Source organism: Stomoxys calcitrans, chromosome 2, assembly GCF_963082655.1.
Source record: "Stomoxys calcitrans chromosome 2, idStoCalc2.1, whole genome shotgun sequence".
NCBI classification, from domain to species: Eukaryota; Metazoa; Arthropoda; class Insecta; order Diptera; family Muscidae; genus Stomoxys; species Stomoxys calcitrans.
The window spans coordinates 52,016,973-52,161,151 of record NC_081553.1 but is presented as its reverse complement, the minus strand read 5'-3'; the positions used below and the strand labels follow the sequence as shown (position 1 = coordinate 52,161,151).

General features: G+C 40.2%; 6 protein-coding genes across 7 annotated transcripts; 3 read left to right on the top strand and 3 right to left on the bottom strand.

Moving 5' to 3' along the window:
* The first annotated feature begins 25,049 nt into the window (after window positions 1–25,049).
* Window positions 25,050–29,576, top strand: LOC106082117 (T-complex protein 1 subunit alpha). The gene is made up of 5 exons (XM_013244453.2): window positions 25,050–25,245; window positions 25,591–25,744; window positions 25,805–25,892; window positions 27,841–28,074; window positions 28,141–29,576. Exons 1-5 carry the CDS (start codon window positions 25,173–25,175, stop codon window positions 29,257–29,259), a joined length of 1,668 nt encoding a protein of 555 aa, XP_013099907.1. The 5' UTR covers window positions 25,050–25,172; the 3' UTR covers window positions 29,260–29,576.
* A 5,464-nt stretch (window positions 29,577–35,040) lies between these two features.
* LOC106082130 (ribonuclease Y) lies at window positions 35,041–36,430 on the top strand. The gene is made up of 2 exons (XM_013244472.2): window positions 35,041–35,735; window positions 35,806–36,430. Exons 1-2 carry the CDS (start codon window positions 35,505–35,507, stop codon window positions 36,298–36,300), a joined length of 726 nt encoding a protein of 241 aa, XP_013099926.2. The 5' UTR covers window positions 35,041–35,504; the 3' UTR covers window positions 36,301–36,430.
* On the bottom strand, window positions 36,421–41,354 carry LOC106082132 (probable prefoldin subunit 5). The gene is made up of 3 exons (XM_013244473.2): window positions 41,134–41,354; window positions 40,838–41,047; window positions 36,421–36,787 (listed from the first exon to the last, which is right to left on the bottom strand). Exons 1-3 carry the CDS (start codon window positions 41,227–41,229, stop codon window positions 36,608–36,610), a joined length of 486 nt encoding a protein of 161 aa, XP_013099927.1. The 5' UTR covers window positions 41,230–41,354; the 3' UTR covers window positions 36,421–36,607.
* Window positions 41,355–47,476: 6,122 nt separating this feature from the next.
* Window positions 47,477–49,430, bottom strand: LOC106082120 (ATP synthase mitochondrial F1 complex assembly factor 1). The gene is made up of 3 exons (XM_013244458.2): window positions 49,100–49,430; window positions 47,864–48,185; window positions 47,477–47,791 (listed from the first exon to the last, which is right to left on the bottom strand). Exons 1-3 carry the CDS (start codon window positions 49,336–49,338, stop codon window positions 47,528–47,530), a joined length of 825 nt encoding a protein of 274 aa, XP_013099912.2. The 5' UTR covers window positions 49,339–49,430; the 3' UTR covers window positions 47,477–47,527.
* A 19,698-nt stretch (window positions 49,431–69,128) lies between these two features.
* Window positions 69,129–106,866, top strand: LOC106082135 (putative transporter svop-1). 2 transcript variants are annotated; one of them, XM_059363595.1, is made up of 8 exons: window positions 69,129–69,590; window positions 100,480–100,642; window positions 100,717–101,145; window positions 101,196–101,318; window positions 101,520–101,652; window positions 101,716–101,999; window positions 106,436–106,563; window positions 106,630–106,866. In XM_059363595.1, the coding sequence occupies exons 1-8, from the start codon at window positions 69,245–69,247 to the stop codon at window positions 106,662–106,664; spliced, it is 1,641 nt and encodes a 546-aa protein (XP_059219578.1). In that variant the 5' UTR covers window positions 69,129–69,244; the 3' UTR covers window positions 106,665–106,866. The 2 variants fall into 2 exon arrangements, with proteins under 2 accessions (XP_059219578.1, XP_059219579.1); XM_059363596.1 differs by having other exon boundaries at window positions 69,130–69,590; window positions 101,211–101,318.
* Window positions 106,867–111,904: 5,038 nt separating this feature from the next.
* LOC106082123 (neuropeptide F) lies at window positions 111,905–123,736 on the bottom strand. The gene is made up of 3 exons (XM_013244462.2): window positions 123,621–123,736; window positions 112,377–112,559; window positions 111,905–112,306 (listed from the first exon to the last, which is right to left on the bottom strand). The coding sequence occupies exons 2-3, from the start codon at window positions 112,550–112,552 to the stop codon at window positions 112,198–112,200; spliced, it is 285 nt and encodes a 94-aa protein (XP_013099916.1). The 5' UTR covers window positions 112,553–112,559; window positions 123,621–123,736; the 3' UTR covers window positions 111,905–112,197.
* Window positions 123,737–144,179: the final 20,443 nt, after the last annotated feature.

Sequence of the window (144,179 nt, the reverse complement as noted above, 5' to 3'; positions counted from 1 at the left end):
CATCCGTTAAGACCGCGTAGGTAGGTATTGATATATCTTCCTGGCCACCTGGGAAATGTGCCTCTACCGTCTCCTGGCCACTCTCAGTGTAAGTCCCGTGCTTCCTTCCTTCCTTCCTCAGGGAGCTAGGCATGATGGGATCCTTCGAGAGCACTTTGCGCAACCTAGATACCTCACTAGTGCTTTCCAATTCCCCCACAGAATTTCGCCCAGGAACTTCTCTTCGCCTTTTTCGTCTCCTTTTTGAACTTGCCAAGCGCGTCACGATACTTCTCCCAACCCTCTGCCGTGTTCTCTCCTTCGGCCATATTAAAAAGCCCTCTACACTCCCTCCTGAGTACCTTCAGCTCCGGTGACCACCATGACTGGCTGGTTTTATGTGGGGGTACTTATTCGGGAGGCCACCGTAGCGCAGAGGTTAGTATGTCCGCCTATGACGCTAAATGCCTGGGTTTGAATCCTGACAGGACCATTAGGAAAAAAATTTTCAGTGGTGGTTTTCCCCTCCTAATGCTGGCAACATTTGTGAGGTACTATGCCATGTAGAAACTTCTCTCCAAAGTAGTTTCGCACTGCGGCACGCCGTTCGGACTCGGCTCCCTTTCAGTACGGACTGCACTCATTGATATGTGAAAAATTTGCCCCTATTCCTTAGTGGAATGATCTTGGGCAACATTTGCATTTTTGTACTTATTCGGGACATGCCTTTAAAAAGGCCTCCGTCAGGCATCCCGTTACAAGATCTATGGCGTCCTCCAGTTCCCTTGCGTCTTCCATAGGTCCAGAGGTCCTAGGGGACCCTAGTTTCCGCATATGTTCCCTGAACATGTACCGGGTCCTCCTCGGCTTTTTGAATGGTATCCTTTTCAAGAGGGGGAAAAGCTCGACCTGAAAACATATTCTATAGTGATCCAAAAAGGAGCACTGGGTGGAAACGTTCCAGTCCAAAACCTTCACCGAGTCACTATTTGTCACAAGCGTCACATCTATAACCTGTTCCCTCATCCGGTTGTAGAAAGTAGGGACGTTGCCGTTATTGAATACAACCAGGTCCGCAGATAAAATGTAGTCAAAAAGTGACTCACCTCCTTGTTGGCATCCGTGCTTCCCTAGAGACTGTGGTGTACATTGGCGTCACCCAAGGCACAAGGTCATGCCCTCTCCTCGCACGAACTAACCAGGGCCCGGGTTGTCCACATCGAAAGGTATGGACATGGAGGCCATGGATTGTGGGGTTTCTCCAAGGCCACTATCGTTAGGTCTTCGTCGTTGAAACGAGAAATCTGAGTCAGATTCAGATCCCTACTAGCGACGATACAGCCTCTTATCATACCTTCCCCTGGGGGGAGATGATATTCAGATTTCGTGATCTGAGCCCACAAACGTTGTTACCTCATAACAATTTGGCTGAAATTATGCACGTTATGATTTGTTATTGCTCCCAACAACCGCGTAAAGATTGATTCAAATCGGTTCGTTACCTGATATAACTCTCATATAAACCGACCTCTCGATTATACATCTTGAACCTCTAGAGGGCGCAATTTTTATAAGATTTGGTTGAGATTTTGCACGTGATGTTTCTTGATGACTCTCAACAACTGCACCAAGTTTTGTTCATGTCGATTCATTACCTGTTATATCTCCCATATAAACCGACCTCCGGATTATACTTCTTAAGCCTCTAGAGGGGGTAATTCTACTTCCACAAATTTGTTTTGGGGCCACCGTAGCTTAGAGGTCACCATGTCCGCCTATGACGCTGAATGCCTATGTTCCTCGCGAGAACATCATAAAAAATGTCCATGGGGGTTATCTGCTCCTAATGCTGGCGACGTTTGTGATGTACAATGCCATGTAAAAACAAAGAGGTGTCGCACTGCGGCACACCGTTCGCGCTATGCTGTAAAAAGGGGGTCCCTTATCATTGAACTTAAACTAGAATCGGAAAGCATTCATTGATATGTGAGAAGTTTGCCCCTGTTCCTTAAATCAATGTTAATGGGCAAGTTTTGTACTTCGAACATAGCGGATCTCATTTTACCCAACTTTAACAACATAAAGCCTTCATTCTCATACTCTTTAATTTTCACAATCATCTTTTAAGTCATTTGTTTGAGTAGCAGAAAAAAATACGAATATTACTTCCACAATTCGTTCTCATAAACCCATTTTATGGCACTAATTCCACCAATAATTTTTTGCCTTCATTTGCAATGGCCATTGCCTTTCAACATCAACGCCAACTTCATCGTCATGCAAATGAAATAAAATACACTTTGCATATTCCACCAACAAGCAAGTAGCAGAAGAGCAAGGAAAAACTCTCATTTTTACTCCCAATTGTAGTCCTGGCGGCCCCAAACACAAATTAAATCAATGTCAGCATAACAAATGGAAAAAAATTACACATTTATTTTCCCAACTCCTCCACCATCTCACTTGGTCACTATGGGACAAGGAGAGTCATAAATCCATAATAAAAATGCATTTAACTGCCTCTGGATGTCCACACTCGTTTTTGTCCATTACTCACGTGGGCGCAGCAGCGCTCTTACCTCAGCCATTATGCAGAGCAATGTGAATGGTTAATTGACAACAACTGTAGTAGACTGTCCAGAGACTAGTGTCGTGCTGCTGATAGGTATGAAATCGAGAATACTGTGGGTTTGGCAAATATTTTTGAACTTTTGTGGAAGTATTTTAAAATTGTACAGAAGTCAGTCAAACAAAATTTAAAATATTTTCTTTTCATTCCAAAATTCCTGGTGTATATTCTTTTTGGTAAAAATCACTGTGTTCCAGTGCCATAGAAAAAATAAAACAAGTAAATAGGAGTAAGTTCCAAACTTTGGATACCCACCACTTCGGGTATATATGTACACCACTTTTCGTTATAATCCGGTGAAAAATGCATAATGTATGCCCCCATAGCAGTTTTATCTAAATATGGTCCGATTTGGACCAAATTCGACACGAATATTGAAGGGTCTTTTTGGTAGCCATAACCAAATATAGACCGATCTAAACCATATACGACAAGGATATCGAAAAGCCTAACATAAGTCACTGTGTCAAATTTCAACGAAATGGGATTATAAATGTGCCTTCTATGGCCAAAAATTTAAATTGAGATTTAAATCGAGAGATCGATTTATATGACAGCTATATCCAAATCTGAACCGATGTTAGCCAAATTGAAGAGGGCTGAAGAAGGGCCTAACACAACTCACTGTCCCAAATTTCGGTGAAATTGGACAATAAATGCGCCTTTTATGGGCCCAAAACCTTAAATTGAGAGATTGGTCTATATGACAGCTATGTCCAAATCTGGACCTATCTGGGCCAAATTGTAGAAAGCTGTCAAAGAACCTAACGCAACTCACTGTCCCAAATTTCGGCGAAATCGGACAATAAATGCGCCTTTTATGGGCCCATGACCTTAAATCGAGAGATCGGTCTATATGGCAGCTATATGCAAATCTTGCTCGATCTAGGCCAAATTGCAGAAATATGTCGAGGGGCTTAATACAACTTACTGTCCCAAATTTCGGCGAAATCGGACAATAAATGCGCCTTATATGGGCCCAAGACCCTAAATCGAGAGATCGAATCTGGACCGATTTGTGCTATATTACAAAAAGATGTAGAGGCTAACACAACTCACTGTCCCAAATTTCGACGAAATCGGACAATAAATGCGCCTTTTATGGGCCCATGACCTTGAATCGAGAGATGGGTCTATATGGCAGCTATATCCAAATCTGGACCGATCTTGGCCAAATTGAAGAAGAATGTTAAAGGGCCTAACACAACTCACTGTTCCAAATTTTGGCGAAATGGGACAATAAATGCGCCTTTTATAAACCCAAGACCCAAAATCGAGAGATCGGTCTATATCGTAGCTATATTCAAATCTGGACCGATCTGTGCTATATTACAAAAAGATGTCGAGGGGCCTAACACAACTCATTGGCCCAAGTTTCGGCGATATCGGACAATAAATGCTCTTTTTATGGACTCAAAACCTTAAATCGAGAGATCGGTCTATATGGCAGCTATATCCAAATCTGAACCGATCAGGGCCAAATTGAAGAAGGATGTCGACTGGCCTAACACAACTCACAGTCCCAAATTTCAGCAGCAATCGGATAATGAATGTGGCTTTTAGGGACCGAAGACCCTAAATCGGCGGATCGGTCTATATGGGGGCTATATCAAGATGTAGTCCGATATAGCCCATCTTATATACTATTGGGTTGCCCAAAAAGTAATTGCGGGTTTTTCATATAGTCGGCGTTGACAAATTTTTTCACAGGTTGTGACTCTGTAATTGCAGAGCTTACTTTTAGCTTGCTTTAGAAAAAAAGTGTAAAAAAAGTATATTTGATTAAAGTTCATTCTAAGTTTTATTAAAAATGCATTTACTTTCTTTTAAAAAATCCGCAATTACTTTTTGGGCAACCCAATATATAGGGTTGCAAAAGGAATGACAAAATGAATATACCCCCATCCTTCGGTGGAGGGTAAAATAAACAAAAGCACGTTAAGTTTGGCCGGGGCGAATCTTATAAACCCTCCACCATGGATTGCATTGTTCAACAGCCTTCAATGAATTTTTGAAATATATAGGAGCTATGGCAAGTTATGGGCCACACTTTTAATGGGTGTTAGAAGTCGTAAAAAGACACCACCTTCAAAATTTCAGCCAAATTAGATAGAAATTGCGCCCTACAGAGTCTCAAGCAGTCAACTCTGTTGTTCACTTTATTTGGGGGCTATATCAATGTAAAGGGTGATTTTTTTGAGGTTAGGATTTTCATGCATTAGTATTTGACAGATCACGTGGGATTTCAGACATGGTGTCAAAGAGAAAGATGCTCAGTATGCTTTGACATTTCATCATGAATAGACTTACTAACGAGCAACGCTTGCAAATCATTGAATTTTATTACCAAAATCAGTGTTCGGTTCGAAATGTGTTCATTCACCGTAACGTTGCGTCCAACAGCATCTTTGAAAAAATACGGTCCAATGATTCCACCAGCGTACAAACCACACCAAACAGTGCATTTTTCGGGATGCATGGGCAGTTCTTGAACGGCTTCTGGTTGCTCTTCACTCCAAATGCGGCAATTTTGCTTATTTACGTAGCCATTCAACCAGAAATGAGCCTCATCGCTGAACAAAATTTGTCAAAATTTGAACACATTTCGAACCGAACACTGATTTTGGTAATAAAATTCAATGATTTGCAAGCGTTGCTCGTTAGTAAGTCTATTCATGATGAAATGTCAAAGCATACTGAGCATCTTTCTCTTTGACACCATGTCTGAAATCCCACGTGATCTGTCAAATACTAATGCATGAAAATCCTAACCTCAAAAAAATCACCCTTTATGTACCGTTTTAGATCAAAATGTAACTGAATTCTGTCGAAGCAAAAGTTTACGTTCAAAATTTCAGCCAAATCGGACGGTAATTGCGCCCTTTAGACATTTAAGTACTCATATCGAGAGATCGGTTTATAAGGCAGTTATGTCAGATTATTCACCAATTAGGACCATACAATGGCACAGTTGCGGGAAGTCGATACAAAACACCACGTGCAAAATTTCAATCAAATTGCATAGTAAATGGGCTCTATAGAGGCTGAAAAAATTAACCTACACTAATAAAAAATATGTGTGTAAAATTTCAAGTGCCTAGCTTTACTGCTTTGAAAATGTCCATGCTTTCGACTGACAGACAGATACGCAGGACGACGGACGATCAAGAATGTATTGGGTTGCCCAAAAAGTAATTGCGGATTTTTTAAAAGAAAGTAAATGCATTTTTAATAAAACTTAGAATGAACTTTAATCAAATATACTTTTTTTACACTTTTTTCCTAAAGCAAGCTAAAAGTAACAGCTGATAACTGACAGAAGAAAGTATGCAATTACAGAGTCACAGGCTGTGAAAAAATTTATTAACGCCGACTATATGAAAAATCCGCAATTACTTTTTGGGCAACCCAAATATATACTTTCTTAGGTCCCAGACCATTTTTCGGTGAATTACAAACGGAATGACGAAATTTATATTTCCCTTTCCTTTGGTGGAGGTCATAAAAAAGAAATAGGCTTTAATATAAACCTATCGCCACTTTAATAGTGGTGGGTATCCAAAGACTTACGAAAGACACTTGATCAGCAACAGACAATTTTTTGTTTGTATTGGATGTCTTTAAAAGTTTGTATGAAAGCTTGTGTTTGCTTGTGTACTCCAATGTAAAATTACCATCAGTCGTCCATTACTTGTAAAACATGGATATGGACAAGAACAACAGAAAATTTGACAACAATCATACATCGCACTGGTCAAAGGACAAATACAAATGAGAATAACTCACAGATATACTTAAAAAAATTTTTGTGCAGATCGGTTAAAAATTTTAGTTACTACGGGCATTTAAGTGCAAATCGGGCGATATATATATATGGGAGCTTTATCTAAATCTAAACCGATTTTGATGAAATTTTGCAAATATGTTAAAATCAGTAACAAAATAGTCCGTGCCAAATTTTGTGCAGATCGGTTAAAAATTGTAGCTACTACGATCATTTAAGTGCAAATCGGGCGATACATATATATGGGAGCTATATCTAAATCTGAACCGATTTTGATGAAATTCTGCAGACATGTTAAAATTAGTAATAAAACGGCCCGTGCAAAATTTTATGCAGATCGGCTGAAAATTGTAGCTTCTACGGTCATTTAAGTAAAAATCGGGCGATACATATATATGGGAGCTATATATTAATCTGAACCGATTTTGATAAAATTGTGCAGATATGTTAAAATTAGTAATAAAACGGTCCGTGCAAAATTTAATGCAGATCGGTTGAAAATTTTAGCTTCTACGGCCAATTAAGTAAAAATCGGGCGATACATATATATGGGAGCTATATCTTAATCTGAACCGATTTTAATGAAATTTTCATATATTTTAAGATCAGTAACAAAACAATCCATGCCAAATTTTGTGCAGATCGGGTGAAAATTGTAGCTACTATGGCTATTTAAGTGCAAATCGGGCGATACATATATATTGGAGCTATATCTAAATCTGAACCGATTTTGATGAAATTTAGCATATATTTTCAAATCAGTAACAAAATAGTCCGTGCCAAATTTTGTGCAGATCGGTTGAAAATTGTAGCTACTACGACCATTTAAGTGCAAATCGGGCGATACATATATATGGGAGCTATATCTAAATCTGAACCGATTTTGATGAAATTAAGGAAATATGTTAAAATCAGTAACAAAACAATCCGTGCCAAATTTTGTGCAGATCGCTTGAAAATTGTAGCTACTACGGGCATTTAAGTGCAAATCGGGCGATACATATATATGGGAGCTATATTCAAATCTGAACCGATTTTGATGAAATTTTGCAAATATGTTAAAATCAGTAACAAAATAGTCCGTGCCAAGTTTTGTGCAGATCGATTGAAAATTATAGCTAATACGGGCATTTAAATGCAAATCGGGCGATACATATATATGGGAGCTATATGTTAGGATCAATAATAAAACGGCCCGTGCAAAATTTTATGCAGATCGGTTGAAAATTTTAGCTACTACGACTATTTAAGTGCAAATCGGGCGATACATATATATGGGAGCTATATCTAAATCTGGACCGATATTGATGAAATTTAGGAAATATGTTAAAATCAGTAACAAAATAGTCCGTGCCAAGTTTTGTGCAGATCGATCGAAAATTATAGCTACTAAGGCCATTTAAGTGCAAATCGGGCGATATATATATATGGGAGCTATATCCAAATCTGAACCGATTTTGATTACATCTGGCAGATATGTTAGGATCAATAATAAAACGGCCCGTGCCAAGTTTTGTGCAGATCGATTGAAAATTATAGCTACTAAGGCCATTTAAGTTCAAATCGGGCGATACATATATATGGGAACTAAATCTAAATCTGAACCGACTTTGATGAAATCTTGCAGATATGTTAAAACAAGCAAGAAAACAGTCCGTGCCAAATTTTATGCAGATCGGTTGAAAATTTTAGCTTTTACGGCCATTTAAGTAAAAGTCGGGCGATACATATATATGGGAGCTATATCTAAATCTGAACTGATTATGATGAAATTTTGCATATATGTTAAGATTAGTAACAAAACAATCCATGTCAAATTTTGTGCAGATCGGGTGAAAATTGTCCATACTACAGCTATTTAAGTGCAAATCGGACGATACATATATATGGGAGCTATATCTAAATCTGAACCGTTTTTTATCAAAATCAATAGCATTCGTCCTTGTGTCAAAAAAGTGATATGTACAAAATTTCGTGATGATTGGACAACAAATACGACCTGCACTTTGATTACAAGAATACATGGACTCACAGATGGACATGGCTAAATCGAATCAGAAAGTCATTCTGAGTCGATCGGTATACTTATCAATGGGTGTAGCTCTCCTTCTCCTTCTTAGCGTTGCAAACTAATTCACAAATCTATAATACTTTGTACCACAGTGGTGGTGTGGGGTATAAAGAGTTTGTCAATGTTGATGTGTTTGTTATACCCTCCACCATAGGAAGGAGGTGAACTAATTTCGTCATTCTGTATGTAACACCTCGAAATACACGTCTGAGGCCCCATAAAGTATATTCTTGATCGTCATGTCATTTTAAGTCGATCTAGCCATGTCCGTCCGTCTGTCCGTCCGTCTGTCTGTCGAAAGCACGCTAACTTCCGAAGGAGTAAAGCTAGGCGCTTGAAATTTTCCACAAATACTTTTTATTAGTGTAAGTCGGTTAGAATTGTAAATGGGCCAAATCGGTCCATGTTTTGATATAGCTGTCATATAAACCGATCTTGGGTCTTGACTTCTTGAGCCTCTAGAGGGCGCAATTCTCGTCTGATTTGACTGAAATTTTGCACGTGGTGTTTTGGTATCACTTCCAACAACTTCGCTAAGTATGGTTCAAATCGGGCAATGTTTTGATATAGCTGTCATATAAACCGATCTTGGGTCTTGACTTCTTGAACCTCTAGAGGGCGCAATTCTCTTCCGATTTTAATGAAATTTTGCACGTGGTGTTTTGTTACCACTTCCAACAACTACGCTAACTATGGTTCAAATCGGTCCAAGTTTTGATATAGCTGCCACATAAACCAATCTTGAGTCTTGACTTCTTGAGCCTCTAGAGGCACTTCCAACAACTTCGCTACGTATGGTTCAAATCGGTCCATGTTTTGATATAGCTGCCATTTAAACCAATCTTACGTACGTAGTATTTTGGTATCACTTCCAACAACTGTGTTAAGTATGATTCAAACCAGTTCATAATCTGGTATAGTTCCCATATAAACCCATCTGGGGTTTTGACTTCTTAAGCCTCTAGAGGGCGCAATTCTCATCCGATTTGGCAGAAATTTAGTACAACGGCTTCTCTCATGACCTTCAACATACGTGTCTAATATGGTCTGAATCGATCAATAGCTTGATACAGCTCCCATATAAACCGATATCCCGATTTTGCTTCTTGACCCCCTACAAGGCGCAATTCTTATCCGAATGAACTGAAATATTACACAATGACTTCCACAATGTTCAGCATTCATTTATGGTCCGAATCGGAATATAACTTGATTTAGCTTCAATAGCATAACATTTCGTATTCAATATTCTTTGTTTGCCGAAAAAAAGATACCGCGCATAGAACTCGAAAAATGAGATCCATAGTGGAGATCCGGCCCGACCGAACTTAGCACGCGCTTACTTGTTGTTCTTAGCATTGATGATGATCTTGCAACGGCATAGTGAAAAGTAATGCTTTCTCCTCTCCTACTGCACTTAGAAGGGTTAAAGGACTTATTGAGCCCTGTTTCAAAACAAAAGCATGCTCTACAACGTACTCGATAGTCGCTGGGTATGTACAGCAAATTTATCAGTTTCTCAAAGGTGTTGGAAGAATAAACATGGCGTATCAGAAATCATGATCCACCATGCCAGTCAAAGTGTTTTGAAAAGCAGCACACACTTGCCTAAATTTTAAAAGTTCTTAGCTATGCTAGGGATGAATTTTTAGCTACTATTTTTTGGCAATACCGGTTTTAACAGCTCACGCACGTTTCGTGTTTTGTTTCACTGTCAAACATCTTCAGTTTGGTCTATAATTTAACCATGAATCGTCTTACAAAGGAGCAACGCTTGCAAATTATTGAATTTTATTATCAAAATGCGTGCTCTATTAAGAAAGTTCATCGGGCGCTTCTTTTATTTTATGGACGAAGCTCATTTTTGGCTCAATGGGTACGTAAAAAAGCAGATCAGCCGGAAGCAATGCAAGAGTTACCAATGCATTCAGAAAAAGTTTGGTGCGGTTGATGGGCTTGATGCATCATTGGACCGTACTTCTTCAAAGATGATGCGAATCGTAACGTAACTGTAATGGTGAGCGCTACCGTGAGACAATATTCAACTTTTCTTTGCCCAAAATGCAAGAGCTTGACTTGCAAGGCATGTGGTTTCAACAAAACGATGCCCCATGCCACACAGACGCGTAAAAATTGACTTATTAAGAGGTGAGTTTGGTGAACTTTTTATTTTACGTTCGGGATAGGTCAATTGGCCGGCTAGATCGTGAGATTTAATGCCTTTAGACTATTTTTTGGGGGGCTATAATAGAGCTCATGTCTATATAGGCAAGCCCGCTTCAAATGACGCATTGGAAGACAACATTGAAGCATTTATTCCTGAGATACCGGCCGAATGTTGAAAAAAGTATGCCAAAATTGGACTAAGCGGATGGACATCATGCAACATTTGCATGAAATCATAGTCAAACATTAAATTATATGGACCATACTATCGATTCAAAAGAAAATGTCAAGCTTTATTCCCAACTAGCTAACCCGGGCCCGCTCCGCTGTGCCTTCTTTTACTTTATATGGAACAAAAGTTTCCTTGGTATATTTATTTTCGACAATTAAAGATCTTTTCGTGAAATACCATGCAAACTTGACTAACAGTTTAACAATATAAGTGCCTTTATCTGGATCCCACGTGATCTTTATTGATGTACGAATTTAAGTTTGGATGTAAGGTGTATTCCATTCTTAAAATATTTCATTTCAGCCAAATATTCTCATGATGTCTGTTTTAGTGGTGTCTTCGGGGGAGAGGTGGTCCCCCAGATACTTGGCCCTGAAAAAATATCAGCATCCTGTTCTTCTCTTAAATACGATTTATTTAAACCCCATATTGCCATTGGCTTAAGAGGAGTTTACAGGATGAGGCGTCCCCCAAACACTTGGCCCCAAAATAGGTTATCAAATTCGTTTTCTAATCTCAAATACCTTTCATTTGAGCCACATATTGGCATGGTCGAAATTTTTTTTCCTTTGGGGGTGTTTTGGGAAAGGAGTGATGCCCTACATACATGGTCCTACATTTGGATATCAAATTCGTATTCTACTCCCAAATACCTTTATTTGAGCCCCATATTGGTGTGGTCACTAAAAAATTGCTGTTTGTAGGGTATTTTGGGAAAGTGGTAGACCGCCAGAAAATTGGTCCCGAAAATGGGTATCAATTCTTGCTCTACCCCCCAATAGCTTTCATTTAAGCTCCACATGGACATGGTCGGTAAATATGCCCGATTTAGGAGTGTTTTGGGGATTGGGGTGGTCCCCAAACACTAAGCCCGGAAAAAATATCAGCAACGTGCACTATTCACATATATCTATAACATTTATTTCAACCCCATATTGCCATTGGCCTCAAAATTGGATATCAAATTCGTTGTCTAATCCCATTTAAACTCCCTATTGCAAAAGTAAGCAAATATGTCTGGTTTGGGCTATTGGCTCTAAAAACTATGAATATTTTGTTCCACTCTCTTTAAGATACAAATTGTCGTGGTGAGCAAATATGTACTATTTGGGGGTTGTTATATATAATTTGCAAACATATTGATATTAAATTCGTGCTTTACTCCCAAAGACCATTCATTTGAGCCCCATATTGCTATGGTCATAAATTTGTCCTCTTTGGGGGATGTTTTGTTGAGAGGCGGCCCCCCAAACACTTGGCCCCATATTTGGATATCAGATTCGTATTCTACTTCAAATACCTTTTATTTAAGCCCCATATTCCCATGGTTAGTAAATAAGTCCTGTTTGGGGGGTGTTTTGCGAAAGTTGTGGACCCGCAGAAACGTGGTCCCACATTTGGATATCAGATTCGTATTCTACTTGCAAATACTTTTCATTTGAGTCCCATATTGACATGGTCGGTAAATATGTCCGATTTAGGGGTGTTTTGGGGCCTGGGGTGGTCCCCCTAGCACTTGGTTCGACAATTGGATATCAGATACGTTTTCTTATCCTAAATACCTTTCATTTGAGTCCCATATTGTCGTGATTGGTGTAAATATATGTTTGGTAGGTTTTAGGGTGGGGTAGCCCCCCTAGGTACCCAGTCCGAAATTTGGATACCAAATTTTTATTTTTAGGGTACTATATGAGAGCACACAAAATTTCGCTTAAATCGCACCACCCATCTCCGAGATCTGCCGTTTCTGAAAATAAGGGTAAGGGGGAGGGTCCGCCCCCTCTTCAGATATCAAAAAATGTAGTACCCTATTTTCACCACGGGGTCATTATGCACCATCTGTGAAAATTTCAAGAAAATTGGTTCAGCCGTTTCTGAATCTATTAGGAACACACAAACATACAAACAAACAAACCTACAAATAAACACAAATTGATTTTTATATATAAGATTGTAAATGTTTTTTTAGAAAAACTTTCCTATAGCTCTTAAAAAATCACCCTTTTTAACTCCATAACTCCATAACTTTAAACTTTAAATTCTGTTTAGTTAAGTCATTTTGCTTTTACCTTTACCCACCTTGTCCATTTGGATATGTATTTACAACAAAATACTACAATGCCATAGCTGAAAAATAATACCCTAGCCGCTCTTTCACCTCACAAATCGACACAGACAATGTCAACCATTTTTCGATATAGTTCATACCTTTTTTATGTGTGTGTGTGTGTAGAGTCCCGTTAACAAGGACTTTTGTTGCGCCACAACTTTATAAAAGAATTTTTCTTTTATTCCATTCATTTTTTCCATAACCAAGCAGTGTTACAAAAGGCCAAAAGGCCTATGACACACAAAGACGATGTGAGCAAGCAACTGGGAATAAATTTGAACATTTTTGGGTTCGCTGGAATATTTTTTGGTGGCGGTGTAGATTACCCGTCTCTTGAGTTTTGAGTGTGCGTGTGACCTTTTGCACGCTGTGGTATTTCATATTCATGCGAGTGTCGCTGCCACTTCTTATGTTTCATAGGGAGTTTTAAATCATTCAATATGGTTTGGAATGTTTGCGAGAGGAGAAGGAGTTGAAGAACTTAAGAAGAGAGGTCAGGTTCCAAATTGGGTGGGCTAGGCATGAAAGCTTATTGTTTGATAATTTGGCAAAGCTTAAATGGAAATTAGTTATTTCATTAGTGTAATAAATCATAGGGGGATTTTGAAGGAGTTTATGCTATGCGTGCTAAATTCGGCCGGGCCATGGATTCTGCTAAAAACTTATGCAAAATAAATTTAGTTGAAGGGCACAATTTTATTTTACATACCAAACTTCTGTCAAGTCAGCAAAAATTAAAGGTTCTAGGAACCGAACAAGGATGGTCGAGAGACCGGTTTACATGGGAGTTATAAAAGGTCATAAACTGATTTAGACCATACTTGGCATAGATATCGGATGTCGTAATAGAACACCGCATGCAAAATATCAGCCAAATTGGACAAAAATTGCGACTTGTAATGACTCAAGAGGTCAAATCGATAGGTCGGTTTATATGGGAGCTATATCAGGTTAAAGACCGATTTGGGCCGTACTTGGCAAAGTTGTTGGAAGTCATAACAAAACACTACATGCAAAATTTCAGCCAAATCGGACAACTATTGCGGCTGGTAAGGGCTTAAGAAGTCAAATCGGGCGATCGGTTTATATGGGAGCTATATGAGGATATAGACCGATTTGGAACGTACTTGGCACATTTGCTGGAAGCCATAACTGGACACTATCTGCAAAACTTGAGACAAATCGAACAAAAATTCCGGCTTCCAGGGGCTCAAGAAGTCAAATCGAGAGATCGGTTTATATGGGAGCTATATCTAAATCTGAACCGATATGGCCCATTTGCCATCCCCAACGACCTACATCAATATTAAGAATCTGTACAAAATTTCAAGCAGCTAGCTTTACGCGTTCGACCTCTATCGTGAATTCGACAGACGGACGGACATGGCTAGATCGACTCAGAACGTCAAGACGATCAAGAATATGTACATTATGGGTCTTAGACGAATATTTCGAGGTGTTACAAACGGAATAACTAGATTAGTATGGTTGCCCAAAAAGTAATTGCGGATTTTTCATATAGTCGGCGTTGAAAAATTTTTTCCCAGCTTGTGACTCTATAATCGCATTCTTTCTTCTGTCAGTTATCAGCTGTTACTTTTAGTTTGCTTTAGAAAAAAAGTGTAAAAAAAGTGTAAAAAAAGTATATTTGATTAAAGTTCATTCAAAGTTTTATTAAAAATGCATTTACTTTCTTCTAAAAAATCCGCAATTACTTTTTGGGCAACCCAATATATCCCCATTCTATGGTGGTGGGCATAAAAAGGGTGAGGATATTAATATGCCTCATGTCATTAATCGGCTCTAAATACTAAAAATTAACCTCGAAAAAATCTAAGTAATAGTTTTCTATACCCGCTCCTTAATAGTTTTCCATACCACCTATGTGCCGGTGTCTGTTAGCAGCGATAGCCGGGCAATGACATAGGAAATGCTCCAACGTTTCATTATCTTCCCCACATGCCCTACACATGCCATCACTTGCCGCACCGATTTTGCATGAGCTCGTAGTGCTAGGTGTCCCGTTATGATACCGAAAGCTATACAAACCTCCTTATTACTTCCTTTCAGAATTAGGCTCGTCTTTTCACGATCCGAATCTCTCCATAGGACTTTCGGCGTGAGTTGCGAGCGTGAACGTTCATCGGACAACGTTGCACCGAAAGGCTTCGAGTTAACCAAGTTTATTCACGGCAGTCTTCTGGCCTTCACTGCAAAATCGTCGTCATTCTCCCTTACTCCGTTATGGCTCGACACCCGATGCACAAGACTGTTCGTGACCTTACCGTCTTGGTTATTATTACCCTTATGGCCAGTTTACTATGCGTAAAGATGTTTACACTCGACGTCCTCGCGTTAACACCACGTTATCGCCCGGATCTCCGCCTGCAGGACCGTGCTATGTTCAGGCAGTCTAAGACAGACCTCAGTCCATGGGTTCTCAATGTCCTCTAGCTTTGATCCACATGTGTGGAATGATCTTCCAGATGGCAATACCAGGGTTCCATCAATCCAAGACTATGCTTCTGGCAACAGTGCTTCGGACTTCACCACATGTGTCGTCTTAGGTTTCCCATCAGAAACCTCTTTCATTTCTTCCACCTTCTTCCTTATATATATTCATGGAACCCACAATTTATACACCCGCTCCTTAGCATATTGTTTATCCAGTCTCTAGGAACCCGGCCCACCCGTAACTGGTCTAAGGATTGGATCAGTTTGTCGGTCCGCGCATTGTTAAAAGCCCCCTCGATGTCAATACATACCGTCAATGTGTACTTTCTTGGCATCGAAGGATTTTTCTATTTTATACACAACCTCGTGGAGGTCAGTCTCCATCCACTTTCTCTTAATCATGGTATCCACAACACGTTCCTCGGTTCTGAGTGGAAAGTAAGTAGGGCTTATAGATCTGTAGGCCTTTGACGTCGCCTTGCCGGGCAGTGGTATAAAGACCACACTTGACTCCTGCCAGGCTTTTGGAGTATATGCAAGTCCTAGGTACGCTGTGAAAATAGTGGCCAGATGAGGCGCCAGGTATTCGGTCTCCCTTTGTAGTAACGCTGGAAATATTCCATTAGGGTGACTTAAATGGTTTGAAGCTTCTCAAATGGCACTCATCTGAGTGGTGTTCATTTGCAAACAACACACCATGTCCGTCGATCAACTTGAAAATCACATCCACTGAACGAATTCAAAAACGTTCGCGCATCTTTCACTCTATTGTATATGTGTGTGTGTTTCTAGCTAACTTTGATTTTATGTGGCAAGCGATACAGACAATTGCTTTGGTCAAAGTGGGCTATTGAGAACCAAATTTTGGGTCTCATGCAGTTTTCTGCATGACCCTATTGATAAAGTCTCCCGGCATCGGACTCAAATATGATTTAGGTCGGACTATATAGGATATAGACCGAACTGCCGATTTTGAGTCTGAAAAGCATATAAGCTCCATTTACTACCCGATTTCGATGAAGTTTGAAGTTGTGAGTTATTCTAAACCTTCGGACATCCGATCTAAATATGGTTCAGTTCGGACGATATTTAGATATAGCTGTCATATAAACCAATCTGGCAACATAGTGTTTAAATTCCACAAAAAGACACACTTATTATCCGATTTCGTTTCAATTTGACACAGCGACTTGTATTAAGCCTCTCATTTTCTGACCAGAATATGATCCAGATCAGATTATATTTAGATATAGATGCCATATGGACCAAACTTTCAATTTAGGATCTTAATCCCATAAAATGCGGATTTATAGTCTGAAACTGTGGCTTTTATAGTGGAGTTATAATAATATAGGATTATTAATATATCCATGATGGTGGATATCCAAAGTTCGGCACGGCAGAACTTAAGACTTTTTTGTACTTGTTCTTGTTCTCTTTTACCTTCTTCTAGAACACACACCCTTTGAATGAAGCGGCTAGCAAACAAGGTTGCTAGTCGCATGCCGTTTATCCGTGTTTTTCTGAAACATTTTTAAACTTTTAAGAGACACTTGACAATCCATCACGTATTCGCTATTAAGGTAAACGTTAATTTTTACGTATACGCAAAATATAAAAAAATAATAAATATTTTCCAACAATTAATTTGAAAGTAAGAACAAAATATTAATAGTATATGTTAATAATTGTTGAATAATACGAAAATTCATAAATTATTCATAAAACGTATATTGGGTTCTAAAGCCATAAGTAATACAACAAGGAATAACTTAAAGTTTTCACCGTAAAAAACTACTTGAAAAACCTATAAACCATATCTACTTATAACTTATCTGACCACCTTATCGATTAACATTAGCAAGTCCTTCCTAACTCATCTTTAATTCATACTCGTAGTCCTATCAAACAGACCCAAACAATGTTTAACATAAAGTTTCAACAATATGTCGCCAAATGCTAGTTAACATTCCCCTGAGCAAAACCTTAACACAACAACACTTTCACATTGGATTAAATCGTACACACACTAGTCCCCCATTATGGTATGTATGTATGTATGTCACTAAATGCACATCCATGCTTAGTTACAAAAACAAACAAACGTACACTTGGTCACTGGCACTGAATGCACATTAGCAATAAAAACAAACGCTGGCATGCACATACATACATAGATAGAGGAACCTTTGCCATGTGTGTGAGTTAGTCTCGTCACCTCTAACTTCTCATGAGAGTTAGTATGAGTGGGAGCATGTTTATATTTAGTGAATGAATATGTGCTCTGTTATGTGTCAATGCGACGGCCTCTTGGGCGTATTTGCTTTTGTGTTATACGATAACACCTCTTAATAAACTGTGTAGCAACGTTGCCACTACAGTTGCTGTAATTTTCTGAGGGAACCACAGGATGGAGGGTAGCATAACAACATAACACTCAGCGTGAAACAAACAAAAACCTGAAACACACAAACACCACAAGTGAGTGCAAGTAAAAACAACAAAAGAAGGACAACAAATTTACTATGGTAGAGTGTTTGTTTGCTTTAGGCGTGTGGTAGAGATACAATGGTGACTAGGACAACAAATAATGGCAACAACAACAACAAGAGCAACAAAAGCTTTGTCCACAACAACCACAATAATAATAACAACAACAACAACAAATATTGTAACACATTTAATTTAATTTTCCATTTTACAGCACACGCACATGCTCACAAACATTAGCCAGAAGCCAGTTACCGTTACAAGAAGCCTAACAGAAACACCATTGAGTTTTGCTTTCATTTGGAGTACAAAAGAGCATTATTTTGCATAGTGCCGTGTGTGTGTGTGTGTCTGTGTCGGCCTGACAAAATTTTTTATATTGGTCTCATCTCTTATGTTATGGCATAAGCACTCTTAACACTTCCACAACTCTCTATTTTAATGAATCAAATTTGTACTCTCTTTTGTTTACCTCCACAGGTGTGTGTTCAGAGAGGACAACAGTGTATTTTTGTGAATTGGCTACTGTATGGAATTACAATAGGAGCAAGTCAAATGATTTGAATTCATTCAACGTGGGTTGACTTATGAGTTGGCCCTTTGGTTTTTTGAACACGCTGTCCCAGTAGTGCTCTTAAGCAAGCCGCAAAGAGATATACCAGAACAAGATGTAAACCAAAAATAATGCAATGCCAAAAAAATTAAAACCAAAATCAAAAATTTAAACTGTAGAGTTTAACATTATGGTAGAACAGATAGATGAATGATGAATAATGATACCTCACCAGGTATTTCCTTTGTAATATTGTCTCCTAAATGTTGTATGCTGTTATTGCCTTTGGGATCAGACTACATCGTCAAAATTCTATCCATAGGCGTACCCTGGTAACCCGTCATTTATTTGGGATCAGACCATATCCCTAAAATTCTATGGGCGTTGGCGTATTCTGGTAATCTGTCTTTTCTTTGGGATCGGACAGCACCTCTATAATTTTATCCATTGACCCCAAAGGGCATTGCAATGGCTATTGCGAGTACACAAGTCAGCGGTGATTAGAAATTTATAGCAACCATTCGATTTATACCAGTCAATCGAAAACCACAGTTGAGACCTAAAACCCCGGTAGAAGGAATGAAAGGACCTCAGTTATTTTTGGAGACAGATACCGAACCAAAGTTGTGCCAGGTTATTCAACCTTGTATTTGTTGAGCATTCCGAGGTGACAGGTCAAGAAGAATAACCATTCGCCGCATCCTTGGCCTCCGACTCGACAAACAATCATTCAATTTAACATTGGACGAAGTTTCAAAGCCCATGCACAGCGCCAAGTCTTCTAAGACGCTAGGTCCCGTAGGAACACTGATGCTAAAGAACTAAGATGCACCGAGAGTCGACTTCCTGATCAAGATCCTCACTCTGTCGCTGAGCACTCTAATTGATCACGATGTCTGGAAAATGGGTAGTGGGCGTGCAACTAAAAAATTTAAAACAAGTAAGAGTGTCCTAAGTTGGCCGGGCCGAATTTTATTTACCCTCCACCATGGATCGCATTTGTCGAGTTCTTTGCGGGGTATCTCTTTTTAGGCAAACAAGGAATAATGAATAAGAACTGTTATGCTATTGAAGCTATATCAAGTTATAGTCCGATTAGGACCATGAATGAATTGAATGTTGAACATTGTAGATGTCATTGTGTAATATTTCAGTCCACTCGGATAAGAATTCCGCCTTGTAGGGGCTCAAGAAGCAAAATCGGGAGATCGGTTTATATGGGAGCTGTATAAAGCTATAAATCGATTCAGACTATGTTAGACACGCATGTTGAAGGTGAAGGGAGAAGCCGTTGTACTAAATTTCTGCCAAATCGGATGAGAATTGCGCCCTCTAGAGGCTCAAGAAGTCAAGATCCCAGATCGGTTTATATGGCAGCTTTATCAGGTTATGTACCAATTTGCGCCATACTTAGCACAATTATTAGAAGTCATAACAAAACACCCCATGAAAAATTTTAGCCAAAACGGATGAGAAATGTGCCCTCAAGCGACTGAAGAAGTCAAGATCCAACATCGGTTTATATGCCAGCTATACCAGGTTATGACCCGAATTGAGACATACTTAGTACAGTTGTTGGAAGAGATACCAAAACACCTCGTGTATAATTTCAGTCAAATCGGACGACAATTGCGCCCTCTAGAGGATCAAGAATATCAAGACCCAAGATCGGTTTATATGGCTTCACACTTTCGGAAGTTAGTGTGCTTTCGACAGACAGACAGACGGGCACGGCTAGATCGACTTAAAATGACATGATGATCAAGAATGGTGGTCTTAGACGCATATTTCGAGGTGTTACAAACAAAATGACGGTATAAAGATCGAATGACGGTATATAGATGTCACCTAGAGACATGCCTACAGATTCCAGTGCCTTTAGAATTCGTAAGGTTGTTCCTAGTCTGTCATGCTCATTGGCTCTACAATTCCCTGGGAAATTTCTTTGGGCCGACACCCACAACAAGTGAGCTGAGCCTTCTATAACTCTCTAATACCTATTATTTGAGCCGTTTATTACTAAAGTCGGTAAATAAGTTCTGCTTGGGGCTAAGACAATCATTCCGTCATTTCGAGGCAATATGGATACCATATCATGCTCTACTGCTAATTACCATGGTGGGTTCATATGTCCAGTTTGGGGATATTTCGGGAATGGAGTGGTCACCCTCAAATATCTTCTATTTGGAACACGTTTAACTGTTTATCTGCCCGGCCAGACCCACTCGACTCAGACCCAGACCGCTGTGGACGCATCCCATCTTAGTCGCAGAGTTTCTGGGTCTTGACACACAACAGAATCAAGCAGACGAAAGATAGAACACAATAAACTGCTTCAACAACAACAACCATCTATTTGGGACCCATTGCCGTGGTCAGTGAATACGTATTGTCTAGTCGAAGTTTTGGGCGTGGGGCGCAATCCCAGACTTTTGGGCCCAAAAATGGATATAAATTTCGTGCTCTATTCTCAAATACCTTTCATTTGAGCCCCATATTGCCGTGGCCGGTTGTTGTTGTTGTAGCCACATTTCCATATGTGGAAGTAGCAATCCTTGTCAAGCTCCAAAGTGAGAAAGCTCGTTGGGATCAATGGGAATGATCGCCGCGGGAACGTAATGATCATTGGTTATTGAAAGATGCCTTGTCATATCACGTATCATAGGCAACATAGGCTACAACAACATCAACAACGTATCTTGGAAACTTAGTATTTAGGCAAGAGTCGGTGCCGCCCGACTTTTCACAGAGACTCTCCACTCGATATCGCTGATTCTTCCCGACTGCAATTGCAGCCATCCATATACGGAGCATTCCACTATCCGCAACCTATACACGCGAAACGTCTAATCCCAGCTGAACTTCTCATGATGACGTTGAACACCATGCAGAGTTCCGCCCCTTTTGATTTTCACAGTCGTCCCGTGCAATACCCTTAGCTTCAGAACAGATTTCGAAAATAACACAGCACGATGACTGATTTTGGCGCCGTTGCTGCTCAACTAGGTCAAGCCACGCCATAGAACGGTTATCGTGGCACTTGACCAATCATAGGCTATCGATACGTTGTGCAACGCTGTGCTTTTTAAAGATAACGCTTACACGTCCTCAGATCAGGCACCTCACCGGCACTTTTTAACATCTACATCAACATGATCTAGAACTATAAATTAAGAGTTACGATACGCGCTCTAGATCCAGTGTATCAGGGGGGTTTAAACAGGGCTCATAATCATGCCACCGGAGCGCAGAGGTAAGCATGTCCGCTTATGACGTTGAACGCCTGGGCTCGAGTCCTGGCAGGAACATCAGCGGTTGTCCCCTCCTTATGCTGGCGACATTTGTGAGGTACTTTGCCATGTAAAAACTTTTCCCCATAGAGGTTTCGCCCTGCGGCACGCCGGTCAGACTATAAAAAGGAGCTTAAAATTTAATCGGACAGCACTCATTGATTTGAGAGAAATTTGTCCCAGTTCCTTAATGGATCTGGGACAAATTTGAATTTGCAAATTTAGGCAAATTTGAATTTGCCTAAGCATTCGAATTCACATAACCACAGCGTAAACGGTAAACAGCTTACGAGTAGATTTCGTCGCTGCAGGCGAAACCAGTGTAGCTTTGGACTCAACCCTGACGTTATTAAAAACCCCTTCAAAGTCCATGAAGGCCGCCAAAGTGAAGTCGCCGACACCCATACTCCCCTCGATAGCCGTTACAAGTTAAGTCTCTACAGAGGCTTTAAGAGTGAGGATGATCGCCCTGTAATCCCTGGGTAGAAAGTGGTTTATTTTGCCAGCCTTCAACATGAAAATCACTCTCACCTACCACCACGATGTCCCATGGCAGCCGGTTGCACGTATCGGATTGACCTGATGAAGTCATTCGTCGGCAAGAGCTGCCGCCTCAGTGTACAACACACTGCTACAACATCAACCACAATGTCGGAACGTGGTGCAGCAAAACTCCGCTATCAAAAATCATCTCAAGCAGTCGTATAGCATATTGTCATGCCCTTTGCAACAAAGCAGCCATTACACTCCGGCTACACTTTATTAAAGGGTTGAAACGAATTTACTCCAAACTACCTTCGCCAGTTGTCATGTATTCAACAACGGACAGTGACGCGTCAATTTTTTTTATCAGAGAAACATCGATTACCGATATCGCGGCATAGCGACTATCCGGCTTTGCCCAAAGGACTTCTCAAAGGGAGCTGCATTCTGTCCAGGTTACGTCTCTTAGAATGGGTTTCCGGAACCTTTGATAATCTGAAGGACTCATGTACCTCCTACATCGACTCGCAAAAAACCATATGCAACTCTTGGTCGATTTAAGTTCGCTCCTGAAGCTTAGATTTAAACGTCCTAGAAGGCCACAGTATGGCAGAAGTTTGCATGTCCGACTATGACGTTGAAAAAATCTCAGCAGTGGTTATCCCCTCCTAATGTTAGCGACATTTGGGAGATTCCATGCCATTGAAAAACTTGTCCTTTAAGTTGTTGTTGTTGTGCCACATCTCTCATGTGGAAGTGGCGATCCTTTGAGAACCTGGAAGACTCATGTACCTCCACCATCGACTCGCAAAAAACCATAAGCAACTCTTGGAAGATTTAAGTTCGCTCTTGTGGTTGTTTGAGGATTGTCAATTCTCACGAAGCTTAGATTTAGACCTCCTAGGAGGCCATCGTAGCGTAGAGAAAGCTTGTCTACCTAAGACACTGAAAAAATGTTAGCATTGGTTATCCCCTCCTAATGTTAGCGACATTTGAGAGATTACATGCCATGTATAATCTTCTCCCCAAAGTTGTTGTTGTTATGCCACATCTCCATGTGGAGTTGGCGATCCTCGTCAAGCTCCTATAGGTGAGCAATCTCTTTCGGGTTTAAGGGACCGATCGCCGTGGAAACAGGATGACCATTGGTTACTTAAAGGCGGCAATAACTCGCCTTGTCACATCGAACATCACGACCTCTCACTGAGACTCTCAGCTCAACACCGCTGATTGTCCGCGACTGTCGTTGCAGCTGCTTCGTATAGGACATTCCACTATCCGCAACCTGTGAACGAACCAATTAGCTCGCAGCTTAACTTTTCGTTGTTGTTGTTGTAACAGTTTGTTGTCTTCCATTTTTCGTCTGCTTGATTCTGTTGAGTGTCAAGACCCAGGAACTCTGCGACAAAGATGGGATGCGTCCACAGGGATCTGAGTCTGAGTCGACTGGATCTGGCTGGGTAGTTAAATAGGTGTCGTTTATCGTGCAGTCCCTGGTTACAATCGGGACATACATCTTGCACGTCGGCATCAATCCTTGCTCTGTAGAAGTTAAGGCAGCTGCATCTGCCGGAACGTAATTAAGCCAGAACAACTCTGGTTCGCCGGGGGAGGTCAATTTCTTCAGGTGCAATGGGAGGCAGTCGCTCTCCTAGGACGACATTCATTCGGTAGCCATTTATCGCATCTGCTACCGTGTTTGCATGAATGTTGTCTAGACCTGCTTGATATGCCGCCTGATCTAAAGGTCTCTCGTGACAGCTATGAGCACAAAACAAGTTGAACCTCAAAGTATCAGCCTGGGTGGTGCTCACAGCTATCCCGTGCCGACTCCAAAGTGCTGTCGCACTGCGGCACGCCCTTTGGACTCGGCTATAAAGAAGGTCCCTTATCATTGAGCTTAAAACTTGAGCCGGACACCACTCAGTGATATGTGAGAAGTTTGCCCCTGTTCCTTAATTGAATGTTCTTGGTCAATTTGTTTGTTTCTCCACAATAATTGTTGCTTTTTGCTATACAAACGTCAAAAACATGAATGGCTCTGTCAATCAGGGTGGAATACGTGCACCGAATTAAGTGTGCATGTAAGCTTAATTTTCTCATTAGTCCTCCTCTTAAAACTCTTCAAACGAATTTTAAAAACTCTTACCTGCAAAAATTAGGTACATTTGTTTAACACAAGGAAATTTATTTAGAAAAATTCATTTTTTAATTACCTTTTGTGTCTGGGTTTTGATTTTAGCAGATGCTTGCTACTGGTTTTGACGGACGATTGTGGAGCAGTAAGTAATTGCAATATCCTTTGGATTACTTTCCAGCTATTGCCATACTGACCACTGACCGCACTATCAAAATTGTGATGGACCTCATTTCGTTTTATTTCACAAAATTCGCACACAGATATTTTAGTTTACTACTCGTTAACTGAAACCGTTTTAAAAGCAAACATTGACTTCCTACCGTAGTAACGAAACTACAATGGGCACTCTTCACTTCAAATAAAAAAATCCCGATATACTTTTGAATTACTTTACAGCTATTGAAACACTAAACTTTCTTCCGTATTATGAAAACTGCAATGAACACCATTTATTTTCTCTACACATACTTCGCAAACCGATATTCCCGCTTTTTATTTTCCAATTAAAAAAAACACTGACCATTTTACCAAGAGCTTATAGACATTACGTTATTTTGATACGTTATTTACTTTTCCCTGTACTACTAATTTCACTCCCAGAGTTGATAAAAAGCGTATCATGAACACATCTTGTCAATTCACAACACACAACAACCCAGCACAACACATTTGTTCCAGAAAGTAACATTTTGTGAGTCAGGCGGTTCTGTTGCAGTTGTGAAAAAAGAAGTTTTGTCAAGCAGAAAATTTTCAATAATTTTAAATAAAAATCTTCAATAAAAGCCAACAAAATGTCCACAATTGCAAATGCTTTATCGATAGCCGGTACTCGTCAATCGGGTCAGCCTGTGCGTACACAAAATGGTAAGTTTTTAAAGAGAATTAGGAACAGATGCGCTGCTTGCTGTCTCATCTATGTTCAATGAGGGGCGCAGTTCAGCCGGCATGGCCAAACAAAGATGAATCGTATTAGAAAAAAGAACACATGCTTTGAAATCAGTAACTTATTGAAAAACCGAAAAGAAAAATGATACTCTTGTTATATTCCTAAGCCCTAAGAATGGTATGTTGCAAATTTTTTTGGTTTAAATTGAGGTTAGGTTACCCTTGCTGGGCTTTCCAGGTGGGAGTTGAATGAGTTTGTGGTTTCCTCTACTTAATTACCTATGACGTCACATTAATTCAAGCTTTTTTTTTATATATTTTCAGTTATGGCAGCCAGCTCCATAGCTAATATTGTCAAAAGTTCTTTGGGCCCTGTGGGCTTGGATAAAATGTTGGTTGATGACATCGGTGATGTCACTGTCACCAATGATGGTGCCACCATTTTGAAGCTATTGGAAGTTGAACATCCTGCTGCTAAGTAAATTTAGTGTAACGCTTATAAAAGTGAAGTGATTCTAATCCCTTTTCATTATTCCAGGGTTTTGGTTGAGCTGGCTCAATTGCAGGATGAAGAAGTTGGCGATGGCACTACCTCGGTAGTCATTATAGCTGCAGAATTGCTCAAGGTAAGAAGATCACTAATAAAAGAGAATATAATCACACCCCACTACCTTAGCTTACCACTTTTCTTATAAGAATTTTAAAGCATTCAATATTGCCTTGTACCTTAAGGGCCAAGGTTGTGTTCTATCTTTCGTCTGCTTGATTCTGTTGAGTGTCAAGACCCAGAAACTCTGCGACTAAGATGGGGTGCGTCCACAGGATCTGGGTATGAGTCGAGTGGGTCTGGCCGGGCAGTTAAACAGGTGACGTTTATCTTGCGGTCCCTGGTTACAATCGGGACAATCATCTTGCACGTCGGCATCAATCCTAGCTCTGTGGGAATTGAGGCGGCTGCATCTGCCGGAACGTAATTGAGCCAAAACTACTCTGGTTTGCCGGGAGAGGTCGATTTCTTCGGGTGCAATGGGTGGCGGTCGTTCTCCAAGGACTACATTCACCCGATAGCCAATTACCGCATCTGCTACCGTGTCTGCATGAATGTTGTTTAGACCCGCTTGATATGCCGCTTGATCTAGGGGTTCTCTCTTGTAGCGCTGAACCTCACGCTCTAGATCATGTAGATCTACCTTAAGGCTTCTGGGCGGTGGATACCTATCCACAAGATGATGATTTGGATGGTTTCTGCGATAACAGCCCAAAAGGTATTGCTTGGACAGCATGTAGTTATGTCTACGCGCTGGTAGGATTTTTGTCTCCTGATGGAGGTGGTCCACTTGAGAACTGAGGAGACAGCCCGTCGCAGTTCGGAAGGCGGCATTCTGACAGATCTGAATATTATTCCACTGTGTGTCACAAAGTTGACGAGACCACACTGGCACTGCATAACTTACCACAGACCGGCCAAGTGCTTTATACGTGGTCAACAAGGTTTCTTTGTTGTTGTTGTTGTTGTTGTAGCAGTTTATTGTGTACTATCTTTCGTCTGCTTGATTCTGTTGATTGTCAAGATCCAGGAACTCCGCGACTAAGATGGGATGCGTCCACAGGGATCTGGGTCTGGCCGGGCAGTTAAACAGGTGACGTGTATCGTGCGGTCCCTGGTTACAATCGGGACATACATCTTGCACGTCGGCATCAATCCTAGCTCTGTGGGAATTGAGGCGGCTGCACCTGCCGGAACGTAATTGAGCCAGAACCACTCTGACGAGTGACTTGAGGACCTTGTTTCTACTTTTGACTTTATTGCAGATTGCTGTGGCATGTGGGGAGAAAGTGTAGGAGCTGTCAAATGTGACGCCAAGTATTTTGGGACACTTGATGGTCGGAATCATTTCTCCATCGACCATCACAGTCAGCTCAGAATTCACCTCACGCGTATTTGTAGTGAACAGTGTGGCTGAAGATTTGGTGGCGGATATCTTCAGATTTCTTGCAGCGAAATATGAGGCAAGTTCGTTGAGGTAGACGTTCAACCTATCGCAGATGTCATCAATGGGTGGGGGGCCTGATGTCATGATCGTACAATCGTTCGCATATGTTGTTGTAACCACATTTACATGTGTAGGTGGCGATCGTCGTCAAGCTCCTGTAGGTGAGCAAGCTCGTTCCGCTCCAAAGGACCAATCGCCGCGAAAACATGGTGGTCATTGGATATTTAAAGGCGCCAATAACTTGCCTTGTCATATCGAGCATCACAGGCACTCAGTATTTGTGCAAGAGCCGGTGCCGGTCGGCCTCTCACTGAGACTCTCCACTCGATACCGCTGATTGTCCGCGACTCCGTTGCAATTACTCCGTATGGAGCATTCAACTATCCACAACCTGTGGACGCGCCCGGTAGCTCGCAGCTAAGCTTCTCGTGACAGCAATGAACCCCACATAGATTGGACCTAAATGTTCAAGACTGTGTACCGAACCGAATGGAGGCAATCTACCTCGCTTTTCCTAAAACTATAATTATTTGTATAAAACTACATATCTCATAAACTTTTTCTCTAATTGTTTCCCCAGAATGCCGATGAATTGGTCAAACAAAAGATCCATCCCACATCGATTATCTCTGGCTACCGTTTGGCTTGCAAAGAGGCTTGCAAATACATCTCTGAACATTTGACTGCCCCAGTTGATGAGTTGGGACGCGACTCTTTAATCAACATTGCTAAGACTTCAATGAGCTCCAAAATTATTGGAGCCGATGCGGATTTCTTCTCAGCCATGGTAGTAGATGCTGCTCAAGCTGTAAAGGTAAGCAAAAAAAAAACACAAACTGAAATTTTTTTCAAAAATGTTCATTATAAACCATTCTTGCAGATCACTGACCCCAAGGGAAATCCTGCCTATTCCATTAAGGCTGTGAATGTCTTGAAAGCTCACGGTAAATCTGCACGAGAATCTCTTTTGATACCCGGCTATGCCTTGAACTGCACCATTGCCTCTCAACAAATGCCCAAAAAGATTGTCAATGCCAAAATCGCCTGTTTGGATTTCTCTTTGCAAAAGACTAAAATGAAGATGGGTGTGCAAGTTTTGATCAATGACCCCGACAAGTTGGAGGGCATCCGTGCTCGCGAATTGGACATTACCAAGGAGCGCATCAACAAGATTTTGTCAACTGGTGTCAATGTTGTGCTGTGCTCTGGTGGTGTTGATGATCTTTGCATGAAATACTTCATTGAGGCCGGTGCCATGGCTGTGCGTCGTGTCAAGAAGAGCGATTTGAAAATCATTGCCAAGGCCACCGGTGCGGCCTTCCTTACCTCTTTGACCAATATGGAGGGCGATGAAAGTTTCGATGCCTCTATGGTGGGTGAAGCTGCCGAAGTGGCCCAGGAACGCATCTGCGATGATGAACTTATACTCATTAAGGGCACTAAGGCTCGTGCTGCTGCTTCGATTATTTTGCGTGGTCCCAACGACTTCTACTGTGATGAAATGGAACGTTCTATTCACGATTCTTTGTGTGTGGTCAAACGTGTTTTGGAAAGCAAAAAGGTCGTGGCTGGTGGTGGTTGCGTAGAAGCTGCCCTTTCTATTTATTTGGAAAACTTTGCCACTTCCCTTAGCTCCCGCGAACAGTTGGCCATTGCCGAATTCGCCAAATCCCTGCTGGTCATACCCAAAACATTGGCTGTAAATGCTGCCAAGGATGCTACAGATTTGGTAGCCAAATTGCGTGCCTATCATAACTCAAGCCAGACTAAGGCCGAACATGCTGAACTTAAATGGACTGGTTTGGATTTGGTGGAGGGTATTGTGCGTGACAACAAGAAAGCCGGTGTACTAGAACCTGCCATGTCCAAGATCAAATCGCTTAAATTCGCCACAGAAGCCGCCATTACCATTTTGCGTATTGATGACATGATCAAACTGAATCCAGAAGAGAAAGCAGACAAATCCTATGCTGATGCATGTGCTGCTGGTGAACTTTAAGCGTTTCATCCACGCCTTTGCTAAACAAATTTCCTTTAAGTTTAATTATTCATCATCTTTTTTTAGCATTTATAACTCATCGAATCCCAACTCCCCCACAAAATCAACACCAAAATCACTTCATGCTTTTTTTAACAATTAAATTGTTTTAAAAAAAAAACCTACACACCCTGTTTTCATTATTAATCGTCGTTATAAGTTTCTGTCTCAATTCCCTAAAAAAAACATTAAACTCTTGTATTAATTCATCACTTAATAATATACAAAAAAATACTAAAAAAAAATAAAGAACAAAGTGTTGTTTATGAATGAAAGGAGGAGCCTTACGTTTACAAGAATTAATTCCTTCCTTGCTAAAGAAACACATTAACTTCCTTCCTTGCTAAAGTAACACATTGGAAGACCATTTTCTGCCCGAGGGAAACACTGCGAAGTCCATTCAAGTCCAAAAGCCCAAATAAAGGAACTGATAGTATGACCAGAAGTGCGGCTGTGTTACTGCGGATAAGAAAGCAGCAGACAGTATAGCCTTGCAGTCATTAGTGGCAAGTCTCTCGCCAGCAAGAGTTACAATGAACACCGTCCTGTCAACACCGGGCTGAAGTATAACCCGGAACTATTCGAAGTTTCTTCGTGTAGGCCAAATGTTCCGACTGTTGGACCAAAGATATTTTCCTTTCCCTATTTTCGGATTAAAATCTCCCAGAACGTAGAATATATCCTTGGTCTGTTCGTCCTTGTCTTCCGTCGGGGCAAGGGCGGAAACCAGGCTGATGTTCAAGAATTTGGCCTTTATGCTGATTGTGGCTGACCTCTTATCCACTGGATTAAACCTGGAGACAAGGTCATTCAGTCTCCGATTAACCACAAATCCACAACCAAATGCATGCCTCATTTCATGTCAGCCAGAATATAGGGCGTCACCACTCGGTGTTGTTGTGAAGCCTTTTCCGAGCCATCGCACTTCCTGTATGGCAGTAATGTCTGCTCTGTATATCTCCAAAACATCCGCCAGTGCGTATACTGCACCCTCTCAATAAAGAGTGCCGAAATTCCAGATACGCAAATCCGTGCTCTTAAAACGTCGTCAATATTAAGGGGAATCCCTTTTTAAACTTCTACGTTTTTTCAGGTTTTGAAAAAAAATATAGTAAGAGTCAGGTATAGGGCAACTCTTGCTCAATACACCTGCAAAAGAGACATTGGTAAAGGTTGGGGGTTTAGACCGCGTGTCATGCATTGGGTATAAACTGCAGTTACCAGACCTATAATGCTTATGGTGCTGTGGTCTGATGGACGGCGCTTCAAAAGTCCACCTACTATTCAATACTCAACCAGATCTAAAGATGGCTTGTTTGTGCATCACAGCCCCACTTAGGACGACACCATCTGATGCAATGAATTTAATGCTACATCAAATGTTTTTGGACATTATGGCTAGACAAATTGCTGGCTTGAGGCCAAGATATCTTTCTCTTTGGTCATGTGGCGGCTACGGAAACGTTATCCTTGATACCATGTCCGATGATCCAGGCAGTATGGATTTCAACCTGCCTAAGCTGCTTTTTGATAAAAGGTACTGTACCACTATTCCTGATAGATCCGATTGGAACTAAGATATCCCTGGTAATAGAAGTTACATAGTCTTCTATACGGATGGTTCCAAACTAGACGACCCGGTGGGGTTTGAAGTGTACTTTAAAGATCTAGAACTGGTCATATCGAAAAGGTTACCCGACCACTGCAGTGTGCATCAAGCGGAGATTTTTGCAATTAAGGAAGTGGTGGAATGGCTAAGATATATTGTCATAACAACGATTGGCATAAATATCTTCTCAGACAGCCAGGTAGCCATTAAATCCCTGGAGAACGCATTTCTGAACACAAAAACCGCCCTCGACTGTCGCAGATCTCTCAACGAGATGGCTGAACAGTTCAAAATTCACCTCTTCTGGGTGCCAGACCACAGAGACCTCACAGCGAATTATAAAGCGGACGAGTTTGAACTACCTTACACATTCCAGGGAAACTGGAATCTGTGGGTATGCCAATATCGACATGTAAGCTAAGTTTTCTGGACCAGGCACGAAGGACAACGAATGACCCCATGGCCGCCGGTTGTACGCACCAGATTGATACGAAGAAGTTTTTCATCGGCAAGGGTTGACGCCTCAGTGTGAAACACACTGCTACAACTACAACAACAAATGATCACAAAGAGCGGGCTGTGAGCATTCCAAAACTATGTGGCCTAATCTAGACTTGAAGAGGTCTACCGCTTTGCTGTCACTGGCTAGAACAGATATCTCAGTCATTGTGTTCGTCATGATAGGTCACTGTCTAATCGGAAAACATGCTGACAAACTGAAGGTTGCCAGCAACGACTTTTGCAGAAGCTGTGAGGACATCGAAGAAGAAGAGACCATAGAACACCTTCGGTGTGTGGCCCGCACTGGCAGTCAGAAGTAGTTCCACTTTAGCTTCTCATTTCTTTGAGAACCTGTCTGATTTAGCGGATGTGAACATTCGCAATTTGTTTGGCTTTTTAAAGCAATCTGGATGGTTCAACGATAGGAACTAGAAGACATCTTCCTTCTTCTGTTCCTGTGGTATCACAATGGACGAAAACGTCTAAGTGAGGATGGCAGAATGTTAATTAAATCTAACCTAACCAGTCCAGATTTTGAGAATTGGAAACCCCGCAGACGAAAATTTTATCAAAAAATCTCGCTTTTTTATATCCACCACCGTAGGATAGGGGGTATATTCATTTAGTCATTCCGTTTGCAACACATCGAAATATCAATTTCTGACCCTACAAAGTATATATATTTCGGATTGTCGTAGAATTCTAAGACGATTTAACGATGTTCGTGTGACTCTGTCCGTCTGTCCGTCCGTCTGTTGTAATCACTCTACAGCCTTCACAAATTGAGATATTGAGCTGAAATTTGGCACAGATACGTCTTTTTGATGCACTCTGGTTAAGTTCTTGAGCGGGCCAAATCGGACCATATTTGGATATAGCTGATATATAGACCGATCTTCCGATTGAGGGTCTAATGCCCATAAATGCTTTATTTTTCATCCGATTTCGCTGGAATTTAAAACAGTGAGTAGTTTAAGGCCTCCCGACATCTGCCATATAGACCGATCTGCCGGTCTATATGGCAGCTAAAGGGTCTGAAGCCCATAAAAGCTTTATTTATTACACGATTTCACTGAAATTTGGAACAGAGGGTTATCTATCAGATATCCTGATATCTGACCTAAATATGGGTCAAATCGGACTATATTTAGGTATATCTGCCATTTGGACAGATCTCCAGATGAAGGGTATAAAGCCCAAATTTGAAATAGTGGGTTATTTTAAGCCTTCCGATATCTGACTAAAGTATGGTTCAAATCGGACTATGTTAAGATATAGCTGTCATATAGACCGATCTCCCGATTAAGGGTCTGAAGCCCACTAAAGCTTTATTTTTTAACCGATTTCGCTGAAATTTGAAGCAGTAAGTAGTTTTACGCCTCCTAACATAGGACTTAAATATGCTTCAGATCGGACTATGTTTAGATATAGCTATCATATAGACCGATTTCCAGATAAAGGGTCTGAAGCCCATAAAAGCTTTATTTATTACCCGATTTTTCTGAAATTTGAAACAGAGGGTTATCTTAAGCCTTCCGACATCTGACTTAAGTATGGTTCATGTCGGACTATATTTAGATATAGCTGCCATATAGACCGATCTCCCGATTAAAAGTCTGACGGCCATAAAAGCTTTATTTTTTACCTGATTTCGCTGAAATTTTAAACAGAGGGTTATTTTAAGCCTTCCGCCATCTGACTTAAGTATGGTTCAGGTCGGACTATGTTTAGATATAGCTGACATATAGACCGATCTCCCGATTAAAAGTCTGAAACCCATAAAAGCTTTATTTTTTAACCGATTTCGCTGAAGTTTGAAGCAGTGAGTAGTTTTACGCCTCCTCACATAGGACTTAAATATGCTTCAGATCGGACTATGTCTAGATATAGCTGCCATATAGACCGATCTCCAGATAAAGGGTCCAAAGCCCATAAAAGCTTTATTTTTTAGCCGATTTCGCTGAAATTTGAAGCAGTGAGTAGTTTCACGCCTCCTAACATAGGACTTAAATATGATTCAGATATAGCTGCCATATAGATCGATCTCCCGATTAAGGGTCTGAAGCCCATAAAAGCTTTATTTTTTACCCGATTTCGCTGAAATTTGGAACAGAGGGTTATTTTAAGCCTTCCGACATCTGGCTTAAGTGTGGTTTAGATCGGACTATGTTTAGATATAGCTGCCATATAGACCGATCTCCCGATTAAGGGACTGAAGCCCATTAAAGATTTATTTTTTAACCGATTTCGCTGAAATTCGAAGCAGTGAGTAGTTTTACGTCTCCTAATATAGGACTTAAATATGCTTCAGATCGGACTATATTCAGATATAGCTGTCACATAGACCGATCTCCCGATTAAGGGTCTGAAGCCCATAAAAGCTTTATTTTTTAACCGATTTTGCTGAAATTTGAAGCAGTGAGTAGTTTTACGCCTCCTAACATAGGACTTAAATATGATTCAGATCGGACTATATTCAGATATAGCTGTCATAAAAACCGATCTCCCGATTAGGGGTCTGAAGCCCATAAAAACTTTATTTATTATCCGATTTTGTTGATTTTTGAAATACAAAATTCAACAGTGACTTGTATTTATAAGACCACTCAATGTGCGCTCCGGATTTTTACGAAAGGGGGTTTATATATACTCTAGGTGATGGTTATCCAAAGTTTGGCCCGGCCGAACTTAATGCTTTTATACTTTTTATACCCTCCACCATAGGATGGGGGGTACACTAATTTCGTCATTCTGTTTGTAACTACTCGAAATATTCGTCTGAGACCCCATAAAGTATATATATTCTTGATCGTCATGTCATTTTATGTCGATCTAGCCATGTCCGTCCGTCTGTCTGTCGAAAGCACGCTATCTTCCGAAGGAGTAAAGCTAGCCACTTGAAATTTTGCACAAATACTTCTTATTAGTGTAGGTCGGTTGGTATTGTAAATGGGCCATATCGGCCCATGTTTTGATATAGCTGCCATATAAACCGATCTTGGGTCTTGACTTCTTGAGCCTCTAGAGTGCGCAATTCTTATCCGATTGGAATGAAATTTTGCACGATGTGTTTTGTTATGATATCCAACAATTGTTTCAAGTATGGTTCAAATCGGCCCATAACCTGATATAGCTGCCATATAAACCGATCTTGGGTCTTGACTTCTTGAGCCTCTAGAGTGCGCATTTCTTATCCGATTGGAATGAAATTTTGCACGACGTGCTTTGTTATGATATCCAACAATTGTGCCAAGTATGGTTCCATTCGGTTCATAAACTGATATAGCTGCCATATAAACCGATCTTGGGTCTTGACTTCTTGAGCCTCTAGTTTTTCTTTTTGCAGTGGCACCCCCCGCCCGCTCGCCAAAAACGGTCTATATACTCGGGCTCCTAGAGTCATCTAAGGTTGGTTTGCAAAAAATTAGATTTTTTACGAATTTACCATCACTTCAGCCTGAAAAAAAAATATAAAATTTTTGTGAAAATCAAATAGAGAAGAAAATTTTTTTTATCAAAATTTAATTTCAACGAATTTAGCATAAAAATCAACTGTTAACCAAATATTCTATGAATATCTAATTTGGATAAAATTGTCTATGAAAATTAAATTCTAATGAAATTTTCTTTTAAATATGATGGTCATCCTGCTATATCAACGAAAATGGAAATGCATTTCCCTCTTATGGGAATCTCTTCAGAAAATTCGTAGGCGAAAACATTAACAAAACAAAAATAAGAAAATGTTTATGAAAACTTTCAAGAAAATAAGAAAACATGCGTTTCATAGCGTCCCTTAGCCATGCCATATGACCATATAGCAACAACGGCGATGAAAATGGAAGAGCGGGCTACACACACACACACACACGCACACCAAAAATGCGCCTAAAAATAGAATGTGCAGAGGAAAATCTCATTTGAGGAAAAGCACAAAAAACGATCAAACGATAGAAAAGTCAAAAAAGAAATAGAATTGAGAAATTCTTTTTGGATCGAAAGTAAAACCAACCAACAACGAGCACATAACAGCTAACGTTGTTTTTAAAGAAAAGTTAATTTCAACTGTCGAAAAGCGTTAAATTTGAGTTGAAAAATGTCGGAAACTAATGGTGAAGCTGTAAAGGATTTGAATAACAATCAAAGTGAGGTGGTGCCACCACAGCCAGCCATGGAGCCTGCAGCAGCAGCAACACAAAATCAAGAAACACCCAAAGGCGGTGAAAGCAATGAATTGTTGGATATGGTTTTCGCTTTGGAAAGTGAAAAACAACAGCTGGTCGAAGAGTCACGCAAACGTTTGGGGGCAATGCGCAAAGAATTGGAGGTTAGTTCGATATTAAAAAAAAATTCTTTAAACAAAATTTATTGAATTTCCCCTGCCTATTTTCCTCTAGGACACCTTGAGTGAAAATGAAAAGCTAAAGCGTAAGCTCAATCAATTGGAGCAATCCCTTAAGCAATCGGTAATGTTGGGCGGTGTGGATGCGCCCAAGACTCGCCAAGATCAAGAGGAGCTATTGCTGAAAGCCAAAACTTTGCTATTCGAAAAGACCAAAGTCAATAAACAGCAAGAGCAACAAATTGCCACCATGAAAGCCCAGGTGGATGCCATGAAAGATGTGGTGCAAGTCACCAAGGATATGCTGAATTTGAAAACAGCCGAATGTAATCACATGCAAGAGCGTCTGGACAAATCTCAGCTATGGATTAAGGCCGAAAAAGACAAAGGTGTCATACTGGAGAAGAAATTGACCATTTCCAAGAATGTCTATGACAAACTGAGAGCGGAACATGATGTGCAAACAAAAATTCATAGAGATTTGAAAGATGTTTATGAGCAAAAGATAAAACTTTTGAATCTGACCATAGCCAAGCTAAAGGAAAATTAAAATATGAACAATTTTACTCACCTCACAACGCCCCCACAAACAGTGTTTTTTTTTTGCTCAACGAAAAAAAACCCTTAAAAATAGTTTTTCAAAGTTATTTAACTTTTTATTAAATGCTAGTTTAATTTAATTGTTGTTCTTGTTGTTGCTGTTGTTGTTGTTGTTTTAAATAATGCTTTGTTTTCGTTTTATTGATTAGAGAGCACTTTCAAAGTGCCTGATGCAAATGAGTAGAATTTTGTTGGTTGCTGCTGCTGCTGCTGCTGCGTGTGTGTGTTCGTTCCCATCGTTGATGTTCCCTTTTAGTTTAGGCAGATTGCTGTTGTTGTTGCATTTGTTTAACAGCCGCCAATTGCTTTAATTCGATGACACCTATCACAGCATTCAAGAAGCGACTCTTTTGGATTTGTATCTTCTCAATTTTCTCAATTTGTTCTTGCACAAATTCAACACGACGCTTGAAATAGTCTTTGGATCCTTCGAGATTCTGCAATAAAGAAGAAGAAGAAAAAAAGTTAAATTTAGAAGAATGTTGGTAGTTGTGCTGCAGTTTTTAAGCCTGACATCAGTTGTCTGTTGTCCGGCTGGTACTAGAAGGCAGCGGAACTAGCAGACGAGTATGATGGAATACAATGCTTGAATCCTAATAACTTTAGAATCTGGAGTACTGGCCAGCTATTACTCTTTGTTACTCTATTCGTTCGTTTGTTACTCAATTCGTTCGCCAACTCATAGCAGCTGATTTTATTTATATATGCAAAATAGCTGATTTCGATGAATCGCCGAACGAATCGAGTGACAAAATGTTAATGGTTCTGGCCCATGGCGAAACAATTAAAGGTGGTCTCATTTGTACAAGAAAGAAGATTACAAACAAAAAAAGAAGCAAACAAAAACCTGACAACTTAATACCGTCAAAACTGGTTGGCTGTAAACAGCTGTTCGCGTGAGACCACCTTTATAAACCAGCCTTGATCAAATCAATAAACTGATCAACGAACATAAGCGGAACTTAGGGCTAGATCACTTGACAAATTGCAACTTATGTATCAGTATTGGTACTACAAGTATAAAATTTCTCTCCATGTGGTCAAAAATGCAGAAAAAATACCTACTTTCGTCTCTTACAAAAAAAAAAAAACTTACGGACTCAATATTTTTGGATGATGACAAGTCCGGAATTGCTTGAGTTCGATTGGAAGAAGCTTATCTTACGCGTTCGAAACAGTGTCCTTAATCTGGTATCGTGGTAGTCAGGAGCCCCTGCAACTTCGGTTTCAGTACTTCGGTTGTTCTTGTTGTAGCCACATTTTCATGTGGAGGTGGCGATCCGCGTCAAGCTCCTGCAGGTGAGCAAGTTCGTTCCGATCTAAAGGACTGATCGCCGCGGGAACAGGGTGGCCATTGGTTATTTAAAGGCACCAATAATTCGCCTTGTCATATCGAGTATCATAGTCACTCAGCATTTGTGCAAGAGCCGGTGCCGCCCGACCTCTCACAGAGACTTTTCGCTCGATAGCGCTGAATGCCCGCGACTGCTGTTGCAACTACTTCATATGGACGCGCCAGGTAGCTCCCAGCTAAGCTTCTCGTGACAGCAATGAACACCACACAGATTGGACCTCAATGTTCCAGCCTGTGTGGTGTTCACAGCTGTCCCGAAGCGGGTCAGTGTTTTGGTGGTTTCGGTTGGTTGGGCCTAAAACACAGGGAGAGCCAAATGCTCTGTAGGTAAGTTTGAAATGAGTGGTGCGTATATTAATCCGCCCTATGTCTCTATGAGCATACACCAAAGCCAGTGGACTGACACCCTCCTCAAATGTACTAGTTGCCGAGAGGAAATTCTGAAAATTAACACAACAGTCACTCGCATTATACCAGCCGGTTGAATACCCGAAGTGCGGCCCAATTTCCCGGCACAGGCAGTGGTACTCACAGACGAGCATGATGGGATTCATTGCACGGACTCCACCAAGCCCAGAATCAGCGAGTTGAATGTGAAAATAAACAGGGTAGTCAACGAACGACGGAATTTGTGGCTGGAACACTTGTAGTAATGTAACTTAGGTACCGTTTTAGCCAAGCTGTGGTCTACTGTTAAGTCACTCTCGAACCCCGGTAGACGGGATGACGGGACCTCAATACATTTTTGCGACGTAACTGTGACTGATCCGAAGAGATGCGCCAGCTTATTATTATTGTCTGCAGCGATCCAGGAGACAAAGCCGACGAACACCTGGCAACCTGTACTATTGTCACGGATACAATGTGCTACGTAAGAATGGCTTAAGTAATGGATATGGGGGATTGGCCTTCGTGATACACTATTCCCTGCAGTATAGACCCATTTCGCCTGCGCCCGGTGCTAGTGACCCCAACATGGAGTGTAAGGGGATAGCAGCCAGGTCCGGTACGTGCGAGATGGTAGTTGTGACCCAGTTAATGGTCAATCTTACAAGCGCGACATAAGTAAGCTATTGTCTGGCCATAATCGACTGGTTCTAGAAGACTTTAATGCGTATCCAGGTAACCACCCGCAGGGCATAGCTTTGGCAGAGCAGATTGAAGGCCGCACGTTATGCACGATGAATGAGGATGACCCGACTAGGATTATGAGGAAGTGCAGCAACTTGCCAAACATCCCGAGAGTGACAGGGCTAGGAGGAGAGCCATTCCGCGTATCCGTGATCTCCGAGCCGATGGACAACCACCACAATTTGAACACGTACCTCCCCCCGCAAACCAGAGAAAATCTGGCTCAATTACGATCCGGCGGATGCAGCCGCCTGAAGTCCTACAAAGCAAGGATTGATGTCGACCTGCAAGATGTACGTCCCGATGGTGACCAGGGACCACATGACAGTCAAAAGTAGAAACAAGATCCTCAAGTCACTGACAAAGAAACCTTGTTGATCACGAACAAAGCAATTGGGCGGTCTGTGGTAAGTTAAGCAGCGCCAGTTTGGTCTCGTCAGCAATGTGACACGCAGTGGAAAAATAATTAGATCTATCAGAATGCCGCTCTTGCAACATCAGGTCTTAGGTGAACCATCTACATCGGGAGACAAAGATCATACCCTAAGCTACACCTTCTGGGCTGTCGTCGCAGGGACCATCTAAATCATCATCTTGTGGATAAGTATCCACCGCCGCGTAAGTATCCACAGCCCAGAAGACTTAAGGTGGGTCTTCACGATGTAGAGCGAGAGGTTTAGCGCTACAAGAGAGAACCTCCGGGTCAAGCGAGTATGGTCAACACTCATGCAGACACAATAGCGGATACGTTAAATAGCTACCGGATATATGTAGTCCTTGGAGAACGACCGCCTGCCATTGCACCTGAAGAAAGTGACCTTCCCCGGAAAACCAGAGTAGTTCTGGCTCAATTACGATCCGGCAGATGCAGCGCATTAACTCCTACATAGAAAGGATTAAAGCTGACGTGCAGGATGTATGTCCCAATTGTGACCGGTGACCACACAACACATGCCACCTGATTAACTGCCCAGCGAGACCCACTCGACTCAAACCCAGATCCCTCTTGGTCGCAGTGTTCCTGGATTTAGATGCTCAACAGAATCAAGCAAGCGAAAGATAGAACACAACAAACTGCTAAAACCCCGACACGGTATAGTTGTGAGCACCACACAGGCTGGAACATTAAGGTGCGACCTGTGAGATGTTCATTGCTGTCACGAGATGCTTAGGTCGCAGTGTTCCTGGATTTAGATGCTCAACAGAATCAAGCAAGCGAAAGATAGAACACAACCAACTGCTACAACCCCGACACGGTATAGTTGTGAGCACCACACAGGCTGGAACATTAAGGTGCGACCTGTGAGATGTTCATTGTTGTCACGAGAGGCTTAGCTGCGAGCTACAGGGCGCGTCCACAGGTTGTGGATAGTGGAATGCTCCATACGGAGTAGCTGCAACGATAGTCGCGGACAATCAGCGGTACCGGGCGGCACCGGCTCTTTCAGAAATACTGAGTGCCTATGATGCTCGATATGACAAGGTGAGTTATTGGCGCCTTTAAATAACGAATGGACGCCCTGTTCCCACGGCGATGGATTCTTTGAACCGGAACGAGTTTGCTCGCCTACAGGAGCTTGACGAGAATCGCCATCTTCACATGAAAATGTGGTTACAACAACAACAACCGGGTTGACCCCATGAAGTACTTCAACGGCAAGGGCTGCCGCCTCAGTGTACAACACACTGCTACAAAAACAACTTATAACAAACGTACTATGAGGCTGAGACACACACTCAAATATGTCAAAATATTTGGTTTCCTTGATCTTTTCATTAGTATTTACTGTGCCAAATTAAAATCATCTGACGAACACATTATGACACACCATACATTGTTTGTACATATATGTAAATCAAAGTGGGCTTCAAAAAAGGGAGTTATTTTTCTCTCGATAGCCCCATTTTTTTCCCTATTCTTGCCATTCAACTATGACATCATCTTTTTCAGCATCCTAAAAGGAAACATCTCAACTCTCATGACCAAACCCCCGAAACTTACCTTCTCTACATAATAACCCGTACCGACATCAATAACAAAATTATCCATATCCTTAATACGCCCAGGCACATACATACTGCTAGTCAATGGAACTAAAACTTGACGGTCATTCCATTCGGGTTGGAATGACTCTAAAGCTTCCTTTGAGCTGGCATATTTCGCTTTGCAGTTATACAAGGTCTGTAAGGATTCCTGAATACCACTGATTTCCTAAAAATGAAAAGAAGCATACCAATTAGTTATCATTCATAGTTGCGGCACTCGGTTGATCAGCTCCATTGCCTTCGAAATCTAACCTGTTCAAATTCTTGCTTGATTTGTACCAATTGTTCTAAACTTAAATTGGCCAAATTGATTTGTTCTGGCTTATTTGCTCCTTCACTGGATGCCATCTTAACTTATTTTCTACTCTGTGAGTTTTTTTGTTCAAGAAATTGGCAAAAAGTTGAACAAATGTTTTTATCAACTACAATTCTTTTGAGATCTTATTGGTAGAATCTCGTGTGTGTCACTGATGACTGATGGCAGCCAAGAAAAAATTGCTATTGGCAATGCTGTCAAATGCCAATGTCAAATATGATTGCAATTAGTTAAACGTATAGTTTGCGTATGAAACTTATAATGGTATATGACAGTTTTAATGGAGTTTGAAGTCATTTTCGATGGACAATGAATTCAGACAGTTTGCCACACGAAGATCCTAGCAATCTGAAACAGAATTCTTAAATCCTTTACGGACTGGGCGCACCTCGGATTTCGCTGAAATTTGGTATATAGATGTTGCTTGACCCCAGGACCACGAATCTGAAGTCCGTTTTATGGGCAAAGGTCCGTGGACACCCCTATTGGCCGAAACCCCCTCAATGGTAAATGCTCTAACCTATTCAATATGTATATCAAACGACAGGTAATAACGAGTAGACTACAAAGGTGCAAAAGAATTTCCAAACATGGACCTGGGAAGGATCTGTGGGGCCTTGAGACTTTTGAACCCCCTAACCTAGGCAATATGGCTATCAAATAAAAGCGGTTAACGAGTAGATTACTAACCTGGGGCTCAAATAACTTTCTACGAAAACATGCAATAAAAAAAATCATTTTTGTTCTAGTGTTTAAGCGCAGTATGCACCTCTGGCGAAATTTTCGCTACCATACGAAATTCATTGACATATCCTCAACAAAATTTTTGTTACCGGTAGCGCAAGGCAGATTTAAAAAGGTGGTCTCACGCGAACAGCTGTTAGCAGCCAGCCAGGTTTGATGGTATTAAGTGTCAGATTTTTGAAGAGGTATCTGCTTTGCTGTCGCTACCTGGAACCAAGATATATTCGATGCGATGTCCTCAAAAAGTTTGGCATGGCTAACCATGTCAAATGCCTTCGATAGGTCCAGTGCCACGAGGACCGTTTTATCACATGGCATGGGCTGATTGTAGCCATGGTGATGGCATGTGAAGCTGTTGTTCTGCTATGCAGTCTTCGAAATCTATGTTGATGCTCAGCGAATGGAAATTCTCCTACGAGGCTCGGGAGGAGTAATGCCTCAAGCGTCTTTGCCACTGGTTAGAGAAGGGAGATCGGTCTGTACGACTCCCCCAAACTCGGGTCTTTTCAAGGCTTCAGTAGCGGGATCACTCTGCCCATTTTCCAGACATCGGGAACTATAAGAGTGTTCAAAGACAGGTTGAGGACAGCAGTAAGGTACTCAACTCCAGGTGAATCCAGATTCTTCAACATCAATGTAGAGAATGGAACCCAATGCCTTAAATGATTTGGCGCCGCGGATGATATTCGTAACTTCGCCCACGGTAAATTGTGATGGCTGTTTATCGACTCGGAGACCACGAATATGACAAATGGCTGTCCTCCTTGCCCTATCAGTCTTGGTTGAACAACCTGGCGCATCTCTTCGGACCAGTCGCGGTTATTTCGCCATTAGTGACTGAGGTCCTGTCATCCCGTCTACCGGGGTTCGAGAGTGATTTAACAGTAGACCACAGCTTGCCTACACCGGTGCCTAAATTACATTGCTCCAAGTGTTCCAGCCACAAATTCCGCTTATGTTCGTTGGCGACCCTGTTTATTTCCAGATTCAGATCGCTGATTCTGGGTTTAGTAAGGTCCATAGAACGAATCCCATCACGCTTGCCTGTGAGTACCTCACTTGGGGTATTCGACCGGCTAGTATAAAGCGAGTGGCTGCTGCGTTAATAATGTCTCGGAATTTCCTCTCGGTCACTAGCACATCCGAGGGGAGTGGCAGTTCACTGAAGCGGCGATTGGTATACTCTCTGAATCCAGCCCAATCAGCCTTCTTCGGATTGATAAACGTCCGGCGTTCAGAGGTTATGAAGTCGGGTGGTCGGTCGATGATGAGAATTATGGGGACCTCAAAGAGATGACGGCTTGCCAGGATACGTCACTCAGGAGATCAGCGGATGTAATGGAAATGTCTGGCGAACGGCTGCTCCTCCTCGTAATCCTAGTGGGAGCATCCTCATTCACCGTGCCAAACCTGGAACTTTCAATCTGCTCTGCCAAAACTATGTATGCCACGCTGGTCGTTACCTAGGGAAGAATGCCATAAAATGTAATGCGAATTAAAGTCGCTAGAACCGGACGATTATGGCCAGATAGTAACCCACTTATGTCGGGGTTGTAAGCTTGGGCATTAATCGGGACACAGCTACCAACCGGCTGTATGTACACGTTGTATAGTTCTATCTCGGCAGTACCGGACTTGATTGCTATCCTCATGCACTCCATGGTAATTATGTCATGCAAGTAACGACTTTTGCAGGACGTCAAGGAAAAAGAGACATCAGAACATCTGCTGGGGGTGTGTACCGCATGACGAACTTTAGGTTCTTATATCTTTAAAAACTTGTCTGAATTAGCGGATGTGAACATTCGCAAGTTGTAGGGCTTCTTAAAGCGATCTGGATGATTCAACGGTGGAACTAAAAGTCATCTTCCTTCACCTGATCCTGTGGTGTCACAATGGACGAAAACGTCTAAGTGAGTCTGATGGCAGGCTGATGTTTTACCCTAATCTAACATAGCCCAGCGGCTGTGAACATTCGCAAGTTGTAGCGATCTGGTTGATTCAACGGTGGAACTAGAAGCCATCTTCCTTCTCCTGATCTTGTAGTATCACAATTGACGAAAACACCTAAGTGAGCTTTAAACCTAACCTAACATAAACCTCGTTTATATTACTCATTAATTCCGGATTTAAGACTCTCGTCAGCTGTTTTTATAAAGGATAAACAGATGATGGAGCCATTAAATAAGGATTTAAAGAGCAACGTAAATGGGGTTATCCTTTTAAATCCTTGCGTCTATATCTAAATTTACCCTATACGACCCCAATGTTACTCGTTCTTCCAATTTGGCTTTTTTAAGATAGACATGGTTTATTTTTGATATAATTTTTTAATGTGTTTTGTGTTAAATCTTATAGTATGAAGGTTTAAAAAAGTTTGGCCCCATTTATCGCTCTTGACTTGTATTTTGTTTACTTCGAAATTAATAAACGTTTTGCTAAGTACTGACCTATTTTTATTGCCTTGATAATGCCATGTCTGGAAGTTACGACATGGCAATTAAGGACTGTTGATATCGAATGTATTTAGAGAGATATGAGTAGCACTTGCCACCCATAATCTGCAATAGATAGTAATCGAGTTTCATTTTTCGCATATAAATATGGGTTGTGGACTTGATAGAAAGTATTAGTTATTTAAAATATTCCAAACTATCAAGTGCAATTAAATCAGAAAAGCCAATTTCCTTTTCATCATGAGATTTTTACTGACTGTATGCTTTGCAATTCTCGCATGCAGTTTTCTCGAATCTTCCAATGCAAATAGCATCGATCGCATTGCGAGCAGTCTGCTAAAGGATGTTTCCGAAAATGAGGTCATCTTCAATAAAATCACAAAAAATGATGTTGGGATTCAAGAAGACGAGGATCACGCCATTCAAGTTGAAGAGAATTGTGCAAAAATAGGGGAATATTGTCAATATTCTGAACAATGCTGTACTAAAAGATGCATGACATATCGAGCAAGATGCGTTTCATAGATGTATTTTTGATCATACAATATATTTAAACACCGACAACAAAGTGAACAAAGAAAATTAAAGTGTATTTGTTTTATTTACCCCCTAAAGGCTAATACTATATTCAATTTCGAGATTTTTTCGCCGGATCCTTTTTTAAATAAAAAATTTAAACAAAAAAACTCGCTGATTTTATTCAGCAGGACTTTCCCTCACTATCTATTGTAAAATTTTAATAAAATTGCTATTTTATCATTGTTATTTAGGTAGTTTTTTTAAAAGTAATAGCGAAGAACACAGGTTTTCAACGGTAAAAAAACTAACATAGCACCAGCCACATGAAATTTTTGGTGCAGCATGCAATGATACCGTTATCGAAAATTTCGCTTGTAGGTGCGCAGCTCAAATGGAATTTTCTTTGCATAACAGGGTGACATAATATGCATTGAAGAATTTTTTCTTGCAATTACGAATGAAAATGTGTGTTTTGAAACAAGAAATTATGTTATTTGCAAATAAAAATGATTAATTTTAGTATTTATGTACTTTGTTAGTTAAAAATGATTAAAAATCTGGCAAAATTATAAATCGATGTTTGTCGCTGTCTTGTAATCTACACCAAGATATATTTATTTACAAGTAGTGGCAGTTGCCCAACAACAAAATATTTAGAACACCATCTATCAAAATCGGTGATTAGTGCAACTCTGATTTTGTGTGTGTTACTATTTTGCGCCATTATTCGTTGTTTGGGCGTGTTATCGGTCTTAGCTATAATATACACACACAACCAAAACTCGTTAACAAATAGTGCACTTCGCGAGAAAAAATTTTACTCAGCTGTTTACGGTACGCTACCTGGTGATTATGTCATGATCTACACAACTATTTTTCAGTGGCGACAGGATGAACTTATAAGGTGAGGTCATGCGAACAGCTGAGTAACATTTTTTGATTTTCCTGTGAATCTAAATGCCAAAAATTTGATAATACAGCTGTGATTTTTTCTAAAATCTAGAGGGGATGTTTTATTTGATCCGATATTCTATGATAATACAAATATAAAGTACATATGAAGAAGTAAGTTGTAAAGTTCATTTCTAAAACCACTTTGACATTTCAATTTACGGCATTTGCCACTCAAGATAGTTTCGTTGGGGGTAGATTTTTGACGCTACTTCCTTATTGACGCTACTTCCTTATTGTACAATGAAGTGGCGACATAAATATCTTGCCTCCAATCGAAAATTTTGCTAGGGGTGCATACTGCGCGAGTGCACATCTGTTGGCATACAATCAGAGAGTTCTGTTTCCAACGCCTTTTGTAGTTGTCTTACGGTTAATTGGTGGACTTTTTTGAAATTTACCTTTTGTGAGGAAGGTAAGAAGGAAGAGCCAAAAAGGGCTCAGTCGAGTCCCGACCAAGAAGACTTAGCAGAAATAAGAAGTAAAAAGGTATTATGTTCGGCCGGGTATATATGTAAACCTCCTTTCGTCATAACCTGATGAGAAATATTGGTCTATATGACAAAAATATTGGTCTATATGACAGCTATATCCAAATATACACCGATCTAAACCATATATGGCACTGATGTATAAAAGCCTATCATAGTTCCATATGCCAAATATCAGCGAAATCGAATAATAAATGCGCCTTTTATGGTCTCAAGGCCTTAAATCGGGAAATCGGTCTATATGGGGGCTATATCAAGATATAGTCCGATATAGCCCATCTTCAAACATAACCTGCCTACGAATAAAAAAAACAACCTGTGCAAAGTTTTAGTTAATTATTTACATTTTTAAAGCCTGTGCATGACAGATGGCCAGACCGACATGGATTGATCGTCTTAGATTTTTACGACGATCAAGAATATATATACTTTATAGGGTCGGAAATAGATATTTCGATGTGTTGCAAACGAAATGACATGGGACATGGGTGTTATTCGTAGCTTCGTGCACGGTAAACTGTGATGGCTGTCCAGCGGTACGGATATCACGGATACGACGAATGGCTCCCATTCTAGCCTTGTCACTCTCGAGTCAATAAATTGACGTCTACCTAAGGAAAATACCTTACAAGTATCACGATCATTATTAATTCTAAAACAACTGTTTTCCTAAAACCCGTGTAAACGCATTAGATTCGGATTTAAAGCTGCTCATTCAATTCGGATTTAAGGCTCTCGTCAGCTGATTTTATAAAGGGAAAACATATGAGGCATTATATCCGGATTTAAAGAGCAGTGTAAACGGGGTTTAAGCAACCAAATTAAAAACCAACCAAAACAAAAATCAGCTGTTGTTCTGCAAATTTTTATTGGAAGTCGTTCGGGTACTTTTTTTAAAGAGAGTAAAATGGCTCTTGCTCTCCTGAAAATGTTTACTGGAAAAGTACGCTAACAGACCTATTTTGAGTACAAGAACACAATTAATATATGGACCTGTTTGGGCATTATTTTCTTAAATACCCTAATGCTAATCCATTTCCCCCCAAAAAATTTCAGCGAAATTGAAAAAAATCTTAACTAACCTATCTCCTCCCATACACCACTTTTACAAAATTGGATACATTTTTCCAATTAATTACATTTTATTATTGTTTACCATTGTTTGTCACCTAAACAAGTTGAATATTCTCAACTTCTTTAATTAAATCCATGTGCTTGAATTCATCCGGTTTCGAGGTAAATGTCTCCAAAAGTTGCTGTTTGGCTGGATCATTTTTACAATAGAACATTTGTAATTCATTGGCTAAACACTGAGCTTCCTGACCGCTTACCACCTTACTATCGTATTCGCCACGCATCAATATAATGCCCTTATCACGCATTTCCGTATAGTGTACAATGGTTAGACATTCGGGAGCATTTTCAGCATGAACCTTGACAAAAAAAAGGAGTCAATTTAAAATTTCAATCACATTAAATTACCAAAGCGTTAATTGTTCGCTTACCTGATAGGCTAGTAGTGGTGTGAAATGTACTGCATTGCTGGCAAATTGCAACATTATAAATTCGAAACCTTCGCTGCGAGGCAAAGGCAACAGAAATATGGGATGTTTTTTAGCACGTTCCATTAAACGTTCAAATTGTTCCACTGTCAAAGTGGCAGCTAAAACATCCTTTGTCTTATGATATTCAAACCATATTTTGGATATTTCCTCCGCCGATTTGTCTTGTATTAATTCGATTTTCATAATGTCTTCCAATTTTTTATATGGTATTTCACCTTCAGGCTTAGCAGGTTTTTTGGGATTTAGCAGTTCAGAGTAGGATCTGTTAGAAAAAAGAAAAAACAAAATTAGTATGATTTTAACAAAACGTCAAAACGCAGCCTCATTTCTATATGTGGAGGTAGCAATCCTCGTCAGGCTTCTTTAAGTAAGTAAGCTTGTTCTGGTCTTATGGACCGTTCGCTGGGGGAACATGATGGCTATTGGTTGCTTAAAGGCGCCATATCGAGCATCATAAGCGCTCAGTGTTTATGAAAGAGCCGGTGACGCCCTGCCTCTCTTTGACATTCTCCGCTGGATTCAGCTGATTTTCCGCGACTGCAGTGGGAGCTACTTCGTATGGTGCATTCCACTAACCACAAGAAAAACCACACAGATCGGAGCTCAAAGTTCCAGCCTGTGAGGTGCTCATTGTTACTCCGTGCAGGGGACAAAACGTATCCCTTAAGGCAGAGAAAATAAAAGTTGTGGTTGTTGTAGCAGTGTGTTATGCACTGAGGCGGCAGCCCTTGTCGATGTAGAACTCCATCGGGTCAATCCGGTGCATACAACCGGCTGCCATGGGATTGGGAAATAAAAGGATACCCGCGAAGCTCTTATAGGTTAGTAAGCTTTTTCCGGTCCATAGGACCGAACGCAGCCGGGACATGATGGCCATTGTTTATTTGAATGCACCAATAACTCGCCTATTAATATTGAGCTTCATAGCCACTCAGTGTTAAGCAAGATTCTATACCGACCGGATTGCCACTGAGACGCTTTATTCGATTTCGATGATTATCCGTGACGGAGCATTTCACAATCCACAACCTGTAGTAGCTCTCATGAGCTACCATTAAAGTACTCATAGTCATCCCGTGCCGGGCATTCTTGTGGTGTTGTTGATTGCCGTAACGTAAAAACGGAAGAGCATACCCACTGATCAATTAAATTGTGTATTTTACTTTCAACACTTACCTGGCTTGAGATTTTCCCTCTTTAATGGGATTGACAACTTTGTCCACTCTCTCCAGGAACTCTTCCGGCGAGGTCTTTTGTAGTTTAGCAATTTTGTCGGCATATTTCTCGAAATAGGGGTTCTTATCCTTCATCTTTTCCAAAGCCTCTTCGGCACGTCTTTGGGCAGACATTGCAATGGTTCGGACGATAGCACGATTTGTATTCAGCAATTTCAGAGTATTACTTACACAAGCCATACCAGTTAGACCGCAGGCTAAGGAAGCAAAAAGAATTGCAAGAGTTCCTGCTCAGCTCGATACTCAGGTGTAAATAGTTAAATTACACAACAGCGAACACATGGTAAGAGGGTTGCCATGTCTACTTTTTAAAAGTAAAGCATAGGAAAACGCAATAAAAAATTTAAATGTACAAAGAGAAGTTTATATTTAAGAGATAAAAAGGAGAGGGAACTCATTAAGGACAAAGTTTGTTTATGCTTTTTATAAAACAGGTTGAAAAAAGTTGTAAATTCATAATGATTTTTTTATTTTCAATTGGCGATTTTTAGTTTCATGTTTTGCGCATGGCAACATTGCAGCATAAGTCAGCTGTTTCGCATGAGGCCGTTGTTACACCGTTAAATACGAAATAGTTTGTTATATTTAAATGCATAATAATCAAATAAAGTTAGCAATAAAAGTGTTAATTAAATGAGACATAACATAATGGAAACAAAAGTAAATAAATAACTTAACGCATCAAAGCATAATACGCAGAAATAAGTGATTTTTTCCCTAGATAGAATGTTGTGTTGTAACACTGCCTTGTGAAATCATCCATTAATGGTTAGCTAATGTTTGCAACAAGGGTGATCAGATGGCAAGTAAAGGAGATTGTGCATGATAGATGGACATTTGATGCTTATTGTGTTCTTCAGATGCAAACACCTAGCAAATTGACAATTGTTCAGGCTGCAGATTCTGCCGGAGCGTTGGTAAGCAAACATTATTATAAAATAGTTCATAGCGTGCCTAGGTGCTGTTCATACCCAAGCCAGACAAGGCAAGTTTTGCGGCACCAAAGGCCAGTAGTCTTATTAGACTGATGATATTTCAAAATCAAGGAGCGTAGAGTGGATACCATGATAAATTGTATGATGGCCAGTGAATTGATCAGATATAAGCAGCATGCCTGTTGCCGAATGGAGTTAGGTGGAGACCAGCCTGCATAAGGTTGTGCATAGAATGGTAAAATCTATCGATGCTTAGTTGAAGAAGTTACCGGCACTTCGAAGGTACTTTTAACAATGAGAGAACCGTCCCACTGATCCAAAATTTAAACCAGGGAGTAGATAAGCCAAATGCTTGGAATCAGATGCATAAATTGTGCACGCCATGGCATACGGGAATGGGATAAGGCGACACAGGACACATCACAGGGGCACATTTTATTGTCACTCCTATGAGTGTTGTTGTTGTAGCCACATTTCTATGTGGAGATGACGATCCTCATCAAGCTCCTGTAGGTGAGCAAGCTCGTTCCGGTACAAAGGAATGATCGCCTCGGGAACAGGGTGGCCATTGGGTATTTAAAGGCGCCAATAACTCGCCTTGTTATATCGAGCATCATAAGCACTCAGTATTTGTGCAAGACCAGGTGCCGTCTGGACTCTCACTGAGACTCTCCGCTCGATACCGCTGAGTGTCCGCGACTGCCGTTGCAGTTACTGGGTATGGAGCATTTTACTATCCGCAACCTGTGGACGAATTGACCCGATGAAGTCCTTTATCGGCAATGGCTGTCGCCTCAGTGTACAACGCATTGCTACAACAACACCCGACACAGGATAGCTGTACTACAACACAGGCTGGAATATTGAGGCCCGTTCTGTGTGGTGTTTAGTGCTGTCACGAGAAGGTGAGCTGCGAGCACTAAAGATCACACAGAACGAACCTCAATGTTCCAGCCTGTGTGATGCTCACAGCTATCCCGTGTCGGGTGTTGTTGTAGCAGTGCGTTGTACACTAAGGCGACAGCCATTGCCGATGAAGGACTTCAACGTGTCAATTCGGTACGTACAACTGGCTGCCATGGGATTGAATCCTATGGGTGATCACCATAAAGGGATTTGAACCCGTTTACTTTGCAAATGCTATTTGCGAACATCCGATAAAATAACCGGGGGCAAACTTCTCATATATCAATGAGAGCCTACCGATTCAAGTTTTAAGCTCAATGTCAAGGGACATCTTCTTGAGCGGCTGCCGCAAGGCTGCGGATGAAGGACCTCATCGGGTCAATTCGGTACATACAACTGGCTGCCATGGGATTGCATCCTATGGGTGATCATCATAAATAGCCCACCACAGATTCTAATTGCAGAGGGATTTGAATCCATTTGCATTGCAAATGGAATTTGCGAACATCCATCCGATCAAAGAGTTGGGGACAAACTTCTCATATAACAATGAGTGCTGTCCGATTCAAGCTTTAAGCTCAATGTCAAGGGACATCTTTTCTCGCGCGGCATGCCGCAGGGCGTCATCTCTTGGGGGAGAAATTTTTACATGGTGCCTTACAAATTTCACCAGTATTAGGAGGCGATTACTATCGCTGACTTAGATATCGGCTTAGGTAAGCTGTGGTCTATCGTTAAGTCACTCTCTAATCCCGGTAGAAGAGATGACGGGACCTAAGTCACTTTTGGCGACGTAACTGTGACTGGTCCGAAGAGATTACCCGGTTGTTAAATCGTCCCGAGAGTAACAAGGCTAGGAGGAGAACCATTCATCGAATCCTTGGTTTTCGAGCCGATGGACAGCCAACGCAATTTACCATGGACGAAGTTACAAAGGTCATCCCTGGCGCCAAGTCATCCAAGACGTTGGGCCCCGACAGAATATCCACACTGATGCTGAAAAATCTGCATCTATCTGGTGTCGAGTACTTTACAACTGTTCTCCATCTGTCTTTGAACACTCTTCCAACCGATGGCTGGAAGATGGGCAGAGTGATCCCGTTACTGAAGCCTGGAAAAGACCCGATTAAGGGGAGGCGTGTAGATCGATCATCCTCCTCTTACCAGTAGCCAAGGAGGTTAGCATGTCCGCATATGGCGCTGAACGCTTGGGTTCGAATCCTGGCGAGAACATAAAAAAAAATTTACCGATGGATATCCCCTACTAATACTGGCGACATTTGCGAGTTACTATCAGACAGCACGCGTTCATATGTGAGAAGTTTGCCCCTGTTCCTAAATGGAGTGTTCATGGGCAAATTGGAATTTCCAGTAGCCAAGACGCTTGAGGGATTACTACGCCGAGTTCAGCATAGATTTCGAAGACTACATAGCGACTGCTTTCCATGCCATCATCGCACATATTTGTCGTGGCTTTAATCAGCTCAGGCCATGTGATAGGACGGTCCTCGTGGCACTTGACCTATCGAAGGCATTCGACACGGTGAGCCATGGCTCGCGAATTATCTATGTGGTCGCCAGTCATTTGCGGAATTTAGGGATAAGAAGTCGAAGCATCGTAGAATGAAACAGGGATTTCCCCGGGGTGATATCTCCGACATTATTTGCACATATGTACATAGTGTTCTGTTATGACTTTCAACCACAGTGCCAAGTACGATCTGAATCGATCAATTACCTGATATAGCTCCCATATAAACCGATCTGTTTTGACTTCCAAAAACTGTATTAAGTACGGTCTGAATCGGTCTATAACCTGACATAGCTCCCATATAAACCGAACTCCCGAATAGACTTCTTAAGCCTTTACAAGTCGCAATTTTTGTCCGATTTGGCTGAAATTTTGCATGCGGTGTTCTGTTACGACTTCTAGCAACTGTGCTAAATACAGTCCAAATCAGTCTATAACCTGACCATGTAACCGGTCTCTCGATCATCCTTGTTCGGTTCCTAGAAGCTTTAATTTTTGCTGGTTTGACAGAAGTTTGGTATGTAGAATAAGATAATGCCCTTCAACTAAATTTATTTGGTATACATTTTTAGCAGAATCCATGGTGGTGAGTTCCCAAAATTCGACCGGGCCGAACTAAGCACGCTTTTACTTGTTTCAAACTTATTTTTTCAAGTTTCTCCTGGTGATCGGCAACTAAACCGACGGCCCAAATCATCTTTTTATCGTCCTACAGGTGAACTCGTGGGTAGCTACCCATCGCGTGGAGATGAGATATCGCAAGTTTGGATTTTGCCAGAATAAAACCAATCAGAACCATTTCTTGGTTTCCGACATCTCCAAGTCATGCCGATCAAAAATTTATAGGCTTTATGAGGTCTTAGACCAATATTTTGAGGCGCTACAAAAAGAATGACGATGTTAGTAAACTCTCAACCTATGGTGAAGGCTATAAAAACACGGGTTGCCCAAAAAGTAATTGCGGATTTTTTAAAAGAAAGTAAATGCATTTTTAATAAAACTTAGAATGAACTTTAATCAAATATACTTTTTTACACTTTTTTTTTAAAGCAAGCTAAAAGTAACAGCTGATAACTGACAGAAGAAAGAATGCAATTACAGAGTCACAAGCTGTGAACAAATTTGTCAACGCCGACTATATGAAAAATCCGCAATTACTTTTTGGGCAACCCAATAATTTGTTTTTATACCCACCACCTTAGGGTATATCCATTTAGTCCTACTGTTCGCAACACATCGAAATATCAATTTCCGACCCTACAAAGTATATGTATTTCGGATCGTAATGATGTCCGTGTGTCTGTCCTTCCGTCTGTTGTAATCACAGATACGTCTTTTTGATGCACGCTGGTTAAGTTCTTGAACGGGCCAAATCGTACCATATTTGGATATAGCTGCTTTATAGTCCGATCTCCCGATAAAGGGTCTAAACCCCATAAAAATTTAATTTACTACCCGATTTTGCTGAAATTTGAAACAGTAAGTTGTTTTAATTAAAAATGGTTCAGATCGGACTATATTTGGATATAGCTGCCATATAGACTGACCTGCCGATAAAGGGTCTGAAGCCCATTAAATCTTTATTTATTACCCGAATTCGCTGAAATTTGAAAAAAAAAATGGTTATTTTGAGCCTCCCGACATCCCACCTAAGTATGGTTCAGATCGGACTATATATAGATATAGCTGCCATATAGACTGATCTACCGATTAAGGGTCTGAGCGCATTAAACCTGAATTTATTACCCGATTTCGCTTAAATTTGAAACATTGATTTGTTTTAAGCCTTCTAATTTAGGGTCTTAATCCCATAAAAAGGGCATTTATTGCCCCTATTTAGATATAACTAGGGATATAGTAGTGGAGTTATAAAATTGGATGATTGTTGGTGGGTATCTAAAGTTCGGCCGTGCCGCTCCCAACATCCAACCTGAATATGGTTCAGATCAGACTATATTTAGATATAGCTGTCATATATACCGATAGGAGTTGTTTTGAGCCTCCCGCCGTCTGACCTAGATATAGTAAAGATCGGAAGATATTTAGATTTAGCTGTCATACAGACCTATATGCCGATTAAGGGTCTTAAGCCCATAAAAGCTTTATATATTACCCGATTTCGTTGAAATTTGAAACAGTGAGTTGTTTTAAGTCTTCTAATTTAGGGTTTTAATCCCATAAAAAGGGCATTTATTGCCCCTATTTAGATATAACTAGGGATATAGTAGTGGAGTTATTAAATTGGATGATTGTTGGTGGGTATCTAAATTTCGGCACGGCCGAACTTAACACGTTTTTAATTGTTTTTTTATACCCTCCACAATAGGATGGGGGTATGCAAATTTCGTCATTCTGTTTGTAACTCCTCGAAATATTCGTCTCAGAACCCATAAAGTATATATATTCTTGATCGCCATGACATTTTACGTCGATCAAGCCATATCCGCTAACTTTAGAAGTCTTGATGTCTTGATATAGCTGCCATATAAACCGATCTTGGATCTTGACTTCTTGAGCCGAAATTTTGCATGAGATGTTTTTTCATGATTTTTCACAACTGTGCTTATTACGGTTGAAATCGGTCCATAATCTGATATAGTTGTCATATAAACCGATCTGGGGTCTTGATTTCTTTAGCCTCTAGAGGAAGCAATTCCTATCCGATTTCGCTGAAATTTTGCATGAGGTGTTTCGTCATGACTTTCAACAACTGTGCCAAGTATGGTTCAAATCGGTATATGACCTGATATAGCTGCCATGTAAACCGATCTTGAATCTTGACTTTTTGAGCCACTAGAGGACGCAATTCTTATCCGATTTGCCTGAAATTTTGCATGACGTGTTTCGTCATGACTTCCAAAAACTGTGCCAAGTATGGTTCAAATCGGTCTATAACCTGATATAGTTGTCATATAAACCGATCTGGGGTCTTGACTTCCTGAGCCTTTAGAGGGCGCAAATCCTATCCGATTTGGCTGAAATTTTGCATGAGGTGTTTTGTTATGATTTCCAACAAATGTGCCAAGTACGGGTAAAATCGATGAATAACCTGATATAGCTGCCATATAAACCGATCTGGGATCTTGACTTCCTGAGCCATTCCATTATGGTCCGAATCGGATCATAACTTGATATAGCTCCAATATCATAGCAATTCTTTTCTTTTGTTCTTTCCTTTGTTTGCCTAAAAAGAGACACCGGGAAAAGAATTCGACAAATGTGATCCATGGTGGAGGGTATCCAAAGTTCGACACGGCCGAACTTAGCACGCTATTACTTGTTTTCATTAGATTAATTGTTTTATTAGATCTTTTAATTTGTCTTAATTATTTTTCTAATATTGCCTGAAGCCTTACTTTGTTGTTATTCACATTTAAAGGAAATTATACTATGGGAACTTATTCATATTCAACATACTTTCCGTTAATCACGTTTCGGTTTTATGGCGAACAATGCGGTTCATTCAGAATTTCAAAAGTAGATCTGATTTCGTTGTATACAACAACTGAATATTTTACTTCATTTATATACTAAACGAGTATAAAAAATTAATTTATGGATAGAAAGTATCAATTAAATGATTGAATTATCTGTATATCTTTTACCATAGAAAGGGCGTTACACTTATAATAATACATACCTGTAAATATAAGTCAAGTACCTTATAAAGTTTGGATATTCTGATCGGGATTATATTCTTAGTTGATTTGGGCATGTCTGTCCGTCAGTCCCGCTGCTTATTTCGCTGCAAGAGATTTGAAGTTGTCTGCTACCAAAACTTTATCCACATTGTTCATTTAAAGAGATAGTCGATAGAGTAACGATTCTGACTATCATGTGTCCCAAAATAATTGGTGTCACTTCAGACAGCTCTTTCACACATCAATTTGCGTTAAGGTCAAAGATGGAAACAAGGTCCTTAAGTCACTTGCCGGCAGCACTCGGGGAGATGACAATGAAACCTTGTTGGCAATTGGTCGGTCTGTGGAAAACTATGCAGCGTCAGTGTGGTCTCGAAAGGCAATGTTTTGATATTTAGATCTGTCAGAATATCGCTCTTCAAACTGCTAAGAAGTGTCTTCTCAGTTCTCGCATAGTCCACCTCCATCAAGAGACAAAAATCCTACCCGTGCGTAGACATAACTTCATGCTGCCTAAGCAATTCTTTCTGGGGTGTTATCGCAGGAGCCTTCCAAATCATCATCTTAAGGAGAGGTATCCACCGCCCAGAAGCCTAAGGTGTATTTATATGACCTAGAGTGAGAGGTTTAGCCCTTCAAGAGACAACCTCTAGATCAAGCGGCATATCAAGCGGGTCTAGTCAACATTCATGCAAACAAGGTAGCAGATGCGGTAATTAGCTATCGGGTGAATGTGGTCATTGGAGAACGACCGCCACCCAGGGTTGCCAGTATTTTTCCATCCCCTGTTCAACAAAATCCCCAATTACAAGTGAATATCCCCACAAAAAATCCTCAAATAATTTTGAAAGAATCTTTATATAAAAAAAAAACAAGTAAGACGTGCAAAGTTCGGCGGGCCGAATCATACATACCCTCCACCATGTTTCGCATTGGTCGAGTTCTATGCATGGTATCTCTTTTTAGGCAAACAAAGAATATTGAATAAAAACAGTTATGCTATTGGAGCTATTTCAAGTTATAGTCCGATTCGGACCATAAATGAACGCTGAACATTGTAGAAGTCATTGTGTAATATTTCAGTTCATTCTGATAAGAATTGCACCTTGTAGGGGCTCAAGAAGCAAAATTAGGAGATCGGTTTATATTGGAGCTGTATTGATCGATGCATACCATACTGGACACGTATGTTGAAGGTCATGGATGAAGCCGTTGTACAAAATTTCTTCCAAATCGGATGAGAATTGCGCCCTCTAGAGGCTCAAGAAGTCAAGACCCCAGATCGGTTTATATGGCAGCTATATCAGGTTACCTACCAATTTGCGCCATACTTAGCACAGTTATTGGAAAACATCTCATGCAAAATTTCAGCCAAATAGGATGAGAATAACGCACTCTGTTGGCTCAAGAAGTCAAGACCCAAGATCGGTTTATATGGCAACTATACCAGGTTATGGACCGATTTGAACCATAGTTAGCGCAGTTGTTGGAAGTGATATCAAAACACTATGCGCAAAATTTCAGTCAAATCGGATAAGAATTGCGCCTTCTAAAAGCTCAAGAAGTCAAGACTCAAGATCGGTTTATATGGCAACTATACCAGGTTATGGACCGATTTGAACCATACTTAGCACAGTCGTTAGAAGTGATATCGAAACACTATGTGCAAAATTTCAGTTAAATCGGATAAGAATTCCGCCTTCTAAAAGCTCCAGAAGTCAAGACCCAAGATCGGTTTATATGGCAACTATACCAGGCTATGGACCGATTTGAACCATACTTAGCACAGTTGTTAGAAGTCATATCAAAACACTAGGTGCACTAGGTTGTTGGAAGTCATGACGAAATACGTCGTGCAAAATTTCAGCCAAATCGGATAGGAATTGCTCCCTGTAAAGGCTGAAGAAGTCAAGATCCCAGATCGGTTTATATGACAACTACATCATGTTATGGATCGATTTCAACCATAATTAGCACAGTTATTAAAAATCATGAAAAAACACCTCAGGCAAAATTTCAGCCAAATCGGATAAAAATTGCGCCCTCTAGAGGATTAAGAAGTCAAGACCCAAGATCGGTTTATATGGCAGCTATATCAAAACATGGACCGATTTGGCCCATTTACAATCCCAATCGGCCCATACCAATAAGACGTATTTGTGCAAAATTTCAAACGGCTAGCTCTACTCCTTCAATAGATAGCGTGCTTTCGACAGGCAGACAGACGGACGGACTTGGCTAGTTCGACTTAAAATGTCACGGCGATCAAGAATATATATACTTTATGGGGTCTTAGACGCATATTTCGAGGTATTACAAACAGAATGACGAAATTAGTATACCCCCATCCTATGGTGGAGGACCTACATATATATGGTTCTGATCGGACTATATTTAGGTATAGCTGTCATATAGACCGATCTGCCGATAAAGGGTCTGAAGACCATAAAAGCTTTATTTTTTAACCGATTTCGCTGAAATTTGAAACATGAGGAGTTTAAGGCCTCCCAACATCCGACTTAAATATGTTTCTGATCCGACTATATTTAGATATAGCTGTCATACAGACCGATCTGCCGACAATGGATCTAAAGCGCATAAAAGCTTAATTTTTTACTTTATCATAAAAGCTTTTATTTTTGGCAATTTGACAATGCAAAGTTTTGTGTACATATCTCCATCCGTTCAAAAGTTAAAAAATTATTTCCAAGATTTTTCCAATTGGCAACACTGTATGGCGGTCAAACCGATTAAGGGTGTGTGTCACGTGAAGTGACGGATATAAATTTTTTGAAATTGTAAAAAATGGACAGCGATATAGGGTCTGATTTTTTAACGTTAAACATTCGAAGCAAACAGGTGGACTGGATAGGTTGCTATCGTTATCATGCAATAATAGTCGAAAACGAGTGCTTTGCACAGTATTGTATAAAAAACAGGGACATTATTGCTGTGTTCTATTTTAGTCTTATCCAGTGCAAGTCAATTATTCTGGGTAAAATATCAGTGCAAAGTGTATGGGTAAGTTATTGATAATATGCAATAACAGATAATAAGAGACGACTTATCGTGATTTGAACTATATAGTACTTAACAAGTAAAAGCGTGCTAAGTTCGGCCGGATCGAATCTTGGGAACCTAACACCATAGATTCTGCTAAAAATTTAAAAAAAAAAAACAAGTAAGAGCGTGCTAATTTTATATACCGAATTTTATATACCCTACACCATGGATCGCATTTGTCGCGTTCTATGCACTGTATCTCTTTTTACGCATAAACAAAGAATATTGAATAAGAACTGTTATGCTATTGGAGCTATATCAAGTTATAGTCCGATTCGGACCATAAATGAATGCTGAACATTGTAGAAGTCATTGTGTAATATTTCAGTTCATTCGGATAAGAATTGCGCCTTGTAGGGGCTCAAGAAGCAAAATCGGGAGATAGGTTTATATGGGAGCTGTATCAAGCTATTGATCGATTCCGACCATATTAGATACGTCTGTTAAAGATCATGAGAGAAGCCGTTGTAAAAAATTTCTGCAAAATCGGAAGAGAATTGCGTCCTCTAGAGGCGCAAGAAGTCAAGATCCCAAATCGGTTTATATGGCAGCTATATCATGTTATTTACTGATTTGCGCCATACTAAGCACAGTTATTGGAAGTCATAACAAAACACCTCATGCAAAATTTCAGCCAAATTGGATGAGAATAGCGCGCTCTAATGGCTCAAGAAGTCAAGATCCAAAATCGGTTTATATGACAGTTATACCAGATAATGAACTGATTTGAATCATATTTAACACAGTTGTTGGAAGTGATACCAAAACACCACTTGCAAAATTTCAGTCAAATCGGACAAGTATTGCGCCGTCTAGAGGTTCAAGAAGTCAAGACCCAAGATCGGTTTATATGGCAGCTATATCAAAACATGGACCGATTTGGCCCATTTAAAATCCCAACCGACCTACACTAATAAAAAGTATTTGTGCAAAATTTCAAGCGGCTAGCCTTACTCCTTTTAAAGTTAGCGTGCTTTCGACAGACAGACGGACGGACATGGCTAGATCAACTTAAAATGACTTGACGATCAAGAATATATTGGGTTGCCCAAAAAGTAATTGCGGATTTTTCATATTTTTCATTTTTTCAACGGCTTGTGACTCTGTAATTGCATTCTTTCTTCTGTCAGTTATCAGCTGTTACTTTTAGCTTGCTTTAGAAAAAAAGTGCGCGAAATTTTGTTTACATTTGTTTGTTTGGCGTCAATTTTAATATGGGTACCACATGTATTGAAAGAAATTCATTTAACAAACCGAATCAACGCTTGTGATATGCACCTTAAACGCAATGAATTCGATAACAACATTTGTCGAAAACGATCATGGTCCAAGCATGGTGAACAATGGTGAACCAAAAGAAGGTTATGCTGTCTGTTTGGTGTGGTATATTTTGAGCTGCTTCCATGGCACCAAACGATTAATTCGGATGTTTACTGTCAACAATTGGACAAATTAAATACAGCCATCAAGGAGAAGCGACCAGAATTGGTCAATCGTTAAGGTGTCATATTCCACCAGGACAACGCTAGACCGCACACATCTTTGGTCACTCGCCAAAAACTGAGTGAGCTTGGCTGGGAACTTTTGATGCATCCACCATATAGCCCTGACCTTGCACCATCAGACTGCCATTTATTTCGATCTTTGCAGAACTCCTTAAATGGTAAAACTTTCGCCAATAATGAGGCTATAAAATCGCACTTGGATCAGTTTTTTGCAGATAAAGCCAGAAGTTCTATGAGCGTGGAATACTAAATTTGCCACGAAGATGGCAAAAGGATATCGAACAAAATGGCAATTATATATTTGATTAAAGTTCATTCTAAGTTTTATTAAAAATGCATTTACTTTCTGTTAAAAAATCCGCAATTACTTTTTGGGCAATTCAATATATGTATATACTTTGTAGGTCCGGAAATTGATGTGTATCTTATGGTGGTGGGTATAAAAATAAATACAATTGCTGTAGATCAGTTAGGCTATGTTAAGATGCGTTAAATAGCTTCTATATACACCGATCTACCGATTTGAACTTTCATACCCCGGGAGTACACAAGCTTATCCTGTTAGGTTAGGTTGAAAAGAGGGTGCAGATATTAATCCACCCCATGCTACTATGGACATACACCTAAGCCAGTAATAGGCTTGTTGTGGGCTCTAAAAACTCTAAAGTAACCTCTTAATCCTTCATTGTTTTCAATACCACTCCCCTAAGTTGGTTCATGTCTTGTATTGTGTCTCCAGCTAAGTGCCGGTATCTGTTAGACGCGAAAACCGGGCAATGACAAAGGAAATGCTCCAACGTCTCATAATCTTCCACGCATGCCCTACACATGCTATCACTTGCCGCACCGATTTTACATAAGTGAGCTCGTAGTCCTACCCTGTTTATCTGAAACTTTTTCATATTGACTTCTGTTACAAGATCCAATATCCATGCTAAATATGATCCCAATTGATTTATGAACTTAGAGAACTTCTTAAGCACCTAAAGTAAGCACTTATCCGAATTGAAAAAAGTTTTAACTCTGGACTTCTAATTTCCCTTCACACATTCTAGTTAAGTATGAACTATCATTTAGTTCATACTTAACTAGATCCATAGGCAATCTTCTGAGAGTTTGATGCTCAATGATAGTGGGTATCTAAAATTGCATTTTTCCCAACTTGGCGCCTATTTACTTGTTTTCATTAAGATTTGCATTATTATGTTTTTCCGCCCATTTTGAACAAAACAATGATAATTTATTTTGTTTTCATACAAACATGCGTAAGTATTTTTCCTTTATTATGTTTACCTATGCACTTTAGAGAAAATCCATAAAAGTTTTAAATTACTCGTTTAAATGATGGGTTGGCAAGGAAAATTAAACTAATCGCTGTTTGTTATCGCGATGCAAGTTATTTTTAAGTATACAATAGAAGGAATTGTCGGCCAACAGCCTTAAGAAAAAGTAGGTTTCAGCTTGCAACAAAGAAGTTGATAAGGTGATAGATAACGTTGTCTTTATAATAAAAAAAAAATTGCAAATTATAATGATTAACACGAGCACAAAACACTTTTGGTCCAAATATGTCACCTGGGCGGCATGAGGTGACGCCGTCGAGTTGCTTTACAAATCAATTTTCAAATAATGCAATACAAGTTAAGGCGGAAACCCATAGAACAGTAAAAGTTGAAGAAGGATTTGGTCCTCACCAAGGAAGTCAAACCTAGGGATCCCAAGTTGGGACGAAAAGTCGACTTTTATCAAAATAGCAAAAGTCGATTTTTTGACACAAAAAGTTGACTAATCGATTAGTCGAAAGTCGACCTTGGGGTCCCTAGTGAAAAAGTTTAAATTGGTGGGGCCGTTGTATTCACTCTAAGGCCCCGCAGGTTTGACCCGTAATGACAGCCATCTGCGTTCAATGCTTCAGGCTTAATAAGGATTCTAACTCCAATAAATCACCTATGGGGTAATACTTTTTTTCATCCATAACATTTTCCTTTGAAAGAAGAAGATATTTCTTTACCAGAACAGCTTTAAATGTAATATTAGAAACGCGCCTCTCAGTGTTGGTACCTCTGTGTCCGTTTGAAAAGTAAAACTGGCAAAAGTTTCTTTCAAAAACTTATGATATACTCTCTTTTCTAACAACATTCTCCTGGTCAATTCTCTCGGTCGACTCTATGAGGGGTAACTAACATCAAGAATTTCCAATTTTACTAACAGAGAAATGCTTAGAAATGTGAATACGAAGTATCTGCTAGCAAATCTTTAATGTTAAGCTATAATGCCGTTGGGTTGTAAACATAAAACGCCGGGTTGTTAACATAATTTGTATACTCCTGATGCAGCATGATATTAACTTATACCATTTGGCATAGTTTGCATTTATATCTCGGCATTTCACTTGGATACTTGAATACATTTATTTATATTTACACAAGAAAGAACTGTCATGTTGATTTGGGACAGCTTATACACGTGATTATGTGGATTTAAGACCTAAAATTAAAGTATATCAAGGCGTGTTTACTTTATTGCTGTACAACTGAAAAAAATGCAGTACAAGGTTTCACTCAAGTATTTGTCATTTAAACAAAAAATGACGTATCGAATAACGATTTCCAAGAGGAAAGGGTATTAAAACTACTAATTGCCTTTTCTAAAGTAAACTACCCCCTTCCAAAGCAAAGGTGCTTAAATTATCGGTTCCCAAAGGGAAGAAAAACATCAATTTCCCGAGGGAAAGGAAAACAACCCATTCCCCAAAGGAAAGAAAAACAACCCTTTCCCGAAGGAAGGCAAAACAACCCTTTCCTGCAGAAAAGTGTACAAAACTACCTTTTCCCGTGGGAAGGGTGTTAAAGCTACCTTTACCCGAAGGAAAGGGTACTAAAACTACCCTTTCTCGAAGGAAAAGGTACTAAAACTACCCTTTCCTGAAGGAAAGTGTACTTAAACTACCCTTTCCTGAAGGGAAGGGTACCAAAATCACCCTTTCCCGAAAGAAGGGACACTAAAACTACCCTTTCCCGAAGGAAAGTGTAGTAAAACTACCCTTTTCCGAAAGTAAGGGTACTAAAAATACCCCTTTTCCGAAGGAAATGGTACAAAAATACCCTTTGCCGAAGGAAAATGTACTAAAACTTCCCCTTCCCGAAGGAAAGGATACTAAAACTACCCTTTCTCGAAGGAAAGAGTTATAAAACTACCCTTTCTCGAAGGAAAGAGTTATAAAACTATCCTTTCCCGAAGGAAAGGGTATATAATCTACCCTTTCCCGAACGAACGGGTACATAATCGATTTCCAATGGAAAGGGTACATAATCTAGCCCTTCCCGAAGGAAAGTGTACTAAAACTACCCTTCCTCGAAGCAAAGGATGTGTAATCTATCCTATCCAGAAGGAAAGGGTACTTAATCGACCCCTTCCCGAAGGAAAGGATACATAATCTACCCTTTCCCGAACGAAAAGGAACTAACACTAATCTTTCTCGAACGAAAGGGTACTAAAACTACCCTTCTACAAAAACTACCCTTTCCCGAAGGAAAGGGTACTAAAACCACCATTTACCGAAGGAAAGGGTACTAAAATTATCTTTTTTCGAACGAAAATTTATTAAAGTTGCCATTTCCCGAAGGAAAGGGTACTAGAACTACCTTTTCCCGAAAGAAAAGGTACTAAATTTTCCTTTTCCCGAAGGAAAGGGTACTAAAACTATTCTTTTTCGAAGGAAATGTAATAAAAGTGCCCTTTCCCGACGAAAAGGTTACTAAAACAATCTTTTCCCGAAAGAAAGGGTACTGAACCTAGCTCTTCCCGAAGGAAAGGGTGCTAAAACTAACCTTTCCCGAAGGAAAGGCTTCTAAAACAACCCTTTCCCGAACAAGAGTATTAAAACCACCATTTTCCGAAGGAATGGGTAATAAAAATATATTTTTTTGGAGCGAAAATGTACTAAAGTTGCCCTTTCGCGAAAGAAAGGGTACTAAAACTACCTTTTGCCGAAAGGAAAGGTACTAAATTTACCATTTCCCGAAGGAAAGGGTGCTAAAATTATTTTTTTTTCGAAGGAAAATGTACTAAAAGTGCCCTTTCCTGACAAAGAGGGTACTAAAACTACCTCTTCCCGAAGGAAAGGGTGCTAAAACTAACCTTTCCCGATGGAAAGAGTGCTGAAATTTTCCCTTTTCGAAGAAAAATGTACTAAAATTTAAATCTACCCTTTCTCCAAAATGGGTACTAAAACTACCGTTTCCTGAAGGAAAGTTCACCAAAACTAAAACAAGCACTTCTTAAATAAACTACCCTTTTTCGACGGAAAATGTACTAAAAGTGCCCTTTCCCGACGGAGAGGGTACTAAAACTACCTCTTCCCGAAGGAAAGGGTGCTAAAACTAACCTTTCCCGAAGGAAAGTGTGCTGAAATTATCATTTCCCGAAGGAAAGTTTTCTAAAACAACCCTTTCCCGAAAAAAGGGTACTAAAACCACCATTTACCGAAGGAAGAGGTACTAAACTTATCTTTTTTCGAACGATAATGTATTAATGTTGCCCTTTCCCGAGGGAAAGTTTACTAAAACTAAATTTTCTTGAAAGAAAAGGTACTAAATCTACCCTTTCCCGAAGGAAAGGGTACTAAAATTATAATTTTTCGAAGGAAAAGGTTCAAATGGTGCCCTTTCCTACGGAAAGGGTTCTAAAATTACACTTTCCCTACGAAAAGGGTGCTAAAACTAACTTTTCCCGAAGGAAAGGTTGCTGAAATTATCCCTTTTCGAAGAAAAATGTACTAAAATTTAAATCAACCCTTTCTCCAAAATGGGTACTAAAACTACCGTTTTCTGAAGGAAAGTTCACCGAAACTAAAACGAGCACTTCTTCAATAAACTACCCTTTCCTGAAGAAAGTTTACCAAAACTAGGTTAGGTTAGGTTGAAAAGAGCACGCTGCCTGAGAGGGCGCAAAGCTCGATCTGGTGAGAAAGATGGGCATCCCCCAGCTCACAATGGCGACGGTTTTCATCAAGGGATCGGACAGTAAAATTGCGAAGGAACGCATGTTGGGATTCTTTGGTCGCAGAGAAGTGGAAGGTCTTCCACAGGAAGGAGAAGGAGGAATGAACTCTATTTGTGGTTGGCATTGATTAAATCTCCGTGACAACTTTGGCTAAGACTAAAGGCACTCGGGAGCAAGGTAGTCTTTTTAAAGATTGGAAAGTCTAGGACATCTAGACATCAAGCCGTGCAGTAGCAGGTAACTTAATACCACACAACGAATAGGAGGCTGAAGACGAGACAATCAACGCTTTTCTCAATATTGGAAAGACTAGGATAAGCAAAGATCCTAATACTAAAATATCAGGCAGTGCAGTGGCGAGAGACCCAACACAGCCTAACAAACAGGGAACCGGCGACGGACGATAACCGACTTCAAGATTCGGAAGACTAGTAAAGTAAAGATCCTAATATTGAAACATTGAAACAACAGCCTAACGAAGAGAGAACCGACGATGGTACTATCACCTACTCCCAAGAAGCCCATTTACTTAAGATTTGAAAGACTAATATAGGCAAAGAACCAAGTATTCAAACATCAGGCAGTACAGGGAATGGAAACTCAATACAGCCTTACGAACAGGGACCCGACGATGGAACCATTACAGACTTTATAAAGGTTTGGAAGACTAGAATATGCAAAGAATACGATGACATCAAGCAGTGCATTGACAGTAAAGTCAATGCAGTCTGAAGAATAGGGGACAGACGATGAGATCACCACCTACTCCCAAGATGCCCATCTACTTGAGGACCAATGACTGAGATAATCCAGATAAACCTCCACCTAAGCTAGACTGCTACACACGCTCTGTTGGAGAAAATCAGTAAAGGCAAGATTCATATTGCCTTAATTGCCATGGACGACCGGGAACAAAGTTTCTGATCTGAACCATATTAACTACCAATTTTTCTATGCTAACACTGGTTCTCGGCCAGGGAACTGCGTTATTTGTCATAAAATAGTGAGACAGGGAGACGGTGGAGCATACCTGACATCACTTTATCTGCCTTTCGACGTCGTCCATGTCGGAGCTGCAACGGCTGGTGAGGAAAGCAAAACAGAGCGGAAATGAGGTTATAAGGTGCGATACGAACTCTCACCACATTTTGTGGGGTAGTACCAACTCTAATAAGTGGGACCAAGCCCTGGCAGAATTCTTGAACCGCTACCTTTGTTAATAGGATTAGGGAGGAGCTATTAGATGTGACGATATATTCGGAAAATCTAATCGATGAGGTTCAGGATTGGAGAGTCTGCATGGAACACTCTTTCTCTGACCATCGCTTCATTAGGTTTAGAAAAGCACGGCCAGCGCCGAATACGATAAGCTTCCGGAATAAGTTGAAAACCAACTGGACAAAATTCAGAAGACTACTCAGAAGAAGATTAGGGCAAGATAATTTCAATTGTCCAAGCATAGAAGACATGGACGAAATTATCAAATTGTCATTAAAAGAAAGCGTACTAAAATTACCTTTTCTTAAAGAAAAGAGTAGTAAAGCTATACATACTTTCTTAAAGGAAAGGGTAGTAAAACTAATCTTCCGTAAAGGTAAGGGTAGTAAAACTACTCTTTCGTAAAGGAAAGGGCTGTAAAACTACTTTTTCTAAAAAGAAAAGGGTAGTAATACTTTCCCTTTATAAGGGAAAGAGTAGAAAAACTACCCTTCCCTAAAAGAAAGGGTAGTAAAATTACTCTTTGGTAAAGTAAAGGGTATTAAAGCTACACTTTTTTTAAAGGAAAGGGGAGTAAAATTACCCTTTCTTAAAACCAGGGGGTAATAAAACTACTCTTTCTTAAAGGAAAGTACCCTTTCCTTTCCCTTTCGTAAAGGAAAGGGTAATGAAACTACCCTTTCTTAAAGGAAAGGGTAGTAAATCTCCCCTTTCTTAAAGGAAAGGGTCTTAAACTACCCTTTCTTAAAGGTAAGGATAGTAGAAGCTTCCATATCGAACAACGGAACGTATAGCATGATTTACATTTAATGTTATCCTTCAAAGCCCAGTTTTCGGTTGAATGCTTTCATAATCTTGATGGACAAGCTTTGACAGGCTCATAGATTAATATTTAAATGTATTAATCATAAACGGGTGGGGCAGCTTGGAATTTTTAACATATGTTTTCTAATTTGCATCAAAACATTTTTGATGCAAATACTTTGTGTAATTTCCCTTGCTAGTAAGATGTAAATATTCAATGATAATAGTTCCACATTTTTAATCAATCGATAAAAAATTTAGAAACGCAATTGTCTTATTATGTATGCTGTAATACTTGTGACTGCTTCATTAGCTTCTTCTTTTTGTGTGAAGTGAAGCTAGTTAGTGGAGCAGGGGGAACGGTGCATGTTTTCTTTTCTTGAATAAATAATTAAATATTAATTGTGATATTATAAGATAGTTTGTTATTAAATGATAAGTTGTCTACAGAAAGAAATTAATTGGACTTACTGCTGATATTTAAAAAATACACCCAAAGAAAAATATGGCGAATAGGAATGCAGTCTGGTATTATATAAAAATAAAAATGATTTTGGATAGATAAGGACATCTATAGATGGATTTAGAATATACTATTGTTTGCATAGTGACCAACATCGATGAGTTCACTGGATAAGGCACATGCTGAGGTTTTTGATTCTATTATGCGTTCCAGCATACAAATATTGTCTTAATAGCTTCATACTGACCAAAACATTTCAGAATACTTGCCGACGGCTACCAATGGCAAAGGGTATATAAGATTCGGCCGGGCTGAACTTTATCCGAACACATTGCATATGCTATTTTTAGTTAAACATTTTTTATTTGTTAACAGATTTTGCAGAATGTTCCCTTTCTTCGTTATATGGCTTTAATATGAGGGAGAAGCATTATGCGTTATCTTAAAGTAGTAAAAAGGAAATTATAGGTGTAATGTATTTGGCACGATCTGAGAAGACATTCAAACACACCAACTCTACACATATCGTACTGGCTGTTTAATTAATAATAGGGGTGTCATTAGATTATTCAAAAGTTTATCTATTAGGTCTGTCGACGTCAGCCACCCGCAAACACACCCACGAGCACTGGCAATCTTTGCTGAGTGTTCGCCTGTCATTGTAGACAGCGTTTCTTAAACAATCTGCGTAAAACCCCATTGGAGAAATGTTAAAAGTCTGTCCGCCAGTTTTGCAACTTTAACCAAACGACAAGCCAACGATCTTTTGCTTTTACAAGGCGAGTGGTGCATTGATACTTTCGTCAAACACAATGAAATGTGTGGGACTAGGTGGTGGAAAGGCAGTAACGTTCGCAACTTACTCGTCGCTTGCTGGTTTTTTCTCTTCTTAACTTAGTTTATAGTAAGACGTTTAAGTGGTTGAATCATTCATTGAGTATTAGCTAGTGGCTAGTAAGCTATCTGTGATAAAAAAAAATAACCGCGAGAAATTTGTGAAATAAAAAAAGTTTAAAATGTCTTATACGCCAAAAGATCCATCCACTATTGATTTACAAAATAATTTGTCCGCCAAAGATTCTCATTATGGTGAAAATATTAAATCAATATCCGAAAATCGTTTGTCCTCCAAGAGTAATGCTATCGTGGCTTCAGAAAAGGAAAAAAGTTATTCGTATGAAGAAGTTTTGAATATAATCGGTTTTGGCAAAACTCAATATCTTATGCTGTTGATATGTGGCCTCTTGTTGATGATGGTCATTTGTGAGACCATGGGAATGAGTATTATCACCATTGCATCACAATGTGATTTTGGAATAAATTCCATGGAAATGGCCCTCATGAGTGGGGCGGCATTTATAGGTGAGTGATGGGAAATTCAAATGAAGAACGTTTCGTAAATAAATATTGAAATTTGAAAGAAGTTTTCTGCAAAAAAAAAAAAAAATTATGGATGACGAGTTTATGGTGACAAAATTTTCATAAAACATTTTCAAAGTTAAAAAAAATTGTAAAATTGTTTTATATCACAAAAATATTTAACAAAAGAAAATCTGAAAATTAAACTCTATAAATTAATTTTTTTTTTATTATTATTTTTTTTAATATGTAAAAAAAGGAACTGTTATTTAAAATTAAAAAAAAAAATCAATTGTAATGTTTTAATATTAACTGACAATTATTTTTCTAATTTCTGAAGCGCAACTTAATCAACATCTCAGCATGTGAATTTTTAGTTTAAAAGGTCCCAAACGATATTACAGAGCCCTAATTGGACTTGTCCTTTTGAGGGTGGACCCTCAGACGCTCGAATTTGAATGTCAAATTCGTACTCTTCTTGTTGATACCCCTCATTTTAGTGACATAAAGTTCTGATAGGTTTTAGGTATCCTCATGGGGGTTCACGAGGCATAGGAGGTTCGCTTTTAAAAAAATTAAGAAAAAACTGAAAAAATTAAAAAAAAAATTACAAAAAAAAAATCCTTTTATTCCTAAGCCACTATGATTTTACAACAACAACAATCATGTTCTTCATATGGTTTATGATTCAATTAATAATTGAAATATAAAATCCTCTCATGTTATTCGACTTGTCCTAAATTTGACAATCTTGGAAAAGCAATCACAATCCGTCAAAGCTACTGATGAGTTCATGACGGAGTTGTATGAGATAAACTTAAAGAACTTCGTAAGTGTTGAGGTTATCCGTTATTCCGTTCGTTTTGGCAGTGTTCCATGAAAGTATGAGGGTGCTGACAAGCTTGTCGAAGAGGGCGGCTCGAATGTTGGACGCGGTTTTCTCATGTCACCTGTGTAAGGGTTTTGACCACGGGATGAGGAATTGCAGCATCACAGGTGAGAGCCTTTACTGCCAATGGATATTTGCGATGATTGTAGACTACAGCGACATCGACTGAACAAAGGTTAGCTATATCCAGTAAAGAGCCTACATTTGTACAGAAGGGCAGTATGAAAGATGTTCTTGGCTAGCATCTATTATAGGTTTAGTGCCGACTTGTAGTCCTATCTAAAGTATATGAATACATTGCTATCTCTAGCAAGTAACAATCCGCTCAAACTATGTGTAAATTACCTAGCATTCGCTTGGACGCTTGGATTAAACATGCCGAAGGTAAGGTATATCGCGTGTGCATGCGATATACCTTACCTAACAAATAAAGGCAATAGGGTACTAGCCAGGGCGGCTTGAGTGATTTTAGAATAAGGGACAATGTATTGAGTTCTCGGAACGAGTCGGCTAGTCTTAATAGAATGTTCATTCCTAAACAGGATGATCACAAACATTCTTCCATGATGGTTAAAAAAGTGGACAGTATCTGCCTAGTATCTGGATGCTATAACTGGACAGATGTGAAGTAGTATTTGGAAGACTATATCAGATCATGTTGAGTCGATTCTTACTCGTACGTGGAAATATACCCGTGTTGTAGTCCTTTCGAATTCGCGTGATCGATTTAGGAGCAATCGGTGCATCAGTCTCCTACCCGTGCTTGCGAAAGTAATGGGGAGGACAATGGTGACCAGATTTCGGGGCTACGACAAGGGTACATTCCCATCCCAGTTTGGCTTTCGGCAGGAAAAGAGGACCGTGGATCCATGTGCAGGACTGTGTGAGCGGGTCTAGCGCCAAATATGTCCCCGGTATATTTGTCGATTTCAAAGGCGAATTCGAGGAAATTTTTTTAAAGTTGTTACTTCTATTATGGGTTGCCCAAAAAGTAATTGCGGATTTTTCATATAGTCGGCGTTGACAAATTTTTTCACAGCTTGTGACTCTGTAATTGCATTATTTCTTCTGTCAGTTATCAGCTGTTACTTTTAGCTTGCTTTAGAAAAAAGAGTAAAGAAAAGTATATTTAGTTCATTCTTATTAGTTCATGTTATTAAAAATGCATTTACTTTCTTTTAAAAAATCCGCAATTACTTTTTGGGCAACCCAATAAATTAAAATAAAATTGTTGCACTTTGTTTGCTAGTTCGTTTGTCTGTTCCGTACAGACTCAAACAGACCTGAACCGATTTTCATAAAATTATCATAGATGGTAGAGTTTGTGCCCCCGGTGAAAGTAGGGTATTACATTATTTCATATCCGAAGATGCAGGAAGCTGTCAAACTTACCCCCATTTTCAAAAACGCCAGATCTCGAAGATGGGTGCACCGACCATTATGACCATTTAATGAAGAAAGGCGGATTTTAATGACCGCCTTCAAAAGTGGTGGGCTTATCGCCATAAAGACTCTAACACGGTTTCCAGAAATCTCACTCCTAAGAATTTTAAGAAAAAAATATTATAATTTTTCCCCAAAACATGACTTTATATAAAGGGGAACATTTTTGTTAACAAGTTTCATTCGTCTATTTTACGCCAATCCAAATTTCATTAGGTTACCCTTTTCCCAACTCGAGCTAGAATTTTTCTAAGACAGTCCTATTCTTGGGTATTTTTCTAACTATTCGTCGTTAATGGGTTAATATCGGCGGTTTAATAAAACTTACTTTTTCAAATTTCGGTGAGATCGGATATGAAATGGTCAGCTTTTGACCTTACACGGCAATCTTGCCGAGTAAAGAGTCACAAGTAACAGGTAAAAGCGCGTTTAGTTCGGTCATGCCATATCTGCCATATAATTTGATATAACTCGAATAGCATAACAGTTCTTATTCATTATTCTTTGTTTGCCTTAAAAGAGATATCGCGCAAAGAACTCGATAAATGCGATACATGATGGAGGGTATATAAGATTCGGCCCGACCGAACTTAGCACGCTCTTACTTATTTTGAATGACATTTTCGAATATCGGGTTATGGAGCATAGGGACTGTACTTTTGGTGAATATTAAAAATTATACCATAAAAATATACCTCATTAAAAATGTGAGGCAAATCAGATAAGAACTGCGCCATCTAGAGGTGATTTTAATTCTAATCAAAACATCTCATTCAAAACTTTAGCTATATGGAATAAGAACTGAGCCCTCTAGAGGCTCAAGAAATTAAGATCCGAGATCGGTTTATGTGAGGGCTATCTAGGGTAATGAACCGATTTGAAACATACATGAAACAATTGTTGGAAGTTTGAACAAAACACTTCATGCTGAATTTCAGACAAATCGGATAATAATTGCACCCACTAGCGGCTCGAGAAGTCAATATCCAGGATTGGTTTATATGGGAGTTATATCATGTTATCAACAGATTTAGACCATACTTGGTACAGTTGTTGATAGTCAAACCAAAACACCTCATGCAAATTTTTAGCCAAATGGCATAATTATTGCGTCCTCTAGCGGGTGAAGCAGCCAAGATCCGAGATCGGTTTATATGGGAGCTATATCAGGTTATGAACCGATTTGGACCATACTTGGTCCAGTTGTTGAAGGTCAAACCAAGACATGCGAGTTTTCGTCCAAATCGGATAATAATTGCGCCCTCCAGAAGCTCAATAAGTCAAGATCCAGTATCGGATTCAAGATGAGCTATATCAGTTTTGAACCATACTTGGTAAAGTTGTTGATGGTCAAACCACAACTCTTCGTACAAAATTTCAGCTACATCGTATAATAATTGCGTCCTCCGGCAACTCAAGAAGTCAAGATGCGAAATCATTTTCTGATTCAATTAGCTATCTGGCCATGTAAATTTCTGAACAAAGTACAGTTCGAAGTTTATATTCGATCATATTCAAGAGACCAAACCTATTGAAGTCGGAAGAAATCGGTACAGATTTTATATTGGGTTGCCCAAAAAGTAATTGCGGATTTTTCATATAGTCGGCGTTGACAAATTTTTTCACAGCTTGTGACTCTGTAATTGCATTCTTAATTCTGTCATTTCTCAGCTGTTACTTTTAGCTTGTTTTAGAAAAAAAGTATAAAAAAGTATATTTGATTAAAGTTCATTCTAAGTTTTATTAAAAATGCATTTACTTTCTTTTAAACAATCCGCAATTACTTTTTGGGCAACCCAATAGCTCCTATATATGTATTGCATCGCCCAATTTTCATTCTATAGCGCAATGATTTACTCTTCAATTACCACAGGATTTATGGATTTCGAAATAGGTTCAGAGTTAGATATAGCTTCCATATGTAAATTCGACAGGTTTGGCCTCATTGGACATTGGAATAATCTTATCGCTTGTCAACCTATGTTTACAAAATTTCCCACGCAAGAATCTTGAGGTGATTGTTGAATTAAATAGAAATTGTTCAAATTTAGGTATTGCTCTCTTATGTATATGTTTGCTGGGTTTTGAGTAACATTGTAATAATGTGGTTAAAAAATTAAACGAACCTCACAAACTTTGAGATATAGCACTCATTTAGTGAACTTTATAAATCTTGGTTTAGATATTGCTCGCATGTATGTCTTTTTATGCCTCGTTCGAAATGCACCTAAAGATTTATTACGAATTCTTACGTGTTTTTCTTGAAATTAGATATCGATAATTTGATTACCCATCTGAACACCTCTACCGGAGTGCATCAAAACCGGTCCAGAATTAGGGAAAACGAGTAATGGATGCCACCGTGGCGCAGAGATTAGCATGTCCACCTATGACGCGGAACGCCTGGGCCCAAACCCCGCCGTGAACATCAGAAGATTTTTCATCGGTGGTTATCCCCTTACTAATGCTGGCTACATTGGTAAGGCATCCTGCCATGTTAAAACTTCTCTACCAAGTGGTGTCGCTATGCGGCCCGTCGTTCGGAATCTTCATAAAAAGCAGGCCCCTTATCATTGAACTTAAACTTTTATCGGACTGCACTCTTTGCTATGAAAGAAGTTTATCCCTGTTCCTTAATGGAATTTTTATGGGCAATTTAGTTAGTCCATATAATGGTATCACCATATTACAGGCAGGTATTGTATACTCGGCATCGCCCGACATTTACCTTACCCCACTTGTTATTTGATAAAGAAAATCCAATAGCTTACAGCTATTGCCCTCAATAAAACAAGAATACTGCAAATCAAAGACTATCACTCAAAACTATTTATGACATTAACAAGTGCAATGCATTGATTAAAATGACATGACATGAAAGAATTCAAATTGATGAAGTGTGCTTTAAAGTTTGTTTTCAACATTATCTCCAACTGACTATCATACTATCATAAATGCTGTTTAGTGTGTGCTTAGAGATTAAAAAAATGGTGCAGTTGTCAAAATCAATCACTGTTACACTGTAACAGATTTCGAAGGTTTTTTCTCAATGTCAGAATACACATTGGTATTAATGAGGTGATAATTTGAAAGTCGTCTACTTAATTAGCATAGCTTACATTCGAAATATACATTCTTACAAATAGTAAAAACTAAGTAAATGCGCGTTAAGTTCGGCGGGCCGAATCTTAGATATCCTACACCATGGATCACATTTGACACGTTCTTTGAATGACTTTTTCAAATTTAAAGGACATACATCAAGTTATGGACCATGCTTTTAATGACTATTGAAAGTCATAAAAATATACCACGCTTAAATTTGCAGAGCTGTATAGTATTGTATAGATCCTATATACCAGGTTATGGACCAATTTGCATTGTATTTGGAACGGCAGTCATAGAAATACAGTACGTGCAAAATTTCAGTCAGATCGGTTGGTAATAGCGCCGTATATAGGTTCAAGAATTCAAAGCTGAAGATCGCTTTATATGGCAGTTATATTAGGTTATAAACCGATTTGGGCTATACTTGACACAATATTGGAATAATATAAAAAGAACACGTCATGCAAAGTTTCCACAAAATCGGATAAGAATTGCGCCCCCTAGAGGCTTAAGAAATCAAGATCCGAGATCGGTTTATATGGCAGCTATAGCCGGTTTCGGATCGTTTTGAACCATCTTTTGTCACAGTGGTAGAAAGTCAAAACAAAACATCTCATGGAAAATTTATGCAAAATCTGATAAGAATTGCACCGTCTTCTAAAGGCTCAAGAAATCAAGATCCAAGATTGGTTTATATGGCAGCTATGTCAAAACATGGACCGATATGACACATTTACAATCCCAACTGAGCGGTAAATAGGAAGTATTTGTGCAAAATTTAAAGCTTATCGGGTCGGAGCGCTTCGCTACACTCTAAAATTCCTTTTTTAAACTAATCAATTTGTTAAGGGTATTTTATATATAACAAGTAAAAGCGTGCTAAGTTCGGCCGGGCCGAATCTTATATACCCTCCACCATAGATCGCATTTGTCGAGTTCTTTTCCCGGCATCTCTTCTTAGGCAAAAAAAGGATATAAGAAAACATTTGCTCTGCTATTAGAGCGATATCAAGATATGGTCCGGTTTGGACCACAATTAAATTATATGTTGGAGACCTGTGTAAAATGTCAGCCAATTCGAATAAGAATTGCGCCATTTGTGGGCTCAAGAAGTAAAATAGAGATAGATTTATATGGGAGCTGTATCGGGCTATATACCGAATCAGACCATAATAAACACGTATGTTAATGGTCATGAGAGAATCCGTCGTACAAAATTTCAGGCAAATCGGATAATAATTGCGACCTCTAGAGGCTCAAGAAGTCAAGATCCCAGATCGGTTTATATGGCAGCTATATCAGGTTATGAACCGATTTAAACCATATTTGGCACAGTTGTTAGATATCATAACAAAATACTACGTGCCAAAATTCATTCAAATTGGATAAGAATTGCGCCCTCTAGAGGCTCAAGAAGTCAAGACCCAAGATCGGTTTATATGACAGCTATATAAGGTTATGGACCGATTTGAACCATACTTGTCACAGTTATTGGATATTATAACAAAACACGTCGTGCAAAATTTCATTTCAATCGGATAAGAATTGCGCACTCTAGAGGCTCAAGAAGTCAAAACCCCAGATCGGTGTATATGACAGCTATATCAGATTATGGACTGATTTGAACCATACTTGGCACAGTTGTTGGATATTAGAACAAAACACGTCGTGCAAAATTTCATTCCAATCGGATAAGAATTGCGCACTCTAGAGGCTCAAGAAGTCAAGACCCAAGATCGGTTTATATGGCAGCTATATCAAAACATGGACCGATATGGCCCATTTACAATACCAACCGACCTACACTAATAAGAAGTATTTGTGCAAAATTTAAGCGGCTAGCTTTACTCCTTCGGAAGTTAGCGTGCTTTCGACAGACAGACGGACGGACGGACGGACAGACGGACGGACATGGCTAGATCGACATAAAATTTCACGACGATCAAGAATATATATACTTTATGGGGTCTCAGACGAATATTTCGAGTAGTTACAATCAGAATGACGAAATTAGTATACCCCCCATCTTATGGTTTAGGGTATAAAATCAATTTGTGTTTGTTTATAGGTTTGTTTGTTTGTGTGTTCCTTATAGACTCAGAAACGGCTGAATCGATTTTCTTGAAATTTTCACAGATGGTGCATAATGATCCCGTGGTGAAAATAGGGTACTACATTTTTTGATATCTGAAGGGGGGGGGGGGCTGATCCTCCCCCTTATCCTAATTTTCAGAAACGCCAGATCTCGGAGATGGGTGGTGTGATTTAAGCGAAATTTTGTGTGTTCTCATATAGTAGCCTAAAAATAAAAATTTGGTATCCTAATTTCGGATGGGGTACCTAGGGGGTCCGCCCCACCTTAAAACCTACCAAACATATATTTAGAGCAGTCACGACAATATGGGATTCAAATGAAAGGTATTTAAGATGAGAAAACGTATCTGATATCCATTTGTCGAATCAAGTGCTAGGGGGACCACCCCAAGCCCCAAAACACCCCTAAATCGGACATATTTACCTATCATGGCAATATGGGACTCAAATGAAAGGTATTTGCAAGTAGAATACGAATCTGATATCCAAATGTGGGACCACGTTTCTGGGGGGTGGACCCCCTTCCCAAAACACCCCCCAAACAGGACTTATTTACAGACCATGGAAATATGGGGTTTAAATAAAAGGTATTTGAGTGTAGAATTAGAATCCCGATATCCAAATATGGGACCAAGTGTTTGGGGGGCCGCCTCTCCCCAAAAACATCTCCAAAGGGGACAAATTTACGACCATAGCCATATGGGGCTTAAATGAAAGATTTTTGGGAGTAAAGCACGAATCTGATATCAATATTTGGGAAAAGTGTCTATGGGTCCACCCCACCCCCACAATACCAACCAAATAGTAAGTATTTGCAGACTTTTGCAATATGAGGCTCAAATAAGAGGGTTTTTAGAGTGGAACACGAATCCGATATATATTTTCAAGGCCAACTCACTGTGTGGCCGCCCATCCCCCAAAACACCCCCCAAGCTGGTCACGTTTGCCGACTATGGAAATATGGGGCTCAAATTAAAGGTATTTGGCAGTAGACCACGTATCTGATATCAACATTAGGGACCAACTGTCTAGGGGACGTCCCACCACCATAACAACCCCCAAATAGGAAGTTTTTGCTCACCAAGACAATTTGGGTCGTAAAGAGAGTGAAATTAAATATTTATAGTTTTTAGGACCGGACATATTTGCTGACTTTTGCAATAAGGAGTTTAAATGAGATTAGAAAACGAATTTGATATCCAATTTTGAGGCCAATGGGATATGAGAATAGAGCACGCTGATATATTTTCCAGGCTTAGTGTTTGGGGGACCACCCCAATCCCTAAAACACCCCTAAATCAGTCATATTTACCGACCATGTCAATGTGTAGATTAAATGGAAGGTATTGGGGGGTAGAGCAAGAATCGATACCCATTTTCGGGACCAATTTTCTGGGGGTCAACCCCTTTCCCAAAATATCCCACAAGCAGCAATTTTTTAATGACCATCGCAAAATGGGGCTCAATTAAAGGTATTTGGGAGTAGAATACGAATTTGATATCCAAATTAAGGACCATGTATTAAGGGAATCACCCCTTCCCCAAAACACCCCGCAAAGCGTAAAAATTTTTCGACCATGCCAATATGTGGCTCAAATTTAAGGTATTTAAGATTAGAAAACGAATTTGATAACCTATTTTGGGCCATGTGTTTGGGGACGCCTCATCGTGTAAACTTCCCTAAACCAATGGCAATATGAGGTTTAAATAAATGGTTTTTGAAAGAAGAGCACGATGCAGATATTTTTTCAGGGCCAAGTGCCTGGGGGACTACCTCACCCCCGAAAACACCCCAAAATCAGATATCATGAGAGTAGCGGGCTGATATCATGAGAGTAGGCCATCAAAGAAACCCTTGAACCAATTATTTTATGTGAGAGTTGTGCTTTACTTCCAGATACCTTTAATTAATGCTCATATACCAATACATGTATATACCTCATTTGATACCCATATTGTTCCAATCGGTAAATACGTCCTGCGGGGGGTTTTAGGGGTGGGGAGACTCCTCAGACACCTAGAAACACATTTATATATCAGATTTGTACTCTACTTTCAAATACCGTTCATTTGGATGGGTTTTTTGAGTGGGGACTACCCCAGGTTATTTGATCCCAAAGTTTTATACTAATTTTGTGATTCTGGGTTATCACAAGGTGGCATAAAAGGTTTTGCCTCAATCAGTGCACCCATTTCCAAGATCACCCATCTTCGAGATCTGGAATTTTTGAAAATTATGAAAAGTAGTAGGGTCCAGGGATCAGATTCGTACTCTACTGTTGTAGACCTTCCCTTTAAGTCCCATATTGTCCCGATCGACCGATCCCCAGACTCTTTATGCTAAGATTGTATACCAGATTCATAGTCTACTCCCTAAGACCTTTTATTTGATACCCATTTTTTGATATTAGTCATATATGCTCGTTTTGAGTGGTTTTGGGATTTGGGAGGTCTCGCAGACACCTTGAACTAAATTCTTGTATTCGTACTCTATTTCTAATTACCTTTCATTTGATACCCATATTGCCCCAATCGGCAAATAGGTATTTTTTGGGATTTTTTTGGGGTGGGGCGGCCCCACGGCACTTGATGTCAAATTTGTATATCAAGTTGCACTATCTACTCTTAAATACTTTTTGTATGATACCCATATTGTCTCAATCGGCAAACATGTCCGCTTGGATGGGTTTTTGGGTGGGGCGTCCCTCCAGGTTATTTGACCCCAAAGTTTTACATCAATTTTGTATTTCTACCATACCATAAGGCGGCATACAAGATTTAGCTTAAATCGGTGCACCCAGATCCGAGATCTGGTTTCTGCCAAACCAACAAAAATTAAAGTTTCTAGGAACCGAACAAGGACAATCGAGAGGCCGGTTAATATGGGAGTTATAGTTATGGTAATTGACCGATTCGAACAGTGCTTGGCACAGTGGTTGGAAGTTGTAACGGAACACCACATGCAAAATGTCAACCAAATCGGACAAAAATTGCGGCTTGTAAGGGCTCAAGAAATCAAATCGGCCGGTCGGTTTATATGGGAGCTATGTCAGGTTATAAACCGATTTGGACTTTACTTGGTACAGTTGTTAGAAATCATAACTGAATACGATGTCATATCGGGAAATCAGTTAAGTGGCTTCCAGTGGCTTAAGAAGTCAAATCGGGAGATCAGTTTATATGGGAGCTGAACTAATATGGCCCGTTTATAATCCCCAACCACCCACATAAATATTGTGGTAAGTATCTGTGCAAAATTTAAAGAGGTTAGCCTTACGCGTTCGACCGATATCGTGGTTTCGACAGACGGACGGACATGGCTAAAACGACTCAGAATGTCAAACGATCAAGAATGCATAATAAGGTGTGTCAAATGGAAGGTATAACGAATTTGACATAGAAATTTGGCGTCAAGTGTCTGGGGGTGGTCATTCAAACTTCTAAAACTCCCGATCATGACAAGGTACCACTCAATTGTGAGGGCTGTAAAACCCTATGAGACCAATATTAAAACATGAATTTAAGTGTCAGAGGGCTTTGACCTCAAAACCACTTAACGGACAGTAGTACACGAATTTCATATCCAAATTTTGGGCCCTGAAAAATTGGTCACCAAACCTTCTCAAAAGGACATACCCTGTTTATGCCAATCTGGGTCTCAAATAAAAGGGTTTAAGTGGTAGAGTACGATCGCCTTAATGGAGAGTAGTGTAAAAATTAACAGCCAAATTTTGGGTTCAATGTCTTAAGGACGGCCAAACTCCCTCAAAAAAGCACATAGCTAGAGCTGGCAAAATATCTATGGCACTATAGATACTATCGATATTTTATTTTTTGACAGAAGTTTTTTTTTCCTTGCAAAGTAATCCGACACAGAATGTACCCTTTAAGAAACATTGCACCTATAGAGGGCGTAATTTTCATCCGATTAGGTTAACAATTTGTACAATGATTTCTCTCGTGACTTCCGAAGTAATCCGACACTGAATGTATCCTTTAAGAAACATTGCACCTATAGAGGGCGCAATTTTCATCCGATTAGGCTAACATATTGTACAATGATTTCTCTGGTGACTTCATTTGAAATATAGGTGATGGGAAATTAACGATAGTATCGATATTATCGAGATTTATTATTGAAACTATCGAAAATATCGAAATATTATAGTAATTTAGAAGTGGTGATTATTTTTTATCCTCTGCCATAGGATGGGGGTCCAAATGGTGTTTTATGCAGGCACCTATCACGATGGCTTAATCCTGTAGGGCTCTTAACCCCTGGTGAAAACGATGCGTCACGGCACCCAGTTGAGTACATGCAACTCCACTCCGGGCATCCAAATGCCCTTCCTGTGATTTCTTATGTTCAACCACATCCACCACGGTGCTCCTAAATGGGGCCTCCAGACTCCCGTGGTATCACGTGGTGGTCGAACCACGTAGTCCAAATACTACCAGTTGAACTCCAGACAGTTCCGCACTGGTCACCTAATAAGATGTACAAGCACCATCCTGTAGCAACACGTCATTCAGAAAAAGCGTTCAGAAATTAGTTGGCATAACCCAAAGTGACTTCAGCACAAGTCTGACCACTCGACCAGCTCCAAGACTTCACTGTCCAGCCATCTTCAGCTCACCGACAATTTCGATGCAGCCTACTAACTGCTCATCCATCCGTCGTCCCATCGCTTCACCCGTCATCGTCACACACACTTCCTTGCGACCAGCTCCGAAACTTCATGGTCCAGCCGCCTTAAGCTTATCGACCTTTTCGATGCAGCCTACTAACTGCCATCAAACTCCACATACACTACGACTATCCAGATTTTTATACCCACCACCGAAGGATGGGGGTATAGTCATTTTGTCATTTCGTTTGCAACACATCGAAAAATCCCTTTCCGACCCTATAAAGTATATATATTCTTGATCAGCGTAAAAATCCGAGACGATCTAGACATGTCCGACCGTCTGTCTGTTGAAATCACGTTACAGTCTGAAACTTTGCAAAGATTCTTTTTTTTGTCCATAAGCAGGTTAAGTTCGAAGATGAGCTATATCGGACTACATCTTGATACAGCCTCCATGTAGACCGATCCGAGGATTTAGGGTCTTAGGCCAATAAAAGCCACGTTTATTATCCGATTTTGCTGAAATTTGGGACAGTGAGTTGTGTTAGGGACAGTGAGTTGTGTTGGCCTAGATCAGTCCAGATTTGGATATAGCTGCCATATAGACCGATCCTCCGATTGAGGGTCTTAGGGCCATAAACGCCACATTTGTTATCCGATTTCGCTGAAATTTGGGATAGTGATTTTTGTTAGGCTTTTCGAAATCCTAGGGTCTTAGGGCTATAAAAGCCAGCCTGAGGGTCTTAGGACTATAAAAGCCAGATTTATTATCCGATGTCGCTGAAATTTGGGATAGTGAGTTGTGTTAGGCCCTTCAACATCCTTCGCTAATTTGGCCCAGATCGGTCCAGATTTGGTTATTGCTACCATATAGACCGATCCTCCGATTTAGGGTCTTAGGGCTATAAAAGCCACATTTATTATCCGATTTCGCTGAAATTTGGGACAGAGAGTTGTGTTAGGCCCTACGACATCATCCTTCGTCAATTTGGCCCAGATCGATCCAGATTTGGATATAGCTGCCATATAGACCGGTCCTCCGATTGAGGGTCTTAGGGCCATAAACGCCACATTTGTTATCCGATTTCGCTGAAATTTGGGATAGTGAGTTTTGTTAGGCCTTTCGTCATTCTTCATCAATTTTGCCTTGATCAGGTTTGGATATAGCTGCCATATAGACCGATCCCTCGATTTAAGGTTTTGGGCCCATAAAAGGCGCATTAGTTGTCCAATGTCGCCGAAATTTGGGACAGTGAGTTAAGTAAAGTCCCTTGAAATACTTCTGCAATATGGCACAGATCGGTCCAGATTTGGTTATTGCTACCATATAAACCGATCCTCCGATTTAGGGTCTTAGGGCTATAAAAGCCACATTTATTATCCGATTTCGCTGAAATTTGGGACAGAGAGTTGTGTTAGGCCCTACGACATCATCCTTCGTCAATTTGGCCCAGATCGATCCAGATTTGGATATAGCTGCCATATAGACCAATCCTCCGATTGAGGGTCTAAGGGGCAATAAATGCCACATATATTATCCGATTTCGCTGAAATTTGGGATAGTGAGTTTTGTTAGGCCTTTCGCCATCCTTCGTCACTTTGGCATAGATCGGTCCAGATTTGGATATACCTGCCATATAGACCGATCCTCCGATTTAGGGTCTTAGGCCCATAAAAGCCACATTTATTATCCCATGTTGCTGAAATTGGGGACAGTGAGTTGTGTTAGGCTCTTCGACATCCTACGTCAAGTTGGGCCAGATCGGTCCAGATTTGGATATAGTCCCCATATAGACCGATCCTACGATTTAGGGTCTTAGGGCTATAAAAGCCACATTTATTATCCGATTTCGCTGAAATTTGGGACAGTGAGTTTTGTTAGGCCCTTCGATATCCTTCGTTAATTTGGCCCAGATCGGTCCAGATTTGGTTATTGCTACCATATAGACCGATCCTCCGATTTAGGATCTTAGGGCTATAAAAGCCACATTTATTATCCGATTTCGCTGAAATTTGGGATCGTGCGTTGTGTTAGGCCCTACGACATCCTTCGTCAATTTGGGCTAGATCGGTCCAGATTTGGATATAGCTGCCATATAGACCGATCCTCCGATTGAGGGTCTTAGGCCCATAAAAGCCACATTTATTATCCGATTTTGCTAAAATTTGGGTCAGTGAGTTGTGTTGGGCTCTTCGACATCCTACGTCAAGTAGACCCAGATCGGTCCAGATTTGGTTATAGCTGCCATATAGACCGATCTCTCGATTTAATGTTTTGGACTCATAAAAGGCTCATTTATTGTCCGATGTTGCCGAAATTTGGGACAGAGAGTTGAGTTACGCCCCTCCACATATAGACCGATATCTCGATTTAAAGTCTTGGCCCCAAAAAAGGCGCATTTATAATCCGATTTAATTGAAATTCGACACATTGACTTATATTAGGCTTTTCGACATTCATGTTGTGCACGGTTCAGACTGGTTTATTTATAGATATTTTTAGATATAGCTACAATGACTTGTTATAAAATTTGTGTTGTGCCCAGGAAATCAATTCCTCAAAACACCACGATACTTGGGTAGCTTTAAATATTTAATATTCAGATCGTGGTGAAGAGCTATTATACTTTTCACCTTAATGGTTCCCCCGTGGGGGAAGATGCGGGTATACTAATTTAGTCCTTCCATTTGCAACACCTCGTAATATTGATCTGTGGCCCTATTAAGTAACTATATATGTATATTCTTACTCTTCATGCCATTTTAAGTCGATATGGCCATATCCGTCTGTCCCGCTGCCCGTCTGTCTGTGGAAAACAAAACCTCTATCGCCTTATGTTTAGATATAGCTTCCATATAAACAGTTTTTCCGATTACATTTCATGATTCCGGGACCAAAAGAGCCCAATTCTTATATAATTTGGCTAAAATTTTGGGCAATGTCTTTTCTTATGACTCCTAATATTCATTCTAATTATGGTCTTTAACGATTTATATACTGATATAGTCTCCATACATTTCGAATCTCTGACTGTATATCTTGAGCCTCCAGAGGGCCTTTTATCCGATTTGGCTGACCAAGCACGATCTCATATATGTGTTCTCATTCTCATCTCATGGTAAGCAAAATCTCAAAGGTTTTGCGATTTTTACCGCAAAACTTCCCTTTTGACAATATTGACAATATTTTTGTTCAATTGTAAGATGATAGCTTGCAGTTAGTGTGCTTTGAGCAGACGGACAGACTGTTAGCTGGAGCGCTTGCTTGGAAAATGTTGTGACTATCCCATTTAAATAATTATGTTTTCATAGCTAAAATTACATTTCAATATAAATGGACATCTGTCATTAAGATTTTCTTCGAAATTATGTTTTTTTTTGTTTGTTTTGAAATGATAATAGGTGGAAGCAAGTTTACTTCTTGGTGGACTTTGGAGTTATCGTATTTTTTCTTAAAAAGTTATTAAAATGTTCTTCTACCAGACTTTCCAGTGTAATAGCAATCTATGTATACATGTCAATTTTAACGTTCGATACTTGGATTAGGCATACCAATAATTAGCGATCATTCACTTTTTTTTTAATTTTTATTATAATACAATATCATGAGGTATAATTAAATTGATTCGGTATCGCTGTTATTTCTATAACGCAAACAAAGAAATTATCTATTACTCGTGTATTTCAAATTTTATACCCAACACCATAGGTGTATAAAATTACTCATGTTATTACCAATACTTGCAATATTTATTACCAATCACATGGGGGACGAAATAAGAAAAAAAAAATTATATTTTCGTATTGACGAGCTTTAATTTTCAAAAAAATTTTGAATTGAAATAAGATTTTTATATATAACTAGCTGACCAGGGCCCGATCCGCTGCGCCTTCTTTTACTTTATATGGAACAAACGTTTCCTGGGAATATTTATTTTCGAAGATCTTTTAGTGAAATACCATGCTAACTTGACAAAGAATTTAACAATATAAGTGCCTTTATCTGAATCCCATATGATCTTTATTGGTCTACGAATTTAAATTTGGATGTAAGGTGTACTCCATTCTTAAAATACTTCAATTCAGCCCGATATACTCATGATGTCTGATTTAGTGGTTTTTTAGGGGGAGAGGTGGTCCCCCATATACATGGCCCTGAAAAAATATCAGCATCTCTCTCTTCTCTCAAATACCATTTACTTAAAACCCATATTGCCATTGGCTTAAGAGGAGTTTATAGGATGAGGCGTCCCCCAAACACATGGCCCCAAAACAGGTTATCAAATTCGTTTTCTAATCTCAAATACCTTTCATTTGAGCCACATATTGGCACAGTTGAAAAATGTTTTGCCTTTGGGGGTGTTTTGGGAAAGGGGTGATGCTTTAAATACATGGTCCTACATTTGGATATCAAATTCGTATTCTACTCCCAAATATCTTAATTGAGCCCTATATTGCGATGGTCAATAAAAAATGGCTGTTTGTGGGATATTTTGGGAAAGGGGTAGACCCCCAGAAAAGTGGTCCCTAAAATGGGTATCAATTCTTGCTCTACCCCCAATACCTTTCATTTAAACTCCACATTGACATGGTCGGTAAATATGCCCGATTAAGGGGTGTTTTGGCGATTGGGGTGGTCCCCTAAACACTAAGCCCGGAAAATATATCAGAAACGTGCTCTATTCTCATATATCTATATATCATTTATTTGAACCCCATATTTCCATTGCCCTCCAAATTAGATATTAAATTCGTTTTCTAATCTCATTTAAACTCCTTATTGCAAAAGTCAGCAAATATGTCCGGTGTGGGGTATTGGCCCTAAAAACTATAAATATTAAGTTCCACTCTCTTTAAGACCCAAATGGTCTTGGTGAGCAAATACGTCCTACTTGGGGGTTGTTATGGTGGTGGGACGTCCGCTGGACAGTTGGTCCCTAATGTTGATATTAGATACGTGGGCTACTCCCACATACCTTTAATTTGAGCCCCATATTTCCATAGTCGGCAAACATGACCGGCTTGGGGGGTGTTTTGGGGGATGGGCGGCCACTCAGTGAGTTGGCCTTGGAAATATATATCGGATTCGTGTTCCACTCTGAAAACCCTCTTATTTGAGCCTCATATTGCAATAGTCAGAAAATACTTACTATTTTGGTGGTGTTGTGGGGGTGGGGTGGCCCCATACACACTTTTCCCAAATAGTGATATCAAATTCGTGCTTTACTCCCGAAAACCTTTCATTTGAGCTCCATATTGCTATGATCGTAAATTTGTCCCCTTTGGGGGATGTTTTTGGTGAGAGGCGGCCCCCCAAACACTTGGTCCCATATTTGGATATCAGATTCGTATTCTACCTTCAAATACCTCTTATTTAAGCCCCATATTCCCATGGCCAGTAAATAAGTCCTCTTTGGGGGATGTTTTGGAAAAGGGGTGGACCCCCAAAAACGTGGTCCCACATTTGGACATCAGATTCGTATTCTACTCGCAAATACCTTTCATTTGAGTCCCATATTGCCATGGTCGGTAAATATGTCCGATTTAGGGGTGTTTTGTGGCTTGGGGTGGTCCCCACAGCACTTGGTCCGACAATTGGATATCAGATACGTTTTCTTATCCTAAATACCTTTCGTTTGAGTCCCATATTGTTGTGATTGGTGTAAATATATGTTTGGTAAAATTAGGGTAAGGGGGAGGGTCCGCCCCCTCTTCAGATATCAAAAAATGTAGTACCCTATTTTCACCACGGAGTCATTATGCACCATCTGTGAAAATTTCAAGAAAATCGGATGAGCCGTTTCTGAGTCTATAAGTAACACACAAACAAACAAACAAACAAACAAACAAACAAACAAACAAACAAACAAACAAACAAACAAACAAACAAACACAATTTGATTTTTATGTATGAGATTTTTTTAATTTTTGATGCAGAAAACTATTGAAAAAGTTAGCCAAATGGTATTCCAACAATTGATTTATATCTTCATCTTTCAATGCAAACACAATTTTAGCTCTTCTTTTACTTTAACATGCTGAAACCGCCAAGTTTTTGATGCCGTTCATGCGTGTGAATTTTTCATGTTACAGTCAAATTGTTTCTACATTAGAAACAAGCAGAAACGTCTTAAGCTCGGTCGGGCCGAATATTGAATACCCTCCAACTTATGACTTTTAATGTCATGATGTTGAAGAATACCCTTATTCTAGACCTTATGTAGTCTTACTACACAAATACTCGTAATTGTAGGGGATTACAAACGGAACGACGAAGTTAGTGTACCCCCATCCTACGATGTTGGGTATACAAAAAATTGTGTGTCATTGTGATTGATTTTTATTGCGCCTAATATAATTTGGTCAAGTATTTATGACTGATTTAAAAACAGTTTTTATTGCCAAGAACAGGTGACGATAAGCGGCACACTTTAAACTTCTAATTTGTAGCGACATCTGGTTAATGAGCCCATCAATCAAATGTTTAAAACAAAACTATTGCGTGTAGTATTCGAACAGCTATTATCAATGCACAGTGATTTAATCTTATATATACAAATCAATTTGTGTTTGTTTGTTTGTGTGTTCCTTATAGACTCAGAAACGGCTGAACCGATTTTCTTGAAATTTTCACAGATGGTGCATAATGATCCCGTGGTGAAAATAGGGTACTAAATTTTTTGATATCTGAAGGGGAGGGCGGACACTCCCCCTTACTCTTATTTTCAGAAACGCCAGATCTCGGAGATGGGTGGTGTGATTTAAGCGAAATTTTGTGTGCTCTCATATATTATCCTAAATTTCGGATGGGGTACCTAGGGGGGCCACCCCACCCTAAAACCCACCAAACATATATTTAGACCAATCACGACAATATGGGACTCAAATGAAAGGTATTAAGGATAGGAAAACGTACCTGATATCCAAATGTCGGACCAAGTGCTAGGGGGACCACCCCAGCCCCCAAAACACCCCTCAAACAGGACTTATTTACTGACCGTGGGAATATGGGGCTTAAATAAAAGGTATTTGAATGTAGAATACGAATCTGATATCCAAATATGGGACCAAGTGTTTGGGGGCCGCCTCTCCCCAATAACATCCCCCAAGGGGACAAATTTACGATCACAGCAATATGGGGCTCAAATGAAAGATATATGGGAGTAAAGCACGAATCTGATATCAATATTCGGGAAAAGTGTCTATGGGGCCACTCCACCCCCACAACACCACCCAAATAGGAAGTATTTGCTGACTATTGCAATATGAGGTTCAAAAAGGAGGGTTTTTAGAGTAGAAAACGAATCCGATATATATTTTCAAGGCCAACTCACTGAGTGGCCACCCATCCCCCAAAACACCCTCCATGCCGGTCATTTTTGCCGACTATGGAAATATGGGGCTCAAATTAAAGGTATTTGGGAGTAGGCCACGTATCTGATATCAACATTAGGAACCAACTGTCTAGGGGACGTCCCACCACCATAACAACCCACAAAATAGGACGTATTTGGGTCTTAAAGAGACCCAAACAAATGCACTAACTTAACTCTGTACCATAGTGGTGGTGTAGGGTGTAAAAATAAAACAGTAAAAAGGCATTAAATTCGGCCGGGCCGAAGTTTAAATACCCACAACCTCGGGAATAAATGTTTACCACATACGAAATAATCCGGTGAAAATGCATTATTAATGCGCCATAGCAGCAATATCCAAATAAGGTTCGATTTGGACCAAATTCGGCATGGCCATTCAATGGTCTATTGGTTTAATATTGGTAGTTTTGGCAGCTATATCCAAATGTAGACCGATTTGAAATATAAAGTACACGGATGTCGAAAACCCTAACATAAATTACTGTGTCAAATTTCAGCTAAATCGGATAATAAATGTGCCTTTTCAAGAAGGATATCGAGAGGCCCAACATAAATAACTGTCCTAAATTTCAGCGAAATCGGACAAAAAATGCGCCTTTTATGAGCCCTATATCTTAAATATGGATATCGGATTATATGGCAGCTATATCGAAATCTGGACCGATCTGGGCCATCTTTAAGGAGGATATCGAGGAGCCTAACACAACTCACTGTCCTAAATTTCACCGAAATCGGATAATAAATGCGCCTTTTATGGGTCCAATATCTTAAATCTATCTCCACCTATATACAAACGTGGACCGATCTGAGCATACCGAGTGTCCTAAAACAAGTCACTGTCTCAAATTTCAACAAAATCAGATAATAAAAGTTGGTTTTATGGGACTAAGACTTTAAATCGGCAGATCCGTTCTATATGGGGGCTATATCAAAACATAGTCCCCCATTCTTCGGTGGTGGGTATAAAAAATAAAATTTATTCGTGAGGGCCAAGCCTAAGAGACCCACCACCTTCTGCAAAATCCGGGAAAAATTAATCATAAGTGAACAAAAAACAAGTAAAAAGGCATTAAATTCGGCCGGGCCGAACTTTGGATACCCATCACCTCGGGTACATATGTGAACAACCTTTCGTCAAAATCCAGTGAAAAATGCATACTTTATGCCCCATAGCAGCTATATAGACATATCATCCGATTTCGACCAAATGTTTATAAGTACAAGTAATTGTTCAACTGAGAGATCGGTCTATATGGCAGCTATATCCCAATCTGGTTCGATCTGAGCCAAATTGAAGACAAACATCGAAGGGTCCAACACAACTCACTGCCCCAAATTTCAGCGACATCGGAAAATTAATGCGCTTTTTATGGGCCCAAAACTTAAATCGAGAGATCGGTCTATATGGCAGCTATATCCAAATCTGGACTGATCTGGGCCAAATTGACGAAGAATGTCGAAGGGCCTAACACAACTGACTGGCCCAACTTTCAGCAAAATCGGATAATAAAGGTGGCTTTTATGGGCACAAGACCCTAAATCGGCGGATCGGTCTATATGGCAGCTATATACAAATCTGGACCGCTCTGGCCCAAAATGACGATAGATGTCGAAGGGCTCAACACAACTCACTGTCCCAAATTTCAGCAAAGGCTTTTATGGGCCTAAGACCCTAAATCGGAGGATCAGTCTATATGGCAGCTATATCCAAATTTGAACCGATCTGGGCAAAATTGACGAAGGATGTCGAAGGGCCTAACACAACTGACTGTCCCAACTTTCAGCAAAATCGGATATTAAATGTGGCTTTTATTGGCCTAAGACCCTAAATCGGCGGATCGGTCTATATGGCAGCTATATCCAAATTTGGACCGATCTGTGCCAAATTGACGATGGATGTCGAAGGGCCCAATGCAACTCACTGTCCTAAATTTCAGTAAAATCGGATAATAAATGTGGCTATTATGGGCCTAAGACCTTAAATCGGCGGATCGGTCTATATGACAGCTATATCCAAATTTGAACCGATCTGGGCCAAATTGACAGAGGATGTCGAAAAGCCTAACGCAACTCACTGTCCCAAATTTCAGCAAAATCGGATATTAAATGTGGCTTTTATTGGCCTAAGACCCTAAATCGGAGGATCGGTCTATATGGCAGCTATATCCAAATTTAGACCGATCTGTGCCAAATTGACGAAGGATGTCGAAGGGCCCAACGCAACTCACTGTCCCGAATTTCAGCAAAATCGGATAATAAATGTGGCTTTTATGGGCCTAAGACCCTAAATCGGCGGATCGGTCTATATGGCAGCTATATCCAAATTTGAACCGATCTGGGCAAAATTGACGAAGGATGTCGAAGGGCCCAACGCAACTCACTGTCCCAAATTTCAGCAAAATCGGATAATAAATGTGGCTATTATGGGCCTAAGACCCTAAATCGGAGGATCGGTCTATATGGCAGCTATATCCAAATTTGGACCGATCTGGGTTAAATTGACGAAGGATGTCGAAGGATCTAACACAACTCACTGCCCTAAATTTCAGCAAAACCGGTTAATAAATGTGGCTTTTATGGGCCTAAGACCCTAATCGGAGGATCGGTCTATATGGCAGCGCTATCCAAATTTGGACCGATCTGGGTCAAATTGACGAAGGATGTCGAAGGGCCCAACGCAACTCACTGTCCCGAATTTCAGCAAAATCGGATAATAAATGTGGCTTTTATGGGCCTAAGACCCTAAATCGGCGGATCGGTCTATATGGGGGCTATATCAAGATATAGTCCTATATAGCACATCTTCGAAATTAACCTGCTTATGGACAAAAACAGAGTCTGTGGAAAATTTCAGCTCAATATCTCTATTTTTAAAGACTGTAGCGTGATTTCAACAGACAGACGGACGGACATGTCTAGATCGTCTTAGATTTTTACGCTGATCAAGAATATATATATATATATTTTATAGGGTCGGAAATGGATATTTCGATGTGTTGCAAACGGAATGACAAAATTAATATACCCCCATCCTTCGGTGGTGGGTATAAAAAAGATTATTTGGGGTATTGGTATGATCTGGACAATATCCTGTGCGGATGTCAAGGCAACGGGCTTTTCCAAATTTTAGCGACTTCGGGCAATAAATAAGCTTTGGGTAGGTCCAAGACCCTTAATCAGAAGATTGGTCTATAAGACAGTTGCAACTAAACATGTGCCAATATACATAAAATTCGCGAAGAGTGACTAAGGTTCTAATACAACTTATTGTCATTAAAGTCCAATGAGCCTCCAATTGGGATATAAGTCTATATGACAGCTTTATACAAATATGGTCTGACTTGGACCAAATGCAAATGCCTATGACCATTCCATTAAGGAATAGGGGAAATTTCCCACATATCAATGAGTCTAGTCCGATTCAAGTTTAAGCTCCTCCTCCTCCTTTAGGGTCTCCTTTTTATAGCCGAATCCTAACGGGATAACCACCACTGCAATTTATTTACTAATGTTGTCGCTGGGTTTCAAACCCAGGCGTTCAGCGTCGAAGGAGGACATGCTAACCTCTGCGCTACGGTGGCCTCTTTCAGACTGATTGATTAAATTAACTTGCTCACCCCTTCTGTGCTGGGTATGTTAATACGTAATTTTTCAAATAGTGCATATTATAAAATTTGGTCACATTTTTGTTGACATTTAAACACTGTCATTAAAATAATCTTAATTTATTGAATAACCCCTTGAAAAAGTATTGAGTGTTTGCCCATGTTATCTACATCCACAGACATTAGCATAATTTATAAAGTAAAAATATGCCAAATCAGTTTACTATGAGATTTGTCTATTGCTTTAATTGCACTGTTTGAAAATGATAAAGGACAAGTGAAAGAATCCCAAAAATGTGTCTAGAGCTGATAACACTGTACAACAGCCAATCAGTGGTTGGGAAATTCCAAGATAATGTTGTGGTATTCGGTCAGTAGAGTAAAACGCTAAAAATGTTTACAGTTCTCAAGTTGAATTTTTTTATCGTATTTTTTTTTTGGGTGTTGCGGGCTAACTCACACGTAGTGCCTAGACTCCATAAAGTTTATAAATATTTTTGATCGCCATGACATTTTAAGACGATCTGTTTGTCTGTTGAAAGAACACTAACTTACGAAGGAGAAAAGCTAAGCGCTTGAAATTTTGCAAAAATATTTCTTATTAGTGTAGGTCGGTTGGAAGTGTTACTGGTCCAAATCTCTTGAGCCTCAGAGAGCGTAAGTCTTATCTGATTTGACTGACATTTTGTTAGATGACGTTTTCGATGACTTTAAACACATTAACCAATTATGGTTTGATTCGGTCCAAAGCCTTAAGCCAAATCAAATCAAAGTATTGCGCCCCTTCAGAGGTTTAAGAAATAAAGAAGGAAATCGGTTTATATGGGAGCTATATCAGGCTATGGACCTATTCAGTTCATACTAAACATGTATGTTTGAGGTCATAGAGGAAGTCGTTGTACAAAATTTCAGCTATAACAGATAAAAATTGCGCCCTCTAGAGGCTCAAGAAGTTAAGACCCGAGATCGGTTTATGAGGGAACTAAATCAGGTTATGAACTGATTTTGATCATACTTAGCACAGCTGTTGAAAGTCATAACAGACATCTTTATGTTTAATTTCAGCAAAGTCTGATAAGAATTGCGCCCTATAGAGGCTCAATAGGTAAAATTGGGAGATCGGTTTATATGGAAAAATATATCAGGTTATGAACTGATTTTGACCATATTTGGCGAGTATGATGAAGGCCATAGGATAATTCGTTGAGCAAAATCGGAAAAGAATTGCGCCCTGTAGAGGCTCAAGGAGTCAATATGGGAGATCGGTTTATATGGGAGCTATATTACAATATGTTGTTGTATGTTTATGTGGGAGCTATATTATTATGAACCGATTTAGACCAAACTTAACACGGTTTTTAGAAGTAAAAAAAAATACTTCATGCAAAATTTCAGCCGAATTGGATAATGGCTGCGACTTCTAGAGGTTTAAGAACTATAATCAGGAGATCGGTTCATATGGGAGCTATATCAGGTTATGAACCCATACACGGTATAGTTGTTGGAAATCAAGACCAAACCTTTCATGCTTAATTTATGCCAGATCGGATAATAATTGCGCCCTCTAGAGGCTCAAGAAGTCAAGATACAGGATCGGTTTATCAGGATATAAATTGATTTTGACATTGCTTAGCACAGCTGTTGAATGTCATAACAAACCACTTCATGTTCAATTTCGGCAAATCGGATAACAATTGCGCCCTCTAGAGGCTAAAGAAGTTAAGTCGGTTTATAAGGGAGCTATATCAGGTTGTGAACTGATTTAGACCATACTTTGCACTGTTGTTTGAAGTTAAAACAATTATTTCATGCAAAATTTCAGGCAAATCGGATAATAACTGCGCCTTCTAGAGGCTCAAGAATTATTTATAATTGGGAGATCTGTTTTTATGGAAGCTATATCAGGTTTTGAACCCATTCAGACTATACATGGAAAACAAAGCCAAACACTTCTTGCAAAAGGATTTGGTTTTGAAAACCACAACACATCATGTAAAATGTCAGCCAGATCGGATAATAATTGCGCCCTCTAGAGGCTGAAGAAATATAATCGGGTGATAGATTTATGTGGGAGATATAACAGGTTTTAAACCGACTAAGACCAAACATGGTATAGTTGTTGAACATCAAAGTGTGGTGACACCTCAATTACCAAAGTATTTCTTAACATAGTTGGCATTGCCTGTTGCATAATTTACTTTAAACTCCAATACATGAAATTGTACATTTTATTTTTAAGTAGGCTATGACTTTTACCTTTAATTGTTTTCTTTTTATTCTGTTCTGTTCATGTTAATTTTGTTATTTTCTTTTGCTTATTGTAACCAAGGAGGCCTTGATTTTTTGTCTTATTTATGTGTCATCACATTTGAAATTTTTTCAGTCATCTTTTAAACTTCGTAAAATAAACATTAAAATAGTTCCTTTTTATAAAAAATAATTGTGGTGCGTTAAATTTTTGAGGGTTTCTCTGCTAGACGCCACAAAAGCAAACCACTTTATGCAAAATTTCATTCGGACTGTTAACCGATTTAAACCACACTTGTTGAAAGCTTAAAAAAAAACACTTCATACAAAATTTTAGCCAAATTGGATGAGAATTGCGCCTTTTAGAGACTCAAGAGGTAAAATCAGGAAAGCGGTTTATATGGGTAAGGAACTACGCCCTCTATAGGCTTAAAAACTATAATCGGGAGATCGGTCATATGGGAGCTATATTAGGTTATGAGACGATTAGAACCACTCATCCATTGAACACCCCACCTTTAGAGGCTTAAGAAGTTAAAAACATGGACAGATTTGGCTTATTTACAGGCCAACGTAACGCACTGGTTACAATGTCCGCCTACGACGCTGAACGCCTGGGTTCGAATTCTGGCGAGACCAAAAGAAAAATGTTCAGGGTTGGTTTTCCCCTTCTAATGCAACAACATTCTCCTAATGCTGGCAACATTTGTGATTTATAATGCCAATCTCCATAAAGGTGTCGCACTGCAGCACGCCATTCGGACTCGGCTTTAAAAAGGAGGCTTTTTTATCATTGACATTAAACTTGAATCGGGCAGCGCTCATTGATATGTGAGATGTTTGGCGCTGATTCTTACTGGAATGTTCATGGGCAAAATTTGCATTCACAATCTCAACCGATCTACACTGATAGGAAATATTTGTGTAAAATTTAAACGACAATTTTCGACAGAAAAACAGACGGTTAGACAGACAGACGGACGGACTGACTGACGGATATGAATGACTAGGAATATCAAGAGGCTCAAAAATATATGAATACTTTGTTGGGTATCAGATCAATATTTCGATGTCTTACAAACAGAATCACTTAATTAGTATCCCCCATACTAATATGGAAGGCATAAATATTATGATGATGAAATCACTGCCCTCAGTTCCGTGCCAATGGGGTTCTTCTCACCCGTGGCGAGTTATGAAATTTACATAAAATATAGAAATTATTAAGGGAGAAAGCTCCTATCCATCATGCTTCTCCGGAGCGTAAGCCCACATTCACTTAAGTAGCCCCTCGCAAAGTGCCAAATATTGGGGATCCGCCCCTGTGCATGCATAACAGCGTGGTGAATCAAACCCGTCTAATCCACGTATCTAAGGACTCCCCAAGGACACACTTGCGAGTTGGCAGAGGTCGGAGAAGAACCGCCTACCTAACCAAGGCTATGGCCTGTAGGCCCGGGCATAGGTTGTTTATGTGGTCGATGGTCTCCTCATCATCATTAAGACATTGTCCACAGCAGTCATTGTGCGGTATCACCAAGCATATATGGCCTATCGCACACTGTCCGGTTATGACTCCTGTATTTTTATTCAGTGACTCCTTATCAAGGTCCAGCAACTCAAACTGCCTCGGGCTTTGCAGGCTGCTGCTGGCTAGAGTGTGCTGGCTTTCCGACATCTATCCACAGAGGCCCACTTCGCCATAGCCTTCTCACTGACCATCTGCTCTACTGTGTTCGACAGTGTAACAAAAGGCACATGCGCAAGACCGGGCGTAGATCTGCTTGCCGTGTAGAATCCCCTCCTGACATTTTAGTCCCCCTTTTCATATGACAGAATACCGATGTGCATGGCAACCCAGGCCCAGACCAACACAACGTCATGAGCCAGGAGCTCGTTCAGGGCCCCCAAGTACTCCGCTACTCACTTCGATCTCATCTCTCTTGAATTCAAGGCCTTGGGTCAGCCATACTGTCCACATATATTCTGAGTTTCAAAGGTGGCAGGGTTATCCTACGGATCTCATTTGCGGCCAACTTAATGGCATAGACCTTTGACCGAAAGATCGGGCACTCGTTCGGCAATCTAACTGACATACCTATGTTGAGTGTCTTCGAGTTAACTCCCCGTCCCGTCCCTGACTCCATTCATCCTGGAGCCGTTAGTGAAGACAGAGTTCTCATCCAACTCAAACACAGCACCCGCCTCTCGCTACTCTGCCTTCCAGGAAAGCGAATTCGGAACAACCTTTCCCAAATCTGTCTCGGCGACAGGTAGTCTGAGACCCTCCTCAGATTACCTTTGCATTCATTGCCTACAGAATATAGCAGTGGCCGTGTTTGACTTCTGTACGCATGCCTAGTTTCCTCAACCCAAGCGCTACCTTAGCGACATAACCCCGAATATATACCTCGGCTTATTGTGCGCTCTAAATACCAAAAAGTAACCTCGAAAAAGAAAATCTAAGTGCTACTTACAAAATCCTCAAATTGTTTACAATAGTACGCCCCTAAGTTGGTTCATGCCTGGTTATGTATCCCCATTTAAGGGCCAGTGTCTACTAGCCGCGAAAGCTGGGCAATAGCATAGGAAATGCTCCAACGTTTCATCATCGTTGCATAAGTGAGCTCGTAGTACTATCTGTTCCCTTATGATGCCGAAAGCTATACTGACCTCTTTCTTACTTCCTTTCAGCAAAAGCCTCCTCTGCTTATGATCCGGATCTTTACATAGGATTTTCGTCGTCCTACCGACCGTTTCGCTGTTCCACAATGTTAAGCGTTAGTGGCCCACGCCCCTAACTTGGACTGCGTGGACCCGAAAGGCTTCGGGTTAACCAAGCCTATTGACGGCAGCCCTTTGGACTTCACTGTCAAATTGTCTGCTCTTTCATTCCCCCTTATTTCGGTATAGCCTGTTACCCAAACGATGCTGATCGTGGCATCCTGAGAGAAAGCGTTGATCTTCGGGTTAACTCTCCATTTCCTATCGAACATTCTTCTGCAGGAGAGGAAGGCGAACATCGCCCTATGGCACCTTTCCTCCGTATTCCTTTTCCAGGACAGTTTCGAATCGAGGACTAATCCTAGGTATTTCGCCTTCTTTGACAACTGCAAAGTGGTATCGTCCAAAGTCGAAAGTCTGAAATCCGTTACCATATATCTCCAAGAGAAGAGCAACAGATCCGTTTTCCTTGGGTTGGTCCTCAAACTATTTTTCGTAGGCCTCCACAGTGAAATTTTCATAATCTCGCAGATCGTCGACAGAAATTTGCCTTGAATCAATAAGACGAAGTTGTCTGCATATGCGTTCAGTTTCACGTCATCTCTGTTGGGATCCCATAGAACTTCGTTTATCACCAAGTTCCAAAGAATTAGCGAGAACACTCCTTAATGAGTAGTTCCCCTTGTCACCCGTCTTCTGTCGACACTTTCTCCCGAGTACTCATAAATTATCCTGTCGCGAAGCACATTATCCATTGATCGAGTGGCACTAGGGTGGATCTCCAAGCGGTCCAGGGCGACGACTATCAATCTTATATCCCTGCTTTTAAGTGCCCACAATATCGAGAAAAGCCGCCATCGTGTATTCCTTCTGTTGGAGAGACATATCGACCTCTTGTACTATTTCATGTAGGGACATCTCCACCGACCTCCGCTTGAGGTATATATGTTGTGCCGCACCGAAATTCTCCGGTGTCCCTCCCTGACCTTCAGGTCTACCAGTCTTTCCAGTGTTTTAAGTAAAAACGATGCCAGACTGATTGGCCTATAATTCTTCGATGTACTGTGGTTTATTTTTCCCGCCTTTGGGATAAATGCCACCCTGACCTCGCTCCTTCCCCTTGGTATGTAGGACAAGGCCAGGCTCGCCTTGAAAATCCTTCGCAACCACGGATAAGTGAACCCAAGGGATATTGCAGCAGAAGCGGCATAATCCTGCCCGGTTCGGTCGATTTCAACGGCTGGAAGGTGCGTATCACCCACACCATCTTCTTCCAAGCTTTGTGGGTAGTATGTCCATGTCCTGATCCTCGTCCTCGTCCTGGCTGCCAAATGTGTCTCCATTAGTAGTTCCACCATCTCCTGGTTGTTTTAGGTGTTAGTTCCATCTTCTCTCCTCAGAGAGCTTAGTGTGCTACGATCCTTGAAGAGCACTTGGCTTAATCTAGATGACGTACTTGTTCAAAATTTCGCCCAGGAACTTCTCCTTGCTCTCCTGGTCTACTTCTTGAACCTGCCCGGGGCCTCACGATATGCATCCCAGCCCCCTGCACATTCGGCTTGTTAAAGAGTACACATAGTTCTTATTGATGTAGGTCGTTGGAGATTGGAAATGGCCTATATTGGTTCAGATTTGGATGTAGCTCCCATATAAAGAGATCTCCCGATTAGACATCTTGAGCCTCTTGAAGTCGCAATTATTGTCCGATATGGCTGAAATTTTGCACGTAGTGTACTGTTATAGCTTCCAACATCTGTTGCAAGTATAATCCAAATCGGTCTATAACCTGAAGTACCTCTCATCATGGACGTCGCCAGGAGGGGGGGGGGGGGGGCGATAGGCCCCCCTTCAAAAAAATTCTACGTTTGTAATGTTTGCGCGTATAAGAACATTATTTTTGTAGTTCTAATTTGGGACCCTCCCAAAATAAAATCTGGCTACGTACCTGCCTCCTATATAAACCCACCTCCAGTTTTGATGTCTTGAACCCTAGGAAGTAGCAATTGTTATTCGATTTGGCTAAAATTTTGCACGTAGTGTTCTGAAACGACTTCCAACAACCCTGAATCTTATTTGTCAACCCACTCCCTGGGTTGGATTTTGGTTATTCTTTTTTATACCCACCACCATAGGATGGTGGTAACACCTCCCGATTTGACTTCTTGAGCCCTTACAAGCCACAATTTTTGTCCGATTTGGCTGAAATTTTGCATGAAGTGTTTTGTTCTGACTTCCAACAACTATGCCAAGTACGGTCCGAATCGGTCTATAATCTGATATGGCTCCCATATAAACCAATTTCCCGATTTGACTTCTTGAGCCCTTACAAGCCTCAATTTTTGTCCGATTTGGCTGAAATTGAGCACATCGTGTTCTGCTATGACTTCCAACAAATGTGCTTAGTACGGTCGAAATCGGCGTATAACCTGATATAGCTCCCATATAAACCGATCTCCTGATTTGACTTTTTGAGTCCTTACAATCCGCAATTTTTGTCCGATTTGGGTAAAATTTTGCATGCGGTGTTCTGTTAAAACTTCCAATAATTGTGCCAAATACGGTCCAAATCAGTCATTAACTTGATATAGCTCCCATGTAAACCGGTCTCTCGATTATCCTTATTCGGTTCCTGGAAACTTTAAGTTTAGCTTTTCCATATGATAGAGGGTAAAAACATTTTGTCATTCCGTTTACACCCCCAGGCCAATTGGTCACAAAATATTTGTGTATGATAAGATGTCATGTCAACTAAATGCATATTTCTTACTTTTTCAGGCATTCTCTGTTCATCATACGTCTGGGGTTACCTGTGTGACATCTATGGACGGAAACCCATACTGGTGTATACCACACTCACAGGCAATTTAATGTCACTCATATCCATATTCATACCGAATTTTTGGCTTTTTGTTTTTGTACGATTTGTGGTGGGAATATTGTAAGTAACACAAGTAGCGATAGCTGGTAAATATTCCAATTATTCCTGATAATTTCTTTCCAAACTACTTGCAGCATCGCTGGTGCCTCTTCCACCACCTATGCCTATCTGGGTGAATTTGTAGCCATTCGCCATAGACCAGTGGTCATAAATTTCACCAGCATGTTCGTAGCCTTGGCTATGACTTATGTTCCAGCCATTGCTTGGCTAGTATTATCCATGGATTGGTCGCTAGTAATCAGCGATAGTTTCTCCTTTCGCCCCTGGCGTTTATTGACGATATTCAATATTTTACCTGGTTTCATTGCCATACTCGTCATGACTCGGGCCCCAGATAGTCCCAGGATTTTGATGACCAGACGTAAACATGAGGAGGCCTACGAAGCCACCAATTGGATTGCCAAATTGAATACAGGCAAAACTTTGAGGGATTTTAGTGTTCATAAAATTTATGATGAAAATCCTACGGAAACGGATAAATTGATACCGACCACAAAGTCCTTGTAAGTACGGTATTGAGTGGCATATGATTTTTTTAAGTCATCAAGATTAGTTTTTTCTATGGCAGTGGACAGATTATGAAACAAATGTGGTTGGATACCAAGCCATTGTTCCAGAAACCTCATCTGTTGAATTTTGTTATCTGTTGTATTGTCATGTGTGGGGTATTCTTTGTGTAAGTATTTGACAAACCAACAACATTTGCAAAAATTTTAAATTTCCCAAAAAAATGGAATTAAAGTCGTACCTTAACTTAACTTCATACCTTACCAAACATGCCATTTGGTTTTTTTTTCTAAGATTAGGGCTATAAAATACCCTGGAGCTTTAATAGCCCTAATTTTATCACCATGTTTATTCCCTTTCATCTTCACAGCAACTCCGGCATGGGTCTCTGGTATCCAGCCATACAAAATCGTTTGGGATCCATTGATGACAAATCCAGGATGAGTATATGTGAAGTCATTGATGCCTCTATAGAACAGCAGAATACAAATGGCACAGAAACTGTTAGCAGACATTTATTTTTCTCATATTGATATTTTTTTTACAAAATCTAAATTTTGTTCTAGGTCTGTGATGACACTATAACACGAAAATCTTACATTGATTCCATAACCTTCGGTTTGGTTTATCTGGGTGCCTATTTTGTGCTGGGTTCCATTATCAATCCTTTAGGACGCAAACGTACCATAATTTTGCTCTTGACTGTATCCGCGACATGTGGCATTATTCTGCATTGGCTTCTGGATCCCATTGCTATTGTGGCCAGTTTTATTTTGTTTGTAATGCTTCCCGGTCTATGTGTGTCCATATTGAGTGGAGCTGTGGTGGATTTGGTGCCCACACATTTGAGGTGAGTTTTAATTTAAATTTATTTTGAACATTTGATCAGAAGCAGGTAGACGAGGCTCTCAGAGACAGTTGAAGCCACATGTGGAGGAACTGATGGGCAAGGTGTGGTTTTCTTGGTCAGAGACACTTTATGGCTGGCCAAGGTTAAGCCTGAGAATACAAGGATCCGCCTGTTCAATCCGGGGATCTGAAAGACAAGGACGAGCAGACCAACGATATTTTCTACGAGCGCCCAGAGATAGAATACGACCGCTGACCCACCCATGATCCTTAAATCGTTCTGGGAGATTTTAATATAAAGATGGGGAAGGAAAACAATTTTGGCCCAACAGTTGGAAAATTTAGCCTCCACGAGATAACGTTCGATGCTGGGTGGTGGCTTATAGATATAGCCGAGGCAAATACCAAATTTCAGCCAAATCGGATGAAAATTGAGGCTTTCAGGTGCTCAAAGAGTAAAACCGGGAGATCGGTTTATATGGGAGCTATACCAGGTTATAGCCCGATTTGGACCGTACTTGGCAAAGATGTTGGAAGTCATAACGGAACTCCATGTTTAAAAATCTAGCCATATCAGACAAAAATTGCGGCTTTCAGGGGCTCAAGAAGTCAAATCTGGAGATCGGTTTATATGGGATATATATGAGGTTCTCGACCGATCATTACCGTACTTAACACAGTTGTTCGAAGTTATAACAGAACAATATGTGCAAAATTTCAGCCAAATCGGATGAAAATTGCAGCTTGTAAGGACTCAAGAAGTCAAATCGGGAGATCGGTTTAAATGGGAGCTATATAAGATTATAAACCGATTTGGACCGTACTTGGCAAAGTGGTTGGAAGTAATGACCAAACACTGTTCAAAACTTCAGCCACATCGGATGTAAATTGAGGCTTCCAGGGGCTTAAGAAGTCAAATCGGGAGATCGGTTTATATGGGAGCTATATCAGATTCTTGACCGATTTGGACCGTACTTGGCACATTTGTTCGAAGTTATAACGGATCATTGCATGCGAAACTTCAGTCAAATCGGACAAAAATTGCGACTTCCAGGGGCTCAAGAAGTCAAATCGGGAGATCGGTTCATATGGGAGCTATATCAGGTTCTCGACCGAATATTACCGTACTTGATACAGTTGTTGGAAGTCATAACAGAACAATATGTGCAAAATTTCAGCCAAATCGGACTGAAATTGCTGCTTGTAAGGGCTCAAGAAGTCCAATCGGGAGATCGGTTAATATGGGAGGTATATCAGGTTATAGATCGATTTGGACCGTGCTTGGCAAAGTTGTTGAAAGTCTAAACCAAACACTATGTTCAAATTCCCGTCAAATCGGATGAAAATTGAGGCTTCCAGGGGCTCAAGAAGTCATATCGCAAGATCGGTTTATATCGGATCTATATCATATTCTTGATCGATTTAAACCGTACTTGTCACAGTTGTTGGAAATCATAACAGAACACTATGTGCAAAATTTCAGCCAAATCAGTGAAAAACTGCGGCTCCCAGGGGCTCAAGAAGTCAAATCGGAAGATCGGTTTATATGGGAGCTATATCCAAATCTGAACCGATATGACCTATTTGCAATCCCCAATGACCTATGTCAATGTTAAGTATTTGTGCAAAATTTCAAGCGGTTAGCTTAACGCGTTCGACCACTATCGTAATATTGACAGACGGACGGACATTGCTAGATCGACTCAGAATGTCGAGACGATCAAAAATATATTTATTTTATGGGGTCCTAGATCAATATTTTGAGGTGTTGCCAACGGAATGACTAAATTACTAAGCCTCCATCCTTTTGTGGTGGGTGTAAACATTCACAAGGTCACATGGTTGTTCCAAGATCTTGAAATAAAGAACCAAGTTCTCACGTTGTGGTAGATGGAAGATACTATTTATCCAGCAATCCTATCAATCCGAGGAGCTAACATGGATTCAGATCATTATCTTGTTGCACCAAAAGTTCGCACCCGTTTGAGCATGGCGAGAAAAGTACATTCTGACACTGCACAAAAACTGGACATTGAAAAGTTGCAAACCCAACAGATGGCAACGGCATGCTCCACTCGACTGACCCAACTGCTGGATAAAAGCACTCCTTATCCCGATGATATAACGGAGCAGTGGCAATCCATTTCCTACTCCAGGGAAAATGCTGCGAAATCCGTACTTGAGTATCAGAAGCCATTTGGGGGAGGCAAAGAGTATCAAAATGCAACGGAAGCCTATAATGTGGCATAAAGAGCAACCATGCAATTGGTAGAAACATGCCAGATGAAGGACAGGTATGGAGAGAAAAGAAGAGAGGAAAAACGTATATTCCGCCGGAGGAAAAAGGAAATGGAGAGATGTTAGTGTAAGCGAATTAAGATTTACAGGACTCAGAATGAAGTTTGGAAATTTTACCAAAGAATCAAACATCAAACCGATGGCTTTGGAGCAGAGACAAAGAGGGAAATCTGGTAACTGATACAGATAGTATGTTTGGGATATGGAAAGATCATCTTTCCCGGCTGCTGTGTTAGAAGGATGAAGAGGATACAGCAGAACAAATCCTTGATGATGGTATAGAATGTTAATCTTCTAGTCAAAATGAGGTCGAAGTAGCAGTGACCCGACTGAAAAACAACAATGCTGCAGGAACCGATGGGTTGCCTGCTGAACTATTTGCTGAACTGCTCGAGATGGTAAGAATAACGCATACTCGATGATTGGCAAGAAAGGGTAGAAAATGGAATGTGCTACCTACAGAGGGTGATTCCACCGTAGCGCAGAGGTTAGCATGTCCGCCTATGTCGCTGAACGCCTATCCTGGCGCTGAACGCCATGATTCGAACCCAGGCTGGCAACATTTTTGAGGTACTACGTCTTGTAAAACTTCTTTCCAAAGAGGTGTCGTACTGAGGCACGCCGTTCGGACTAGGCTATAAAAAAAGGAGACCCCTTATCATTGAGTTTAAATTTGAATCGGACTGCACTCATTGATATGTGAGAAGTTTACCCCTGTTCCTTAGTGGAATGTTCACGGGCAAAATTTGCAATTTGCATTTGCGAGCTTACTTCTGCGCTATGGCGGCCACCAAGTTTGGCATCCCTGCAAAATTAATTGTCAGAATGAATGAAGAAGCTCCAGCGAAGAAGTCTTGTGAAGGCGATCATGGTGGTAAACGCAAACCGGGACGACCCGATGGAAAGATCAAGTGGTGAAAGACATCTCCAAAATTGGTGTCAGACATTTCAGAAGGAGCGAATACCGAGGTTCTTGGAACGCTATTCCATATTCGGCTAACGGGATAAATTAAAGTAAGTTAAGGTTGCACCACTATGGAAAAAAAATCATATATGTGATCATATGAGATGAGTATAAAGAGAGATTTCGGGCCAAATAATTAAAACGACAATGGGGGTCCAATTTGAAACGCGAATTCCAAAAATGCAGAAATAGGAGGTAGTCGCTAATACACAGCATTGTTTGGGTTCACTGGCGATAACAGCACAGGATGTGAGAAGGCACTCCGTTGTTAAGCAAACAGATTCAGGTACGGAAAGCAGATGAGTTGCAAGGAGGCACGTCCTAATAAACGCTACGATAAGCAGACCCTCTTGCACAGCAATGTTCGAGTTCATTGCCGATTGCTGCACGACGACAAGAGGGAATTTCTATACAGTGGTAAGGCCGCGTTAGCCACCAACCCGCGGATTGTGCCGCGGGCTGGAAGGCACACCCTAGTATACTGCAAGGTTTGGGTTTACTGGCGATGACGGCACGAGGCCACTACATTGACATAAACCTTGGTTTGGGTGCGATAGCAAATGAGTGGCAAGGAGCCACATCCCAATACATGACAATGCTCAGGTTTACTCACGATGGCTGCACGAGTAGGAGAGAGTGCACTCCGTAGGTCAAGAATGGGGCGGGCGTTCTTGCAAATAAGTGGAAAGTAGGAACAGCCTAGTACACGGCACAATTCACCTGCGATCACGGTGGTGAAAGCAAGAAGGCACGCTGTATACGCTACTGATAGAAGGACACACCCTGATAGAGGACACACAACTTGTGTCCAACTCGAAAACAAGTTGTCACTTTAATGTGGTAAACAGCTTCCGGATGGGTCCTAGGGTCCGTCATTCTAGGAATTTGAGTTTCCCACTAGGCCTAAGTCATCAAAACTTATGCTGTTATACCTAGTGCTTCTATGGTCACCACGATTTTCCGACAATGGTGAGACTCAATTCTATCTCGAAGGAACAAAAGACATCAAAGCGAACATGTAGACCCATCGGAACACTACAGGATGACATTAGATGGCAAAATTTGTCTCGCATACCTTTTAGTTGATGCTAATGCCTTGAGTATAATATGAGCTTGTTTATCCATTTATCGATTATTCATTAAATTTGTTATTGAACATTTTCCCTTTATTTTAGAGGAAAGGCTGTCTGTATTTGCTTGATGTTGGGCCGGTCGGGCAGTGTCATTGGCAGTAATATTATTGGAGTTCTATTGGAATCTTATTGCGGTATAACTTTTGGTGTATTCTATGCCATAGTTCTTGGTAAGTAATGGCCTTCATTAATATTTACTACACAATAAACTTATTCTATGTTGATGACATTTTCAGTTTGTGCGGGTCTTACATTACTTTTGCCCATTTAAATTGTGATCTCAAATTCGGAAGTGGTTGTGAATCCCAGTCTATATGTTTTATTTAAGTGTATGTTAAAATGTCTAATAAATAGCTTTAGTCTCAGTGTTCAAATAGTTTTAGGTTTAATTTTAAGTTTTACATGCAAAAATAGCTTTAGGTGCGGTGAAATTAGAAAAACAAGTCACTAATAAACTAATTTTATGAAAAACATTTTGAGTTATTATTTTTATACCCACCACCTTCGGATAGGGGGTATATTCATTCCGTTTGCAACACATCGAAATATCAATTTTCGACCCTACAAAGCATATATATTTCGGATCGTCTTAAAATTCTAAGACTATATAACAATGTCCGTGTGTCTGTCCGTCTGTCCGTCCGTCTGTTGTAATCACTCTAGGCCTTCAAAAATAGTAATATTGAGCTGAAATTTGGCACAGATAAGTGTTTTTGATGCACGCTGGTTAAGTTCTTGAACGGGCCAAATCGGACCATATTTGGATATAGCTACTATATAGACCGATTTACCGATAAAGGGTCTAATGTCTATAAATGCTTTTTATTTTATCAGTTTAAATAGTGAGTAGCTTAAAGCTCCCCAACATCTGACCCATGTATGGTTCAGATCGGACTATATTTAGATATAGCTGCCATATAGACCGATCTCCCGATTGAGGGTCTGAAGCCCATAATATCTTTATTTTTTAACCGATTTCGCTGAAATTTGAAACGGTGAATAGTTTAAGACCTCCCAATGTTGGACCTTAATATGGTCCAGATCGGACTATATTTCGTTTCGGATCGGACCGCCATACAGACCGATCCCCCGATAAAGAGTATGAAGCCCATAAAAGCTTAATTTTTTATCCGATTTCGCTGAAATTTGAAACATTAAGAGTAGTTTGGGCCACCCGCCATCTAACCCAAATATAGTAAAGATCGGACTGTATTAAGATATAGCTGTCATATAGACCGATATGCCGATTAAGAATCTGAAGGCCATAAAATATTTAGTAGACCACTCAATGTCCGTGCTGAATTTGGGTGCATGAGTTATCCAATTTTCACCGGGTTTGCGTATATACTCGAGGTGGTGGGTATTCAAAGTTCGGCCTGGCCGAACTTAATACCTTTTTACTTGTTTTCGTTTATTTAGGTACTCTATCGTATAAAATGGTACTGTCTTTACGGAGTGAGCTAAAGCTTTCAAAATTGGGATTCAAGTACAAATTGAGTATAAATTTTGGATGACCAGAAGATTATACAAAATCGTACATTAAGGTACTAAAATGTACAAAATGGCAAATTCTTTAGAAATTGAGCTAATGCACTCATTAGGTTACACCTTGACAGTAAATATTGGGCGGTTAGAAGATTTGATATACCCTCCACCATAGGATGGGGGTATGCTAATTTCGTCATTCTGTTTGTAACACCTCGAAATATGCGTCTGAGACCCCATAAAGTATATATATATTTTTGATCGTCATGTCATTTTAAGTCGATCTAGCTATGTCCGTCCGTCTGTCCGTTCGTCCGTCCGTCTGCCTGTCGAAAGCCCTCTAATTTTCTAAGAAGTAAAGACAGCCGCTTTTAATTAGTGTAGGTCGGTTGGGATTGTAAATTGGCCAAATCGGTTCATGTTTTGATATAGCTGCTATATAAACCGATCTTGGGTCTTGACTTCTTAAGCCTCCAGAGGGCGCTATTCTCATCCGATTTCACTGAAATTTTAAACGTGGTGTTTTGATATCACTTTCAACAACTGCGTTAAGTATAGTTCAAATCGGTCAATTGCCTGATATAGCTGCCATATAAACCGATCTTGGGTCTTGACTTCTATCTACGCTCAAAATTGGGATTGATTTATACTTACTTTACTTTAATTGGCTATAACAGAATATTTGTTCCACCAACGGATATTCTGCGCTCATTCTAAAATCTCTGACACCAAGTTTCGAGATGTCTCCCACAACTTGATCTTCCCATCAGGCTTTTGGTCTTCCCGGTTTGCGTGTACCACCGTGTTTGCCTTCAAAAGACTTCTTTGCTGGAGCTTCTTCATCCATTCTGACAACATGAACTAGCCAACGCAGCCATTGTATTTTGATGCGTGTTACTATGCTATCGTTGCAATACAGCTCGTGGTTCATACGTCGCCTATATTCTCCATTAACGCAATCTGGTCCATATACTATACACTGCCTCATCTGCTTTCACAAGCACCCATGCTTCAGAACAATATAACAGCACGGGTATAGTGTAAGCTTCGTCTGTCGAGAGGTGGCCCTGTTTCTAAGCTGCTTACTTAGTCCAAAGTAGCATCTGTTGCAAGTATTATTCTTCGCTTATCCTGCAGAGTCTTATTAATTTTGCAGGGATACCAAACTCAGACATGGCTTGAAATACCTTTGAACGTAAAGGAGTATTGAAGGCGGCTTTGTAGTCAACAAAGAGATGGTAGGTGTTGATTTGTCCTTCTCGGGTCTTTCCAGGATTTGGCGCAGTGTGAATATCTGGTCTAGGGTGGATTTACCGGGTCTAAAGCCGCATTGATAGGGCCTAATAATCTCATTGACTTTAGGTTTTATCTTTCACACAGTACGCTCGAAAGTATCTTGTATACGATGGGGAGGAGACTTGTTCCTCTGTAGTTGGCACATTCCGTCTAGTCTCCTTTCTTGTGTACAAGACATAGTATGCTGAGGTTCCAATCATCGGGTATGCGTTCTTCCAGCCAGATTGCGCACGTAAGCTGATGCAAACGCCATATCAGCCTCCGGTCTTAAATAATTCAGCGGGTAACCCGTCGGCTCCTGCTGCCTTGTTATCAGCCTCCGGTCTTAAATAGTTTAGCGGGTAACCCGTCGGCTCCTGCTTTTTGTTCTTTAGTCGGGTCACTGCTACTTGCATTCTGACTAGGAGGTAAATATTCTATACCATCATCAGGGATTGGTTCTGCGGTATCCTCTTCGCCGCCAACGTTGGCCATTTGCAGTTGGGTAAAATGTTTTTTCCATATCCTCAGCATGTTATCTGTGTCAGTTACCAGATTTTCTTCTTTTTCTCTGCAGGAGGATATACCTGCACCAAAGCCATCGGTTTGATGTTTATTTCTTTGGTAGAATTTCCGGACTTCATTCTGACTCCTGTACATCTCAATTCGCTCGCACTCACGTCTTTCCATTTCCTTTCTCTTCTGCGGAATAGACGTTTCTCCTCTCTTCTTTTCTCCCGATACCTCTTCTTCATGTGGCGCGTTGCTATTGATTGCAGTGTTGCTCTATATGCCGCATTCTTGGCTTCAGTAGCATCTCGACACTCTTGGTCGTACCATGGGTTTCTTGGAGGAGGCTTCCGGTACCCAAGTACGGATTTCGCAGCATTTTCCATGGAGTGGGCAATAGTTTGCCACTGCGCCATTATATCATCGGAACAAGGAGTGCTTTCATCAAGCAGTTGGGTCAGTCGAGTGGAGTATGCCGCTGCCATTTGTTGTGTTTGCAGCTTTTCAATGTCCAGCTTCCGTGCAGTTTCAGATCGTACTTTCCTCGCCATGTTCAAACGGGTGCGAATCTTTGCCGCAACGAGGTAATGATCCGAATCTATATTCGCTCCACGGATCGATCGTACATCTAACACGCTGGATGAACGCCTTCCATCTATCACAATGTGATCAATTTGTTTTCTTGTGTTTTGATCGGGTGACAGCCATGTGGCTTTGTGAATATTTTTATGTTGAAATCTGGTGCTGCTAACTACCATGTTTTCTGCCGCGTCGAAATCTATCAGCCTCAACCCATTACTGGACGTTATTTCGTGGAGGCTAAACTTTCCGACTGTTGGAACAAAAATGTCTCCTTCCCTATTTTCGCATTAAAATCTCCCAGAACGATTTTAATATCATGGGCGGGGCAGCGGTCATATTCTCTCTCTAGGCGCTCGTAGAAAATATCCTTGGTCTGCTCATCTTTGTCTCCCGTGGGGCCATGGGCACAAATAAGGCTGATGTTGAAGAATTTGGCTTTGATGCAGATTGTGGCTAGCCTCTCATCCACCGGAGTAAAGCTTGAGACAAGGTGTCTCAGTCTCCGACTAACCACAAATCTACAGCCAAATTCATGCCTCGTGTTAAGGCAGCTTTAGGATAGTTCGTCACCGTTTGGTGTTGTAGTGACGCCATTACCAGTCCATCGCGGTTATGTCTGCCTTGTACTTCTCTAATATATCCGCCAGCGCGTATACTGCACCTTCTCTATAAAGAGTGCGGACATTCCAGGTGCAGATCCGCAAATCATGGTCTTTTTTTCGTTTGCGTGGGTCGTCAACGTTGGGGGGGGGGGGTCCATTTTTACTATTCCTTTGTTTTTCATAGTAGTTCTCAGTTTTCCGGGGGCGGGTTACTGGCCCAGCGCCCCAACCGCATGTGTTTTGTGTGATTGCACATGTATCCCTCGTTGTGGCGAGCCGCTTGCTCCTAGATCCGACGCTCGCCGCGAGCCGCCCCTAACCTGGGAACAGACGCTGAGGTTGGCCATTGGTTATTTGAAGGCGCCAATAACTCGCCTTGTCATCTCGAGTATCATTGGCACTCAGTATTTAATTAAGAGCCAGTGCCACCTGACTCCTCACTGAGACTCTCCTCTCGAAAATCGCTGACTGCCCGCGGCCGCATTTGCAGCTACTCCGCATAAAAACGGAGCTCTTCACCAACCGCAAACTGTGGACGCGCCCGGTAGCTTTCAGCTAAACTTCCCGTGATAACGATGGGCACCACACAAGTCGGAGCTCAAAGTTCCAGCCTTTGTGGTGCTCATAGTCATCCCGTATCGGCCGCGAGAGAGAGAGAGATTTTTACAATATGGTACTCATAAATGTGCCTCATATGCCTTCGTAAGCATCCATGTTTCAGCATCATACAACAAGATAGGTAGCGTTAGCGCCCTCTATAGAGTAATTTTTGTCTGTCAAGAGTTGGCTTTGTTTCTGTTAACTAAAATCCGAAGTAGAATATTAGCCACTATGGCCTAAAGGTCAGCATATCCGTCGAGGTTGATAAAAAATAAATAACAACATTACTTTGTTTTAATTTTTTTAAATATTTTTTTTTTTGTATTTTTTTTTTTATTTTCAAGTATAGTGGTCTATACCATAACCAGGATTTATAATTTTTAATTTTTTTTTTAATATTTTTTTTTTTCGTTTTTAACATTTATCAATGTTCAAGTGCTGATTTTTTGTTTTATTTTTTTTTTAATGTACTACACTTAGTAATGTTAAACTGTAACTTTAAGGAAAATCAAAATGCCTTTAATAAATAGTTAATTAAAATAAATATTTTATGGTTTCATTTTCACTCATCATCATCAATTATCAATCATAATGGATATCAATAATACTCGTATTTACAATAAATATTTCGAAATGAATGTTGTCTTCAACGGCGCAAAGAGGATATGCAAGGTGCCTTTAGTTTTGTTTTATTCTGGTGTAACTTGGTTTGGCTTGTGTATGTGTGTTGTCATGTGTGTGTGTGTGTGCTTAAAAAGGCTCTTCCACATTGGCCATGTCCAAAGGATGTCCCATTTGTTCGCCATCATTGGTGAAATGATTTCGTAGCATTTGCAGCAAAGCCGTTCTCTTGCCGAACCTGCAGGCAGCAATCAAACAATGTAAGCCGAAAGGTTTTTTTACAAAAATTTTATTCTCTTTTTAGTTACCTTACTCTTGCCCTATCACCATAATAGGTATCCAAATCTTGCAGATACTTCATAGCATCTGCCATATTCGAAATGTCATTGTTCCTTGGTGGTCGAGAGTTATTGGCATAGACATTTGCGGTAAGCAGGGCTAGGACAGCTAGCAAAATGAGTACTTGACGACAGGTGGAGACCATGGTTGGGCTAAAAATGAAATAAGTAAAAAAATGAATAATTAAAACTTAGTTTGAGTGAAAATTAGGATGTAGGATTTATAATTTTTTTTCACCTAACCAACACGCAGGGTATGTCCCCTATATATGCAGTGCATTGCGTTGGCAGTTACAAAAGTTAAGGATTGGAGGGGTAAAGAGGGAGTAGTGCTTTTTGATATTCGTCTTGAATTTCTAAACGTCAATGTCGGTGAGAAAGACATTAGCCGGAACTCGATTCCAAATACGAATGGTTGGGGCGAAAAATGAATTTTCTCTGTAATGCATGGTTCGGTCGACTAGTCATTCAATTACAAACGAGTGTGAGTTCCTGGTAAGTCTTGTATTCCTGGTGAACATCCTAATGTCAGGAATAAGGAAACGAATATCCCTGGAACAAACGCCATGAAAGTAACGATAGAGCAGTGCAACGCTACCCACCTTCCGGCGATATTCAAGAGAACCAATAGACTTGGATACTCTACTGTCCCCAATCAACACCATCGCTCTGCATTGAACCCGGTCAAGTAGCTCCAAGGTTGATTTTATATGGAAGTTACATTTCATCCTCGGCCTAATATAGGTAGTATAGATCTAGAGAAGATCAGAAGAGGTCAAATACTTCCTGCACCGCTTAAGCAAGCCCAAACAGTAGACTGCTTCTTTCGACACTTCGAATACGTGTTTTGACCAACAGACATCACATTGTATCTTCATGCCCAGTCGATATATATCGACGATTGTATTGGGTCAGTGAATCGCTTGTGAGACAAGAAAGAGCATTGCGTCTTCTGTGCATTGAAGTCAACTTTGTTCATTCTAACCCACTCGAAAATGGGCAACAAATCCGGGGAGAGCGTCTCATCCATAATGCACCTCCTGTCCACAATAACTTGAGGACTAGGCATTGGGTCGAAAGAATATGAAGGACACAGATTACTGTCATCGGCAAATGAGTAGATTGGGTTTGAAGTCTGATCCAAAAGATCGTCAATACCGAAATATATTCCGATTTGGACCAAATACTAATCGGTATAAGTCATTGTTCAATTGTGTATAACAAAATATTGATATTTTTAGTAGCTATATCTAAAAGTAAACCAATCTGAATCATATATACGACATGGATGTCGAAAAGCCCAACATAAGTCACTGTGTCAAATTTCAGTGAAATGGGATTATAAATGCGCCTTTTATGGGGCCAAGACATAAAATCGAGATATCGGTATATATGGCAGCTAAATATATCCAAATCTGGACTGATTTGGGCTAAATTGCAGAAAAATGTCAAAGAGCCTAACACAACTCACTGTCCCAAATTTCGGCGACATCGGACAAAAAATGCGCCTTTTATGGGCTAAAAACCTTAAATCGAGTGATCGGTCTATATGGCAGCTATATGCAAATCTGGACCGATCTGGGCCAAATTTAAGAATGATGTCGAAGGGCTAAACATAACTCACTGTCTCAAATTTCGGTGACATTGGACAATAAATGCGCCTTTTATGGACCCAAAACCTTAAATCGAAAGATCGGTCTATATGGCAGCTATATCCAAATCTGGACCGATCTGTGCCATATTGCAGAAGTATGTCGAGAAGCCTAACACAACTCACTGTCCCAAATTTTACCAAAATTGGATAATAAATGCACCTTTTATGGCCCCAAAACCTTAAATCGAGAAATCGGTCCATATGACAGCTATATCCAAATCTGAACCGATCTGAGCCAAATTGAAGAAATATAGCGAAGGGCCTAACAAAACCCACTGTCACAAATTTCACCCAAATCGGATAATTAAATGCGCCTCTTAGGCCCAGACCCTAAATCGGCCGATCGGTCTATATGGGGGCTATATCAAGATATAGTCCGATACAGCCCATCTTCGAACTTAACCTGCTTATGGACAAAAAAAAGAATCTGTTCAAAATTTCAGCTCAATATCTCTATTTTTAAAGACTGTAGCGGGATTTCATCAGACAGACGGACCGACTTGGCTAGATCGTCTTAGATTTTTACGCTGATCAATAATATCTATACTTTATGGTTTCGGAAATGGATATTTCGATGTGTTGCAAACGGAATCACAAAAATAATATACCCCCATCTTTCGGTGGTGGGTAAAAAAGTAAAAGCATATTAAGTTCGGATATATTCATCATCCATAGTTATATCCAAATATCGGCAGGTCTAGATCATATTAGACTCAGACAGTAAGAACTCTTATACAAGTCACAGTTTCAACGAAATCGGGCAATAAATCCGCTTTTTATTGCATTAAGACTCAAAATTGGCAGCTATTTCCAAATATGGTCCAATTTGGGCCATATTCTGTTTAGATGACGGGAGGCTTAAAACAACTCTCTGTTTCAAATATCATCGAAATCGGATAATAAGTGCAGCTTTTATGGGCTTAAGACCCCCGAACAGGGCAATCCATGGGATCCTCATTTCGTATGTCGGGAATTCGGGATATATGCACGGTTAGGTTCCAATAGGAAAAAGATGGGGGGTTTGATTGCCAATAATTTGTTGCCAAATATTTTCATATGGCATATGGGTGAGTGTACAAGGTGGCGTATGACGTATGACATAGAAGGGCATGGTTATCAAAAAGTAAACATACGCACCCATGTCTAATTATTTTCACTAAGAAATTGTTGGTGCTGTATTAGAGGTGGTCTCGAAATCATGGAAGTTACGAACTATATGACACCTCTTTTCCAATGAACCATAACCTTGGACGCATTTCTGCCATATTATATGAAGAACCAATGGTTTATCGAAATGAAATAATTCTTCATTAACGACGAATGAGTAGAAAAATACCCAAGAATAGAGCTATGCTTGAAAAATTCTAGTTTGAGTAAAGAAAGATGTATGAAATTTTGATTGGCGTAAAGTGGAAGAATGAAACTAGTTAACAAATTTTCCCGTTAAAAGGGGAAATAGCCTGCCTATTGGGATCAAAAGAAAACAAGCAAGAGCGTGCTTAGTTCGGCCGGGCCGAATTTTATATACGCTTCACCATGGATCGCATTTGTCGAGTTTTTTGGGCAAACAATTGAATGCTGAACATTGTGGAAGTCATATAGTTATATTTCAGTCCATTCGGATAAGAAATGCCTCTTGTAGGGGCTCAAGAAGCAAAATCGGGAGATCGGTTTATATGGGAGCTGTATCAAGCTATAGATCGAGTCAGACCATATTGGACACGTATGTTGAAGGTAATGGGAGAAGCCGTTGTACAAAATTTCTGCCAAATCGGATGAGAATTGCGCCCTCTATCAGTTCAAGAAGTCAAGACCCAAGATTGGTTTATGTGGCAGCTATACCAGGTTTAAAACCGATTTAAACCATACTTAACACAGTTGTTGGAAGTCATAACAAAACACCTCATTAAAAATTTCAGCCAAATCGGATGAGAATTGCCCCCTCTATCGGATGAAGAAGTCTATACCCCAGATCGGTTTAAATGACAGCTGTATCAGGTTATTAACCGATTTGAACCAAAACTTAACACGGTTGTTGGAAATCATTACAAAATACCTCATGCAAAATTTCAACCAATTCGGATAAGAATTTCGCCCTCTAGTGACTCAAGAAGTCAAGATCCAATATCGGTTTATAGGGCATCAATATCAAAACATTGACCGATATGGCCCATTTACAACCGACCTACACTAATAAGAAGTATTTGTGCGAAAATTCAAGCGTCTAGCTTTACTCATTCGAAAGTTAGCGTGCTTTCGACAGACAGACGGACAGACATGGCTAGATCGACTTAAAATGACATGACGATCAAGAATATATGTACTTTATGGGGTCTCAGAGGAATATTTCGAGGAGTTACAACCAGAATGACAAAATTAGTATACCCCCATCCTGTGGTGGAGGGTATAAAAAGTAGTGTATGCGTTTCTCCACAGCATGGGACTGTCTAATGTATAATCCTGATCGTCGTAAAATTCTAAGACTTTAATTTATATCGTCGTTAAATTCTAAGATTTTAATTACGTCTGTGTGCCCCTCTGTACTTCATTTGTAATTACGCTATATCCTTTAAAAATAGAGATATGGAGCTGAAATTTGGAACAGACTCGTATTTTTTTCCTTGCGCTTTAAGTAGTTTAATGGGTAAAGTGGGAACATATTCGGATATAGCTACCATTTAGACTGATCTACCGATTTAGGGTCTTGAGCCAATAAAAGATGCATTTGTTATCCGGTTTGCATGAGTTTTAAACGATGTATTGAAGCAAGCGCTCGGTATCCTTGCCTAACATGGTGGCAATCGGACTTCATGAGGGTATTCCCCGAACGAAAATTTGAAACCAACGGCATTGATGGAAAAGTAATATGTTGGGTTGCCCAAAAAGTAATTGCGGATTTTCAAATAGTCGGCGTTGACAAATTTTTTCACAGCTTGTGACTCTGTAATTGCATTCTTTCTTCTGTCAGTTATCAGCTGTTACTTTTAGCTTGCTTTAGAAAAAAAAAAGTATTTTTGATTAAAGTTCATTCTAAGTTTTATTAAAAATGCATTTACTTTCTTTTAAAAAATCCGCAATTACTTTTTGGGCAACCCAATAGAAACATTACCGTATAGCATGGGTGAGGTAAATCATTATAAAAGCCGTAGAGTATTGTTTTGCCAATTAATTATTGTCTAACAGGTAGCATACTTTTAGGCACTGTGTAAAAGTGACAGAGCGTAAGTGTTGCTAACATTACAAAACTGCACGTTTATTATGTTAATAACCAAAAGCAAACCTAATCACATTTAGTAAAGGGTGATTTTTTTGAGGTTAGGATTTTCATGCATTAGTATTTGACAGATCACGTGGGATTTCAGACATGGTGTCAAAGAGAAAGATGCTCAGTATGCTTTGACATTTAATCATGAATAGACTTACTAACGAGCAACGCTTGCAAATCATTGAATTTTATTACCAAAATCAGTGTTCGGTTCGAAATGTGTTCATTCACCGTAACGTTGCGTCCAACAGCATCTTTGAAACAATACGGTCCAATGATTCCACCAGCGTACAAACCACACCAAACAGTGCATTTTTCGGGATGCATGGGCAGTTCTTGAACGGCTTCTGGTTGCTCTTCACTCCAAATGCGGCAATTTTGCTTATTTACGTAGCAATTCAACCAGAAATGAGCCTCATCGCTGAACAAAATTTGTCAAAATTTGAACACATTTCGAACCGAACACTGATTTTGGTAATAAAATTCAATGATTTGCAAGCGTAGCTCGTTAGTAAGTCTATTCATGATGAAATGTCAAAGCATACTGAGCATCTTTCTCTTTGACACCATGTCTGAAATCCCACGTGATCTGTCAAATACTAATGCATGAAAATCCTAACCTCAAAAAAATCACCCTTTAGTTGCTCTGGATGTTTGCTTGCTTAACCTTCGCCTTGAAAAAATTGCTGTATGCAAAAACTCTTGAAGGGTGTAACTTTGAATACCCAAAACCACGAATATTCAGCTAGATTTATACGTTTCATTTTGGTTTTTCTACAACCGGAAAATGATAATCCAAAGCATCTGGTCACCTGGGTGTGTATTGGCAAGATTAAGGTAAAAGGGTTAATGTGGATCAGAACTAGAGCTGGCAAAATATCGATGGCACCATCGATATTTAATTTTTTGACAGAATATGGATTGAAAATTTTCCGATGGATATTATCTCCAAAGTTAAATTTTTTGCAAGACTAAACACGAAAATAAGCAATCCAATACTGAATATAGCCTTTAAGATATATTGCGCCGATAGAGGGCGCAATTTTATACGATTAGGCTAATTTATTGTACAATGATTGTTTTTATATATTTAAATCTATCTTCGGATTTTTACTTCTCATTTCATTTGAAATGCAGGCGATGGAAAATTAACGATAGTATCGATATTTATTATTAAAAATATCGAATATTGCGATTATCGATAGTTTGCCAGCTCTAATCAGAACAGATGTTCATATGTTAAAGTTTTATCATTATCAGGTTGGAATTGTGATATGTTTCTTCTTTAACTAGTTGCGCAATTATTGCGACCAATTTTTATGTTGTTTAACTTAACATAAAATGAACGATCGTTTACGAAGTATTGTGCATAATTTTGGGTGGGAAAAAAAGTGTTTTCACTAGACGGACGGAAGGACATCCCTAGATCGTCTATGAAAGTCATGGCGGTTAAGTTCGTATCTTATATAAAAAATTCAATTTCTGTTTGTTTGTCGGTTTGTTTGGTTGTTCCGTATAGACTCAAAAACGGCTGTACCGTTTACCTTTGGTCTGGAACGAAAGATAGGCTATATAATTTTTTGATATCGGGAGGGGGCAGACCCCTCCCCCTTACCTCAAAAGAACTACCCATAAATAAAAGCGGCGTGATTGGGACAATATGGGATTCAAAAGAAAGGTATTCAAGAGTAGAGTATGAATCTCATAATAAAAGTTGGGTCCAAGTATCTAAGGGGCCGCCCCAGCCCCAAAACCCCTTAGAATAGGTTTATTTGACGATCATGACAATATGGGACTCAAATGAAAGGTAATCGGGAGCAGATTACATATGTGACCAGGAAGTAGGAATAGGCTTTATAATTTATTGATAACGGATGGGGGCGGACCCTCCACCGTTACCCCAAAAACACCACCCAAAATCTAGAGTGCACCGATAAGGACAATATGGGTATCAAATGAAAAGTATGCGGGAGTAGATAACAAATCTGGCATACAAATTCATGTCGAAGTATAGCGGGTCACCCCACCCCCACACAACCGCCCAAAATGGGCACATTAACCAATCACGGATATATGGGACTCGGTTTGTTTGTTCCGTATAGACTGAAAAACGGCAGAACCGATTTTTCTCGAATTTTTAGCATATTGTGTAGGTTGGTCTGGAAGGAAACATAGGCTATAGAATTTTTCAAAAACGCCAATAGACCCGTTATGACTATATGATACTTGGCTGAACTGATTTTCTTAAAATTTTCATAGATTGTATACGTTTGTCCGGAAGGAAACATAGGCTATATATTTTTAGATATCGGGTGGAGGCGGACTCTCCCCCTTACCCCAAAAACTCCAGCCATATTCGAAAGTGGTCCGATGGACACAATAAGAGTATCAAATGAAAGGTATTGGAGACCAGAAAACGAATATGGTATTAAAATGTGGGTCCAAGAACCCAGAGGGCCCCCCTCCCCAAACCCAAAACTCCTCTAAACAGATATATTCGAAGTTCATGTCAATATGGGACTCAAATAAAAAGTATTCGACATTAGATAACAAATATGGCATGAAACATTAGGTCCAAGTATTGGGAGGTCGCTCACCCCCAAATACCCCCAAATGGGCATATTAGCCGACCATGGCTATATGGGACACAAATGAAAGGTATTAGGATGTAGATTACGAATATGACACTAAAATTTGTGTTCAAGTCCAGGTGGCGCTTTTGCTCATAAAGTTACGTCAAATGGGTTATTTGACCCATTAAGACAATATGGAACTCAAATGAATGGAATTTGAGAGTAGAAAACGAATTTGATATCCAATTTTGGATCCAGTGTTTTGGGGTACGCCCTAAAGCACCCACTAAACTGAATTTCATTTTCGTTGGGAATAAAGAACGGATTTGATATCTAATTTCATTGGAAAGTACAGGTGGCCACCCCAACCCCAAAACACCCTCCAAACAGTTCATATTTGCAGGCCATGTTTTAAATGATCATGCATGGCATTGTACCTCGCAAATGTCGCCAACATTAAGAGGAGATAAACACCGTTATGTTCGATGTTCTCGCCAGGATTCGAACACGTTCAGCGTCATAGGCTGCAATGGCACGAATTCGATATCCACATACAGGATGAAGAGTCCCCACCCTAAAAACATATTAGAGAGCTAAAAAAGGCGCAGCGAAGCAGGCCCGGTTAGGCTCCTTATAAAGTCTTAGTCCAACATTTCAAGGAGCCACAAATTTGTTATGCTATTGGAGCTATACCAAGATATGATTCGAATCATAATGGAATTCCATGTTGGAGACCAAAGTAGAAGTCATTGTGTAAAATTTCACCCAATTCGGTTAAGAATTGCGCTCTTTAGGGGCGCTAGAAGTAAAATCGGGAGATCAGCTTATATGGAAGCTCAAAACACAACGGCTGCGTTGGCTAGGTCATGTTGTCAGAATGGATGAAGAAGCTCCACCAAAGAAGTCTTTTGAAGGCAAACACGGTGGTACACGCAAACCGGGAAGACCAAAAGCCCGATGGAAAGATCAAGTTGTGGGAGACACCTTGAAACTTGGTGTCAGAGATTTTAGAATGAGCGCAGAAGATCGAGGCGCTTGGAACGCTATTCTACGTTCGGCTAGTGGAACAAATATTCTGTCATAGCCAATTAAAGTAAAGTAAAGTATATGGGAGCTACTATATCAGGATATAGACCGATTCAGATCATAATTGGCCTAGTTATTGCGAGACAAAATGAAACACTTCAGCGAAAATTTCAGCGAAATCGGAAAATAATTGCGCCCTCTAGAGGCTCAAGAAGTCAAGATCCCAGATCGGTTTATATGGCAGCTATATCGGGTTATGAACCGTTTTGAACCATACTTGGCACAGTTGGTGAAATTCATAACACGATATCACCTCATGCAAAATTTCAGCCAAATCGGTTAAGAATTGCGCCTTGTAGTGGTTCAAGAAGTCTAAATCCTCATCCAATGGTGGATGAGGACTCGGCCATATAAAAGGAGTCCCCATATCATTGATCTAAAACTTGAATCGGACTGCACTCATTGATAGGTGAGAAGTTTGCTCCTGTTGTAAACCCTCATCCAATGGTGGATGAGGGTTTAGACTTCTTGTTAACCACCGTAGCGCAGGGGTTAGCATGTCCACCTATGACGCTGAACGCCTGGGTTCGAATCCTGGCGAGACGATCAGAAAAAATTTTCAGCGGTGGCTTTCCCCTTCTAATGCCGGCAACATAAGTGAGGTTATATGCCATGTAAAACTTCTCTACAAAGAGGTGTCGCACTGCGACACGCCGTTCGGACTCGCCTATATAAAAAGAGGCCCCATATCATTGAGCTAAAACTTGAATCGGACTGCACTCATTGATAGGTGAGAAGTTTGCCCCTGTTCCTTAGGGGGCAAAATTTGTATTTGCTATGGTGGAGGGTTATAAAAAAAGTTGTTATACCCTACACCACTACTGTGGTACAGGGTTTTGGGTTAGGTTAGGTAAGAGTGGCTGTTCGTTACGGACTCACATAGACAATTTTAGGTCCATTGTAATACCACAGTAGCGACAGACCAAGGCTTTTGGCGGGTATCGAACCCACGACCCCTGCACTGGTAATCCCAGTATGCTACCAACTCGGCTATCGGGGCGCCGGGTGGTACAGGGTATTATAACTTAGTGAATTTGTTTGTAACATCCAGAAGGAAGAGAGATAGACCCATTGATAAGAATACCGATCGTCTCAGAATCACTTTCTGATTCGATTAAGATATGTTCGTCTGTCCGTCTGTCCCTGTGAATTTGTGTACAAACTATAGGTCACAGTTTTCATCTGATCTTCTTCAAATTTGATATAGACATGTTTTTTGGCCTACAGACAAATCCTATTGAAATTGGAAAAAAATCGGTTCAAATTTAGATATAGCTCCGTCCGATTTGCAGTAATAATGCAATAAAATGGTCATTTGTTAACCGATTCTCCTGAAATTTGGTAGACGGGGTTTTCTCTTGAATTTCGACATTCCTGGTGATATTCATAGAAATCGGTTCAAATTTAGATATAGCTCTCATATATATATATAGCCCGATTTTCACTCCTAGAGCCATTGCAAGCGCATTTATTGATCAATCTTCCCAACATTTTGTTCAACGCTTTCCTCGACGACTTCCACAGTCAAAATCGGTTCAGATTTGGTTATAGCTCCCCCATATATATGTTCGTCCGATTTGCAGTAATAATGCAATAAAATGGTAATTTTTTAACCGATTCTCTAAAAATTTGATAGGAGGGATTTTCTCTTGAAATTCGACATTCCTGGTGATTTTCATAGAAATCGGTTCAGATTGAGATATAGCTCTCATATATATGTTCGTCCGATTTGCAGTAATAATGCAATAAAATGGTCATTTATTAACCGATTCTTCTGAAATTTGAAGTAGAAGGGATTTTCTCTTGAATATCGACATTCTTAGTGATTTTCATAGAAAACGGTTCAGATTTAGATATAGCTCTCATATATATATAGCGCCCCATTTTCACTTCCAGAGTCACTGCAAGCGTATTTATTGACCAACTTCCCAAAATTTTGTACAACGCTGTCCTCGATAACTTCCACAATATCTATAACGTTAAGTCGAAATCGGTTCAGATTTGGATATAGCTCCCACATATATATGTTCGTCCGATTTGCAGTAATAATGCAATATAATGGTCTTTTGTTAACCGATTCTCTTGAAATTTGATAGGAGCGATTTTCTCTCGACTTTCGACATTACTGGTGATATTTATAGAAATCGGTTCAGATTTAGATATAGCTCTCATATATATATACCGCCCGATTTTCACTCCTAGAGCCACTGCAAGTGCATTTATTGACCAATATTGCCGACATTATGTACAACGCTTTCCTCAACGACTATCACAATATATGAGTTTGCTCGAAATCGGTTCAGATTTGAATATAGCACCCACACATTTGTCACATGTCATTTGCCAACCGTAGTTATTTTATATTGAAAATATTTGATCCAAATTTGATAAGGGTTGCTTAGCAACCCATCTGAAAACATGCGCCGAGTTCCATCCAAATTGTTTCAGAATTGGATATAGCTCCCACATTGTACTTATAGGGTATGTGTAGGGTATTATACAGTCAGCACCGCCCGACTTTTGCCCTTCCTTACCGGTTTTACTTTCCAAAAATCACTTTTCACTAATTGTAAAAAAAAAACAAAAATCGATCTGCTTCACACAAACCCAACCCATTGTGATTGCTTCAAAATTACCTGTTTGTTGTGCTGCTTATTAAAAATCTCACACCTAATGCAGGGTTTACGATTATTTACTGATTTTATCTTATCTTCGTTACGCTGCTCCTCTTTGTATGATGCACTCACGTTGACTTGTTCAACAATTATGTGAAGGTAGGCCACAAAGGAACATCCTTTTATATGACAAACGAAACGCAATCAAAACAAATCGGCATGACAATGCGACGATAGATTAGCATGTTTATGCTCCTGATTATGATAAAAACAACAACAACAACAACAGGCAAATTGGAAAGTTTGGGTATATGTCAGATATGACACTCTCGCCTCCTACACACTTTCTATGGAGGCGGAGAGAGAGAGTAAGGGAGGTGTCGCAAATATTCATTACTTCTATAACTAATCAAATGAAACCGCATGTCCTACTGTTTCCTATGTTGGTTCGACGCTTTTCATTTGTTCGGCTTTGAAGCTATGACACTTGGACGCGTTTTGAGAGCGGGCGGTGGGGGGAAACATAAAACTTTATCTGGGATTTTTGAAAAAATGAATTATGAAGAAATAAATTATGCACGACAATGGTTGAGTGGGGGTAGAGTGGTAAGTGGAGGAAAAGGTGTATAGACAAATGCAAAAGGGAAACGGAAACGAGTTTTCGAAAGGAATTAATCAAATGAAATGATTCGAGGGTGGTTGGAAAGATTTTGGAAAAGGAGAAAAAAGTTTTTGTTTTTATTGGAAAATTGAAAATATTAAGGAAAACATGTAAATGGGTGTTAAGTTCGGTTAGGCTGAATCTTATCTTCTGAATCTTATGTAGCCTCCATCTGAATCTTATATAACCTCCATCATAGTTCGCACTTGTCAAGTTTTTTCGACGGTTTTTCTTTATAGGCAGACAGTAAAAAGGATAATGGGAAGGGGGTCATAACAAGAAATGCCCATGTTTTTTGTCAAGCCTTGGATAAGAATTACGCTCTCTGGAGGTTTAAGAGAGTGGAGACCATCGTGGGCAAGCAAGTTAGCATGTCCGCCTATGACGCCAAACGTCTGGGTTTAAATCCCGGCGTAAATAAGAGACAGAATTTGCAGCGGTGATTATCCCCTTACTAATGCTGGCTGTAAGGTAACTTTTTACTTTAATTGGCTATGACAGAATATTTCTTCCACTAGCCGGACGTAGAATAGCGTTCCAAGCGCCTCGATCTTCTTCATTCTAAAATCTCGGACACCAAGTTTTGAGGTGTCTCCCACAACTTGATCTCTCTTTTGGTCTTCCCGGTTTGCGTGTACCACCGTGTTTGCCTTCAAAAGACTTCTTTGCTGGAGTTTCTTCATCCATTCTGACAACATGACCTATCCAACGCAGCCGTTGTATTTTGATGCGTGTAACTATGCTATCGTCGTCATACAGCTCATACAGCTCGTGGTTCATACGTCGCCTATATTCTCCGTTGACACAATCTGGTCCATATATTTTACGAAGAATCTTTCTCTCAAATACTCCAAGCACTGCCTCATCTGCTTTCACAAGTACCCATGCTTCAGACCAAAAACAAAACGGGTAGTATAGTGAAATCTTCATCTGTCAAGAGATGGCCTTGTTTCTAAACTGCTCACTTAGTCCAAAGTAGCATCTGTTTGCCAGTATTATTCTTCGCTTAATTCCAAAACTGGTGTCATTCGTTTCGGTTACGGCGGTGCCGAGGTAGAAAAAGTTACTGACTGTCTCAAAGTTGTGGTTCCCAACTTTCTCCATTTTCTTTATCTGCTCGGCTTTTTGGGGGTTGAAATTTCGTCCATTTCGTCTTATCTCCATTTACAGCCAGACTCATTTTCACTGACTCTCTTTCGATTCTTTCAAAGGCTGCAGTTACAACTTCCGGTGACCGCCCTATGATATCGATGACGTCACGGCATAGGCGAGTAGCATGTTTCCTCTTGTTATTAGTGTGCCATATCTATTCACGTCTGCATCTCGTATAACCTTCTCCAGCAGGATATTAAAGAGATCACACGATAGGCTGTCTCCTTGTCTGAAACCTCGTTTGGTATTAAATGGTTCGGAGAGATTCTTTCCTATTCTTACTGAGGAACGCGTATCAGCAAGTGTCATCCTGCAGACTCTTATTAATTTTGCAGGGATACCAACCTCAGACATGGCTTGAAATACCTTCGAACGTAAAGGAGTATCGAAGGCGGCTTTGTAGTCAACAAAGAGATGGTAGGCGTTGATTTGTCCTTCTCGGGTCTTTTCCAGAATTTGGCGCAGTGTGAATATCTGGTCTAGGATGGATTTACCAGGTCCAAAGCCGTATTAAAAGGGCCCAATTATCTCATTGACATTAGGTTTTAATCATTCACACAGTACGCTCGAGAGTATCTTGTATGCGATGGGGAGGAGACTTATTTCTCTGTAGTTGGCACATTCCGCCTTGTCTCCTTTCTTGTGTACGGGACATAGTATGCTGAGCTTCCAATCATCGGCTATGCGTTCTTCTAGCCAGACTGCGCAGATAAGCTGATGCATAAGCCTTATCAGTGTGTCGCCTCCGGTCTTAAATAGTTCAGCGGGTAACCCGTCAGCTCCTGCTGCCTTGTTGTTCTTTAGTCGGGTTACTGCTACTTGGACCTCATTCCATCATCAGGGATTGGTTCAGCGATATCCTCTTCGCCGCCAACATCGGACACTAGCAGTTGGGAAAAATGTTCTTTCCATATCCTCAGCATGTTGTCTGTGTCAGTTACCAGATTTCCCTCTTTGTCTCTGCAGGAGGATGTGCCTGCACCAAAGCCATCGGTTTGATGTTTAATTCTTTGGTAGAATTTCCGGACTTCATTCTGACTACTGTACATCTCAATTTGCTCACACTCAAGTCTTTCCATTTCCTTTTTCATTCTGCGGAATAGACGTTTCTCCTCTCTCGTTTTCTCCCGATACCTCTCTTTCATCTGGCGCGTCGCTACTGATTGCAGGGTTGCTCTATATGCCGCATTCTTGGCTTCAGTAGCATCTCGACACTCTTGGTTGTACCATGGGTTTCTTGGAGGAGGCTTCCGGTACCCAAGTACGGATTTCACGGCATTTTCCTTGGAGTGGGCAACAGTTTGCCACTGCGCCATTATATCATCGGAACAAGGAGTGCTTTCATCAAGCAGTTGGGTCAGTTGAGTGGAGTATGCCACTGCCATTTGTTGTGTCTGCAGCTTTTCAATTTACAGCTTCCGTGCAGTGTCAGATCGTACTTTCCTCGCCATGTTCAAACGGGTGCGAACCTTTGCCGCAACGAGGTAATGATCCGAATCTATATTCGGTCCACGGATCGATCGTACATCTAACACGCTGGATGAATGCCTTCCATCTATCACAACGTGATCAATTTGTTTTCTTGTGTTTTGATCGGGTGACAGCCATGTGGCTTTGTGAATATTTTTATGTTGAAATCTGGTGCTACTAACTACCATGTTTTTTGCTGTGGCGAAATCTATCAGCCTCAGCCCATTACTGGACGTTATCTCGTCCTTTCCGACTGTTGGACCAATGATGTCTTCCTTCCCTATTTTCGCATTAAAATCTCCCAAAACAATTTTAATATCATGGGCGGGGCAGCGGTCATATTCTCTCTCTCTAGGCGCTCGTAGGAAATATCCTTGGTCTGCTCGTCTTTGTCTTCCGTCGGGGTATGGGCACAAATAAGGCTGATGTTGAAGAGTTTGGCTTTTATGCGGATTGTGGCTAGCCTCTCATCCATCGGAGTAAAGCTGGAGACAAGGTGTTTCAGTCTCCGACTTACCATAAATTCACAACCAAATTCATGCCTCGTCTTATGGCAGCTATAGAATTGTTCGTCACCGTTTGGTGTTGTAGTGACGCCATTCCCAGTCCATCGCACTTCCTGTAAGGCGGTTATATCTGCCTTGTACTTCTCTAATACATCCGCCAGCGCGTATACTGCACCTTCTTTATAAAGAGTGCGGACATTCCAGGTGCAGATCCGCAAATCATGGTCCTTTTTCGTTTGCGTGGGTCGTCAACGTTGGAGGGGGGGGGGGGGGGGGGTCCATTTTTACTATTCCTTTGTTTCTCATAGTAGTTCTCAGTTTTCCGGGGGCGGGTTACTGGCCCAGCGCCCCAACCGCATGGGTTTTGTGGGATTGCACATGTATCCCTCGTTGTGGCGAGCCGCTTGCTCCAAGATCCGACGCTCGACCCCAGTCGCCCCTAACCTGCGAACAGATGCTGATGTTGGCCATTGTTTATTTGAAGGCGCCAATAACTCGCCTTGTCATCTCGAGTATCATTGGCACTCAGTATTTAATTAAGAGCCAGTGCCACCTGACTCCTCACTGAGACTCTCCTCTCGAAAATCGCTGACTGCCCGCGGCCGCATTTGCAGCTACTCCGCATAAAAACGGAGCTTTCCACCATCCGCAACCTGTGAACGCGCCCGGTAGCTTTCAGCTTAGCTTCCCGTGATCACGATGGGCACCACACAAGTCGGAGCTCAAAGTTCCAGCCTGTGTGGTGCTCATAGTCATTCCGTATCGGCCGGGAAAGATCAAGTTGTGGGAGACACTTCGAAACTTGGTGTCAGAGATTTTAGAATGAGCGCAGAAGATTGAGGCGCTTGGAACGCTATTCTACGTTCGGCTAGTGGAACAAATATTCTGCCGTAGCCAACTAAAGTAAGTAATTTTAGCTTTAACCATTTATGTATACGACCCTCGTATTTAAAGTATAACACCAACACCAATGACATTTTTCTCATCTTGTTTAATGTGAAAAATTATTGTAAAATCTGAACTCATTTGCATAAACGGAGAAGACTTATTAGTGTTTTGAAAAAAAAAAAAATATTATGGAATATTAGATTTGTTTCGCCTCCATATGTCTGCTTGTCATCACAGGGCATATCAGACTCAACAAGTTGGATGAGAAAGTTTTTTTGTTGTCATTGAAAATGGGCTTTTCTACGCATTCGTTTTAAATATTCCTTCACATGCTGGAAATAGAATTTTTCGCATAGAATTTCTGCAATTTATTGGCCTTCATTTGCTTCACGCCAAATAATGAAATAGTCTCCTTATCTAAATTTGCCTAAGGATCTACCCACTTTTCTAGTTGTGGTTGTTGTTAGTTTTTGGCATTCATAAATTCATCAAATACATTTGGCAAAGCTCAAAGGATTATTTCAAATGTGAAATAAATTGCGTTTTGATTAAATGTCAAACTCTATGCTCACCTGGGACCCATGACGTTCCAAGTTTCGGGACTTGGTTGGCAATTGTGGCTAATACTATGTTTAGTGCTGGCGACCATTCATCGATTCATTCATTAATTAAAATAAGAGTGCGCTCTATCTATTTGCCCATTTGGAGTGGTAATTCTTTCCGCGGATAATTGATATATTTTCAAAATGATAACGACGAGTTGCTTTCGTCACACTGACGCTTTTACATTGTTAGGGTTGTCAGTTGGGAGAGCTATGCAGTTGAGACAATGAAATTACGTCAATTGAAAGTGTTAACATTGTTGCAGTAGTTTAAAGCAAACACTTCACACAAACAGAAATTACTGCACCGCTACACCCTTAAGTGGTTGCGTTTTCCTTGCGACATGATTCAAAGTTGAAAATAGTTTATATACGTATTTAACTCTCAAATACCTTTCGTTAGACATCTCTATTCTACTATATACATTGTCTCGTTTAGTATTGTCCATTTGGGAGTAGGGCGATTCCCGGAAATTGACCCAAAATTTTATAAAAGTCTTGTGTTTTACTCTCCAATACCTTTCGTTAGAATCCCATATTGTCCCCCTCCCTACACATGTCCATTTAGAGCATAATTTTTGGTTGAGGTGACCCGCCGGGGAATAGACCCCAAATTTGTATGTAAGTTTCGTATTTTAATCTCAAATACCTTTCATATGAGTCCCATATTGTCCCGTATACATGTCCATTAGGAGTATAAATTTTGGTTGGGACGACCTGCCGGGCAATAGACACCAAATTTGTATATAAGTTTCCTATTCTACTATGAAGTAACTTTCGTTTGAATCCCATATTGTCCCGATCGACCTACATGTGCGTTTGGTAGTAGTTTTTGGGTTATGGAGGCTCCCCTTAAGACTTGACCCCACAATTTTTAGAAGTTTCGTATTCTACTCTCAATTATCATTCATTTGATACCCATATTGCCCCCCTCGGTGAACATGTCATATTTGGGCGGTTTTTGGGGTTGGGGTGGGCCCCCCGACACTTGGAGTCATATTGTTTATATCAAGTTCGTACTCTACTCTTAAATACCTTTCATTTCATACCCATATTGCCCCAATCGGTAAACATGTCCTTTTGGGTAGGTTTTCGGGTGGGGCGGTCCCCCAGTTTATTTCACCCCCAAAATTTTATTCCAATTTCGTGATTTTGGGTAACCAAAAAGGTGCATACACAATTTCGCTTCAATCGATGCTCGAGATCTGGCGTTTTTGAAAAATGGTGTAAGGGGGAGAGTCCGCTCCCCCTTAGGAGATCAAAAAATGCTGTACTCTACACCCATCTGGGGGGTCAAACTCTACCAACTGTAAAAATTTCATGAAAACCGGTTCATCAAAATCGGTAAACATGGCCGTTTGGGTTGGTTTTCGTTTGTGGCGGTCCCCCAGTTTATTTCACCCCAAAATTTTATTCCAATTTCTTGTTTTTGGGTTACCAAAAAGGGCATAAAAAATTTCGATTCAATCGATGCACGAAATCTGGCGTTTTTGAAAAATGCGGTAAGGGGGAGGGTCCGCTCCCTCTTCGGAGATCAAAAAATGCCGTACCCTGCAAACATCGGGAGGTCAAACTCTATCATCAGTGAAATTTCATAAAAACCGGTTCATGAAAATCGGTAAACATGTCAAAAAATCTGTAAATATGGGTTGGTTTTCGCGTGGGCCGGTCCCCCAGTTTATTTCACCCCAAAATTTTATTCCAATTTCTTCTTTTTGGGTTACCAAAAATGGACATATACAATCTCGCGGCAATCGATGAACGAGATCTGGCGTTTTTGAAAATTGTGGTAAGGGGGAGGATCCGCTCCCCTTAGGAGATCAAAAAATGTCGTACTCTACATCCATCCGTGGGGGTCAAACTCTACCATCTGTAAAAATTTCATAAAAACCGGTTCATGAAAATCGGTAAACATGTCCGTTTGGGATGATTTTCGCGTCGTAAAGCCAACAATTTCGTACCCTACAATCATCGGGGGGTCAATCTCTACCATCTGTTAAAATTTGATGAAAACCAGTTCAGGAAAATCAGAAAACATGTCCGTTTGGGTTAGTTTTCGGGTGGGGCGGTCCCCCAGTTTATTTGACCCCATTATTTTATTCTAATTTCTTGTTTTTGGATTATCAAAAAGGGCATACAAAATTTCGCTGCAATCGATGCACGAGATTTGGCGTTTTTGAAAAATGTGGTAAGGGGGAGGGTCCGCTCCCCCTTCGGAGATCAAAAAATGCCGTACCCTGCATTCATCGGGAAGCCAAACTCCACCATCTGTGAAATTTCATAAAAACCGGTTCATGTAAATCGGTAAACATGTCCGTTTCGGTTGGTTTTCGGGTGGGGCGGTCCCCCAGTTTATTTGACCCCAAAATTTTATTCCATTTTTTTGTTTTGGGTTACCAAAAAAGGACATACAAAATTTTGATTCAATCGATGCACGAGATCTGGCGTTTTTGAAAAATGTGGTAAGGGGGAGGGTCCGCTCCCCCTTCCGAGATTAGGCGGTCCCCCAGTTTATTTGACCCCAAAACTTTATTCCAATTTCTTGTTTTTGGGTTACCAAAAAAGGACATACAAAATTTTGATTCAATCGATGCACGAGATCCGGCGTTTTTGAAAAATGTGGTAAGGGGGAGGGTCCGCTCCACCTTCGGAGATCAAAAACATCCATCGGGGGGTCAAACTCTATCATCTGTATAAATTTCATGAAAACCAGTTTAGCCGTTTTTATACCCTCCACCAAAGGATGGGGATACACTCATTTCGTCATTGCGTTTGTAATATTGACCTGAGAGCCAACAAAGTACATATCGGGGTATTCAATAAGAGCGCTACATATTTTTTTTTAATTAAACGAAAACGTTTGTGAATATCGATGAAATTTGTATACCCACCATCGAAGGATGGGGATATATTCATTTTGTCATTCAGTTTGCAACACATCGAAATATCCATTTCCGACCCTATAACGTAAATATATTCTTGATCGGCGTAAAAATCTAAGACGATCTAGCTATGTCTGTCCGTTTCTATGTCTGCCACGCTACAGTCTTTAAAAATTGAGGTATTGGACTGAAACTTTGCACAGATTCTTTTTTTGTCCATAAGCAGGTTAAGTTCGGATATGGGCTTTATCGGACTATATTTTGAAATAGCCCCCATATAGACCGATCCACCGATTCAGCGTCTTAGGCCCATAAAAGACACATTTATTATCCGATTTTCCTAAAATTTGGGATAGTGAGTTGTGTAAGGCCCTTCGAAATCCTTCTTCAATTTGGCTCAGAGCGGTCCAGATTGGGATATAGCTGTCATATAGACCGATCCGCCGATTTAGGGTCTTAGGCCCATAGAAGCCACATTTATTAACCGATTTTGCTGAAATTTGGGACAGTGAGTTGTGTTAGGGCTTTCAACATTCTTCTCCAATTTTACTCAGATCGGTTCAGATTTATTTATGGCTGCTATATAGACCGAACTCTCTATTTAAGGTTTTGGGCCCGTAAATGGCGCGTTTATTGTCCGATGTCGCCGAAATTTGGGACAGTGAGTTGTGTTATTCTCCTCGACATCCTTCTTCAATTTGGCTCAGATCGGTCCAGATTTGGATATTGCTGCCATATAGACAGATTTCTAGACTTAAGGTTCTGGGCCTATAAAAATCGCATTTAATGTCGGATTTCGCCGAAATTTGGGACAGTGAGTTGTGTTGGGTCCTTCGGCATTCTTCTTCAAATTGGCTCAGATCGGTTCAGATTTGGATATAGGTACTATATAGACCGATCTCTCGACTTAAGTTCTGTGGTCCATAAAAGGCGCAATTATAATCCGATTTCGCCGAAATTTGGGACAGTGAGTTGTGTTGGGCCCGTTCGACAACTTTCTGAAAGTTGGCTCAGATCGGTCCAGATTTGGATATTGCTGCCATATAGACAGATTTCTAGACTTAAGGTTCTGGGCCTATAAAAATCGCATTTAATGTCGGATTTCGCCGAAATTTGGGACAGTGAGTTGTGTTGGGTCCTTCGGCATTCTTCTTCAAATTGGCTCAGATCGGTTCAGATTTGTATATAGGTACTATATAGACCGATCTCTCGACTTAAGTTCTTGGGTCCATAAAAGGCGCAATTATAATCCGATTTCGCCGAAATTTGGGACAGTGAGTTGTGTTGGGCCCGTTCGACAACTTTCTGAAAGTTGGCTCAGATCGGTCCAGATTTGGATATTGCTGCCATATAGACAGATTTCTAGACTTAAGGTTCTGGGCCTATAAAAATCGCATTTAATGTCGGATTTCGCCGAAATTTGGGACAGTGAGTTGTGTTGGTTCCTTCGGCATTCTTCTTCAAATTGGCTCAGATCGGTTCAGATTTGGATATAGGTACTATATAGACCGATCTCTCGACTTAAGTTCTTGGGTCCATAAAAGGCGCAATTATAATCCGATTTCGCCGAAATTTGGGACAGTGAGTTGTGTTGGGCCCGTTCGACAACTTTCTGAAAGTTGGCCCAGATCGGTCCTGGTTTGTATATAGGTGCCATATAGGTACCATAAAAGGCACATTTATTGACCGATTACACCGAAATTTGGGACAGTGAGTTGTGTTAGGCTCTTCAACAAATTAAGGTTAAGGGACCTCCATTTTTATGCCGAGTCCGAATGGCGTTCCGCATAGCGACACCACTTGGGAGAAAAGTTTTAGCATGGCAGCATACCTCACAAATGAAGCCAGCATTAGTAAGAGGATAACCACCGCTGAAAATGACATTTTTCTGATGTTCACGCCGGGATTTGAACCCAGGTGGTCGGCGTTATCGTCGGACATGGTAACCCCTGCGCGACGGTGGGCTCCGAAAAGAATTAAATTATTAGTATTCCCACTTCCTATGGTGGTGGATAAAAAAATCACAAGAGTTGGCAAACCTTCGATTTGCTCCAGATAATTATCAGAAAAAAAATCCGAGCAGAATGCCATCGAGCAGATATTTGATTTACAAGCTTTAGGGGGTATTACGATATTATTGAGTATTTAATCGAATTGTAAGTGGCAGTAGGTAGCATTTCATGAAATAATTAACTCCCTCTGACATCAACAGCACTTAGGAACATGTGTGCACATGTTGGAGGGGGATCGCATTGCCGACAGACAGTCGGACAAACCGACTTATGGTCTTTTGGACCAAATCGATACCTAACAATACGCACACTAAAACGTGTGTGTCTGTGGAATGGAAAGAGGGAGGGTGGGAGAGGTAGAGAGTTAGACAAATCAATTATGTCTAATCAATTATTGACAATGACTCGTTAGTAGTTGGCTTACTTTGTGGCTCAATGCGGAATACTCGACTAATGGTGGATCCAGTTTCTCAATGACGTTAAGTGTGGATTTTGTTTATTTCTTCTGAGCGTGGAAATAAGGCTTGAATCCGTTTTAGACTTTACCAGGTCAAGGGTTAATCTCTTGTTGTGAAAGATTGCATTTCGAAATGTCTACACTGGGATGGCGAGGTAATTAAAACCACCTATAACCCCTCCAAGACATAGAATGCGCAATTGGTGGCAATTGTTTTTCAATTATTTGCAAATCGGTTGTCATTGTAGTCAAGATTGGAGAGAGAGAGAGCTGATGTAATTGCTATTATTTGTAATTACTTGGAAACCAACGCAAGAAGTTTGTGTCAGGAATTTTTGTTCTTACTGCCTCTCTTGTTGTAAGGGCATTGCACCTATAAATGAGGCTTTGCGTCATTTGTTATTAGCAACCGCTTGTAAGAAATTAAGCAAGATTTCGATCGTTAAGCCACAAATCAATAAAATTGAAAATGTAAAAAATAAAATTAACGTTTGTTTTGTGTAGTTTTATTACAAAGCAACAAGTTTTAGATTCAACGTGTAAAAGCGTGCTAAGTTCGGCTGGGCTGAATCTTATATACCCTCCAGCATGGATCGCATTTGTCGAGTTTTCTCGGTATCGCTTTTTAGGCAAAAGAAATGAATTGCTATGCTTTTGGAGCTATATCAAGTTATGGTCAAATGCGGACCATAATTGAATTGAATGTTAGAGACCATTGTGTAAAATTTCAGCCAAATCGAATAAGAACTGCGCTTTCTAGAGGCTCAAGAAGTCAAGACTCCAGATCGGGGTATATGGCAGCTATATCAGGTTATGAACCGATTTAAACCATACTTAACGAAACTATTGGAAGTCGCAACGAAACACCTCATGCAAAATTTCAGCCAAATCGGATAATAATTGCACCCTCTAGAGGCTCAAGAAGTGAAGACCCCAGATCGGTTTATATGACAGCTATAACAGCTTATAAATCGATTTCAACCATACTTTGCATAGTTGTTGAAAATCATAACAAAACACCTCATGCGAAATTTCAGCCAAATCTGATAATAATTGCATCCTCTAGAGGCTCAAGAAGTCAAGACCGCAGATCAGTTTATATGGCAGATATATCAAAACATGGACCGATATGGCCCATTTGCAATACCAACTGACCTACACTAATAGGAAGTATTTGTGTAAAATTTCAAGCGGCTAGCTTTACTCCTTCGGACAGACGGACGGACAGACGGATGGATATGGCTAGATCGACTTAAAATGTCATGACGATCAAGAATATTTATATACTTTATGGGGTCTTAGACGAATATTTCCAGAAACTCCAAACAGAATGACGAAATAAGTACACCCCTATCCTATGGTGGAGTGTATAAAAAAATAAAACCAAAAAAGTTGTAACGGTGATGCTGAAATAATTTTAGAAATGACAAATTACAATATGTAAGACAATGAAGTTGCAAGGGTTGCCCTTGCTATTTCGGGATTAGACAACACAAATCGGTCTATATGGCAGTTATATCCAAATCAATACCGATCTGGGTCAAATTGCAGAAAGAAGTCGAAGAGCCTTACACAACTTAGTGCTCCGAATTCCGGCAAAATCGGATAATAAATGCGGTTTTACGGACCCAAACCCTTAAACCGGGAGATCAGTGTATATGACAGCTATATCTAAATCTGGACCGATCTGAGCAAAATTGACAAAGAATGTTGGAGGGCCTAACATAACTCATTACCCTAAATTTCGGCGAAATCGGTCTATATGGTAGCTATATCCAGATCTGGACTGATCTGGGCCAAAATGCAAAAATATTGCGTGCTGCCCAACACAACTCACTGTCCCAAATTTCAGCATAATCGAACAATATATGGGTCCAATACCTTAAATCGAGAGATCGGTCTATATGACAGCTATATCCAAATCTGAACCGATCTAGGCCAAATTGAAGAAGGATCTTGCCTGGCCTAACATAACTCACTGTCTCGAATTTCGGCGAGATCAGATAATAAATGCGCCTTTTGTGGACCCAACACCTTAAATCGAGAGTTCGGTCTATATGGCAGCTATATCCAAATATGGACCGATCGATGTGAGCCAAATTGAAGAAGGATGTCTACAGGCCTAACACAATTCACTGTCCCAAATTTTGGCGAAATCGGACTATAAATGCGCATTTTATGGGCCCAAGACTTTAAAGCGAGGGATCGGTCTATATGGCAGCTATATCCAAATCTGGACCGATCGATATGAGCCAAATTGAAGAAGGATGTCTACTAGCCTATAACAACTCACTCTCCCAAATTTTGGCGAAATCGGACTATAAATGCGCGTTTTATGGGCCCATGACTTTAAGTCGAGGGATCGGTCTATATGGCATCTATACCTTAATCTGGACCGAAATGGACCAAATTGTACAAGGATGTCGAAGAGCCTAACAGAACTCACTATCCCAAATGTCAGAAACATCAGATTAAAATGTGGCTTTTATGAGCCAAAGACCCTAAATCGGCGGATCGGTCTATAATATGTTCATGCTATGTATGTATGTATGCTGTTCATGTATGCTGGTCCCACTAATGCTTAAGGTTGTCTCAATCTCACAATAGGTGACATGACGATCTTGGAATATCAGTTGGCACAGAACATCAATGATTTTTGGAACAACAACTGATCTTGGACGATTTTAACGAAATTCGTCTTGGAGCGAACTACGACCATGATTGAATTCACCATACCATCGACAAATACTAGTCCTTGATGGAGCTTCACCGCTATAATTGTAGAAAATAATCACACGAAAATGTTTACGATTTTATTCCATTTTTTGGGCGAGTTGAATATTTTAAGTTACTGTAAACAACACAAATATCGCTCGTATATCAAAACGTTCTGACATACGAGCGTATAACTTCAAAAATGTCAAGCTTTACGATAGAGCTGTCAGTTGGCAGATTGCAACACAAGGGTTGTCTAATCCCGAAATATAAAAGGCAACCCTCGTATAAATGACAGCTTTGTCGAAATCTGGCCAGACTGTGTTTTTTCAGACCAACTGATTGCCATTTTCTGTAAATTGTTGTTATAGTCAGACCAAAATTGCGGCTAATGTAGTCTTAAACAAGTAAGCACAGGCCAATGTCGGGCAAAGCCGACGTTTTGTTACCCTACGCAACATTAGCATTAATTTTAAAAACCAACAAATGTTGTCGAAAAAATAGCTATAAAATTTGTTAATTTTCTTGCAACAATTTATTTTGAATCTAAATGACAAAGTAAAATTATATGTTGAAAGCACTCGTTGCATGCCAAAATTTAACATCAACAATTTTATTCGTAAATAAAACAAAACCATTAAACCAACCAGACCACATGTGCTTGGTTCGGTGTGGTGATTAATTTTATTTTCATTGGTGGTCTCACGAGTGCTCATTCCTTATACTCGATCGTTTTTTGTTTGCTCTTGGATTTTTCTCTGTCACTCTCTCTACTATTACCCTAAACAATGTTATTAATTTTGCCACCGCGGAGATTTGAACTCTTGATCTCATGTGTGATAGTTTTGCGAGCACCTTCTAGCCTACCGACGTAATTTTCTTTGTGATGAAACAACGCAATAAGTACTACTGCGTAGTAATAATTTTTTCAATTAAAAAGCGTTGAAACCTATTAAAAACACTTTTTTTAAGACTAAATACATATTTTTTTAAGTCGAATTTTCTAAAAAAAGTAAAAGCTTCCTAAGTTCGGTCAGGCCGAATCTTGGGAAACAACCACCATGGATGCTGCCATAAATTTATACAAAATAAATTTAGTTGAAGGACATAATTTTATTTTATTCTACATAGAAGTATGTAGGAACCGAACAAGGACGATCGAGAGTACGAGAGACATGGAAGCTATATCAGGTTATTGACTGTACTTGGAGTAGTTGCCATGCAAAATTTTAGCCAAATCGGACACAAATTGCGGCTTGTTAGGGCTCAAGAAGTCAAATCGTTAGATCGGTTTGTATGGAAGCTATATCAGGTTATAGATCCATTCGGACTGTACTTGGCACAGTTGTTGGAATTCATAACAGCACACTACATGCAAATCGGATAAAAATTGTGGCTTGTAAGGGCTCAAGCATGTGTAGGGCATCCGGGGAAGATGATGAGACGTTAGAGCATTTCCTTTGTCATTGCCCGGCTTTCGCGTCCAACAGATACCGGCACTTAGGTGGAGATACAATATCAGATACGAACCAACTTAGGGGAGTGATATTGAAAATAATTTAGGATTTCGTAAGTAGCACGAAATTCCGAACTTAAAATTTTCTTTTTAGAGGTTACTTTTTAGTTTTTAGAGCGCACAACAAGCCGATTTCTGGCTTAGGGGTATGCCCATAGTGGCATGGTGGGGATTAATATCTACAACCTCTTTTCAACCTTACCGAACCTAAGGGCTCAAGAAGTCAAATCGTGAGATCGGTTTATATGGGAGCTATATCAGGTTTTAGAACGATTTGAACCGATTTAGACCGTACTCGGTACAGTAGTTGAAAGACATAACAGAACAATACATGCCAAATTTCAGCTCAATCGGACAAAAATTACGGCTCCTAGGGACTCAAGAAATCAAATCGAGAGATTTGTTTATATGGGAGCTATATCAGGTTTCAGGTGCACAAGAAGTCAAGTCGGGAGATCGGTTTATATGGGAGCTATATCTAAATTTGAAGCGATATCTCCCATTTGCAATACCCAACGATCTACATGGATATTAAGTATCTATGCAAAATTTCAAGCGGCTAGCTTTACGCGTTCGACCTCTGACGTGATTTCGACAGACGGACGGACGGGTATGGCTAAATCGATTCCGAACGACGAGACGATCAAGAATATGTATACCTTAAGGGGTGTTAGATGAATATTTCGAGGTGTTACAACCCCAATGACTAGATTAGTATTCCCCCATCCTTTGGTGGTGGGTAAAAAAATTGTTCAAAATTACCGGTGGTCTTTGTGGTGTTATACTATATATTATATTGGGTCGGGTAAATTTTTTTTTATACCCACCACCGAAGGATGGGGGTATATTCATTCTGTCATTCCGTTTGCAACACATCGAAATATCCATTTCCGACCCTATAAAGTATATATATATTGGTGATCAGCGTAAAAATCTAGGACGATCTAGCCATCTCCGGCCGTCTGTCTGTTGAAATCACGCTAAAGTCTTCAAAAATAAAGATAATGAGCTGAAACTTTGCACAGATTCCTTTTTTGTTCATATGGAGGTTAAGTTCGAAGATAGGCTATATCGGACTATATCTTGATATAGCCCCCATATAAACCGATTCGCCGATTTAGGGTCTAAGGCCAATAAAAGCCACATTTATTATCCGATGTCGCCGAAATTTGGGACAGTGAGTTGTGTTAGGTCCTTCGATATCCTTCGTCAATTTGGCTCAGATCGGTTCAGATTTGGATATAGCTGCCATATAGACCGATCCTACGATTTAGGGTCTTAGGTCCATAAAAGCCACATTTATTATCCGATTTTGCTAAAATTTGGGTGAATTAGTTGCGTTAGGCCCTTCGACATCCTTCGTCAATTTGGCCCAGATCGGTCCAGATTTAGATATAGCTGCCATGTAGACCGATCCTCCGATTTAGGGTCTTAGGCCCATAAAAGCCACATTTATTATCCGATTTTGTCGAAATTTGGGACAGTGAGTTGTCTTAGGCCTTACGACATCTTCCTTCAATTTGGACTTGATCGGATCGGATTTGCATATAGCTGCCATATAGACCGATCTCTCGATTTAAGGTTTTGGGCCCATAAAAGGAGCATTTATTGTCCGATGTCGCCGAAATTTGGGAGAGTGAGTTAAGTTAAGCCCCTTGACATACTTCTTCAATATGGCACAGATCGGTTCAGATATGGATATAGCTGGCATATAAACCGATCTTTCGGTTTTAGGTTTTGGCACCGTAAAAGGCGCATTTATTATCCGATGTCGCCGAAATGTGGGACAGTGAGTTGTGTTAGGCCCTTCGATATCCTTCGTAATTTGGCCCAGATCGGTCCAGATTTAGATATAGCTGCCATAAAGACCGATTTCACGATTTAAGGTTTTGGGCCCATAAAATGCACATTTATTGTCCGATGTCGCCAAAATTTTGGACAGTGGGTTTCTTTCAACATTCTTCCTCCCCAATTTGGCTCAGATCTGTTCAGATTCATATATGGCTGCTATATAGAACGAACTCTCGATTTAAGCTTTTGGGCCCATAAAAGGCGCATTTATTGTTCGATATCGCCGAAATTTGGGACAGTGAGTTGCGTAAGGCCCTTCGACATCTTTCTTCAACTTGGCCCAGATCGGTCCAGATTTAGATATAGCGATCTCTCGATTTAAGGTTTTGGGGCCATAGAAGGCAAATTTATTGTCCAATGTTGCGGAAATTTGGGACAGTGAGTTGTATTAGGCCCTTGGACATTCTTTTTCAATTTGACTCAGATCGGCTCAGATTTGGATATAATTGCCGTATAGACCGATCTCTCGATTTATGGTTTTGGGGCCATAAAAGGCGCATTTATTGTCCGATTTCGCCGAAATTTGGGACAGTGAGTTGTGTTAGGCTCTTGGACATTCTTTTTCAATTTGACTCAGATCGGCTCAGATTTGGATATAGCTGTCATATAGACCGATCTCTCGATTTAAGGTTGTGGGGCCATAAAAGACGCATTTATTGTCCGATGTCGCCGAAATTTGAGACAGTGGGTTGTGTTGGGCCCTTCCCCATTCTTCATCAATTTGACTCAGATCGGCTCAGATTTGGATATAGCTGCCATATAGACCGATCTCTCGATTTAATGTTTTGGGCCCATAAAAGGCGAATTTATTGTCTTATGTCGCCAAAGTTTGAACAGTGAGTTGTGTTAGGCCCTTGGACATTATTTTTCAAATTGACTCAGATTGGCTCAGATTTGGATATACCTGCCATATAGACCTATCTCTCGATTTAAAGTCTTGGCCCCATAAAAGGCGCATTTATAATCCGATTTCACTGAAATTTGGGATAGTGACTTATGTAAGGCTTTTCGATATCCGTGTTGTATATGGTTCAGATCGGTTTATTTTTATATATAGCTACTAAAAAGATTTTTGTTATAGACAATTGAACAAAGACTTGAATTTATTAGTTTTTGGTCCAAATCGGAACATATTTCGATATAGCTGCTATGGGGCATAAGGTATGCATTTTTCATCAGATTTTGACGAAAGGTGGTTTACATATATACCCGAGGTGGTGGGTATCCAAAGTTTGGTCCGGCCGAACTTACCGCCGTTTTTACTTGTTTTATTCTGTATTAATGTATGAGAACCATGTTAAATGATACAACATTTCAGCTGAATAACGAAATCATTTGACATTCAGCTCAAATTCAATACCTTTCCAGTTTTTGTGTGGAGTCACAGTCATACGCGATGTTACTAACATTCAGTTTCCTTTATCCAAGGGCTTTTGGGTAGGCTTTATCACATTATGTGCTGTTATCTTTGGCAGACAATGAAAGCTTTGCCGAAAGTTTGAAATATGAAAGTCATGGCCGTTAGTTTTGAAAATTAAAATCTTTTAAAGGTTCTCGAGGGTTATCAATTCATAAGCAAAGGAATTTACAAATTATTAAAAACAATTATTAAATTAAAAGTAATTCAAGTATCGAGGTTTCTGAGGCGCAGAATATGAGATGGCAGCGGCAATTGCAGATTATCAATCAAGTAATAAAATTTTAATGACATTTGATCTCAAACTAATTTTTGTTGTTGATTTTATTCATTTCTTAATGAGTGCATATGAATTGGAATGTAATCATACTAAAAAGTCAAGAAATAATAAGGGGGACATATTAAACTTCAAAACGTTGCTACCCACGTGATTCAAGTGCATGCTAAAAGACCCTTTTCCTCAAACAATTCTAATGCCTTGGCAACAGGGAATAATTGGAGTTTTCTAAATTTTTTCATAAGTGAGTCAATGTGCCCGATTGATTTTAATTTGCTTTGTAGATCAAAATTTGACCTTTTTTTCATAGAATCAACGACTCTTATTGAGACTTTCCACCTCGAAGCTTAGACTTCGAGAGAATGTAATCATAAATAATGACAGTAATTTCACAGACAAATGTAGGTTCTCAATCAATAATTCTATAGGAAGGAATGAGGTGCAAAGTAGAGTTAGTTCGAAACGAATGACTTTGGCTAAGTTTGTATGTCGACAAAACCATAAAAGCTACAAAATCCATACAATGTCTGGCTCATTAGCATGTTATTAAAGTTTTTTCTTGTTTTTTCATGCTTAGTTTTAATGACTTCAACTATTGTAAAGTAAGTGAAAATTCATTTAATTATATATTTTGTTAATATTAATTATTTATAAAAGAATTCACAGAGCAGCTACAGACAATATGGCAATACTTCAAAGGTGCATACAACATTGTCATTGGGCTTTGTCCAGGTGTAACGTAGGCTGTTTCTTATAGATGAAGTTACTATAGGATGTGGGGGTTACTAATGTAGTCATTCCCTTTGATACGCCTCCTATAAAAAGGAAGCCATTTTTAAAGCCCAGTAACAAAAAAAAAAAAAAAAAAAAAAAAAACAAGTAAAAAGGCGTTAAGTTCGGCCGGGCCGAACTTTGGATACCCACCACCTAGGATATATATGTAGACCACCTTTCGTCAAAATCCGGTGAAAAATGCATACCTTATGTCCCGTAGCAGATATGTTGAAATATCTTCCGATTTGGACCTAATACTTATAAGTATAAGTCAATGTTCAATTGTGTATAACAAAATATTGGTCTGTTTAGCAGCTGTATCTAAAACTTAACCAATCTCAACCATATACGACAAGGATGGTGAAAAGCCTAACAAAAGTCACTGTGTAAAATTTCAGTTATAACCTGGTCTGTCCGTCTCTCTGACTATCGAAAGCGCGCTAACGTTTGAAGGAGTAAGACTAAATTCTTGAAATTTTGCACACAAATACTTCTTACTAGAGTAGTTTTGTTGGAATTGTAAATGGGTCAAATCGGTATATTTTTGATGTGACTTCCAACAACCGTACCAAGTATTGCCTGAATCTGTCTGAAACCAGATATAGCATCTTGAGCCCATAAAGGGCGCAGTTCCTATCTGATTTTGCACAACGACTTACCCTATGACCTTCAAACTAGCCAGATATGATCTGAATCGGTTCATAACCTGATATAGGTTCCATATAAACCGCTCTCCCGATTTTACTTCCTGTTACAACTGGAGGCCACCGTAGCGCAGAGGTTAGCATGTCCGCCTATCACGCTGAACGCCTGGGTTCGAATCCTGGCGATACCATCAGAAAAAATTTTTGGCGGTGGTTTTTCCCTCCTAATGCTGGCAAACCTTTGTGAGGTACTATGCCATGTAAAACTTCTCTTCAAAGAGGTGTCGCACTGTGGCACACCGTTCGGGCTCGGCTATAAAGAGGAGGCCCCTTATCATTTAGCTTAAACTTGAATCGGCACTCATTGATATGTGAGAAGTTTGCCCCTGTTCCTAATGAAATGTTCATGGGGAAAATTTGCAATTTGCAATACATACATGACAGCTATATCTACCGATCGATTTCTATAAAATTCACCAATAATGTCGAGAGTCAAGAGAAAATCCATCCCATTAAATTTCGAGAGAATCGGTTAACAAATCGGTAGAAGATATGTATGGGAAACAATTTTTTCCAATTTCAAAAGGCTTCGTCTCTAGACCGAAAAACATGCCTATACCACATTCGAAGATGGTCGAATGAAAATGGCGACCTGTACTTTGTACACAAACTAACATGGACAGACAGACGGACATAGCTAAATTGAATCAGAAAGTGATTCTGAGTCGATCGGTATACTTATCAATGGGTCTCTCC

Bases quoted from the DNA above. Each gene is read 5' to 3' on its own strand.
- LOC106082130 (XM_013244472.2), top strand. From the start codon at position 35,505: ATGTCGGAAACTAATGGTGAAGCTGTAAAGGATTTGAATAACAATCAA. The intron at 35,736-35,805 runs GTTAGTTCGATA...ATTTTCCTCTAG, and splicing joins CAATGCGCAAAGAATTGGAG to GACACCTTGAGTGAAAATGA.
- LOC106082132 (XM_013244473.2), bottom strand. From the start codon at position 41,229: ATGGCATCCAGTGAAGGAGCAAATAAGCCAGAACAAATCAATTTGGCC. The intron at 41,048-41,133 runs GTTAGATTTCGA...TTTCATTTTTAG, and splicing joins TCAAGCAAGAATTTGAACAG to GAAATCAGTGGTATTCAGGA. The intron at 36,788-40,837 runs GTAAGTTTCGGG...TCTTTATTGCAG, and splicing joins CGGGTTATTATGTAGAGAAG to AATCTCGAAGGATCCAAAGA.
- LOC106082117 (XM_013244453.2), top strand. From the start codon at position 25,173: ATGTCCACAATTGCAAATGCTTTATCGATAGCCGGTACTCGTCAATCG. The intron at 25,246-25,590 runs GTAAGTTTTTAA...ATATATTTTCAG, and splicing joins GCCTGTGCGTACACAAAATG to TTATGGCAGCCAGCTCCATA. The intron at 28,075-28,140 runs GTAAGCAAAAAA...CCATTCTTGCAG, and splicing joins ATGCTGCTCAAGCTGTAAAG to ATCACTGACCCCAAGGGAAA.
- LOC106082135 (XM_059363595.1), top strand. From the start codon at position 69,245: ATGTCTTATACGCCAAAAGATCCATCCACTATTGATTTACAAAATAAT. The intron at 101,146-101,195 runs GTAAGTACGGTA...CATCAAGATTAG, and splicing joins ATACCGACCACAAAGTCCTT to TTTTTTCTATGGCAGTGGAC. The intron at 101,653-101,715 runs GTTAGCAGACAT...ATTTTGTTCTAG, and splicing joins ATACAAATGGCACAGAAACT to GTCTGTGATGACACTATAAC.
- LOC106082123 (XM_013244462.2), bottom strand. From the start codon at position 112,552: ATGGTCTCCACCTGTCGTCAAGTACTCATTTTGCTAGCTGTCCTAGCC. The intron at 112,307-112,376 runs GTAACTAAAAAG...TGCTGCCTGCAG, and splicing joins GGTGATAGGGCAAGAGTAAG to GTTCGGCAAGAGAACGGCTT.
- LOC106082120 (XM_013244458.2), bottom strand. From the start codon at position 49,338: ATGGCTTGTGTAAGTAATACTCTGAAATTGCTGAATACAAATCGTGCT. The intron at 48,186-49,099 runs GTAAGTGTTGAA...TTTTTCTAACAG, and splicing joins GAGGGAAAATCTCAAGCCAG to ATCCTACTCTGAACTGCTAA. The intron at 47,792-47,863 runs GTAAGCGAACAA...TTTTTTGTCAAG, and splicing joins CACCACTACTAGCCTATCAG to GTTCATGCTGAAAATGCTCC.